Source organism: Lynx canadensis, chromosome D3, assembly GCF_007474595.2.
Source record: "Lynx canadensis isolate LIC74 chromosome D3, mLynCan4.pri.v2, whole genome shotgun sequence".
NCBI classification, from domain to species: Eukaryota; Metazoa; Chordata; class Mammalia; order Carnivora; family Felidae; genus Lynx; species Lynx canadensis.
Window position 1 is genome coordinate 84,258,060 of NC_044314.2, and position 144,179 is coordinate 84,402,238.

General features: G+C 42.7%; 4 protein-coding genes, 1 long non-coding RNA gene and 1 other non-coding gene across 7 annotated transcripts; 2 read left to right on the forward strand and 4 right to left on the reverse strand.

Moving 5' to 3' along the window:
- Window positions 1–21,604: 21,604 nt before the first annotated feature.
- On the reverse strand, window positions 21,605–24,458 carry LOC116738395 (disintegrin and metalloproteinase domain-containing protein 1a-like). The gene is made up of 2 exons (XM_032595349.1): window positions 22,110–24,458; window positions 21,605–21,637 (listed from the first exon to the last, which is right to left on the reverse strand). The coding sequence occupies exons 1-2, from the start codon at window positions 24,456–24,458 to the stop codon at window positions 21,605–21,607; spliced, it is 2,382 nt and encodes a 793-aa protein (XP_032451240.1).
- Window positions 24,459–37,713: 13,255 nt separating this feature from the next.
- On the reverse strand, window positions 37,714–40,376 carry LOC116738415 (disintegrin and metalloproteinase domain-containing protein 1-like). The gene has a single exon (XM_032595472.1). It carries the CDS (start codon window positions 40,323–40,325, stop codon window positions 37,848–37,850), a length of 2,478 nt encoding a protein of 825 aa, XP_032451363.1. The 5' UTR covers window positions 40,326–40,376; the 3' UTR covers window positions 37,714–37,847.
- Window positions 40,377–44,217: 3,841 nt separating this feature from the next.
- On the reverse strand, window positions 44,218–86,355 carry MAPKAPK5 (MAPK activated protein kinase 5). 2 transcript variants are annotated; one of them, XM_030292221.1, is made up of 14 exons: window positions 85,965–86,355; window positions 74,463–74,536; window positions 73,681–73,756; window positions 73,020–73,117; window positions 71,325–71,433; window positions 69,620–69,709; window positions 68,488–68,583; window positions 54,579–54,659; window positions 51,794–51,981; window positions 49,313–49,433; window positions 46,551–46,681; window positions 46,174–46,289; window positions 45,006–45,110; window positions 44,218–44,673 (listed from the first exon to the last, which is right to left on the reverse strand). In XM_030292221.1, the coding sequence occupies exons 1-14, from the start codon at window positions 85,998–86,000 to the stop codon at window positions 44,579–44,581; spliced, it is 1,416 nt and encodes a 471-aa protein (XP_030148081.1). In that variant the 5' UTR covers window positions 86,001–86,355; the 3' UTR covers window positions 44,218–44,578. The 2 variants fall into 2 exon arrangements, with proteins under 2 accessions (XP_030148081.1, XP_030148080.1); XM_030292220.1 differs by having other exon boundaries at window positions 46,168–46,289.
- Window positions 70,474–70,627, forward strand: LOC115498859. The gene has a single exon (XR_003963982.1). It is a non-coding gene; the product is annotated as a small nucleolar RNA SNORA62/SNORA6 family (small nucleolar RNA).
- A 416-nt stretch (window positions 86,356–86,771) lies between the features above and the next one.
- LOC115498643 lies at window positions 86,772–88,517 on the forward strand. The gene is made up of 2 exons (XR_003963891.1): window positions 86,772–86,936; window positions 87,266–88,517. It is a non-coding gene; the product is annotated as an uncharacterized LOC115498643 (long non-coding RNA).
- Window positions 88,518–112,156: 23,639 nt separating this feature from the next.
- Window positions 112,157–140,257, reverse strand: ALDH2 (aldehyde dehydrogenase 2 family member). The gene is made up of 13 exons (XM_030336619.1): window positions 140,129–140,257; window positions 128,806–128,910; window positions 127,642–127,782; window positions 126,456–126,535; window positions 124,231–124,342; window positions 123,636–123,764; window positions 123,088–123,201; window positions 121,326–121,428; window positions 120,575–120,759; window positions 118,180–118,344; window positions 116,344–116,501; window positions 114,658–114,772; window positions 112,157–112,594 (listed from the first exon to the last, which is right to left on the reverse strand). Exons 1-13 carry the CDS (start codon window positions 140,240–140,242, stop codon window positions 112,562–112,564), a joined length of 1,554 nt encoding a protein of 517 aa, XP_030192479.1. The 5' UTR covers window positions 140,243–140,257; the 3' UTR covers window positions 112,157–112,561.
- Window positions 140,258–144,179: the final 3,922 nt, after the last annotated feature.

A 144,179-nucleotide genomic window follows, 5' to 3' on the forward strand; every position in this document is an offset into this window, starting at 1 on the left:
GCGCCACCCAGGCGCCCCCTCCTGCTGTCTTTATAGAGGAGTATACCAAGGAGAGGAAACTTTCAGAGATCCTGCCAATACTGTTACTCAGCATCAAGCCCCAAGGAAAGAAAAAGATACAACCTTCTTCCTTTAGTCCTAGTCGTAGTCCTCATGGGACAGTCTTCCCCTCCTGTCATTCATTGTTCTTTTGAGTCATTGAAACCAAAGGTTTCAGGAGCAGGGGTTTGTGGATCTCTGGGTAGGTCACAGGCCTCTGCTGTTGAATGCATTTTGCATCATTCCCTACTCTGTACTCTACAGGCCTTTTCAAACCCTCAGTCCTTTTCTCTTTCTTTCTTTCTTTCTTTCTTTCTTTCTTTCTTTCTTTCTTTCTTTCTCTTTCTTTCTTTCTCTTTCTCTTTTTCTTTCTGTCTTTCTTTCTCATGATATGTTTATTGGTTTCTTCCTAGAATACATGAAAAGTGTTTTTAGAATAACTAATCCATGCCTCTCTGAAAAGCAGGTATATGGGGGTGCCTGGGTGGCTCAGTCAGTTGAGCATCCGACTTCAACTCAGGTCATGATCTCGCGGTTTGTGGGTTCAAGCCCCATGTCAGGTTCTGTGCTGACAGCTCAGAGCCTGGAGCCTGCTTCGTATTCTGTGTCTCCTCTTCCCCTCCCATGTTCATGCTCTGTCTCTCTCTCTCTCTCAATAATAAATAAATGTTAAAAAAATTTTTTTTTAAAAAGAAAAGAAAAACAGATATATGAACTGGAGAATGGTATGAGGTCAAAATAATGTTTTCCAAAATTATTTCAGTTAGTACTTCTGTATCTAGACCTATCCTGTCTGATGATATTATTCCTTTTGGATACAGTTAAGTTAATATGTTACTATTTGTATTTCACTTTGGGTTTGCCCTCACATTTTGGATGATGATGAGTATTTGGGGAACATGTGAAATATTACCATGATTCTAAAACTCACTACTATCCCAAAAATGTACCCAAAAGTATACCTCCTTGAGCTTTTAATCTGTTCCTGTATCCTACTTCTTTCCATCCAGTTACCAACCACCAATCTTAATAGTACTCAAGTTTATTTTTCCTGTATTTCTTCCTGCACAAATTAACAGATACATGTATATTTTCTTATAGCCTCTTCTTTATTATGTAAAGGTAGCATAACATTTTCCACTTTCCTTTTTAAAGTTACATCCTATAAATTATTTCCATAGCAGGTCAATGAAATCTTCCTCATTCTCTCTCTCTCTTTTACTGGTGCATAGTATCCATATCGTGGATATAATTTATTTAATCACTCTCCTATGTGTGGGCTTTTCAGTTGTTTACATTATTTTGAAATTACACCAATACATCAACAAATACTCTTACACATACGTATTTTTGTGGAGGCAAGTTCCTCCAAAATGGGAAGGCAGCGCCCAAAGCTAACTGCATATGTAGCTTTGTTTGATATTGCCAAAGTCCCCTTCAGAAGGGTTTTGCCAGTTGCATTCCCACTAGCAATGTATTAGAGTGCCTATTTTCCCACATTGTAAGTAACAGAGTTATGTTACCATTTCATAAATTTTAATTTTCACCAAATAGGTAAGAAGTGGCATCTTACTGTTGTTTAAGTTGTATTTTTCTAATTTTGAATGAATTTGAACATGTTTGAATATGTTTAAGGCTGTTTTTATATCTTTTAATAGTTATCTCTTCATGTCCTTCCCCCTTTTTCTATCAAGGTTTTGGTCTTTTTTCTCCCTAACCTTTTTCCCCAGCTTTATTAAGGTATAATTCATGAATAAAATCACATATATATTAAACTGTACAACATGCTGACTTATGTATGTACGTATAAAATATATATTAAATATATTTATGTAAATATAAATTTTCTAAAAGGCAAAGGAGCTAGAAGAGTTAAAATAATTTCCAAGAAATGGCGCCTGGGTGGTTCATTCGGGTAAGCATTCAACTCTTGATTTCAGCTTAGGTCATGATCTCACGGTTCGTGAGTTTGAGCCCCTCATCAGGCTCTGAGTTGATGGCACAGAGCCTGCTTGGGATTTTCTGTCCCTTCTCTCTGCCCCTCTCCCACTCATGTTCTCTATCTAAAAATCAATAAATTTTAAAAAAATTAAAAAATATAATTTTGGAGAATAACATGAAAGGAACCAGTATATTCAATTTGAAGACTGTGTGGTATTGGTGATGAGACAGATACACAGATCAATCAAACAGAAAAGAGAACTCACACATGTATGGCCAACTAATTTTTGACAGAGAGGCAAAAGCAATTGCATAGATGAAAGACAGTCTTTTCAACATATGATGCTGGAAAATTAGACATACATAGACAAAAAAATGACCTCAAGCTAAACCTCACATTTTATACAAAAATCACTCCTAAATGGGTCATAGACTTAAATATAAAATATAAAACCATGAAACGTTTTTGGAGAAAATATAGAACATCTTTAGGACTTGGGGAGGAATTCTTAAACGTGATACCAAAAGTGTGATCCATAAAAGAAATCCATAAATTGGACCTCATCAAAGCTAAAAAAAAAAAAAAATTCTTAATTTAGAAAAGATCCTGTTAAGAGTATGAAAAGACATGCTATAAACTGGGAGAAAATATTTATAGACCGTATATCTGATAAAAGACTCATCTAGAATATATAAAGAACTCTAATTACTCAACAATCCAGTTAGAGAATGGGCAAAAGATGAAGAGACATTTCACTGAACAGGATATATGAATAGCAGATAAGCCCATGAAAAGATGTTTAACATTAGTAGGCATTAGAGGAATGCAAATTAAGACCCCCAAGAGATCATTACAGACCTATCAGAACAGCTAAAATTTGAAAAATAGGGACCATGCCAAATGTTGATGAGGACGCAGAGAAACTAGATCTTTCATACATTTCTGATAGGAGTGTAAAATTGTATAGCAACTCTGGAAAACAAGTAGTTTCTTTAAAAAACTAAGCAAATGGCATGACTTAGCAATTATGGTTCTGGATATTTATCCCAGAGAAATGAAAATGTATGTCTGCATAAAAATCTGAACATAAATAATTACAGAAGCTTTATTTCTAATAGCCAAAAACTGGAAGCAACCAAAGTGTTCCTCAATAGGTGAAAGGTTAAACTGTGTTAAGTTCATATTATGTATTAGCATCAAAAAGGGACGAAACATTGAGCCACAAAACAACTTAGCAGGATCTCAAGGACATTAAGGTGAGTGAAAAAAGCAATATCAAAAGGTTAGAGACCATATGATTCTGTTTGTGTAACATTTTTGAAATGACAGTATTAGAGATGGAAAAGATATTAGTGGTTGCCCGGGGTTAGGAATGGTGGAGTGACTATATAGAGGGGTGGTATGAATGAGATCTTTGTGGTGATAGCATAGTCCTCTATCTTGATTGTGGTGGTGGTTACAGAAATCTACACATGATAAAATGGCATAGAACTCTTCACACTGTTTCAGTGTCGATGTCCTGGTTGTGACACTCTTCTGTACCAAAGGGGAGAAACTCAGTGAAAAGTATATATGACCTTTTTATGTTATATTTGCAATTTCCTATGAATTATTTCAATACTTTTTTTTCTAATACCAACATGACTGCCAAACACATTTAAACTATTAGAAATATAAGGAGGGACGCCTGAGTGGCTCAGTAGGTTAAGCGTCTGACTCTTGATTTTGGCTCAGGTCATGATCTGAGGGTTGTGGAATTGAGTCCCACAACAAGCTCCATGCTGAGTGAGGAGTCTGCTTGGGATTCTCTCTCTTCTTCTTCCTCTCTCTCTCTCACTCCCTTTCTCTCTCTCTCCCCACCCCCCTGTCTTCCCCACCCCTGCTCACGTGCATACTCTGTGTCTCTAAAATAAAAACAAAAATTAAAAAAGAACTGTAACAAACAGCTGATAAAAACATAATTTAAGAGGAAGTTTTATTTATTAAAACAATTTTTTTTAGAAAGAGGGCTCAAGTGAGCAAGAGGCAGAGAAAGAGAGAGAAAGAGGAGGTGGGGCTCACCCGGGGCTTGTGTCTTACCTTAAGTGGGGCTTGTGCTCACCCGAAGTGAGGTTCGTGGGGTTCGTGCTCACCAGAAGCGGGGCTTGTGCTCACCCAAAGCAGGGCACAAGCTCACCTGAAGTGGGGCTCGAGCTCACCTGATGTGCGACTCAAACTCATGAACTGTGAGATCATGACCTGAGATCAAGCAGACAAGTGAACTCAAAAAGAAATCATTGGAAATAATTCAGTCAGAGGAGCAAAAAGAAAAAAAGAAAAGAAAATGAAAGTTCAGGGACTTAAAGGATATCATAAAGCAGAGCAATATACACATTATAGGAGTCCCAGAAGGACAGAAAAAAAAAAGTAAATAAAAGGACTAGAGGGGCGCCTGGGTGGCGCAGTCGGTTAAGCGTCCGACTTCAGCCAGGTCACGATCTCGCGGTCCGTGAGTTCGAGCCCCGCGTCGGGCTCTGGGCTGATGGCTCGGAGCCTGGAGCCTGTTTCCGATTCTGTGTCTCCCTCTCTCTCTGCCCCTCGCCCATTCATGCTCTGTCTCTCTCTGTCCCAAAAATAAATAAACATTGAAAAAAAAATTAAAAAAAAAAAAAAAAAAAAAAAAAAGGACTAGAAAGCTTTCTCAAAGAAATAGAGGCTGGAAAACTCACAGATCTGGGGAAGGAAATGGATGTGTACAGATCCGTGAAGACTCTAGAGAACACCAAACAGGAGGACTCCAAAAACAGCCACACTGAGACATGTTATAATCAAATTGTCAAAAGCCAAAGACAGAAAATTTTGAAATCAGAGAAAAGCAACTTGTCATATAAGAGGGAACATTTATGACTCTCATTGGCTTTTTTCAGCAGAAAGTTTGTAGGCTAGAACAGAATTGCATGATATATTCAAACTGAAAGAAAAAAACCCCTGCCAACCAAGGCTACTTTACCTGGCAAAATTATCCCCCCAAAATGAAGAGATAAAGAATTTTCTAAACAAAGGTTGAAGGAGTTAATCACTACTATAACTGCCTTGAAAGAAATGATAAAGGGAGTTCTTCAAGTTGAAATGATGCTAAAAATCAACACAATGGCTTAAGAAAATATGAAACTCATTGGTAAAGGCAAATATATAGACAAATAGAGAATACTGTATTACTTTAATGGTGGTAAATAAATTGCTTTTAATTCTAACATAAAAATTGAAAGACAAAAGTATTGAAAGTAACAAAATATATTACAAAAGACACAATATGAATAGATGCTAATTATGACAATAATAACAAAGTAGCAAGTGGGGTAGAAGTTAAAATGTTGATTTTTTTAATGTGATTAAGCTTAAGTTGTTATCAGCTTAAAATAGACCCTTATAACTATATTTTGTGTGAGCCCCAAGGTAACCACAAAAATTACCAATAGAAGTTACAAAAGAAAAAAGAAAGTAGTTAAAGCATATCAATACCAAAAAAATCAATAAAATGGAAAGGAAGACAAGAAAGGAAAAAGGCAGACGAAATAACCATAAAACTACCAGAAAACAGCAAAATGGCAATACTAAATCCTTCCCTATCAATAATTACATTAAATGTAAGTAGATTAAATTTCCCAACCAGAAGATGTAAAGTGGCTGGATAGATTAAAAAAACAAGACTCTGTAAGAAACTCACTTCAGATTTATGGACACACATAGGCTGAAAGTGAAGGGATGGGAAAAGATTCTATGCAAATGATAATTCAAAGAGAACAAAGGTGACTATACTTAGGTCAGACAAAATAGACTTTAAGTCAGGATAGCCACAAGAGACAAGGACATTATATAATGATAAAAGGAGTAATCCACCAGGAAGAGAGAACAATTATATATGCACCTGACATTTCATGGGAATACAAAGATACTACAAAAACATAGTAAAGACTGTTTACCAAAATCTAATAGCCCCTAAATATATAAAGCAAATATGGGCAGAACTGAATGGAGCAGATAACAATATACAGTAAAACCTTGGATTGCAGTTAACTTGTTCAGTGAGTGTCCCACAAGATGAGCAAACACTTCTAATAAATTTCAACTTGATAACCGAGTGATGTCTTGCAATACAAGTAGTACGTAACGCCACATGTGACATGATCACCACTGAGCCAAAGGTTGTTCTCTCTGTCCCATGCTCAGATGCTTGGTCTCAAGCCATGGTGTTTGGCAGAAATCAATGATTTTTCAGAACATTGGAAGGTGCCCACAACCAGCATTAGTGTATTTTTTTTTTGTCCCTTCAAAGCACCTATAGACATTCCTTTGCTTTTCCATACAAGAGTAAGCTTAGGAATGCTTGGCTTCATTGTAGGTCAGGCTGCCTGCAGTTATTGACCCTTTCCTATGCTGCCTTATTGCCACTTACATTAAATACAGTATATGACAAGTTTATTAATACTGTACTGTAGTCAATATCCATTAGTGGTAGTGAAAGTCATACTACACAATAACCCTACTCTCTCTTGTCTCCCTCACACCAGCCAAGAAGGTTTTCATAGGTAAGTGCAGGTTAATCTGTTTATTTTTCCTTACATTTTATATTTTCTTTATCATTTTGTATTATATTACAGAATTGTAATCATTTTTATATGAATATTTTGGGGTTGTGGAATGAATCATCTCAGTTTCCATTATTTCTTATGGGGAAATTTGCTTTGATATACAAGTGCTTTGGATTACAAGCATGCTTCCAGAATGAATTTTGCTTGCAAACCAAGGTTTTACTGTACTAATAATAGGGGACTTCAATATCTCACTTTCTTTTTTTTTTTAATGTTTATTTATTTTTGAGAGAGACAGAGAGAGAGAGAGAGAGAGAGTGTGTGTGTGTGTGTGTGTGTGTGTGTGTGTGTGAACAAGGGAGGGCCAGGGAGAGAGGGAGACACAGAATCTGAAGCAAGCTCCAGGCTCTGAGCTGTCAGCACAGAGCCCAATGTGGGGCTCGAACTCACGAATTGTGAGGTCACGACCTCAGCCCAAGTCGGACGTTTAACCAACTGAGCCACCCAGGCGCCCCATTATATTCCACTTTCAATAATGGGTAGGACATCCAGGTAGAGTATCAATAAAGAAACAGAGGACTTAATATAGACCAAATGGACCTAATAGACATATCAGAGCATTGAACCTAACGGGGGGCAGAATATACATTCTTCTCAAGTGCACCATACACAAAAATCAACTCAAAATGAATTAAAGACTTAAATCTAATACCTGAAACTGTACACCTCCTAGAAAAAGCTTCATGACATTGAAATGATTTCATGGATATGCTATCAAAAGCACAAACAACAAAAATAAAAATTAGTGGGACTACATCAAGCTAAAAAGCTTCTGTACAGCAAACAATCAACAGAATGAAAAGTCAGGTTTCAGAGTGGGAGAGATTATTTGCAAACCTGATACCTGTTAAGGAGTTCATCTCCAAAATATATAAGGAACTCCTACAACTCAGTAGCAAAGTTAATATCCCAATTATAAAATGGGCTAAGGACTTGGATAGACATACTTCAAAGAAGACATACAGATGGCCAACAAATGTATGAAAAAATGTTCAACATTATAATTATCAGGGAAACGTAAATCAGAACTACAGTGAGATATCCCCTCACAGCTGTTGGGATGGCTATTATCAAAAAAACAGTGTTAGGATTTGTTGAAATTAGCCGCCTTGCACAGTGTTGGTGGGAATGCAAAACAGTGTGACCACTATAAAAAACAATATCGAGATTCCTCAAAACTACTAAAAAGGAACTATCCTATAATCCAGCAATCCCATTTATAGCACTTATTTAAACAATTGAAATAAGGATCACAAAGAGACACTAGCATTCCCATGTTCATTGTAGCCAAGTTTACCATAGCCAAGATGTAGAAACAATGTTGAACAGATAAAATCTGCATGTATGTACCACAGAATACTATTCAATCTTAAAAAATAAGGAAGTCCTGCAATATGTGAAAACATAGATGAACCTTGAGGACATTATGCTAAATAAAATAGGGAAATCACAGAAAGATACTGCATAATTCCACTTATATGAGGTATCTAAGCCAAATGCATAGAATCAAAAAAGTAGAATGGTGATTGTCACAGGCTGGGGAATGGGGATTTATTAATAAAGTTTCAGTTAAGCAGGGTGAATAAGTTCTGGAAATCTGTACATTATATCTATAGTCAACAATAATGTAAAGTACTTAAAATTTTATTAAAAAGGTAGATTTCATGTGTTGTTACCACAATAAAAAAATGAGTAATTTAGGAATGTATGATATGCGTACAGAAGAGATTTGAAACTACAAATATATTTGTGCAAATTTGTTTTCACTAAATTTGAAAATCTAAAGGAAAATATGGAAGGTTCTGTATGGAATTAATGTAATCATAATACCCCAACTTGATAAAGATGGCATTTTTTAAAGGCAGAGATAATCTCACTTATTCTGAATGTAGACACAAGCAAAAAGATATATCAAAAATAGAATCTTGTATATTGGAGGAAAATACCATGCTCAAAAAGAATTTATGCCACGAAAGCAGAAACATAGATCAACGGAACAGAATAGAAAATACAGAAGTAGACCCACAAATGTCTGGCCAACTAATCTTCGACAAAACAGGAAGGAATATCCAGTGGAAAAAAGACCGTCTCTACAGCAAATGGTGTGGGAAAACTGGCCAGCGACATGCAGAAGAATGAACCTGGACAGCACTTCCTTAACACCATACACAAAAATAAATTCAAAATAGATGAAAGATCTAAATGTAAAACAGGAAACCATCAAAGTCTTAGAGGAGAAAATAGGCAGCAACCTCTTTGACCTTGGCCACAGCAACTTCTTACTCAACACATCTGGAGGCAAGGGAAACAAAAGCAAAAATGCACTATTGGGACCTCATCAAGATAAAAAGCTTCTGCACAGTGAAGGAAACAGTCATCAAAATAAAAAGGCAACCAATGGAGTAGGAGAAGACATTTGCAAATGACATATCAGATAAAGGGTTAGTATCTAAAATCTATAAAGAACTTACCAAACTCAACACCCAAAAAACAAATAATCCAGTGAAGAAATGGACAGAAGACATGAATAGACACTTTTCCAAAGAAGACATCCAGATGGCTAACAGACACATGAAAAGATGCTCAACATCATTCATCATCAGGGAAATACAAATCAAAACTACAATGAGATACCACCTCACAGCTGTCAGAATGGCTAAAATTAACAGCTCAGGAAACAACAGACATTGGCAAGGATGCAGAGAAAGGGGAACCCTTTTGCATACTTGCTGGGAATGCAAACTGGTGCAGCCACTCCAGAAAATAGTATAGAGGTTTCTCAAAAAGTTAAAAATAGAACTACCCTGCGACCCAGCAATTACACTACTAGGAAGTTATAGAAAGGATACAAAAATGCTGAGGGGCACATGGCGCTGCCGTGCCTATAGCAGTGCTATCAACTAGCCAAATTATGGAAAGAGCCCAAATGTGCATTGACTGATGAATGGATAAAGAAGATGTGGGGTGTGTGTATGTGTGTGTGTGTGTATGTATAATGGAATATTATGTATTATTATATAATTTGATGATCAAAAAACATGAAATCTTGCCATTTACAACAATGTGGATGGAGCTAGAATGTATTATGCTAGGCAAAATAAGTAAGAGAAGCACAAATATGATTTCATTCATATGTGGAATTCAAGAAACAAAACATGAGTATAGGGAAAGGGAAGGAAAAATAAGATAAAAACAGAAAAGGGGACAAACCATGAAAGACTCTTAAATACAGAGAACTCAGGGTGGCTGGAGGGGATGAGGGGAGGGATGGGCTAAATGGGTGATGGGCATTAAGGGAGGTCACTTGTTGGGATGAGCACTCGGTATTATACGTAAGTGATGAATCACTGAATTCTACTCTTGAAACAAATACTGCACTATATGTTAACTGACTTGAATTTAAATTTAAAAAGAATTTATGCTAGAAACATAAGCATGAATTTCACTTTTTAATAAATGCATCATCATAATCCATGACACAAAAGCTTAAAGGAGAAAAAAATGAACCTAAGAGTACCTACCAAAAATTTTGTTAAAATTCACCAACTATTCCTATTTTTAAAATTTTCATGGGAGGGGTGCCTGGGTGGCTCAGTCAGTTGGGTGTCTGGCTCTTGATCTCAGTTCAGGTCATGATCTCACAGACCGTGAGCCCCGCATTGGGCTCCAGCACTAAGCTTGGAGCCTGCTTAGGATTCTCTCTATGCTCCTCCCTCTCTGCCTTTCACTCTCTCTCTTTCCCTCTCTCTCCAAATAAATAAATAAAATTAGTTTAAAAAAACTTCATGGAATACAAAGATATTACATAAACATAGTAAAGACTGTTTACCAAAATCTAATAGCAAATAGCTTTTTTAATATCAAATCTATTGTCAAATTGGTTTCCATAAAACACCCAGTGCTTATCCCAAAAGGTGCCCTCCTCAATACCCATCACCCACCCTCCCCTCCCTCCCACCCCCCATCAACCCTCAGTTTGTTCTCAGTTTTTAAGAGTCTCTTATGCTTTGGCTCTCTCCCTCTCTAACCTCTTTTTTTTTTTTTTTTCCCCTCCGCTCCCCCATGGTCTTCTGCTAAGTTTCTCAGGATCCACATAAGAGTGAAAACATATGGGGCACCTGGGTGGCGCAGTCGGTTAAGCGTCCGACTTCAGCCAGGTCACGATCTCGCGGTCCGGGAGTTCGAGCCCCGCGTCGGGCTCTGGGCTGATGGCTCAGAGCCTGGAGCCTGTTTCCGATTCTGTGTCTCCCTCTCTCTCTGCCCCTCCCCCGTTCATGCTCTGTCTCTCTCTGTCCCAAAAATAAATAAATGTTGAAAAAAAAATTTAAAAAAAAAAAAAAAAGAGTGAAAACATATGGTATCTGTCGTTCTCTGTATGACTTATTTCACTTAGCGTAACACTCTCCAGTTCCATCCACGTTGCTACAAAAGGCCATATTTCATTCTTTCTCATTGCCACGTAGTATTCCATTGTGTATATAAACCACAATTTCTTTATTCATTCGTCAGTTGATGGACATTTAGGCTCTTTCCATAATCTGGCTGCTGTTGAAAGTGCTGCTATAAACATTGGGGTACAAGTGCCCCTATGCATCAGCACTCCTGTATCCCTTGGGTAAATTCCTAGCAGTGCTACTGCTGGGTCATAGGGTAGGTCTATTTTTAATTGCAAATAGCATTTTAATCATTGAAATAGGGAAGGTATTTCCACTTAAAATCTATTTTCTTTGCCTTTTTGTCCTAGTCCGTTTGAATTACTTCCAGTATATTCTCCCCAGTGTGAGACTTTGTCCTGGAAGTTTAATTTTAAAAACTCGTAGTCCTTAGACTTCTCTGGTATGTCCCCACCTTACAGTTGACCTCTTGCATTCTCCCCAAAATTGAGGTGTCAGAAACCCTTTCCAGTTTCAGGTGCTTTTTCTGCAAATTGGCTCACTCTGCTTCCCAGAATATCTGTTTGGTAGTTAGGGTATTTCCTTTTGTGGGGCCCAGTAGACATCTCATTACTCTTCTCTGCTTTCTCTCTGACAGATCCTAATACCACTTGGGTCTTAACAGTTGTCAATAGTTTGTCCTCATCTACCCATACTTGGGGGTTTGTCGATGCCTTATCACCTTTTGTTGCTGTTGTTTGTAGGTTTTGATTTTACCATCCTAGTGCTTTGGCATTTTTTATGTGGTGATTTGAGGAGACTGTGAAAAACTGAAGTGCTGCTGCCACTTTGTGCAAATCTCCCTTCTTTTGTCATATGTAAATTTGTTTCCTAATCATTAAAAAATAGAATGTTACATCCTATGGTAAATAATTTTTTCCATGGACTGTGATATGGAGCCTTGCTCAAAAAGTTGTCTTTTTTTTTTTAAACCTAGAAAACTTGAATTCAAGTCCCAGTTTGGTTATTTGCAAATTGTTGTTTTTGTCATTTAATCTGAGCATCAGCTTCTTTTTTGTAGTGTGGAAATAACAGTATCTGAGTTTTGTTGATTATTCAACAGCATTTCTAGAAAATGCTTTGCAAAGTAAAAAGTGCAATCAATGCAAATACAAAATATCATTACTTCTTCAGTTTGCCTTAACTGAGAACTTTCCTAGGGTTTCCCCTTTCCCATGCATGTTTTTTTCCAAAAAGTTTTTTTTTTTAAATTGCAGGAGAGTATAGCAAAATTCTTAATATGTAATCAAGAATATATGACCCATTATAGAAGCCCAGTGAATTAGCCAGACGTGAAATCCTTTGCAGAAATGATAGTATCTTTCTTCAAATACCTTGATGCTGCTTTATTTGAATCACATCACATACAGTAAGCATTAAAATGCCCAAGATCCCACCAAAGCATTTCCTTTGAAGAGCTCATGGACCCATCTCCAAAACAAAACGAGTTATTTGTTTGTTTGTTTGTTTCTTATAGAGCGCAAGCAGGGAAGAGGACGGAGGGAGGGAGGGAGAGAGAGAGAGAGACAAAGAGAGAGAGAACCTCGAGCAGGCTGCACGCTCAGTGGAGAGCCCAATGAGAGGCTGGATCCCACAACCCTGGGATCAAGGCCAAAGCCGAAATCAAGAGTCAGACACTCGACTGAGCTACCCAGGCACCCCCAAAATGAATTTTTAAAGCATAATACTATTACACATACATTTATGTACATAAAACCTTATGTTTTCTACCTAAAAATAGACCATACTGATAATAATTGTTCCCAATAGGGAGGACTGGGAAGATCAGAAGTAGTGATGAACAGGGATTTAGCCCTATATTTAATGTTTTAAACTTTAAAAAATAGCTTTAGGGGCACGTGGGTGGCTCAGTAATTTAAGCGTCCAACTTCGGCTCAGGTCATGATCTCGTGGTTCATGGGTTCGAGCTCCACTTCGGGCTCTGTGCTGACAGCTCAGAGCTTGGAGCTTGCTTGCTTCAGATTCTTTGTCTCCCTCTCTCTCTGCCCCCTCCCCTGCTCATGCTCTGTCTGTCTCTCTCGCTCTCAAATAAACATTTAAAAAAATTTTTAAATAGCTTTACTGATGTATAATTAATATACTATAAAATTCACCCATTTAAAGCTTATTTACAGATTGTGCAGCCATCATCATAATCTCATTTTAGAACATTTTTATCACCCTAGAAAGAAACCTGTGCTCAGTAGCAGTCACTCCTCATTCTCTTCCATCAGCTTCTTCCTTTCTTTATGGATTTGCCTATTCTAGATGTAAATATAGATGAAATCATGTAATATGTGACCTTCTGTGACTGGCTTTTTTCATTTAGCACAATGTTTTTCAAGGTTCTCCTGTACTATATAGTATGTATCACTATTACTTTCCTTTTTATTACTAAGTAATGGTCCATTGTATGGTGATAGCACATTTTATTTACCACCAAGCTCTAGGCAGAACCACATTGCCTGATGCTAACACAGTTCCTCACTTTCCTCTTTGAAGATTCTTATCCTGCCCACTCTACCAGTTCCCTCTTCTTCCTGACAAGTTTTTTTTTCATGAAATATTTAAGAAAGTAAGTATTACACAGAAGAAGACACTTTAAACTAGTTAAATTTAGGTGAATCTTTGTAAAGCATAAGCTGGGTCCTCATTTCAGAGGTATATCCTGAATAGGAATTTCTGGGGTTTATAACTTATAGACATTGAGGGGATGTGGGATAAGAAGGATTTACCCTACAATGGCCTAATTTGCTAATATGAGATGTAACAAAGGAAAACAATGGTAACCTGAACAAATATTTATTGCATATTTTGTTCTGAACAGTAGTCTAAAAGTTTTACATACTAGCAATCCTCATGGTAACCCTGCAAGGTATGTACGATGTATTCAATTTATGGTTGAAAAAATCCTGACGTTCATAGGGTAAAAATGTTATCCAAACTCAAAGCTAAGAAAGATGAGTAGAGATTCAAACCCACATTTCTATGACTTCAAAGTCCCAAGTGCTTTGGCCAACCTCTCTAATTAGACCTAGAGTTGGACAGTGGTATGGGAAGTGCTATCTCTGTATATGAAGTTTAGATTCATTTTAGTGAATTCAAGGGGCAGTAGGCTTGGGGCAGAAGATCCAAAGCCCCAACAGACTATCCCTAAACCTGTAATGTCATATCTGGGAAAAAACATTGATTTTTTTTTTTTTTTTCATTGAGAGATGTCTTCTGAGGCTACCTCTGCAAGGCCATATAGGAGAGGGGCAGGTTCCCATAAATCTCCTCTGCCTCATCCACTGCTAACAATGAATTCTAGCTGTGGAGTTACTGTTTCTCTGAACCAAGTGAGATCCAAGCAGCCAAAGTTTGAATTAACTCAAGCAAGCAACAGGCTTGCCTGAAGCAGGATACTGGGAGGTGCTTCTCACTTGGTCTAAGTTTCCAGAACTAGCCTGTCAGTTGTTACTGAGAGAAGAATTCTGCCAATAAGAGTGGTGGAAAAGAGAAAGGAATAATGTGAAGACAGCACAGGTAAAGAATAGGACCCAGAAGAAAATCCTGGATGGATTTTGTTGGCAGTATTACTTATAGTGGCTAAAAACAACAACCCTAGGTACAAAATTCATGTCTGTCTATTAAAAATGGTTGAGGGGTACCTGGGTGGCTCAGTCAGTTAAGTGTCCAACTTTGGCTCAGGTCATGATTTCACAGTTCATGGGCTTGAGCCCCATGTTGGGCTCTGTATTGACTGCTCAGAGCCTGGAGCCTGTTTCAGATTCTGTGTCTCCCTCTCGCTCTGTCCCTCCCCTGCTCACACTCTGTCTCTCTCTGTCTCAAAAATAAATAAATGTAAAAAAAAATTTTAAACGATTGTGTTAACTATAGAATATCGTTAGCAATATACCATGGAATACTGTGCAGTCATGACAAAGAGTGGTTTAGAAATGCACAGAATGACTTGGTGAGCCTGCCACTATGCAGATAAAAGCAAGATTCAAAGGAATGTAGATAACATGAGGTCATTTTAAAAAGATTACCCCTAAAACATTTATATCTAATTATATGACTATGGAAAAGAATGTGGAAAGTTGTACACCAGGTTAGCAGTGATTTCTAAGAATAAAGTGGGGAGAACTTCAGTCAGTCAAGGGGGTGAAAAGAGAATATGGTAAGTGAAATAAATTAAGAGAGCATCTTATTAAAGGGAGGGAGTCCAAAATAAAAGGAGCATATAGGATATGGTTTCATTTTGTAAAAGTATTTGGTCTAAGCTTTCTGAAAATAGCAGGGATTACAGTTCAGAAATCAGGGGATAATGGATGCTTGACATCAATGCTTCAAGACTTCACAGAGGCTACCCCTCCGGGGTGGGGGTTGGGGGTACCTTCAGACATTCTCATGCCTCAGTCTTTTACCTGCACCCTTTTATACAAAGCCCAAGTCCCCAACTTCCAACTTTTCTCTCACAAAATCCTTCCTTCTCAATGATCAACATTACAATGAATTCTATAAGAATGTAACTTTGCCTGCATTGAAGACCACTCATTTATAAGTTTAGTCAAGCTGTATAATCAGTCTTGTCTCAACCACTCTAATGAAGAACAGGCCTTGAGTTTGACCTTTAAAATAAAACCTCACTAAAAGGTTCTCCTACAAAGGCAAATTTTGCATCCCCCTCTGATTAAACAAAAACTGATAATTTGAAATGTCTATAATTACAGTTATGTCATAGGTTTCAAAGATACGGGATCTATTTCAGAGGTAAGATCAAGGTCAAACTGTTTAGCTTCTCTCCCCGGCAGTCTCTGGAATAGAATGATTTTTTTCATAACAGGACATAAGGTGGTAGATTGTGCATATTTATGGGGAAAGGTAATGGAAGATTCATTTTCCCATTACAGAGTAATCACCTAGAGCCATAAGACATATATAATGAAGGGATTGATAAAGAAGCTCAGGGGTGCCTGGATGGCTCAGTCGGTTAAGAGTCCAACTTTGGCCTAGGTCATGATCTTGCCGTTCCTGAGTTCGAGCCCTGTGTCAGGCTCTGTGCGGGCAGCTCAGAGCCTGGAGCCTGTTTCAGATTCTGTGCCTCCCTCTCTCTCTCTTCCCCTCACCCACTCACACTCTGTCTCTCTCTCAAAAATAAGTAAACATTAAAATTTTTTTTTAAGTTTAAAAATTTTGATAGCTGTATGTCTAGAAGCAGGGTGAAAACTTATTTTAAAGTTGTTAAGCATTTTCATTGGTGGAGGAAGATTGCTTTTTTTAAATTTCACTTTATGAAAACATTTTAGTGAGACTTTTGATCAATACCCCACCCTAAATGACAAAATTCTACTCAGGAATGTAGTTTCAGCCCACAGCTAATAACATCATACACAGTGATAAAAATCTGAACGCTTTTCCTCTAAGATCAGGAACAAGACAAGGATACTGACTCTAACCACTTTTATTCAACATAGTATTGGAAATCCTAGCCAGAGAAATTGGGCAAGAAAAATAAAAGGCATCCAGAGAGGAAGAAGTAAAGCCTCACTACTTGCAGATGACATATAAAGACTCCACTAGGGTGCCTGGCTGGCTCAGTCAGTAGAGCGTGAGACTCTTGATCTCAGGGTTGTGAGTTCAAGCCCCATGTTGGCTGTAAAGTTTAAACATTATTAATAATAAGTAATAAAGACTCCAACAGAAAATTTAGAACTAGTAAGTGAATTCAGTCAAGTTGCAGGATGCAAAATCAATATACAAAATCAGTTGTGTTTCTATACACTAATAATGAACTATCAGAAAAATTAAGAGCCCCATTTACAATTGCCTCAAAAAGAATATAATACCTAGGAATAAATTTAACCAAGGAGGTGAAAGACCTGTAATTGAAAACTGTAAGACGCTGATGGAAGACATTGAGGAAGACACAAAGAAATGGAAAGATACTTCATGCTTATGGGTTGGAAGAATTCATATTGTTTATTTTTTTAATGTTTATTTTTGAGAGAAGCAGAACAGGCAGAGAGAGAGGGAGACACAGAATCTGAAGCAGGCTCCAGGCTCCGAGCTGTCAGCACAGAGCCCGACGCGGGACTGAACCCACAAACCGCGAGATCATGACCTGAGCCAAAGTTGGATGCTTAACTGACTGAGCCACCCAGGCACCCCAAGAATTAATATTGTTAAAATGCCCATACTATCCAAAGAAATCTACAGATTCAGTTCAGTTCCTACAAAAATTTCACAGTATTTTTATGTAGAAATAGAATAAATACCCTAAAATTTGTGTGGAACCACAAAAGTAACCAAAACAATCTTAAGAAAGAAGAACAAAGTTGGAAGCATCACACTTTCTGATTTCAAACTATATTACAAAAGCTTAGTAATCAAAACAGTATGGCATTGGCATAAAAACAGACACATAGGTCAATGGAACAGAATAGAAAGCCCAGATAAACTCACACATATAGGCAATTAATTTAGGACAGTAAAGCCACAAATAGGCAATGGGGAAAGGACAGTCTCTTAAATGATGTTGGGACAACTGTACAGCCACATGCAAAAGAATGAAGCTGGACCACTATCATACCCATACACAAAAATTAACTTAAAATTGATTAAAGATTTGAACATAAGACCTGAAACCATACAACTAGAAGAAAACATAGGCAATAAGCTTCTTGACATTGGTCTTGGTAGTGCTTTTTTGGATCTGACACCAAAAGCAAAGGCAACAAAAGCAAAAATAAACAACTGAAACTACATCAAACTGAAAGTTTCCATAGCAAAGGAAATCATCAACAGAATGAAATCATCAACTACTGAATGGGAGAAAATACTTGCAAATCATGTATTTAATAAGGAGTTAATATCCAAAACATGTAAAGAACTCATACGACTAAAAAGCAGTAAAACAACCCAATCAAAAAATGGGAAGAGGATCTGAATAGACATTTTTCCAAAGAAGACCTACCAGGGGACATCTGGGTGACTTAGTTGGTTAAGCGTCTGACTCTTGATTTTGCTCAGGTCATGATCTCCATGTTTGTGGAATTGGGGCTCTGTGCTGACTGTGTGGTGCCTGCTTTGAATTCTCTCTCCCATTCTCTCTGCCCCTCCCCTGCTCGTGTGCATGCAGGTGCACATGCACACACACTCTCTCTATATATGTATGTATATTTGTATATGTATTTATATATATTTATATATATATATATATATATATATATATATATATATATATGTTTATATATATAAAAACATAGGAGCACCTGGGTGGGTCAGTCGGTTAAGCATCCGGCTTTGGCTCAGGTCATGGTCTCCTGGCTCTTGATTTAGAGCCCTGCTTCCAGCCTGTGCTGACAGCTTGGAGCCTGGGGCCTGCTTTGGATTCTGTGTCTGTCTCCTTTTCTCTGCCACTCTCCCGCTCATGTTCTTTCTCCCTCTTTCAAAAGTGAATAAACGTTAAAATTTTTTTAAAGGCCATACAGATGGCCAACAGGTTCATGAAAAGGAGCTCAGTATCACTCATCATCAGGGAAATGCAAATCAAAGCTACACTGAGATATCAACCTACACCTGTTAGAATGGTTATTATCAAAAATGCATGAACTAACAAGTGTTGGTGAGGATGTGGACAAAAGGGACCCCTTGTGCGCTATTGGTGGGAATGTAAATTGGTGCATCCACTATGGAAAACACTGGCGTTTTCTCAAAAAAGTTAAAAATAGAACTACTATATGATTTAGTAATTCCACTATTGGCTATCCAAAGGAAACAAAACACTAACTTGAAAAGATACCTGTACCTTCATGTTCACTGCAGCATTATTGACAATAGCCAAGACATGGAAGCTACCTAAGTGTTATCAGTGGATGAATGGATAAAGAAAATGTGAAAATATATATGTATGTTTATCTACTATATATAAAGGAGTATTTTATATATAGGTGTATATATATATATATATATATATATATATATATATATTCATTCAACAAGAAAAAGAAATTTGCCATGTGTAACAACATGGATGGACCTTGACAGAATTTGAAATAAGTCCATAGAGAAAGACCAATATCATATATTCTCAAATACATGTGGAATCTAAAAACAAACAAAAACCAGAAATACCTCATAGATACAAAGAACAAATGAAAAGTTTCCAGAGGCAGGGGATGAAGGGATTGGTGAAATGGGTGAAGGCAGTCAAGAGATACAGACTTTTCAATCATAGAATAAATAAGTCCTGGGGATATAATATACAGTATGACAACTAATACTGTGTTATATATTTGAAAGTTGCTAAGAAAGTAGAACTTATAGGTTCTCATAAGAAAAAAAATTATGTGTGGTGATGTATGTTAGCTTATCGTGATAATCATTTCGAAATATATCCAAATACAAATTACTGTGTTGTACACCTGAAACTAATGTTATGTCAATTATATATCAATAAAAATAAAAAATCAGCTTAAGAAGTGAAGTTTGAACATATAAAACTAAATTTTTGTCAAACTAATTTCATGCTTTGTCTCTGTTGTGTGTTCATGTGAGGTTATGATGACGTGATCTAGGTTTTCAGTTGTCATTAAAAAAAAAAATTTTTCCCCTTCTCACTGGGCGCCAGAGAATGTGGTGGAATCTGATTCCAAGTAATGAGGATATTATCACAAGCACTCCTACAGGAACCATAAAGGATATTAGGTCAGGTCAAAAAGGAGAGAGATGGCCTATCCAGGTCACCAGTTGGGCATGACCCCTGGACTCTTAGAAACATTAATACATATCTGCAGCATCCAAATGTTTTTCTTTTCCATATTATAATTTCTCTTTGTTCTCCTCAACCACAAATGTAGATAAAAATGTAGAGCCTGGATGGAGCTGTGCTTTGAGGAACTAAGGGAAGGGCCTGGGTCTCCGCTCGCCTAAGGCAGCACAGAAAGGACAATAGTTGACCAGGAAAGATGGGCAAAATATAGAAGCGGGTCACCATCAGAAGTTTTAGGAAAGCAGCTGTCTGTTGACTACTGACACAGATTATTGGATAGTGTTAGAAGTATTCGTCAGAATCCCTCAGATGGGGAGGGGAGTCAGGTGAAAAGGTGTGCTTTCTAGAGTACACACAATGCGGAATTGTCACCTGAGCTTTACAAGAAACTCGGACCCTTGGAACACGGAGATTTCATAGCCCAAGTTACATCTGCTTTCTCCTGCCCACATTAAAACTGGCCACCTGCCCTACCATAGACTATCATAATCTGGCTCAAACTTCATTTGCTGGAATTTGAGATTTTATAAACTTTTGATTACTTGACAATTTATAAATGTTTAGCAGTCGATATTACGTCTAGATTTCACTTGTGTTAAGGAGTAGCAAAAGACCTTCTGCCCAGGGAATGAATCTGGCCCTATATTTTATGGTTAGCACCATTTAATTATTCACTGGATAAACATTTATTAAGCATCTACAATCAACACTAAAAAAGATGACCATTCCATGATGTCAGGATGTAATAGGAGAAAAGACATTTTCATCAATAATGATTACGCAATTTTGGAATTCATAATAGAGGTCAATTAGGGGCATATACCTATTGAGTGTCTTCCCCATCACTTTTTACCACAGGAAAAAGCTCATGAAGAAATGGAAAATGGAGACTGAGTCATACCTGAGGAAAGATACAGGTTCTACTACTTAACCAGATCTAGAGCAAATTTTCTTTGCTTCCTCATGAACAAGATGGAGGTTTCATAGGGAAGTTGGGAGGATTAAGTTGAGACAATGAATGCAAAGTATTTAATACAGTTCCTAGCACAGAATGAATAGCATTAATATTACACTTGCTTTGTGCTGTCTTCACCAAGTAATATCTACCACCTCTAAGCTCCATTACCTGTAATTGGAGAGATTGCTTCAGATGTCAGTCAACAAGTTATTAGTTTCAATAAATTTTAAAAATAGACAAAATTTTAGTTTTGTACATATACTTAGCACTGTGGTAGGGGCCTGTATACTATTATAAAATTAGTATAAATAGAGTTTGCTAAGTCTACATGATGTTCATCAGACATGAGATATTTGGAGATCTGAAATTCATCCCATGAAGATTAGTACAGAGGAAATGCTATGAAACCTTCTCTAAAAGAAAAAGAAATGAAACCTTTTCGATAAAGAGTGAGGATGGCTATAGGAAGGTCTTGGAAATACCAGGAAGTAATAAATTGTATATACATATGTCATATTAAACATCTGCCAGATTTGATAAGGTACATGACTTCAACACTTGCCCCTTGACAATCAGGGTCTTCTGGTTTACCAGGTATAGTACATCCCACAGAGTCCCAGAACAAAGTAGACTCAATAACTATGCCAAGTGGAATCTGAAGAGATGTATAATCTGAATAAAGTTTTATTTATTTTTGGATTTAAACACTCCTCGTTTTCTGAATGCACATTTATAGGGCAAATTGCTCACATTAAAAACTGTCCTCATAATATGTAGTGGTATTGCAATGAAAAAACAAGTGAAAATAATAAATGCAGGTACATGTGGTAATGTATGTCAAACGGCTTACATGAAAGATGACGTGTCCGAAAAAAGTTCCTGGTGAATGGAAAAAAATGGCCCAAGGCAGACAACGATGTCTATAGATGCATATGAAGAGTTCAAATGAAACGTGGAAAAGTAAGAAGTAGTAAAACATTTACTATATTAAATAAATAAAACCTCAGTTACTAAAATGAATAATAAAAGCAGATGAATCCCTGCTCCTACATTAGTATATTTTCATGGACTGAATAATTCTAGTTAGAGCCACTGGAGCTATCAATTCCCACTTCACCTGTACATCCCTGAGCCTTTCATTCCCACTCAGTGCTTGAGATGTTTGATATATTTGACTTCTTCCTCCCTCTTATGGCTCTGACTCCTCCTCTTCCTCTTCCTCCTCTTCCTCTTCCTCCTCTTCCTCCTCTTCTTCCTCTTCCTCTTCCTCTTCCTCTTTCTCTTTCTCTTCTAATGGAGGCTCTTCAGCTGCCTCTTCTGCAGCAGGTATTTCAGGCTCTGGGGCCTTTACCACAGCCTTTTCTGGACCCTTTTCTGTGGGTTCTGGATGAGCTTCTTTTGTACATTTACAAAGGATGATGACACAAACAATTATCAATACTGTGCCCAAAAGTATCAGGAGTAATATGAGCAAATAGTCTGAGAAATTTTCTTTATCTTTGTGAACAGTGGTAGTGTTTTGAGTTTCACCTGGGTGTGGTGCACTAGGAGAGCCACTGTCCACACTACCCCCATTTCCTGCAGTTTTGCAGTCAGGGGGTGCATAGCCAGCCTCACAATGGCAGTGCTTTAAATTGTTGCAAACTCCTCTCCCATTACACATTTCTTTCGGTTCACAGTCGTAGTTGAGCACAGCATGATCAGTGCAGGAGCGATTCATACAGATTTTCTCTGGGGCACAAAGAGTGCCAATGTGCACATATCCGTTATCAGGGATATCAGTAATGTCATAGACATCCATGCTCCAGCAGAAATCATCTTTATGAGGGACCTGAATCATTGTTTGATTAGGTTTAATTTCTGGTACATGTTTAATATTTGTACATATGATTTTCCCACAATATATGTTTTCATCCTCACATTTAATGTATTCTGACCTAGGTGATGTGGGAAAGCCACAGTTTCCAAATCGGTCTCCTTTGGTGTTCATGGAAATGTAACAGTCTTCTGGGGCAGACCTTGCAGGGTACCCAAAAACATGTAGACATTGAATATCCGGGGTCCTGCACACACCCTGAACACAATAGTGAACTCTTTCACAAGTTGTACCATCTTGCTTGTATGTGTCGTGGGGGCATATTGCAGTCGTACCATCACAATATTCAGGAAGGTCACACTCTCCAAGAACAGGACGACATATGAATCCCTTTTCTGCAAATCCACATGTTTCATTACAGCAGGGTCCAGGACTACACTTTGCATTTTCCTTCAGCCTACATGTTTGGTCACAGCACCGGTTATTACCACAGTCAGGTCCGCAGTCACACTCCTCATTGTCCTCCAACACACCATTTCCACACTCTGCATTCCTACGCAGGCGATGTTGGGGCCGAGGCTTGTTAAATAGGCAGCCCCCTTTGTGTTCCCGGAGGAACTGGTAGAAGTAATCAGAGCTGCAGTTGCTGAAGCCACCTTCTTTGGTGATATTTTCACGCATGAGGCACAAGCGTTTATCTCTACAAGCGCAGGCCGAGTGGTCGTGCCGAATGCCCAAGTTGTGCCCAAGCTCATGGGCCATGAGCGCTGCAAACAGGAGGACGTCTTCATGATGGAAGGACTCAACGGCTGCCGCAAAGCCACTTGAACAGGCACCACTGAGAAATGCCTGTCCCACGTCTCCTTCAGGACGATGTCCGACGATCATGTGGGCAACATCGTGCTTCACACGACGGGAGAGCTTCTCCTGTCTCCAGCTGTTGAAATTCCCGAGTGTAACTTGCAAGTCCGCCGCGACTTCTATGAGGTCCCCCTCGGTCCAAATCTCCATTCCAGCCAGCACCACCTCTGCGTTTATCCCCCTGGTGAAGCTGTTGGCCAGAGCGGTGATGTCCATGACCCTCTGGACTGTCTCACTGACGTCACTGCCCCACATTTGGAACCGCTGGTTGTTGACCACGACAAACATCTCCACGTACTTGGTGTGTGACCAAAAGGAGGACGGTGCCTGTGGACTGTGAGGCTTCCTGCTCCCCTGCTGCCGGCTGGCAGGCGCCACTTGGCTGCCTTTGGAAGTGACCCCACAGGAGACTCGAGCTTGGTGTGCCATCGTGTACAACACATGTTCAGAGCGTTTCGAAGTGTCCTTGGGCTTAATGCCATAGGGTTTCCCCTCCTTAATCAGGATGCCCCTGAGGCCTGAACAGGTGTTGAGAGAAACAAAAGAACCCGGGACTCCTTCTATGTAGCCTTCATAGTGACAGTCATGTGAGATGAAAGGCATTTCTTGCCCCAGGACGCCACCGTGGTAGCTGAAGACTGGAAAGTTCTTCACAAAACAGTCTCTCTTCGCCTTCAGGTGAATCATCCATTTCTGGCCCTGCATTAAGAGCATATAGGATGCCTTTTCCACTGGGTCTTCCCTTCCCTTGACTGTCAGGCTCTTGGGGATGACTGTTTCATAAGAAGAGTAATATACAGATCCCAGGTCACAGTACAAGGTTGGCAGGAAAATCAGCGCCAACACTAACATGATCCCCAACCTGACACACGGAGGTCCCGGCACCACTAGTGCCCACCTCGAGCCCTTCATTTGGGGAGCCCGAGTCGGAAGCGCTCTGCCAGCCTCATGTGTAACCACTTGGTATTTCTGTAGAGAAGACAAGGAGGAGGCAGAGTGTCTCACAGAGGCTGCCACTGGCATGGCCATTGTGAATCGGTTGATGGTGTGCGGCCTGTGTCCATTAGCAGCAGCCCTCCCTGACACGCCGACCCTCACATGGGAGTCTGGCATTATGGAGTCAAGGCATTAGCTCCAGATCTATGCTGGCTGTAGGAAGGGTGGCTGGCTGCTGCCTACTTCTGAGAGGCACAGCCTCTGGCTGAGTCCTTTCCAGAGTCCTTTCCAGTCTCTCTGATCTCTCTGTAATCCTTCAGATAGTGTCCTTTCTCTGTGACTTCCTTCCACAGCATCAGCTTCGGTGCTCTGTGGCTACGGTCCTTTTGACACCGTGGAGTGATGTAATCACGAAGGGCTGTGAGCTCTAAAACGCAAGACCACCCCTTGGGAGTGGAAACAAAACCTGCATGCCTCCTTCAACTGTGCCACACGGAACGCCCCGCCCCCGCCCCCGCCCCTCCTGTTGTCCGTTGCTTGACTAACTCCAAGTGTTCCAGACCAGGGGGCTTAGACATCTTTGGTGGGTACCCTCTGTTGCTCACTTCCCCTCTTCTAAACCTCTTGCTCTGTGACACATGGACATCATAACTCAGAGTGTCCTTTATCCCTCAGTGAGGCATTATAGTGACATGCACATCTCCCAGGCCAGTCTGTTCGCTGAGGCAAATGGGGTGGTGGGCCTGTGCCGCAGGATAGACCCAAGTGGGCTGGCGACCCATGGGGCACGAGTCAATACGCCTATGTTTTAACATCTTCAAAGCTCGGTTCCTCAAGTTCTGTTTATGACACTGTCCAAAAGTGTGTATGGGAGAGGCCAACAGAGCAGCCTCCTCTTATGTGCGAGTGTGAGTATCATGGGCATGTCAGTGGGTGAGTCCAGGCCCACACCCTTCTCAGGATGGCCCTGACATATGGCATGATGCTAAGGTTATGCCCGCTGTGAACTAGGTATCCTAAAAGTCTCCCCTGTGTTAGAATGTGGCCTCTACATGTCCAGTGACCACTTCTGTTTGTTCACCTTTATACCGTCAGGTCTAGAAGAGTGCTTGTCCAAGAGTAGATGAACAAGAATTATTTACTGAGTGAATAAATGACTCCCAGGTATGGGTGCTGTGATTGATGTCTCATCTGTTGCATGTTATTCGTTTGTACTTGCTGAACACCTGCCCTGAATGGCTGAAAGTGTCTTCAGGAAAACTCACAACCATGCTGACTAATGGCACATTTGTGATCTCAATGTGTACGTCTTCCTACATTTCACCGGTCAGGTCACCCTAATTTCTTCTTGCCTCACATTTCACTGAGAAAATGGAAGCAATCGAAAGGGAACTTCCACATGTAGAAGCCAGGCGAGCCCACCTGTACCTAGATTTTCCTCCTACTGTAGTGGATAAATTGTCCATGCTCCACTCTGAGGCCTATCCCTCTGTTTGTATCTAGAGTCACCTTCGCATTCTGTTTCTCATGGGCTTCACTTTTCCAGTGGTCCCTTCTCTCTTTTACACCTTAAACATCTGTTTGTCCATTGTATCCTATCTCATTATGTGCTGTAATATCTCACTTTTATGAAACCATCCTTCTCAGTTCATATCACTGCCCAGTCACATCCAGGTTCTCTTCTCTGTTTCACAAGGAAACTTTTTTGAAAGGGTGTGTAAACATTCTGTTCCAACTTGCATCACTAGTTTTCTTTTCTGAAATGTTTTCCTTTGAATTACAGCACAAACACTACACGTGCATGAAACATGAATGTATTTTACTGCGAGTTACTAAAAAGAGAACAGCTGAGCCAGATACAAAAGGACAACTATGTTATGATTACATTTATATGAGGTTCCTCAAAGAGTCAAGTTCAAGAGACAGAAAGTAGAATAGAGGTGACCGGGAGCTGGGGAAAAGAGTAATGGGGGAGTTCTTGTTTAATGGGTGCAGAGCTGCAGCTTGGGATGATGAAAAGTTCTGTAAATGGGTGGTGGTGACAGTTGTCCAACAGTGTGAATGTATTTAATGCCACCAAACTGTACACTGAAAAACAGTTAAGATGGTTGATGTTACATATATTTCACTCAGGGAGAGAAATAGCTGTGTGTGTACAACTCCACTGAAGTAATCAACAGTTTTAGCTCCACAGAAGTCGCCCATTTACCATTCATTGCCAATCACAAACCCTCCTGCTCCAGAGAGAACCATGATCCTCTCTCTTTTGGTAACTCCTTTCTCACTTCTTAAAAAATTGTTTTGCTTCCTAAATAGGCATCCCAGAATTGTGTGATTTTAGTTTACTTGTCTTTTAGTGACACCTTTATTGAGCTACAACTCACATAGTTTAAAGAGTACAATTCAGTGGTTTGTAGTATGTTCGGAAAATTATTCAGGCATCACCACAGTCAAGTTTGGAACATTTTCCTCACCCTCCAAGGAAAGCTCTCGTATTCATTATCAGTCCTTCCCCACTCTCCCTTCCCCTGAGCCCCTGGCCACCACTAGTGTACTTTCCAGCTCTATGACTGTCTGTTCTGGGCATTTCATAGCAATGGACTTTCTACCCGTGTGGTTTTCTGTGACTCCCTTGTTTCACCTCGTATCTTGTCAAGGATGAGCCATGTTGTAATATGTGTCCGTACCTCATTGCGTTTTGGCCAAATAACGCATGCTTTTTGAGTAAGTGAGTATACTGCATTTTATTTTTTGACCCATCAGTCGATGACCATTTTGATTGTGTCCACTTTTTGGCTATTGTGAATAATCCTGCTGCTATGGTCATTTGAGTACAAGTTTTTGCATGGACAAATGTTTTCATTTGCCTTGGGTAGGTTCTTGGGAGTGGAAGTGCTCGGTCATATGTTAAGTCTGTGTTTAGCCTTTTGAGGAATGGCCCAACTGTTTTCTGAAGCAGCTACACAATTTTACATTCCTGGCAGCAGTAAGTGAGGATTCCAGTTTCTCCACATCCTCTGACATTCATTCCTGCCTGTCCTTTTGATTTTAGCCATCCTAGTGGATGTAAACTGGTATCTCGTTGTAGTTTTGATTTGCACTTTTCTGATAATTAGTAATATTGCACAACCCCCTTCGTATTCTTATTGGTCATTTATTTCTTCTTTGGAGAAATGTCTCTTCACATCCCATGCCCTTTTAAAATTGGGTGTCTTTCTCCTTGACTTGTGAGAGTTCTTAATATTGTCTGGGCATTAGTCCCTATCACGTAGATGATCTGCAAGTATTCTCTCCCATCCCATGGGCTGTCTTTTCACTTCCTCAGTGCTGTGTTTCTCTCCGAGCGGACGGCTATTTCATTTTTCTTCTTCTTTTTTTCCTAATGCATTAAAACACACAGAACATGAATTTTACCGGTTTTAAGGACACACTTCACTGGTTTTAAATGCATCCATAATGTTGTGCTGCCGCCACCACTATCGATCTCCGGGACTCTTTTCGTCTTTTGACTGAAACTCCATAGTCAATAAACTGTACATCCCCAGGGTCTCCTTGCCTCCATCCCCTCGCAACCACCATTCTACTTTCTGTGTCTGTGATTGTGACTACTCTGAGTAATTCCTGTGAGTGGAATCATAACAGTATTTGTCTTTGGGGGACTGGCTTATTGCACTTAGCGTAATGTCCCCAAGGTCCATCTGTGTTGTAGCATGCGTCAGAATATTTTTTCTTTCTAATGGTGAGTAGAAATATTTTTTCTTTCTAAGGGTGTTACATTGTATATGTGTATACCACATTTTGCTTATCCGTTCGTCGCCCGTCGGTGGACACTTAAGTTGCTTCCGTGTTTTAGCCACTGTGAATAGTGCTGCTAAGCACATGGCATACAAATATCTCTTCCAGACCCTGCTTTCAGCTCTTTTGGGTATATGCCCAGAAGTGGAATTGCCGGATCGTACAGCAATTCTATTTCCGATCTTTTGAGGAACCGCGACACTGTGTTCCGCAGTGGCTGTATCATTTTACGTTGTCACCGATAGCACACGTGGGTTCCAATTTGCTCCACATCCTCTCCAGCACTTGCTCTTTTCTGGGTTTTTTGACAGTAGCCATCCTCATGGGTATGAGGTGGTAACTCAGTGGACTTTTGATTTGCATTTCCCTAATGATTGGCGATGTAGGCCATTGGTGGATCTTCTTTGCAGACATGTCTTTTCAAGTCCTTGGCCCATTCTTTGAATCAGGTTGTTGATTTTGTAGTTGTTGAGTTTTAGGAGCTTCTCTGTATATTCTGGATGTTAATCCCTTCTCAGATACTTGACTTGCAAATATTTCCTTCCATTCTGTGAGTAGCCTTTTTACTGTGTTAATAGTGTTTTTTGATGCACAAGATCTAAAAATTTTCTTGAAGTCCATTTTGTCTTTTTTTGTTGTTGTTTTCTGTGCCTTTGGTGTCATTAGTTGGGGAAATCTTTGCCAAATCCAGTGCCGCGAAACTTTTGCCTTCTGTTTTCTTCTAAGAGTTGATAGCAAGACAGGTCCTGTGAATGGGGATTTTCTGGGGAAGTGCCAGATGTGTAAGTTAGTAACAGTTCTATGGCCATGGGGCCTTTGAAGAAGCTCCAAACTGTTCTGCCCCTTACACTGGGTGCTAGGCCGCCTGTTTTCACAGCTACTGCTGTTGATAGGATGTGGTTTTTCAAGGCTAGTGGGGACCTGAGGGAGAAGGGGGATATGGGACTAGGGCAATTAAAACTTCACAGAGTTCACTGCTCTAACCAAGATTCGGCTGCTTTACTGTTTCTGTTTTTGAACAAACCGGCTTCACATGGTTCTGTCTTGGATTAATTTTCATACTGGCGAAAAATTGATTTTGACTGTTTTTGCCTGTGTTGTGACTACCTTTATGGAGGAGGGGACTTGGGGGGGACCCTGCTTTAACCTTTTGGAAATCTTCCCGTTTTACCTCTTAACTTCCTGTGAATTCATAGGAATGCAGTGTGGCCGGCCTCTTTTGCTCCACATGGTATTTGAGTTTACACTTACTCTTTTTGGGTGCCGCCATAGCTCATTCCTTTCCACGTTGTTCTACACTTGCATTTCTCTGTGTGGATCAGTCACACATTCACTGTATTATCTGTGAACACAGGGTTCTTTTCTTTGGGAATACTATGAAGAGTGCTTCTATGACCATTTTTGTCCAGTAACATGATGCAAATAAGCAGCAAGTTCTAGGGTATTTGCCTAGGAGTAAAATAGCTAAGTTACAGGGTACTTGAGACAATGAATGTAACTAGACAATAAAAAGTGCTATTTAAAAGCGGCACGGCTGTGTACATTTCTGAAGCAGTTTATGAGCGTTTCCACTGTTCCGCGGCAATACTTGGAGTTTTCAGTTTTATATAGTCAATCTTGGGTGTGTGGTGATATCTCTTTGTGGCTATCTAATCTGTATTTCTCTGAATACTGATGACATTGAACACTTCCACGGATGTTTGTTTGACTCATCCTTTACATCTTGACTCCAGTAGAATGAGATTTCATTCCCACCCATCCATCCAAACTGCTCTGCTCCCGGATACCAATGGGTAACTCTCCGTTGTCAAATCAAAGGATCACCACTCCGTCCTCACCTTACGGGCCTATTGACAGCATTTAAAAGATGATGGGTATGTTCTGCCTTGCCTTTTAAAACAATCACCCTGCCCGCTGGGTGGAAAGTAGGCTATTGAGGGGAACCAGGGTGGAAGCAGAGAGACCAGCTAGAGACTCTACAGTTGGCCAAGAGGGAGTAGATGATGGCTTGCAGTGCACTGGAGAGTGGGGTGGGGACGGTGGTGATAAGAGGTCACATTCTGGATATATGTTGATGATAGAGCCAAGAGAATTTGCGGGTGGACTGGGTTTGAAGTGTAAAACTCTCCCAGAAACACGTTCTTGCTTGGTTTTCAGGACAGTGCTCTCTCCTGGTGGTAGCCCTACCATACCAGCCACTTCTCCCACTTCTTTCCTGAATCCTCATCTTATCAACACCTACACATGGAATGTCCTGGAGCTAAGTCCTCACCCAGTCCTCAGATCTGTTCCTTTCTCTAGCTGCTGTCTCCCTAGAGCACTCCCAGGACAGTGTCAGCCTGTCCCTAGCTTGGATATCATCTCCATACTGACAACTCTCAAATATACATCTGTAGCTGACTTCTCTCCTGACTTCTAGACTCAGTCCTCTCTCGCTGCCGGCCTGGCATGCCCGCTTAGGTGTGTAATAGGCATCTCAAACTAAACATGTGCAACGGCTGCTCTTTCTACACTCCTCTGCCCCTCAGTAAATGGCAACTCTGTTCTTGCAGTTGCTCAGGGCGGAGCCACTGGGGTTGTCCTTCCCGCCTTTGTCTCACACTCTACATCTGCTCCCACGGCAAATCCTTTGAGCTCTACCTCATAATCCTCCCAGACTCTAGCCTCTTCTCACCACTGACACTTCAACCACCATCCTCAAAGCCTCTGATATCTCCCACTTGGCAAATCCCAAGGTCTGTAAGGATTCTCTGCTCACACAGTGGCTCATCGCCCTACCCCTGCCTGTTCCTTGATCATGTAGCATATGGAGTGATCCTTCAGTACTTCTCCGCTCTGGTCACTCCTTTGCTGAAGCCCCTCCATGCTTCCCATCTCCACTGAATAGAAAACATAACTCCTTACCAATGCTTACCAAGTCTTCATGTGATCTGTCTCCACCCACAGCCCTCAACTGCTACTCTCCACCATGCTCATTGTGTCCAGATAATGCTGACCTCCCTGCTATTCTTCAAACATGCCAAGCATGCTGCCATCTCAGGACCTTTCCACCTAGACTTCCCTCTGCCAGGTTTGTTCTTCCCCTGATACCTGCTGAGCTTCTGCTGTCACCTTCTTTTTTGAAAAAGTTGTGTTCATTTTTGAGAGAGAGAGACTGAGAGCGAGCAGGGGAGGGGCAGAGAGAGGGAGACACAGAATCCGAAGCAGGCTCCAGGGTCCAAGCTGTCAGCACAGAGCCCGGCAGGGGGCTTGAACGCACAGACTATAAGATGATGACTTGAGCTGAAGTCGGATGCTTAACCGACTGAGCCACCCAGGCGCCCTTGCCCTTACTTTCTACCTGTCTCTCCTCAAATGTCACCTTCTCACACAGGTCTTCTCTGACCACTGCCTTCATATAACAGTCCACCCTGACATCACTCTACTTCCCCTTGCCCTGCTTCATTTTGTTCCATCACACAGATTATAACCTGGCACTTCATGTCGTTATCCTTTTGTTTGTGCCGGGTTCATAATTTTTTAAAATTTCCATGGGATCTGGGGCTTTGTCTTATTTACTACCATGTCTATTGTACTGGTAGTACAGTTCATAGGTAAAGACTCACTAGTGGTGGAACGAATGAACAAGTGAGACAATGAATGAATGAATGGATGGATGGGGAGAAGTGACACGTGTCAGTTTAATAGTAAAATTAGAGTTCTATGAAAAGCCTTGGGCTTGGACAGCAAGGCTCAAATGTGCCAATTTGGTCCATCCCGAGCCATTTGCACCTTAAGGATTGAGGATACAGTCAGAAGAAGGAGAAGGCTAGAATCCGTGACTTAGGATCCAAGAAGCAAGACTGTTTTAATGCCACTATGGTCTTGAGAGGGGTCTAAGGAAAAGAATAAAGTCCTTACCAGTCTTACGTGGGTAAGGACTGGGCCCAAGGCAGTGATTGCCACATTAGCCAAATCTTATTCCTCCTCATCCCCAGAGATTTTCAGTTTAGTAGAGGAAGTAGAATATGTTTGCAAATGACCGTATATAGGGTAGGTCAGAATGCCATAGGTATAAAGGAAATTCAGTATTATGACTCAGGAGTGGACAGACCTTACCGTTGTGGAACAACGTACAATTAATAGAGTCTTACAGCCATTGTCACAGTTGATGTTAGATCTTCTCGGTGTTTATTCGAGCACCCACTGTATGCCAAGCACTGCACTGGATACCAGCACACACACACATTACTGAACTTAATCTCTCAACCGTTCTGTGAGAGGTAGCCTTTGTGGGTCATCATACTGAGGCAGAAACCCAGGCCCAAGGAAGTGAGGTTTCCTGTTCAAGACCAGTGAGCTAGAATGTAACGCTTAGGATTTAGGGACACGGAATGTGAAAGCCCCCTCGATAAGAAGAAAGGTGACTTTCTTCTTTTATTTATTTATTTAAAAAATTTTTAATGTTTATTTATTTTTGAGAGAGACAGAGACAGAGAGTAAGCGGGGAAGAGGCAGAGAGAGACAGAGATGCAGAAACTGAAGCATGCTCCAGACTCTGAGCGGTCAGCACAGAGCCCAACAAGGGGCTCAAACTCACGGACCGTGAGATCATGACCTGAGCCGAAGTCGGATGCTTAGTTAAGCCACTGAGCCAACCAGGTGCCCCGACTTTCTTCTTTTTTAAAAAAAGTTACTGTTTACCCTCAGAAAGTTCTTCCTGGTTGGATTTATTAGGCTAGGAGAGCACAGGACTCAATGCTTACTCGGCACTCATGCTCTTAGCATCCAAGGAGGAGAAGAGAACTCTCACAGTGCTTAGGAAAGGTAGCCTATTGTTTTCTCTTATGCTTAAATTGTTTTGTAAAACACTACTAGACATTTACATTGGTCATCAAAATGGCGAACATGACAAGAAAGATGATTAAAAATTGTATCTGTTTTGGGGGCGCCCAAGTGGCTCATTCGGTTAAGTGTCCGACGTTGGCTCAGGTCACAACCTCACAGTTTGTGAGATGGAGCCCCACATCAGGCTCTGTGCTGACAGCGCGGAGCCTGGAGCCCGCTTCAGATTCTGTGTCTCCCTCTCTCTGTGCCCCTCCCCTGCTCTCACTCTGTCTCTTTCTCTCTCTCAAAAATAAACAAACATTTTTAAAAAATTGTATCTGTTTTGGAAAAAATCATGAATAAAACTAATGGTTTCTTTTTCTAGGTTCATATTGTGATAGAAAATGTAAATACTTCAGGAGAGACTCTGAATAGTTGGGGGATCTGATGTACTGGTATCATTTTGTTGCAAAAGTTTTATAGATTCCTGTCTGTGGGCTTTTCTTAAATCCTGACAGATCAGTTACCTCCAAGTTGGGGTCTATTCTTATTTTTACAAAGCACTGAATTGGTAGCCTTTGCTTTATTTCACATACTTAATTGCATAGCTGTATTTTTCTACTGGCCTAGCTTACCTATGGACCATAAAGGAAGGCTTTGGGTGGAAAAGGAGTCAGTGGATGGCATGAGGGACGGCCTTCTCTCCTGCACCTTTTTCATGCGAAATTGTCTGCACGGACACCCTGCTTGTGATTATTCGGCCACTGGAAACGCGTTACTAGAAGACATGTTGCGGCTTCGAAGCTCACTCCTTTTGTGTCTCACACGGCTTTTTTTCCATTTCTCTACTAATGCATGAATACCTCCAGAATTTGAGATTCTGAGAACATGTCACCTGAGTAAACACATTTCTTGTGCTCAAAGTACTCATCGGAGATTTCACTCAAGGAAGGACAAGGATGGGTACTGCTGTTCTGTAGAAAACCATCACTTGATGGTCTGTTTCATACCGACTCCCCTCTTAGTTCTTTCCATGAGTATCCTCAAAGAGAACCCATGTTTTCTTCAGAAAAGTAGAGAAACGTTTGCTGGAGCAGTTTCAAGAGCCTGTCCGGAGCTGTGATGGTTGAACCAAGCAGGGGTGGGGAAGAGTAAGGTTATTTGGTGGAATCAAAAGCCCAGAGTGGGAAGTGGCCATGGCATGTAGTGAGGACACGGGTCCTTCCTGTCAGACATACTGAGGTGAGGAAGGAGGGCCTGCATGTTTTCAAAAGTCATAGGAGACAAAGGACAGGAGGACCCAATTGTCACGGCCCTTTAATGCCACACCAGGTTTACATCTTCTGCTCTAGAAAACGAGAGAGCAGTGGAAGTTCCTGAACTCCAGACTGTGGTGACGAGATCAGCGTCTGTAGAAGCTTAGGAAGGCCTTAAGAAGCCTGGTTAGGTAGTTTACAGCAGTAAAACGGGCAGGTGCTTGTAAACACTTGGTCAGCCATGATTCCATCTCTGCTGTTTCTTTTGTAGCTATGTTAAATATAGTTTTCTAACTGTGAGAAGAGTCCCCATGGCTTTGTCATTCACATACTAACCCAACACCTTGCTTACCCTCATTCATTTCCTTGCAGCATAACCTCCTCACGTAAAACTTGCATAATTTTATTAAATAGCAGAAGTGGTATGGACCTTTTTTCCTTTCCTTTCCTAGTCCAAAACTTTTTAAAGATAAATGCCCAGAAGCAGGGGGAGTATTAATTTTAAAAAGTCAGCATTTTGCAAACATTCTTGGAAGAAGTCTACCTTGGTTTTGAGAAAACATTTCAATGAGCATATTTGCCCAAAGGAAACAGCAACATTCTGTTCTGAAATTAAGTTTGTAAACACTGGAAGTTTTTATTTCCATTTTTAATACGTTGTCAAGAAACATTGCAAACCAGGGCAAAACGTTACTTAGTGCAGAACTGCATCCCTGTGAGGTTGATAATGTCACCTGTGTTGAAGGTAAATCTTTTATTTTTCCTTCAGCTGAGCCCCAGAGGAGAGGTTGGTGTTTGAGTCCAAGTTATGAGGATATTCCCCAGAGTACTCCTGCATGGACAAAGAAAGATGTCAGGTTGGGGGCATCCAAAGAAAGAGAGCACCTATCCAAGTCACCCACGGAGGAAGAGATATGACCTCTGGACTCCACGAACATTAATGCCACATCCGAGTGCGTTCTTTTCCATATTAAGTTTCCTTTTGCTCCCTCTAAGTCTGGATAAAAATCTAGAGCCTGGACTTAGCTGTGCTTTGGGAAACTAAGGGAAGGGTCTTGGTCTCCACCAGTCTTAGGGAGCACAGAGAGGACAATAGCCACCCAGGGAAGGCAGGTGAAGGACGGCAAGGAGTCACTGTCAGAATCTCTTGGGGCTGCAGCTGGCTGGGTCATGAGTGACTACCAACAGAGATCACTGGAACACGTAATCAAGCCTTCCTCAGAATCCCCCAAACATGCTGGGGGAGGGAATCTGGTGAAAGAGTGGGCTTTGTAGAAACAATCACACAAAATGCAGAAGGCTGAACCTCAAACCCGAGTGCCCCTACCTCCTCTCTTAAAATTGGTCACCTCCCTTCTACAGCAGATCCTAAAGAACCCCAACCTTTAATCCCTAGAATTTGGGGGTTCCACACTTCTTAAGATCTACCTGGCAGTTAGAAACATGTCCCATTTTCTATCAGTTTTTCAGAGGAAGTTCATTCGAATAGCCTGTCCTAACCTTTGTTCCCTGCCTTCAACCTCGTCTTGCAATCATAAGGACAGCAACTAAAAATAGCCTATTCTACCTGCCACTTCCGTACTGCTAATTTTTTGTACATTTTGTTGTCAAACATTGTGAAGTTTTAAATAGGTTTTATTGATTGATTCTCGATTTTCCATCTGACTTTTGGTCTTTTAAGAACACCATTTAATTAGCTAAGTGTAATCACCCCATACGTAAATCATGATTCCCTTATACTTGAAAAGCTAGCAAAAATATGTGATGCTTTTTAGCTTTTATCATAGTCCCCATCACATGTGCAGTTAGGAATGTCATCCCTCCGGTTCTCCACTGAAGTGCTTTTCAGCAGAAATCCTCCACATCTTTTTCAAAAGACTCTAGCCACAAGTTTACATGTGGGGGCCTTCATTTACCCAGTCTGCCCTTGTTCCCAAAGCTCTCAGCTCACTACTAATTAATGGTACGTTTTCACCGCAAATCCTGATCTGTCATAAAACACTCTGAGATTCGGTTACCAGCAAATCTCATGACCTAGAATCTTACATACCTGAAGTCGTGATTTTGAATTTTACCCTGACGTTTAGTTTTGTTCCACCAAAAGTAATTAAGCTTCTAAAAAAGCAGAAATCAGGTCCTATCCTTCCCTTGTCTGCTCTTTCCTGCTCACGTAGGTCAAGCAGTTAGAAGAGGGACTCAGCAAAAGTGTCGGCAGGGACTGATGCTCAGGAACTTCCCTGAGGCTCAGAATGCTAGACCTGTAGCAGCAACACTGCACCTGAGCAAGGTTTTGGCCAGTGCCATCCATAGAAGTTACCCTCCTATTTTAAGGTTGGTTCTGGCTAAGTCCTTCACTTGGCCAACATTTACTGAGCACCTACAATGAGCTGAGACCTCAAGCTGAGTAGGATATGAACCTTCCACTCCAGGAGGTCAGGATGTAATGGGGTAAAGGCACTTTTCATCAGTAATGACTACACAACGTGGTAGGTTCGTGACAGCAATCAGCATCCATCCCGTAAAGGTTTTGTTTCGTTAGAGTCACTGAGGAAGAAGCCATGTTCTGGGCAATTGAGGACATACCGATGGTTGTTCTGGTCACTTTTTTTACTGAAGGCCAGGCTCATGAAGCAGGGGGGAATGTAGATTCCGTCGTACCTGAGGCAGGACACAAGTTCCACCCGAACTCTGTGATGTCTGTGTCCTCATGTAGCAGATGGAGGTCTCAGAGTGTAGATGGGAAGATAAAATTAAGGCAAGGAATGCAAAGCGTTTTACACAGTGTCTTGTGCTATTGGATTATGTAGTTATTAAATGTGTTTGTGCTGTCTTTACAATTAAGTACCACTTAAAGCTCTGTTCCTTTCTACACTCACTCAACAGGTATTAACTTAATAAAGGAATTGAGAAACAAATATTTTTAATAAAGCAGAAAATAGAAAAAGGTAAAACGGGTATTTTAACTGAGCACTGGTCAAGATTGCTTCTTGGCTAGGTTGCCCACCTCTGGCCCATTTACAACAACCAGAGTAATCATACCATCCTGAATTAATGGAGCTCTTTCAAGAAACTGCAGAACTAAAGGACATCCAGGTTATAGGCCATATAAAGCCTAAAGTGATGTGTTGTTTGAACACATATATTTATTTACTTACTAATTTAAAATCGTTTCATTTCATGTATAAACTTCAGGGCAAATTAGAACAATGAACATATAAACAACTTTCTAACATAATGTGTAGTTTTAAGTGGGGTGAAAAAGCCTGGGACTGCAATATATATAAGCATAAATAATGCTGTACACCCAGTAAAATAGGTGGAAGATTATATCCATAAAAGACAGATTACTCAGAAACTGGACCTACTAAGGCAATATATTTATCTGAATATTTCATGAGAAAAGTTTAATTTAAATGCTTCATAAAATGTGAAAATGAAAATTTGAAATATTTTTATAAGTAATTTTACATATGCATAGATAACCAGTGACGAAGTTGAAGAAGAAAAGTCCTCCTCGCACAGTTTACCTTTCCACAGGCTGTAGACTTCCTATCAGGGCCTGCAGCCGTCAGTGTAAACTTCATGTTTGCTCCACTGAGCCTCTATTCCACCTAATGATTCAGGTATTTGCTATATTGGCCTTCTTCCTGTCACTACTCATTTTTCCCCCTGGTTCTTCCTCTAATCTGCCTACTTCTGTTTCTGGTACAGTTTCTTGAGTATCTTCTAGAACCTTTTGTTGGCACTGTGATCTCTCCTTTCCAGCCCCAATAATGGCACCAATAATCAGACTTAAAAATACTATTAAAAGAAATAAGGCGAATAAGTACACCATCCTGGAAAGGCCTTTGCTTTCATCTTCATTCTCACAACCTCTGCCAGAATTACTACGAGAAACACTGTGACTTCTGCTTTCATCTTCACTTGGATTTCCATCATGTGGCTTTCCAGGAGGGCCACTGTCCACGCTACCCCCATTTCCTGCAGCTTTGCAGTCAGGGGGTGCATAGCCAGCCTCACAATGACAGTGCCTTAAATTGTTGCAGACTCCTCTCCCATTACACATTTCATTAGGTTCACAGTCGTAGTGGAGCACGGCATGATCAGTGCAGGAGTAATTCATGCAGACTTTGTGTGGGGCACAAAGAGTGCCGTTGTGCACCTCTCCATCATCGGGGATGTCGGTCATGTTATAGGCATCCATGCTCCAGCACCAGTCATCTTTGTGAGGTACCTGGATCAGAGTATGGTGGGGTTTGATTGCTGGTATCCGTCTAATATTTGTACATATAAGTTTCCCACAAAATATATGATCATCAGAGCAATTAACATACTTTGTCCTAGACGAGGCCCACAAGCCACAGTTCCCGAACCGGTCTCCTTTGGTGTTCATGGAAATGTAACAGTCTTCTGGGGCAGACCTTGCAGGGGACCCATATATATCCACACATTGATTATCAGGGTTCTTACACCGGCCGCCAAAACAATAGTGAATTCTGTCACACGGTGTGCCATCTTGCTTATAGCGGTCTATGGGGCATTCTCCGGAGGTACCATCACAATATTCAGGGAGGTCACACTCTCCAAGAGCAGGACGACACATGAATCCCTTATGTCTCAACTGGCAATCAGAACAGCATAGTCCATCACTACACTGTGCATGCTCCTTCAGCCTACATGTTTGGTCACAGCACCGGTGATCACCACAGTCAGGTCCGCAGTCACACTCCTCATTGTCCTCCAACACACCATTTCCACACTCTGCATTCCTACGCAGGCGATGTTGGGGCCGAGGCTTGTTAAATAGGCAGCCCCCTTTGTGTTCCCGGAGGAACTGGTAGAAGTAATCAGAGCTGCAGTTGCTGAAGCCACCTTCTTTGGTGATATTTTCACGCATGAGGCACAAGCGTTTATCTCTACAAGCGCAGGCCGAGTGGTCGTGCCGAATGCCCAAGTTGTGCCCAAGCTCATGGGCCATGAGCGCTGCAAACAGGAGGACGTCTTCATGATGGAAGGACTCAACGGCTGCCGCAAAGCCACTTGAACAGGCACCACTGAGAAATGCCTGTCCCACGTCTCCTTCAGGACGATGTCCGACGATCATGTGGGCAACATCGTGCTTCACACGACGGGAGAGCTTCTCCTGTCTCCAGCTGTTGAAATTCCCGAGTGTAACTTGCAAGTCCGCCGCGACTTCTATGAGGTCCCCCTCGGTCCAAATCTCCATTCCAGCCAGCACCACCTCTGCGTTTATCCCCCTGGTGAAGCTGTTGGCCAGAGCGGTGATGTCCATGACCCTCTGGACTGTCTCACTGACGTCACTGCCCCACATTTGGAACCGCTGGTTGTTGACCACGACAAACATCTCCACGTACTTGGTGTGTGACCAAAAGGAGGACGGTGCCTGTGGACTGTGAGGCTTCCTGCTCCCCTGCTGCCGGCTGGCAGGCGCCACTTGGCTGCCTTTGGAAGTGACCCCACAGGAGACTCGAGCTTGGTGTGCCATCGTGTACAACACATGTTCAGAGCGTTTCGAAGTGTCCTTGGGCTTAATGCCATAGGGTTTCCCCTCCTTAATCAGGATGCCCCTGAGGCCTGAACAGGTGTTGAGAGAAACAAAAGAACCCGGGACTCCTTCTATGTAGCCTTCATAGTGACAGTCATGTGAGATGAAAGGCATTTCTTGCCCCAGGACGCCACCGTGGTAGCTGAAGACTGGAAAGTTCTTCACAAAACAGTCTCTCTTCGCCTTCAGGTGAATCATCCATTCCTGGCCCTGCATTAAGAGCATATAGGATGTGTCTTTCACTGGGGTGTTCCTTTCCTGAACAGTCAGCCGCCTGGGGATGACTATTTTGTAGGACGTGTAATATACAGATCCCAGGTCACAGTACATGCTTGGCAGGAAAATCACCAACAGCAGCACAATCCCCAATCTGACACACGAGGGTTCTGGCACTTGCCCCAGCCTCAAGTTCCTCTTCTGCTGAGCCCAAATCTGAAACTTTACCTTACCCTCTTTCGAGGCCCCTTGGTTTTTCCATGATGACAGTATAGAGGCAGGGGGTCTCAAAGAGGCTGCCACTGAAACAGCCATTGTGAATCAGTTGGCACTGCAGGGCTTCCGTCCTACAGCAGCAGCTCTGCCTAGCATGTTGAGCCTCAGAGACTCAAGTATCAGCCCCAGATCTGGGCTGGCTCCCTTAGGGATGGCTGCTGTCCAGCTCTTGGGTTACAGACTTAGGGACTGTATTTCTACTTGCTCTTGGCCTTTTCTAGTTCCCTTACCATATGACTTCCTTCCAACAGCAGTAGCTCTAACGTTCCTTGGGTAAGTTCCCTTTGTCCTCACAGAGAGATGCCATGTGGGCAGACTGTAATGATCCAGCCAGTACTATAACTCGGGCAAATTATCCTTATTCTCAACCCAGGCCACACTACTCCTGATATCCGTTAATCTGTTCATTCTTTGAAATCCAACATTCTGGCAGGAGGTTGGGGGGAGGGGACAGGGATCCTTTGGGGATCTCTGAACAGGACAAAATTCTCTGTTGCCCATGCCTCCCCGTCCCCATTTCTGTAGCATTCAGGATACTGTTTCGCAGCCCAAGCCTCCTTTGTCAGCCTTTGTTCGTTACACATTCAGTTTAGACATTTTATATCTGCATATAAACATATTTTTTCTGCTATGAAGTTTTCCTAATGCACATATTAAGTGACAAATGAAATGAGCTCAGTTTTACCATGGAAATATGTAAGTGAGGAAGATCAGCATTCAGTTCCTCCCAACAGACCCAACACAAAAAGAAACTAAGTAGGTATCTAGTTACCATTTCACCAAGAAAATAAAAACTGGAGTCTGTAAGAATTTTTTTGAAGATTTCTTCACTCTTTTCACTAAAATTGAACTGTACTGTCTGTGTAAGTCTTTGGATTTGGTTTTGTGTCAATTTCCTGGGGTATTTTGCAGTACAAAATCAAAAGGGAGAAAAAGCACTATCTATCCACATTCTTTGCATAGTTATTCTCCTGTGCATTCTAAGATGAACTAAAATAAGACCATACATATTTTGTCTTGCATAGAAATAATTTTATATCAAGTCAAACATTTACAATATAAAACCTTTGAAGTAAGGGTTATGACTACAACTAACACTCAACAATGGAGATATGCCCTATCTAGTTCAAAAAGGAATGGTTCAGTACCACAAGATCTCAGATGTGAGCAGGAGAGCAGGTCACCTCAATTATATTTAATTCCTAATACAGATGATAAAATTTATCATTAGCATCTGGCATCATTAGCATCTAGCAAATATTAAGAAATTTATAGCAAATAAGGTAAGATGATTTCTAGCTAGATTTCTTCTTTTATTTTATATAAGAGAAGAAAGCCTCTTCAAATTATATAATTTGGAAATTAATACAAACTTAAGGTATTTCCCTGTATTTTAACCAAACATGTAGGACAAATTGAGTCACTTTGTGGGATAAAAGAACCAAATCAATAATAAAAGAACACTACTACTTTTTAAATAGAAATATAATTAAAGCTAACTGTATCCAGGTTTTCAGTTTTTAAATTGAAACACATTTTCTTTAATACATACACATATACGTGTTCACAAACAAGGTCTGATTTAGATCATTTGAGTTCTTTAACCAATAATCCCTTCAATTTGTTCTTTCTCACAAGAATACAACAAACTCTTCTTAAAAAGTTATCTAGAGAAAAAAATTTTTTCACTTCTTAAGTAGGCTCTATGCCCAATGTGGGGCTTGAACTCATCACACAAGATCAAGAGTGGCACACTCCACTGATGAGCCAGCCAGGTGCCCCTAAAAAGCGTACCTATTTCTAGCTTTAAAAAGCTAAAAAGCTATCCTCCTATGTTTCAGACAGGTATCTGACAGGTATTTTCCTATGCTTATACACTTAACCGGAAAGATAACACAAATTGTTTTACATCAAGCAGATTTATAACTATGTTAAAGTCTATAGGCATTTGAGTGGTAAGTAATGGTTTTGGTTAAACAGAGGGTTAGCAAATCATGTGGGAAAACTGGAGACTCTAACCTGCCTACAAGAACTGTTCTTACAATGTGAACTGCCTGCAGGTAGAGGCATTTAGAGGTAGGAAGAGACGAAGCTGATTTTGTTTCACATCCAGTTACATGTGAAATTTGCTTTATTAGGAAACCTGACTGGCATACCAAAACAGAATTTGCTACTGGCCTACAAACCCCACAAACGAAATTCCACTTTGAAGACCACAAACAGCTCTGCGTCCTTTGGGAACTACTGTTCTGTCAGGGGTCCAAAATAAGACCCACTTTTGCATTACAACAGCTAGACTGTCCTCCAGGGTATTCACCAGCTTCCAGCATGGAGCTCTCTCATGTGGGCATATGTGGACGCAGCGCTTCTTTTGGGGGCCAGATTAATTCGGCCCGGTGTGACTAAAATGTGGGCAACTGTTGCTTAGAGTAAAAGGAAGCACTATTGTGGATGTCCTTTTAGATCATGCCTAAAATTCACCACATGCTAAAGGAAAAAAAAAAAAAAAAATCATCCAGAGCCTTTGGAAGGTACCCTAATAACAAATCGAGAAATTAATGGTAGACTGGGCATACCAGTATCTACTCTGAAAAAAAAGAGTAACAAAGTTAACTATGGCCTTCCTTCCTCCAACCAATACCTCTGCCCTGAGAAAAACAACAGGTGAACATTCATTCTGTTCTTCTAGAAATAAGTGCAGCATTTTTCCTGATTGCAGTAAGCGATTTGTAAGACTGCATTTCACTAAAAAAACAATAACTTAATTCAACCCTTAATTCAACTCTCAGCTAAGTCTTCTGGTCAATAAATAAGAAAACATTTTGTTTTTCTCTGCTGCCTAACTCTTCGATTTTGCCGTATTTAAAAGCACTGAATTCTCCTTACAGGGTATCCATTTACAACAGTTACCAGTCACCTAAGATTAGGGAGCCTTACCGTTAAAAGTATCTAGTACCCAATATGACAAGGTAATCCTTATAAGATGCTTTGTGTTTTTATCATGTATTTCCAGTCAGTCACATACATGTGATGCATACTAACCAAATGTCATCCTGAGGACATGCTCAGCAAAGTGGACAAATCATAAGAAAAGAAGTGAGCTCTGTGAGGTCAATTTTGATCAAAGAGAATGTGACAGGACAAAAGTGAAGAATTGCACCTGCGACCATCTTCCTCTGCTCTATGAATTGGAGTTTGCCTGTTAGCCCTTCTATTTACCAACACAGGCACCCGCCAAAAACTGCCAAACACACAAACAAATAACGGTTTGTTATGGAAGCTCGTGTGCACAACAGAAAAAAGCATCCAGCCTTGTTTTCCATTCAAACAGTTGATCTCTGGCCGAAAACCACCCTTCCTGAAAATGAAGGGCACTGAACGAAATAGACGTAGCCTGGGGATGCCAACACGAAGCGCAGGCTGAAATATCAGAGAGTAAAAGGGCAGCTTTAGAAGAAAAAACTGGACCATTTTAGATGCTAATCCAGTAGTCTAGTTTACATGATATGTAACTTTCTCAGAAAAATTATCTGATAAAAAGGGCCAGGAGAACAGAAAAACGGAAGCAGCAGCAACAGAGCTTGGTGAGGCCTGTGGGGAAGGGAAGAGGACTGAGCAGGACCTTAGAGGAGCAGAATGAAGCTCTGGTTCTACATGAAAAGAATAAACTCGAAATCTTGTTAGACGTAAGAAACCCCCCATACCTTTGAAAAGATCTGACCCAAAAAAAAAAGAAATGTTACCACTTTTCTCTAAGGAATTAGGGACAAGAGAAATGAGGCCTCAGCTCCTTGCCTCTTCTATCATGGGAGTTGGCATCCTGCGGGTTCCAGCAGGCAGTCTGCAATATGGATCCACAAAAATTTGTTTGGCACCAGAGCTAATCTACCGATGGTGCAGAAAGCAAATACACAGGGTGAGTGAGACCAGATTCCACAGTACTTGATTCAAATGTTTACTGAACAGACAGGTCAGTATCGTCGGCCCTTTGTCTATCACTGACAAATGGTTTTTGTATACTTTATTACAAATAAAACAATCTTGTTGACAATACCATCTATCATCTTACAAACATATGAGAAAACAGTCCTAGAATAATAGTATATCTCTAGGAACTGAGCTTTTCTTACAAACAAATGAACTATACTATGAGTAAGTTCTGTATTTAAATCTATACAGCGTCTTTAAGTAATGTGGAAATGAAATTATGATTTATTAATTTACATAAAAATTATTTTATACATTAAAGAATAATTTTTCAAATTGTTAAAAAAAAAAGTCTGAAGCCGTCATTATTGGGATTCATGGGACATGGTTTGTTCTTCTATCACTTGCTTCACAATTTCTGCCAGTTTTAGTCGATCCACTTTATCTGTGAATCCACGACCTGAAATGCACAAAAAAAAAGGTCAGTCTCCAAATGTTTGGAGTGAGATTGTTAACAGGGATCCAGTAAGGTACCCAAGGGGTGTGAGACTGGGGCTCTGCAGTGTGGAATCTGCAGCACAAAGTTCATCTGAACTCTGGAAAGCAAGTGAGAGGGCTGGACGTCCATGCCTGTGCAGTTAAGCAGGACTAACCCCATCCCAGAGTACTCCACTCACTTTCTAGCCTCACTTCCCCTCAAAATAGCCCCAGCTCAGCCCCCAGACATCCTCCATGTTCCACATGTAATGACTTCTCCGCGTTCATGGAGAAAGGGAGAAGTAAGTTTCCTACCATTCCAACTGAAGCTTTGCAGAGTATCTCTTAGGAGTTTGCATTCCCGGTTATACTTCCAAGCCTCCTGCATTACTTCATTCAGCTTTTCATCTTCATTCTCTCCTATTAATAAAGATGAAGAAGAAGTTGCGTTTTCCTGTGGCATCATGGGATGTGAAGTGTCAGAGACGGAAGGACATGATGTCCAGCTTGTTGAGAAGTGGTGAGTTAAGGGGCAAACTTTCACAGACACTGTTGTTACTACTAGTCCCTACCTTATATGGAGGCCACTTCTGGGCTCTGAACTCTTATTCTGACAGCCTCACACAACTCCTCTCGTGGCCCCAGGGTCTTAGCACTGGGGTATGGGAAACAGGCAGAGTCAGACTCTGCTGCTGAGCAAGAATACCTGGTTAACCTAAGAGACCAAACGACGAAGGGAGAGCAAGGCTGAGGGGACCACCTCTTTGTCCTAGGCTCATTTCTTACTTTGGAAGCCGCGGTACACCCTGGGAGTTCTCTTAAAACCCAAGAAATCTAGATGGTTTTCTGGTCTACTACTTGAAGCCTCTCATTCATCTGCTGAGGAGAGTCCATGACACCCCAGTGAGTGTATTAAAAGAAAGCTGTCACTCAAAAGGAGACATGCACGAGTCACACTCTGCCCATGATACAAGTAGCAGCAGGGGTCACTTCTGAACTTGGGAGGTATTCTCTTTATATCCACAAGTTAATGACGGCCTTGTACTCTAAACGCTCCAGAAACGTTCCTGACTTTCACAAGCTGATCCTGACCCTGTCCCCATTTTCCGTTCTCCATCTTCTATCCTGTGCCCTCGTTAACAAACTAAGAAAACACTAAACTGCATGCTGCACCAGACGCGGGCAATTATACGTCAACTAGCAGTTTCACAGAAAACCAAAAGAGGGACGAAACTTACCACCTTTCTGAGTTCCCACTGCCTTCTCTTTTTAGTGGGCACAGATTTATACATATATAAAATTACATAATAATTTATATAAACTTATAATTTAAATAATTTGTATAATTATTTTCTTACAACACAAAGATGAAACAGACAGCCTCAAGTTAAACCACTCCTTCTGTCATGTGCATGTGAGCACGTGCACACACACACACTCACACTCACACACACGGAACAATGGTAAATGGCGTGACCTTTACCAGCCTGGGGGAGAATACACTGAGCAATCACATCTCGGAGCTTTTCCAAGGCAACATTTGAATCCTCGGCTCCATTTTCACGGTCGTGGATATAAACACCGTCCTTTGGCTTGGTGCTTTAAAAGTTTGGGAGAGAGGTAATAACAAGGTGAAACCTCAAAAACCAACTCTCCACAGCTGTTTACTCTAAAGATAAGGCAGCACATTTTTCAGATAAATGATTAACTATAGAGTGTCTCCACCTCCTCATGCTATTTAACAAGCCATCCTTTCCACCCTCTTAAGAGGTAGGAAAAGGGCAGACCCCTGGCTGACCTCTCCCAATCCTGCACTCAGGCACACCAACCATGGAGAATCCACAAAATAAGCTTAGTTACCCGAGTAATTTCCTTTTTCTCAGAATGGGGTTGTTCACAGAGTGCAGGGGTTTGAGGCTGACTTTCAGATCCTGGATTCTCATGTTGGCCAACTGTTCTGCATGAGCCTGCTGGATTCCTGCAACCACCGCCTGAATGTAAACACTGTCATCAGTTTTCACACTCACTTCAGGGCACCTAAAGAGCCAATCTAAGAGAGTAGGAAGGAGAAGCTCAAAGAACTAAGAAGGCAGTTTCACTGTTATGCTGGCAGTATACAAATTTTGATAAGCCAGAGCATTCTTCCCCACGGATTGGCAAGCCCAGGGAATACCAGGCAAACGAAGGGCCATACAACAGCTAGCTCTTCTTCCCTGCGTGTGGACAGAAATGCAAGTAAGAAGTGCTAACAAGACTTATGTTCACAGTCACTGGCAAGAGCAAGTGTAAAGAGAGGCATTCGTGGCCATCAGGGGAAAGGCTGGTAAGCTGCTGCCTGAGAAGTCTCCTGTAGTGGCATTTATTCACTGCCCCCACAGTGTAGACAATCATTTCAGCCCTGATGGCTCAGAACCCCAACTACTTCATACGATAAGCATGGTAGACCACAGAAACTGATCTATAAGCCAGTCAATTAATTTACAATGAGAAATAACTGTCAATGGAGTCTAGAACTTTTGAAGTCTGTGTCTTTGTGACCAGTGCCGGCTCCTACTATGGGCAGACCAATTAAGGAAGATAAATAATCAGCAGAAAGCTTTCTAAGAACAAGATGATCCCATGTTTATATTTTTAAACAGGCCAAACTGTGAGTGTGTGTGTGTCTCCACAAAATAAGATCAGTAAGGATACATTAAGCCATAGATTACCTCATCTCTGAAGGGTGAGACTGAGGCCAGGGGAATGAAAAGGAATTTATGCTTTTTATTTTATATACCTCTGTACTATTTGAATTTCAACAATAAAATTTGATAGTTTTAAAAAGTAGTTCCCTGTTAAGCATGCAATTATATCAGGTAGAGTTTGAACTCATTTAAGGGAACTATAATAGCTGGCCTTGGCTGAACTCCACTGGATCCTCACATCACCCTTATCAGTGATGGCCCAATCAAAAAGATGAGAACAGCTCAAGGTTGTCAGCTCAGACTCCATCTCCTAGGCAGGGCTTAGATGGACACTATCCAACATCTATATATGTGGCCATTTTTCTGCACTTCAGAGTTAGCCAACCTACATCATGACCCCATTATTTCTTCAAAAATGGGAATATATGGTCTGTCACCTTGCAGTTCCATCTTAGAGGCCTAGGGGCCACTCTTTCTCATTGAGAAGATTCTGCATATCCATATTTGGCTTCATTATACACTAAGTCTAAAGTAACTCCAGAAAGCAATCTTATTTCTTCAATCCCAAGATCTTGAGGAAAGCCACACTATAACCCCCATGTGCCGATTTAAATTATCTCAGGATTTTGGACCGATCAAACCAATTCTGGACGACTGGGCATATTTAAACCAGGAGGACAACGACACAAAATCAGATATGGCAAAGAACTCTGTTCTTTCCAGCTCTTTCTTTCCCATACTCCACCAAAACTAAGGGAAGACTGAAAATTTTTTTCCTATTATTCCCTTACCCTTCCTCACACTTCAACCCCGTGCCTTCTAACTGGGTAAAACTCACGTCTACATCACTGCCTTTACCTCTCAACTACACTATAGTCCCACACAACACATCTCATTCATTTACATGTCCGTCTAAACAGTATCTAAAATCTAAGAGACTTGCCTTGACCTAAACCAGTTTTGTTCCTGATTTCCCTCTATTTGTCAATGGTATCACTAGATATGACACCCATTGTCCCCTTAATATCTACTAAGTCATCAAAAACTATAGAAATTTGTCTTAGAAAATATTGAGTCTATTCATATGTCTCTACTTCTCTGCTCCTAGAGTTGCCCCTCAGCTTGCAGATGACTGCAGAAGTCTTAGGTTGGCAAGTCTGCAAGTCTGGCTGACCATCCCTAAATACCTTCCCTGTGGCAAATATCTTCCCCCAAATTTACAAAGGCCCCTCAGTTATGCGCTACTAAGACTTAAGCTCCTCTGTGTACTTTCAAAGCCTGGCCCTGCCACAGATGTCTCCCGGACTTCCCATTAATAAGCTAGGTGATTTTTCCCACTCAGGCACTTCGGTCTGTAATTGTTTGCTCCTGGTGTTCCCCACACTTGGGCACTTATGCTATCTGCTCATATTCTTTGAGGCAGCTCATGGCTAAACCCATGAACCGGTTAAAAACTGCCATGCAGTAATTAAAATATGGGAGGGTTGCCTTCTCTTTGGGAACTCTTCCCTAGTTACACCCCTTCAAAGATGTTCTCTTTTTCTGAATTCCCACAGCATTCATAGAAAATGCAGCATGCAAAGCTCTGATGTCTGAAATGTTCCCTCCCTGTTTCAGGTAAATTGGTCTTTCCAACCAGTCTTGTTTAAACCCCTCAGGGGAAGGGAGGGTGTCTCACAGTACTATGTGCCCCTCAACCCCACAGCACAAATATGAAGGATTTGGGTTTTCCTTTAGTGTGTATTCACTGGGCCCTGATCTGGTCTTTTATGCAAAGACGCTTTTATTTCAGATCCTGACTTTCAGGAAAGCAGGGACACCTCTCTGGTAAAGACTGAGTTCTCTGTATTGCTCCGCTTTGAGCCCTCGCTGAACTTTGTCCCAGCATTCCTTCTCAACAAAGCCTTTTTGGTGAACAAAGTAAGCATCATTCAAAACCTTATCCATCATCAGTTGAGCAGAGGGTAGCACATTATCCAAGGCCTCTGTCGAGTTGAGCCACGGGTGGTCCAACACGCCCTCGATGGTGAGTCTTTCCTCTGGTTTGACCTTTAAGAGCCTGTGGAGAAAAGGCCAACAGGGTGCTGTGCATAGTTGCTTCCAGAAGGCCAGGAAGTTCCTGGGTCTGGTTCTTACCAGCTCCAGCTTCTGACTTTCTACAAACTCCTACAAGCTTAGGCTTTCCATCTGCAGGAAGGGGTGGGGTTCTAGTCCCTAGCCATTAGTTGTGAGGGCACTGTTGTCCTTTGCTAGTCCTTTCTATACTAGACAGAGTGAGATAAAAAAGACAGGAAAAGGCTTAATCCAGTGATACTTCAGACTGAGTTCTAGGTTCAATAAGCCCACATACAGCTTATAGTTCCTGAGACTTGAATCTCCACGTTCATGTTTTTTAGGACAGCAGGCTCCAATTTCCAAATGGGATTCAAAGTGCTCTTTTGGCTGATAGTGGCTACAAAGAGGGTCATTCAGTAATGAAAACCCAGGTTGCTACTTGTGATAAAACTGATAAAACTGACTTGTGATAAAACCATATGAACCCTTTATTCCAAAAACATTCAAAAGCTAAAAATTTAGAGTTTCTGAGAGGGGAAGGCATTTCCTTCTAAGCTGAATGTATTGCTATGTACCATCTGCATTTTGATCGTACTTCTTTACATCTTGTCTGTTCATGCTGATGCCATTCTTAGCTCACTTTAGCATGTGTCCTAGGCTTTTTACAGCCCCTCCTTCCAACTACATATCCTCCCACTATAAATGTCAGAGTCAGGACAACACGTGCACTTGCTCTTTCAGGTTCTCTGCAACCTCTGGGTCATTCTGAACAAACAGCTTCAGATTCTAAAGAAAGGATTATTTAGAAAAGAATCCAAGGGGCGCCTGGGTGGCTCAGTCAGTTAAGCATCTGACTCTTGATTTCAGCTCAGGTCATGTATGATCTCACGGTTTGTGGGTGTGAGCCCCGCATCGGGCTCTGCATTGACAGTGCGGAGCCTGCTAGGGATTTTTTCTCTCCCCCTCACTCTGCCCCTTCCCCCACCTCAAAAAAAAACAAACAAACATAGGGAAAAGAAGGAAAGGAAAGGGAAAGGGAAAGGGAAAGGGAAAGGGAAAGGGAAAGGGAAGGAAAGAAAAAGAAAAAGAAAAAGAAAAAGAAAAAGAAAAAGAAAAAGAAAAAGAAAAAGAAAAAGAAAAAGAATCCCGAAGCTGAAAGAAGATAATCAATGTCACTCTAGGGACAGGAAATATATTCTACAGAACTGACAAAGAACCACTTAGAGGATACTGATGTTTTGGTTAAGTAGCTGAGAATACAGTGTGGAAACAGCATGGGAAGACAAATGATGCTATAAACATTGCCTCTGCCCTCCGCCCTCCTAAGAAGTTTTACTTACAGATTTTAGAAACTAGTCCCTCTTTATATACATAGATCCTTAACCAGTGGGATAAGCTCACTTTTGAAAGGGAGTAATCTCCACAGAGAAATGGCTGTGGTGTCAGGAGACAGCTCCCGGGCACTGCCCCGTTAATGCCTATCTTCATCGCATTACAGATGAAGAAACTGAAACCAAAAGAGGGAAAATTGCTCAGTGAACATAAAGCAGTAGGAATGCTGGAAGAGTGCCCAAATCCCAGGCAACTGGGCCTCCCACACAGGCAGGCAGGAAAGGGAAATACACCTCAAATTTAGGTCTGACTTCTTACCTAGTCCTTCAGCTACCAAAGGACTCTGTCAACTCTCCCTCACCCACTCACTAGGACTAAATCTTCTAAATCTATCTCAGCAGTGGGGAGTCTAGAGGCCTACACAATCAGCCGCCCAAATCCCAGGCAACTGGGCCTCCCACACAGGCAGGCAGGAAAGGGAAATACACCTCAAATTTAGGTCTGACTTCTTACCTAGTCCTTCAGCTACCAAAGGACTCTGTCAACTCTCCCTCACCCACTCACTAGGACTAAATCTTCTAAATCTATCTCAGCAGTGGGGAGTCTAGAGGCCTACACAATCAGCCGCATACCCCCAGCAGCCAAAGAATGAAAAGCCAAAGTGTCATTGTCATCTTAGCCCCTGAGTTCAGTTCCTGATGCCACGTCTTTTCCACGTGACTGGCTAACATGCAGGAAGGGCACACCACAGGGCTTACCACTTAAGGTCCTAAATTAATGTTCACAGAGACAGTAGCTACCAAGGGACCTGGGTTCACATCCCTGAGGACAAATTCTAAGAATGCAGCAGGTGGGAGCAAAGCTCCATTTTCATCAAGGTGGAAATGCAGAGCTCTCATCTCAGACCGCAGGGATGAGAATTCTATGATGTGCAAACAGGAAGGAACATGCCTGGGAAACCAATGACTTTTCCCTTGTGCTCCACCACCTTAGGCCTCCTTGGCCTCCCCACCCTGCAGCATGGGGACTCACTTCCTCACAACATCTTTGGCCATCTCCGAGATCTGGCTCCACTCTTCTTCTGGGAACTCAAAACTGCCTGTCATGATCTTTCTCCGCATATCCTTTGGGATAGTCCGGCTGTGGTGTTTGGAGTAAAAAGGAGGGTATCCACATAACATCACGTAGATAATCACCCCTAGGGACCACAGGTCACAGCTCTGAAAGAAAAAAGAAAATAGTCACTTATGAGCAGAGGTACAGCTCCAAAATAAAGCCCCCAGGACCAGCCCAGAGACAGCCCCTAAAATACACAGGCTGGTATCTCCAAAAATCACTTAACAGAGACTGGAAAAGTTTCAGGAAGTCTTAAGGGAACTAACCTTTCTCTCCATATGTTTTATATGCCACCACTGCTACATATATACACACCAGCACACAAGGCCAGTCTAGGGTGAAATAAACAGTCAATTTTATTCTCATTGCTCAGGCCCAAGCTACTAGCTGAGCCTTGGGTACAGGTGTACGACACTTCATCTCCAGCTACAGACGTAACAGATATAAACCAGCTGGTTGGGAAACATGTGCTAGGTCAACCTGGGCAAGGTTGAGGGTACAGGAACCAAGTAGCTAGGACACAGGCAGGTTGACCCTATAATATAGCACAAGTCATTTCATCAAAACCCAAAGCAGTTTGACACAGATCAGAAAGAGACAGTAGAGGAAGAACAGGAGGTCTAAAAGCATTCCTTTGATGACTCATTGCACCCATGCGCCAGACCATACACCATTCTTGGGGAAGATCTTGGGAAAGAAAGAAAATTGCCACAAACTACTTTGTCTGTAGGTGTTAAGGTGCCTTCATGGGCAATAGTCACAACATGATCATTAATAAAACACTCCTAATTTAGTTAAATGCAGCTCTACCTGCCTCAGAACCTGGGTCCTCAGAGGCTCCAATTCAAGCCTGTCTTGAATTGCAGGACAAAAGCAGTGTCTGCCTGAGAGAGGCAGCCCAGGGAGCCTGCCACTGAGGCCACATGCTCTCGCCATACCACAGCTGCGTCCTGCTGAGAAAAGCTTGGAAAATGGGGTGTCTCAGGTACTCCCACCCATGTTTTGGCATCATACTAATGGGTATTCGTAGATGGCATGACCCATGCTATAGAACATAATTAAAAAATTATAGAAGTGAAAGGAATCTTAAAAATAATTCAAATCCCTCCCTTTCCACATGAGGAAACTGATACTACTTTTTAAAATTGAGGTTGATAGGGCGCCTGGGTGGCTCAGTCGGTTAAGCGTCCAACTTCAGCTCAGGTCACGATCTCGTGGTCCGTGAGTTTGAGCCCCACGTCGGGCTCTGGGCTGATGGCTCAGAGCCTGGAGCCTGCTTCCCATTCTGTGTCTCCCTCTCTCTCTGCCCCACCCCCGTTCATGCTCTGTCTCTCTCTGTCTCAAAAATAAATAAACGTTAAAAAAAATAAAATAAAATAAAATTGAGGTTGATATGTTTAACTTCTAAAAATTTAATTGTATCTTATTATATATTTTTGTGAAAATATTATTTGCAAGTGTAGCATTCAGTGTTCATTTAGTTGCCAATATAAAGATTATCTCTAGACGAACTTATATACACGTTCAAAAGTAATGTTTATTATTCAAAAGCTGTTTATTATTTCAACATGCTACTCATGTACAGTGCATCATTTTTATGAATCCCATGCTAATTCATGAGCACCACAGGGTTTACAAAATGGAACAGGAAAAGAAGAAAAAAATAGCACCAGAAAATAATATATCACACAAGAATTCACTGCATTCATGCCGAGATTTTAGCAAGTGGATCAATGTCATCTGAGTGCTTCTACCCCTCACTTCCTGCCTGCATCAAGAAGCAGGAAGCAGTTTCTGAGTCTGATGCCGTAATCAGCACAGCCCTCAAACCGTCACCCCATAAGAGCAGAGCTGCCTGTGGTTTTGAGTCTGTAAGACCAAGATGTGGAGCAGTAATTACTTGGGGACTGATGAGTGTTAATCATGAAAGTAGATGTTCAAGGTTCTGGTTACACTGTGCCAGTGACAGTGCAAAGCACAGGGTCATGAGTGGCAGAGGTCCCTGTGTGTTCTTTCATATGTATGTCTGTGTGTACATGTGTGCAGACACTATAGGAATACGTGGCACCCTCCAAGGTGTGGGACCCAAGAAGAGCTGGCCTACTGCCTTTTTACCACACTCGAGTCCTTCTCTGTCATCTACATTCAGCCATGAGTCCCCAAGCAGCATCATTTTTTTTTCTGATCTACTCAGTGACTCCAGGACCTGTTTTAAAAGGCCCTAATATACTTGTGCTTTAGAGCAGAGATCCTGATGCCTAGACTACAGACTGAGAACTGTGATAGTACCAGGAACACATGCTGTGTGTCACAGACACTGTTCTAAGTTCAGTATTTTTGGGTGAGAAAGAATGGCCATGGAACATTCTCAGAAACGGCCTCCACCTCAAAAAAGCAAGACAACCATGTCTTTTAAATGTGGTCAGTGGACTATACAGTTACCCAAATAAATAACCTACAGGCAACCATCGCCCTTGGTTCCTGCTGCAAAACCTCAATTGCTAAGAACCTTATTTCATATTTCATCAGACAAAAACTTGAATTCCAAGTACTCTTCTGCATGTGTGGCTGCTGCCAGCTTTTTGGGCAGGAATATTATTAAGGGATAAGAATGGAATTAGCCACATTCCCAAAGAGCCACAAACACCTCACAGAAGAGGGGCTACACCTGAGGGGTGAAGGCAAGTATCTCTTCCCCTACCTTGTTGTAAGTGTAGGGTGTTGGTGAGGTAGGTATGATGCCAGATTTCTCCTTCTGATGCCTTCTCTGCGCCTCCAGTACCTGTCAGAGTCAGACCAAAGGGGACAATTTATTGAAAACCACAGCAACGACCTACAACTGGAGAAAGAATGCTGGAAGGCTGAAGAGGGTAGACACTGGTGGTCAATAATTAAAAACAACAACAACAACAACTTCTGTAAAACACAAACTGTCAAAAACCTTTTACCCCTCTTACAACCAACAATTTATCAGTATTTGCCCAGGTCAAGGACATGAAGATCAAGTCCTTAAAAGAGACTGAACTCTTCTTCCTGCCCATCAAGGCATCTGAGATCATGTATTTTTCCTGGAGACACAGACATTCCCTTATGCCTGTATAAAAGCAGACCAGCGCTGGCCAGTGGATCAGGTTTGAGGTACTTGTTGCCATCAAGGACTATAGCAGTCATGTAGGTCTGGGTGTTAAGTGTTCCAAAGAGGTAACCATGGGGCCATCATCCTGGCCAAGCTCTCCATTGTCCTGGGCAGGGAGACCCCTGGGGGAACAATACTGGCACACCCCACAGATTACTTGAAAGTGACAGGATGATGCAACTCTGTGCTGGTCTGCTTCCCTTGCACACCCAGACCCCCATGCCCATGAAGCTGCTGATGGCAGGTGTTGATGACAGCTGCCACACCTCGGCCAGGGGCTGCAATGTCACCTGGGGCAACTTGGCCAAAGCAATCTTCGATGTCATCTCCAAGATCTATAGCTGCCTTCCCCCTGACACTCTGGAAAGAGACTGTGTTCACCAAGGCTCCCTGTCAGGAATTCACTGACCATCTTGACCACATCAGAGAGTCTCCATGCAGAGAACTCAGGCTCCAGCTATGGTCACCACACAGTGTTCTTACACAAGAGAAATAAAGCGAATTAATTAAACCTGAAAAAGAAAATACTGTTTATAATAGCACAAAAAACAGTAAGGATAAATCTAACAAAGATGGGAAAGACCTATACACTGAAAACTACACAAATGTTGTTAAGAAAAACTAAAGGCAAAAAAAAAAAAAAAAATGGAGCAATACAGCCTGCTTATGGATTGGAAGGCTCGGTATTGTTTGGGTGTCAGTGCCCCTACATTGAACCATACTTCTAAAAGAACCCTAGTCAAAATTCCAACAAACTTTTTTGTAGAATTTAACAGCTGACTCTTAAGTTCATATGGAAATGTAAAGAAATTAAAATAGCTAAAACAACTATGAAAAAGAACAAAGTTGGCTAACACTACCTTATTTTATATTATTATAAAATAATTATTATATTATATAATTATCATAAAGTCACAGTAATCAAGACAGTACAGTACTTGTTAAAGACAAGCAGATCACTGGAACAGAACAGATAATCCAAAATTAAACCCACACATGTACATTCAACTGATCATTGACAAAGGCTCAAAAGCAATGCAACGAAGAAAAGATAGCCTTTTCAACAAATGGCACCAGAACTGGATACACAAATGCTAAAAAATTAATGTGGATCCATACTCATGCATTACACAAAAATTATATCAAAATGGATCACACACCTAAATGTAAAGCCTGAAACTATAAAACTTGTATGAGGAGATCTTGGGTTAGACAAAGATTTCTTACATAGGAGGCCAAAAGCTGAGTCCATGAAACATTTTTAAAAATTGATAAATTGGCTTTCACCAAAATTAAAATCTTTTGCTCTTCAAAAGACACTGTTAAGAGAATGAAAAGATAAGCCACAGACTGGAAGAAAATCTTTCCAAAGCATATATCTGATAAAGGACTTATATCCAGAATACATAAAGAATTCTCAAATTCGGCAATAAAAGAAAACAACACAATTTTAAAAATGGGGTGGGGCACCTGGGTGGCTCAGTTAGTTGAGCGACCAACTCTTGATTTCAGTTTAGGTCATAATCTCATGGTCTGTGGGTTTGAGCCCCACCATGTTGGGTTCTGTGCTGACAGCGTGGAGCCTGTTTGGGATTCTCACTCTTCCCCCTCTCTCTGCCCCCCCCACTCACGCTCTCACGCTCGCTCGCTCTCTCTCTCTCTCTCTCTCTCTCAAAATTAAATAAATAAATAAAAATAATTAAATTAAATTAAAATTAAAATGGGAAAAAGATTTGAACAGATGCCTCACCAAAGAAAATACACAAAAGGCAAAGAAGCACCATGAAAAGATGCTCAACATCATTTAGTCATTATGCATATGCAAATTAAAAGCACAATGAAATACCACTGCATGCCCACTAAAAAAGACTGCCCAGGGCACCTGATTGGCTCAGTTGATTAAGCATCTGACGCTTGATTTTGGCTCAGATCACAATTTCACAGGTTAATGGGTTCGAGGGTGGAGCCTGCTTGGGATTCTCTCTCTCCCTCTCTCGTTGCCCTCTCCCCCACCTCCCTCAATAAATAACTTAAATAACTTAAAAATAATAATAAAATAAATAAATAAATAACTTAAAAATAATAATAAAAGACTGCCCATACCAAATGCTGGTAAGAGTGTGGACACCTTACACTCTCAGACACTGCTGATGTGGATGTAAAATCGTACAACCACTCTGGAACACAGTCAGGTTGTAAATAATGATCTAGCTATTCCACTTCTAGGTATTTATCCAAGAGAAAAGAAAATAATTTTGTACAAAAACTTGTACACAAATGTTTATAAGAGCTTTATTTGTAATAGCCCAAAACTGAAACAACCACATATCCACCAATAGATGAATGGACAAACAAATCAAGATACACCAACATAATGGAATACTTATTAGCAGTAAAAACAACTAAACTATTTACTGATACATGTAACAACATGTAATTACACTGAGTGAAAGAAAACACCCAAAACTGAATATACTGGATGATGTGCTACTTTACACATAAATCTGCAGAAAATGCAAATAATCTATAATGACAGAAAGCAGATCACTGGTTGCCTGGGAATCAGAGGACAAGAAGAGAGGCAGGGAAAGATTACCAAGGAGTACACTAAAACTTTTGAGGGTGATGGATATGTTCACTACCTTGATTGTGGTGATGGTTTAATGAGATTATATAAATATATATATTAAAACTTACAAATTATGTAATTTAAATATGTATAGTTTATCATGTATCAATTATATTTCAATAATTTTTTTTTCCCTTAAAGAGGGCTTCTTTGGTAAAATAAACCTTGAAAAGAAGAAGTATCAGCTATGTAAAAAAAATACAACACTCTGGCCATGATGGATTAACCAGTACAACTTTCTTTCCCACCACACACAACTTGAACATTGGACAAGATATAAGAGAAAGTGGGGCATCTGGGTGATTCAGTCAGCTAAGCATCCAACTGTAGATTTTGGCTCAGCTCACGATCCCTGGGTCATAGGATGGAGCCCTGTGTCAAGGCATGAAGCCTGCTTGAGATTCTCTCTCCCTTTGTCCCTCTCCCCACTGCTCATGCTCTCTCTCTCTCTAAGATAAAAAAATAAAAAGATTCCTTCTTATCTTAACAAGAAAGATATGAGAGAAAACTGTTTTCTGACACTGAATAATATACAACACAGGTCAGCAAACCCTGAGAGATAGCAAGCAAATGTGGTAATCCATATGATCTGTCAAGAAGCATTTTCTGGAATGCAGTGCAGGGAGAGATTCTAAGCAGGGTACAGAGGGCTCACAGGAGTTCAGTAGTGTGGCCAAAATTTGTGGAGCAGACTACCAACTGTGGGGAAGGTATGCAAAAGCTGCATGAGGATCCCTTTGATCTTTGGGTACATACAGTAAGCTGCACATGGTACAGCAAGACTCTGTGAGACCAGAGAAGCAACCAGCTACTAGAACAACTACTTGGGATCTATAAGCTGAATAATTCCCAGATGTTGCAGAAGTCTAGGAGATACCTGAGGTCCAACTAGCCAAGGTAAAGAGACTTATTGATCATCTGGGGCATCAATAGAGGACCAGAAGTTTTCCTCTAGGTAGCAGGGCTGAGGTAACCCGAGAATAAGGCCTCATCTAGACTCACCCTGGAAGAATTGCAAAGCAAGTTTCAAGACAACCAAGTGGACCTGCATGTAACTTACCACTCACCAAAACAATCTTTTTATATACTTTTCTTTTAAAAAAAAATTTTTTTAACGTTTATTTTTGAAAGAGGCACAGAATGCGAGTGGGAGAGGAGTAGAGGGAGAGGGAGACACAGAATCTGAAGCAGGCCCCAGGCTCTGAGCTGTCAGCACAGAGCCTGACACAGGGCTCAAACTCATGAACCGTGAGATCATGACCTGAGCCGAAGTCAGACGCTTAACCATCTAAGCCATCCAGGCGTCCCTGTTTGCAAATATTTTTAAATGACAACAAAACCCAGACATTCACCAACATAATATTATAACATCCAGCACCCAATAAAAATTTCTTCAACATGCAAAGAAGCAGGAAAATGTAATCCATAACCAGGAAATGTGATCTGTAACCAAGGAAAAAAGTCAGTCATAAAAGCAGACTCAGAAATGACAAGGGTGGTGCAATCAGCAAAGATTTTATTACGTATGTTGAGGTACTTAAAGGTAAACATAAACATGAAATAAGAAAAGAAACAGATGATGTAAGTCAGAAATGTGGGGCACCTGGGTGGCTCAGTTGGTTGTACATCCAACTTTTGGTTTCGGCTCAGCACATGATCTCACCATTCGTGGGTTTGAGCCCTGCATTGAGCTCTGCACTGGCAGTGTAGAGCCTGCTTGAGATTCTCTCGCTCTTGCTCTCTCTGCCCCTTCCCTGCTCACTCACTCTCTCTCAAAATAAATAAATAAACATTAAGTAAATCAGAAATGAAGAAATTCACAGATTAGACAATGCAGAAGAAAAGAGTAGTGAAATTCAAATCATAGTAACAGAATTTGGCCAAAGTGAAAGAGAGAGAAAAAAAGATGAAAAAAAAAAAACAAAAAGATCACGGAGTGTCTGGCTGGCTCAGTCGATAGATGGACCATGAAACTCTTGATCTCGGGGTTGGGAATTCAAGCCCTACCTTGGGTGTAGAGATTACTTAAAAATAAAATCTTAAAAACAAAACAAAACAAAACAGAACCTTTAATGCTCTGTGTGTGATCTAACCTACATGTAACTGGAGTCTTTGGAAAAAGGCAGAGAGAGGACAAGCAGAAAAATATTTGAAGAAATGTCTGAAAATTGTCCTAAACTGATAAACACCATAAACTGACGGATCCAAGGAACTCAATAAACCCCTAGTAGGAAACAAACAAACAAACACCTACACCACAGTCAAATTTCTGAGACCTGATTAGGATCTAGGATGTAGAAAGCTGGAGTGTTACTCCCATCCTAACAGCAAGGAAAAGCTAAACTACAAAATCATCACTTTTCTTGAACCTATTAGAGATCAGAGGTCTCAAGACAATGAAATATTGTGCATTCTAAAGAAAGGCCCTTCCAGTAAGAAGCAAGATGTGAAAACTGGCTCACCTATGACAAGCCAGGAGGGAGCATTATAGCATGCCATATGAGTAAAAAGAATTCAGCTAAATTTTTAGCAAATTGCTAAAGGCAAAGTGTGGGCTAGCATGAGGGCTAGAAGACCCTGTAGGAACCATAGAAACAAGGGGAGTTTGCACCACTCACAGACGCTTCTGCACAGACTTCCACCAGATACTCAACAGGACCTGCACAAGACTGAGGCTGGTTCAGAAAAAGATACCTGCTGCTGCCAATACCCTCCACCAGGCTGGCAAGCACAATCTAGTGCTAGAGGAGAAGACTGTGAATTGACAGCCCCTCTGAGGCACACAGTGCATAGGCAAGGCCAAAGCTAATGGTGGAGAAGTAACATTAAAAATAAATAAACATGAGGCACCTGGGTGGCGGTGGTTAAGTGTTTGACTTTGGCTCAGGTTCATGGGTTCAAGCCCCGCATCAGGCTTTGTGCTGACAGCTCGAAGCCTGGAGCCTGCTTCAGATTCTGTGTCTCCCTTACTCTCTGCCCCTCCCCGCTCGCATTCTGTCTCTCTCTCAAAAGTAAATAAACATTTGAAAAGATTAAAAAATATACACAAAACTTCAATAAAGAGATCTGTATTTTTAAACTGACTGAATCATTAAACATTTTCTACAATGAAAACCCTAAAATACGTATCTATCTACCTATCTATCTATTTATTTTTTAATTTACATCCAAGTTAGTTAGCATATTTAGTTGCATTGTTAGTGCAACAATGATTTCAGGAGTAGATTCCTTAATGCCCCTTACCCATTTAGCCCATCCCCCCTCCCATAAACCCTCCAGCAACCCTGTTTTTTTCTCTATATTTAAGAGTCTCTTATGTTTTGTCCCCCTCCCTGTTTTTATATTATTTTTGCTTCCCTTCCCCTATGTTCATCTGTTTGATGATACTTGAAGTCATATGATACTTGTCTTCCTCTGACTGACCAATTTCGCTTAGCAAAATACCCTCTAGTTCCATTCACATAGCTGCAAATGGCAAGATTTCATTCTTTTTGATTGCCTAGTAATACTCCATTATATATATGTATGTGTTGTGTATATATCTTTATCCATTCATCCATCAATGGACATTTGGGCTCTTTCCACACTTTGGCTATTGTCAATATAAACATTGGGGTGCATGTGCCCCTTCAAAACAGCATACCTGCATCCCTTGGATAAATACCTAGTAGTGCAATTGCTGGGTCGTAGGGTAGTTCTGTTTTTAATTTTTTGAGGAATCTCCATACTGTTTTCCAGAGTGGCTGCACCAGCTTGCATTGCCACCAACGATGCAGAAGAGATCCTCTTTCTCTGCATCCTCGCCAACATCTGTCGTTGCCTGAATTGTTAATGTTAGCCATTCTGACAGGTGTGAGGTGGTATCTCATTGTGGTTTTGATTTGTACTTCCCTGATGATGACAGATGTTGAGCATTTTTTCACGTGTTGGTTGGCCATCTGGATGTCTTCTTTGAAGAAGTGTCTATTCATGTCTTTTGCCCATTTCTTCACTGGATTATTTATTTTTTTGGGTGTTGAGTTTGATAAGTTCTTTATATGTTTGGGATATTAATCCTTTATCCTGGTATGTCATTTGCAAATATCTTCTCCCATTCTGTTGGTTGTCTTTTAGTTTTACTGATTGTTTCCTTCGCTGTGCAGAAGCTTTTTATCTTGATGAGGTCCCAATGGTTCATTTTTGCTTTTGTTTCCCTTGCCTCTGGAGATGTGTTGAGTAAGAAGTTGCTGCAGCCGAGGTCAAAGAGCTTTTTGCCTGCTTTCTCTTCTAGGATTTTGATGGCTTCCTGTCTTACATTTAGGTCTTTCATCCATTTTAGGTTTATTTTTGTGTATGGTGTAAGAAAGTGGTCCAGGTTCGTTCTTCTGCACGTCGCTGTCCAGTTTTCCCAAAACCATTTGCCAAAGAGACTGTCTTTTTTTCCATTGGATATTCTTTCTTGCTTTGTCAAAGATTAGTTGGCCATACATTTGTGGGTCTATTTCTGGGTTCTCTATTCTGTTCCATTGATCTGAGTGTTTTGGGGCCAGTACCATACTGTCCTGATGATCACAGTTTGTAATACAACTTGACGTCCGGAATTGTGATGCCTCCAGCTTTGGTTTTCTTTCTCAGGATTGCTTTGGCTATTCAGGGTCTTTTCTGTTCCATATAAATTTTAGGATTGTTTGTTCTAGCTCTGTGAAGAATGCTGGTGTTATTTTGATAGGGATTGCATTGAATATGTAGATTGCTTTCATAGTATCGACATTTTAACAGTATTTGTTCTTCCAATTCATTGAGCGTGGAATATTTTTCCATTTTCTTGTGTGTCGTCTTCAATTTCTTTCATAAGCTTTCTATAGTTTTCAGTGTATAGATTTTTCACCTCTTTGGTTAGGTTTATTCCAAGGTATTTTATGGTTTTTGGTACAACTGTGAATAGGATCAATTCCTTGATTTCTCCTTCTGCTGCTTCATTATTGGTGTATAGAAATGCAACCAACCTGTACATTGATTTTATATCCTGCGACTTTGATGAACTCATGAATCAGTTCTAGCAGTTTTTTTGGTGGAGTCCTTTGGGTTTTCTACTTAGAGTATCGTGTTGTCTGCAAAGAGTGAAAGTTTGACTTCCTCTTTGCCGATTTATGCCTTTTATTTCTTTCTGTTGTCTGATTGCTGAGGCTAGGACTTCCAACACTATGTTGATTTACAGTGGTGAGAGTGGACATCCCTGTCGTGCTCCTGTCCTTAGAGGAACGCTCTCAGTTTTATCCCATTGAGGATGATATTAGCAGTGGGTCTTTCGTATGTGGCCTTTATGACCTTGAGGTATGATCTGTCTATCCCTACTTTTTTGAGGGTTTTTATCAAGAAACAGTGCTGTATTTTGTCAAATGCTTTTCAGCATCTATGGAGAGGATCATGTGGTTCTTGTCCTTTCTTTTATTAATATGATGTATCACATTGATTGATATGTGGATATTGCACAAATTTATTCCTGCATCCCAGGAATAAATCCCACTTGATCATGGTGAGTATAATTCTTTTAATGTATTGTTGGATCCAGTTGGCTAGTATCTTGTTGAGAATTTTTACATCCATGCTCATCAGGGAAATTGGTCTATAGTTCTCCTTTAATTGGGGTCTTTGTCTGGTTTTGGAATCAAGGTAATGCTGGCTTCACAGAATGAGTTTGGAAGTTTTCCTTCCATTTCTATTTTTTGGAACAGCTTCAAAAGAATAGGTGTTAACTCTTCTTTAAATGTTTGGTAGAATTCCCCTGGAAAGCCATCTGGCCCTGGACTCTTGTTTGTTGAGAGATTTTTGATTACTGATTCCATTTCTTTACTGGTTATGGATCTGTTCAAATTTTCTATTTCTTCCTATTTCAGTTTTGGCGTTTATATGTTTCTAGAAATTTGTCCATTTCTTTCAAATTGCCCAATTTGTTGGCATATGATTGCTCATAATATTCTTATTATCATTTGTATTTCTGCAGTGTTGGTTGTGATCTCTCCTCTTTCATTCATGATTTTGTTTATTTGGGTCCTTTCCTTTTTCTTTTTGATCAGTCTGGCTAGGGGATTATCAATTTTGTTAATTGTTTAAAAAGAGCTCCTGGTTTCATCGATCTGTCCTACCATTTTTCTGATTTTGATATAATTTATTTCTACCCTAATTTTTATTATTTCCCTTCTTCTGCTGGTTTTGGGCTTTATTTGCTGTTCTTTTTCCAGCTCTCTTAGGTGTATGGTTAGGTTGTATAATTGAGACCTTTCTTCCTCCTTTAGGAAGGCCTGGATTCCTATATACCTCCCTCTTATGACTGCCTTTGCTACATCCCAGAGGTTGTGGGTTGTCGTGTTTTCATTTTCATTGGCTTCTATGTATTTTTAATTTCTTGGTTAACGCATTCATTATTGAGTAGGATGTTCTTTAATCTCTAAGTATTCGTGTTCTTTCCAAATTTTTTCTTGTGGTTGATTTCGAGTTTCATAGTGCTGTGATCTGAAAATATGCAAGGTATGATCTCTATCTTTTTGTACTTATTGAGGGCTGGTTTGTGACCCAGTGTGTGATCTATTTGGAGAATGTTCCATGTACACTCAAGAAGAATGCCTGTATTCTGCTGCTTTAGGATGAAATGTTCTGAATATATCTGTTAAGTCCATCTGGTCCAGTGTGTCATTCAGTGCCATTGTTTCCTTGTTGATTTTCTGCTTAGATGATCTGCCCATTGCTGTAAGTGGAGTGTTGAAGTCTCCTACTATTACGGTATTATTATCAATGAGTTTATGTTTGTGATTAATTGATTTATATATTTGGGTGCTTTCATATTGGGGGTATAAGTATTTACCGTTGTTAGATCTTCTTGGTGGATGTCTATCTCTTAATTATGATATAATGCCCTTCTTCATCTCTTGCTACAGTCTTTATTTTAAAATCTAGTTTGTCTGATATAATTATGGCTACACCAGCTTTCTTTTGAGAACCATTAGCATGACAGATCATTCTCCATCCCCTTACTTTCAATCTACAGGTGTCTTTAGGTCCAAAATGAGTCTCTTATAAGCAGCATACAGATGGGTCTTGTTTTCTTATCCATTCTGATACCCTATATCTTTTGATTGGAGCATTTAGTGTACTGAAAGATACGAATTTAGCACCGTTCAGTTGCCTATTGAGTTGGTATTTCTGATGATGCTCTCTAGTCCTTTCTAGTCTTTGTTGCTTTTGGTCTTTTCTGTTTTGTCTTTTCTCCACACAAAAGTCCCCCTTACAATTTCTTGCAGGGCTGGTTTAGTGGTCACAAACTCCTTTAGTTTTTGTCTGGGAAACACTTTATCTCTCCTTCTATTCTAAATGACAGCTTTGCTGGATAAAGAATTCTGGGCTACATATTTTTCCAAATCAGCATATTGAATATACCTGCCACTCTTTTCTGGCCTGCCAAGTTTCTGTGGATAGGTCTGCTGCAAACCTGATTTGTCTTCCCTTATAGTTAAGGACTTTTTTTTTCTTTGCTGCTTTCATAATTCTTTCTTGTCTGTGTATTTTGTGAATTTGATTATGATACACCTTGGTGATGGTCGGGTTTTGTTGAATCTAATGGGAGTTCCTGTGCTTCTTGGATTTTGATGTCTGTGTCCTTCCCAGATTAGGAAAGTCTTCCACCATAATTTGCTCACATAAAACTCCTGCCCCTTTTTCTCTCTTCATCTTCTGGGACTCCTATGATTCAGATGTTATTCCTTTTTAATAAGTCACTGAGTTCTCTAAGCCTTGTATCATGCTCCTTTGCCTTTGTTTCCCTCTTTTTTTCTGCTTCATTAGTCTATAATCTGGTCATCTAAATCGCTGATTCATTGCTCTACTTCATCCATCCTTGCCGTTATGGCATCCATTCAAGATTGTGTCTCAGTTATCACATTTTAATTTCTTCCTGACTAGATTTTATTTTTTTTATATCCACAGAAAAGGATTCTATGACGTTTTCAACCCCAGTTGGTATTCTTATTATCGTGGTTCTAAATTCTAGTTCAGACATCTTGCTTATATCTGTGTTGATTAAGCCCCTGGCTGTCAGTTCTTCCTCTTCTTTCTTTTGGGGTGAATTCCTTCGTTTTGTCATTTGGAGGAAGAAAAAAATTAATAAAGTAAAAGATGAAAAGTAAAAATTTTAAAACAAAACAAAAATCAAATAAAGGAAGCTAGATCCTAAGTGTGTTTTGGTCTGCTTGTTGACAGAAGCTTGATAGAACAGAGAAAAAAAAGGAAAGGATAAAAGAAAAAAAAGATAAGAAAAAATTTAAAAATTAAAAAAACTTAATGTAATAAAATAAAATAAAATGAAATAAAATGAAAGAGAAATAAAAAAAACTTTTTAAATAAAAATAAAGGAATAAAAATAAAAAATAAAATTTTCTTTCTGTATTCAAGAATGAGGAAGAAAAGGAAAAAGAAAAAAGGAAACATTTCAGCAAAAACAGAAGCAAATAAAACGAACAAATAAATGAACCAGCGAACAGAATGAAACCCGAATGAAGTTACATCCAGTTTACCCCAGAACTGAAACTATGAAGCCTTCCATAGTCCATACACTAAGCAGGTGGAATGCCTTATGCTGTTTTTCTACGGGATATGCTTGGAGGGCGCACTTAGGCAGGACTTAGTGTAATGGCTCCATTCTCCACTAGGTGGCTGCTTAGCTTACTGGGGTGGAACAGTGTGGTGCGCATGTGTGCATATGCATGCATGCATGTGGGAGAGGTGGAAATGGTTTCACCCAACAAATTTAAAAAAATTTTTTAAATAAGAACAAAAAACTGCTGCTCTTCAAAAGACCATTAAGAAAACTGAAATGCAAGCCACAGTCTGAGAGAAATATTCATAATATATATGTGGTAGGCAGAATAATAGCTCCCCAAAGATTTCCATGTCCTAATCCCTGAAGCCTGTGAATATGTTACCCTACAGAGCAAAGGGACTTTGCAGATTTTATTAAATGAAGGATGTTGTGGGGCGCCTGGGAGGCTCAGTCAGTTAAGCATCTGACTTCAGCTCGGGTCATGATCTCATGGTCTGTGAGTTTGAGCCCCGTGTCGGCCTCTGTGCGGACAGCTCAGAGCCTGGAGCCTGCTTCAGATTCTGTGTCTCCCTCTCTCTGACGCTCCCCCGTTCATGCTCGGTCTTTCTCTGTCTCAAAAATAAATAAACGTTAAAAAATATATATATTTAAATGAAGGATGTTGAGATGGGAGACTATCCTGGATTATCTGGGTGTGTCTAATGTAATCACAATTATAAATGGGAAGCAAGAGTGTCAGAATCAGAGAAACTGGAAGATGCCATACTACTGGCTTTGAAAACGGAAGAAGAGGCTACCAGCCAAAGAATGCAAGGCACCTCACAAAGCTGGAAAAGGCAAGGGAATGAATTCTCCCCTAGAGATTCCAGAAGGAACACAGTCCTGCCAACACCATGAACCATTTCAGACTTCTAACCTCCAAAACTTTGAGATAATAAATGTGTTGTTTCAAGCCACTAAGTTTGTGGCAATTTGTCATGGTAGCAATAAAAAGTAATATACATATACAACAAAGAACTTGTATCCAGAAAATAGTAAGAACTTTTTATACCTCAATTATAAAACCAACAACCAAAAAAGGGCAAGAGATTTGTACACATACTTTACAAGAGAATGGTGTACACATATTTCACAATAGAATGTCCAACAAACACATGAAAAAGCACTCAACAGTAGCCATTAAGAAAATGCTATAATCAAATCCATAATGAAATAATACTGTGGCCCTACCAGAAAGACTGAGATTATAAAGTGTAACATAAGTTGGTAAGAACATGAAGCAACCGAAACTCTTTAACTGGTGAATATGTAAAATGGTACAACCATTTTGGAAAAGATGTCCCCTCAAATTTGTAAATGAATGTTCCCAGCAGCTTTCTTCATTATAGTCCAAAAAGGAAACAATCCAAAATAGCCATCAGTCAGTGAATGGATAAACAAAACATGGCTTAGTCCTATTATAGAATACTACTTAACAAGAAAAAGGAACTGATGCTACGTGCAGCAACATGGATGAATTTCAAACACACGCTAAGCAAAAGAAGTGAAATACAACAGGTACACGAGTTCCATTCATATGAATTTCTATAACTGGCAAAACTAACCCATGATGACAGAAAGCAGATCAGTGTTTTCCTGGAGCCAGGGGTTAAGCTGGGAGCAGACTGACTACAAAGGTTCACAAGAGCTTCTGAAGTGATGGAAATATTTTATATCTTGATTGTGGTAGTAATTATGCAGGAGTATCTGTGTCAAAGCTCATCAAACTACACTTAAAGTAGGAGTTTTTTTAATTGTACATCAAACCATGATTTTAAAAGAAGTTGAATTTATTTTTTAATTTAAAATTTTATTGATTTTATTTCTTAATTTAAAAAATTTTTAAATTGTTTTTAATGTTTATTTATTTTTGAGAGAGAGACAGAGCACGAGTCGGGGAAGGGCAGAGAGAGAGGGAAACACAGAATCCAAAGCAGGCTCCAGGCTCCGAGCTGTCAGCACAGAGCCCGATGTGGGGTTTGAATTCACAAACCATGAGATCATGACCTGAGCCAAATTCAGACATTTAGCCAACTGAGCCACCCAGGCGCCCCAAGAAGTTGATTTTAAGAGAATAAAATGCCTGCACCTAATTAAGCAGACTGTAGGTTTCTGAAGCTGAGCTCTCCCTTTCCCATTTGTAATACACACTTACTTGTGCTGCAGAAGAGAAGAAATGTGAATCTATAGACAGCATGGTGATACATCCTGTGGCAGAAACAGCAAACACTTACCTGAGGTGCTACATAATAAGGGGTGAATTGGGGTGTCATCAAGTCACCTTGGTCAATTTTGGCAAACCCAAAGTCACACAACTTCACTGGGGCATCCTAAAATAAAGCAAATGGAAGTCATTGCTCCAGAGTTCTCAGTAAACACTAAAGGAAAATCCAAGTGGAAGACATATTAACTTGAGCTCTCACTCATGGGTTTCTGACTAACACCTGAGCCTATGAATAGCATGTCCTCACATCTGAAGACAATGATTCATACTGAAGAATCTTTCTTAGTAATACAGAGGTAAAGAGGGGCGCCTGGGTGGCGCAGTCGGTTAAGTGTCCGACTTCAGCCAGGTCACGATCTCACGGTCCGTGAGTTTGAGCCCCGCGTCAGGCTCTGGGCTGATGGCTCAGAGCCTGGAGCCTGTTTCCGATTCTGTGTCTCCCTCTCTCTCTGCCCCTCCACCGTTCATGCTCTGTCTCTCTCTGTCCCAAAAATAAATAAACGTTGAAAAAAAAAAAAATTAAAAAAAAAAAAATACAGAGGTAAAGAATTTCTGCCCACTCACAGTTGGCCTTGTTTCATGACTGGTAATTTGCAGTATTAAAATCAAGATTTTAGCCAAAAGAAAAAAAAAAATCTTAGCCAAGTGCCCCCTGACTCTATCTACTGGCCCATCATCTCTTTTCGATCCAGGGTGCGATTTCACTTTTACCATCAGCTTCAAGATAGCCAGAGCAACTTATTTGGTGGGACATGGTACACAGGGCAAGGGGTGAGACGGGAGAGGAAAAAACACCTGATCAAAATTAACAGCAAATATAACCATTACGCCTAAAGGTAATTTTTAACAGCATATAGATTACTGCCCCTTCCCAAAGTACCTCCAAATAATATCCAAAATCTTAAGTCTTACAAATGCATTATCAGTACCATCCAAAATTATCAATGCCAGGGGTACAGTAGAATTTCTCTGAGCCTCTAGCAAGGAAACAAGTGGGGAAAGTAGGCTGCCTGAAGCACTTTGGCTTAAAGCCTCCTCACCATGGATTCAGAGCACTCCAAACACATAACACACCTACACACCCATTCCTGAACTATGCTGAGTGTGGCAGCACTAAAACGCAGCAAAACAAGTCATCTCACCAAAGAGTTATCCTTGAAGAGCAGATTTTCAGGCTTGAGGTCTCTGTGAGCAATGTTTAACAGGTGACAGTGCTGTAGAGCCAAAGCTATCTGGAAAAGGACAGTGGAGCAACCACATCTTAGAAAAGACAGCTCTTTAATGCTCCTGGTTTAGAGAACTCAGGATGTTAAAAAAAAAAAAAAATCCTTAATTAAGTCAATTACAACTGCGGTCAGTTTTCAGTTTTAAAGCAGAAATTAAGTAAGACTTTGGGTACCAAGGAATAGAAATGAATTAAACTTAGTTTAAGTGCAACCTGTATTTTATTAAACAAAGAGGAAAATACAACAGTAACATATTTCTTTTGTCAAAGTAAACTGATGGTTAAATCCTGTATGAAATGGGAAGAATGAAATGCTTCCAATTCCACTCATCTGAGATGCAACGGGGCTGCAGAGTAAGCGCTGTGCCAGGCAGCCTTCGTAGGGTTGGGTGTTGCCCAGCAGGGCAGTGGCCACTAACACCTGGCTCAGAAGGGAACTGCACTCTCCAGGGGGCTCAACTCCAAGCTCTGCCTTCGAGAAAAATAGAAAGCAGCTAACTGGATTTTTCCACCAGATGTTCCAATTTGCTCATCCCATTTGTTGAAATGAAATGTCACCTATTTAAGTGGGTTTGAAGGGTTTTTGTTTTACAGAAGATTATCAGAGCACATCCTAAGATTTAAAATATTTGAAAAATACGAGGTGTATTTTTTAAAATTAAATAGAACAAATTCTACCTGTTTTTTAGTTCTCAGTATGGAATTGTCCTTGGCATTCCAAATATCAGTTCCTCCCTACCAGAAAGGAGGCTTCTAATAATGCGTGAGGCTCCTTCACATTGGTAGAGCTTGGATTTGAGGCTGCTGGCTGTGGTTTGCACTCACAAGCATAGGTAGTGTGCTATAAGAGGGTCAAGTCTTCCGCTAACACCGCAAGGGTCTCTGGCCCAGTAAGTAGAGTTTGATAGTAATTCTTGCTACAAGTGAAAAAAAAAATGCTTGAGGCTCATGGAAAATTTGGAATAATTTTTTTATTAAGAACCAATTAGGCTGTGCTTCCTGCTTTTTGCCTTGCTTGCTTGGCCTGAAGATAAGCCTTGAGAGTCTAGCTTTTCACCTCTTCAAGAGGTAATTTCAGTTAGATTCCTAGTATTGTTTGTGACATAAATCATTTCTGTAGCAATAAAACATGATGTCAAAATAGACTATAATCAGGAATAACCCAGAATTAGAAAGACCTTAGAATTCTATGAAAATCTGATAAGGTGACTCAAAAGCAAAGTGTCTTGTATACAATCATCTTAGAACATATTTTTATACCATACAATCTTTCAGGTGTTATCAGTAGCAATTTATCTCCAAGTCCAACAATAGTGCTTAGACACTACATGTTTAATAGCTACAGTCTAAAAAGGAATTAAAAAATTACCTTGCTTCCAGAGTGTATTTAAATCTTATAATAGACAAGCAATTGACAACCACTTAAAAATACAGTGCTCCCCACCAAAGCATAAAAGGGGTCACATTTCTCCTGTCAAAGCATCTTTTCTGATTACATAACAAAGCAGGCAATGAGAGATCAAATAGAGCTTTTCTTCAAGCTTTCTTTTATTCCCCCCAATGAAATTGTGCTTGTTAACCAACATTGTTGGCAGTTTGATTGGTACCCGGGGTTAACTTGCCTGCTTTGTTACTTGGCTGGCTTGCTTCTCTGTAAAGTGCCGGTGCTGGCTGATTCTGTGAAATAGCTCTCCCCCTTCCATCATCTCCATTACAATTAAGAGTCGAGCCCTGTTTGAAAGCATTTGATTTTGTTAAGTTAAAAAAAAAAAAAAAAAACCTGAAACATCAAGTAGCTAACCTAAAGATGCCTTATGTACCAAATGTGTAATAACTGCTTCCTAAGTCTAACCCGCCCACACCCCTCTAAGTGGACCCTTGTTACTACCAACTAGACACTATGAATAAGAAATAGCCCACACCTAAAATTTTCTAAGCTAAAATGGGAGTAAAATAATTAAGTTTTGAAGACAATGATCCTTTTGAAGATACTGTACTTGTTATTACTAGATGTTAAAGGGGGGGTGATATATTAAGGGACATGTTTTGTATCATATTTAGGGCAGCTAGATGGAAAATGTATCGAAAACAGAGTATGACTTTGTGTAGAACATGAATTTCAAGTCACTTGGCTGCTGTTGGGCCACCCTGGTAATTCACTCTCATTCTGTGTCTGTCTGTGTCTGTATCTATATCCGTGTCTCTCTCTCTGTCTCTCTCTCTCCACTCCTGTCCCCACTACACTAGTTTTCCATGTGACCCACAGCATACCCAGCAGGACAGCTGGACAAGGCTACACAGCTACTAAAAAAAAAAAAAGCAAAAATTCTTATGGTGTCAAAAAGAAAAAAAATCAGAATTCTGGTTACCATTCTTTGATGTACATGCTTCCAGTTTCCATCCAAATGCTTTCACCAACAGAGCACAGTTGTAAGAAACAATCATTTGATTTCCCTTGTTTTTACAAATCCATCTTCTTTGTCCACCCAGAAGACTCCTACCCATCCTCTTCAAGTCCTAGCCCCGACATAACCACTGTGTGAGACACCTTGTCTCCCTAGCCTACAGTTAGCAGCTCTCCTCTCCTTTATAAGCTCAAAGTATTTTATGGATGCCTCTCCTTGGTGCCTATCACATTGCTATGATGACAGGTTTACATCTCAGTACCCCCAGTAGAAACCATACCTTATTTAACTTTGAATTCCCTGGAAGACACCTGGAATGCCACTCAATGGGTTTGCCAAATATTTGGCAGCTAAAAGAATAATGTTGATTTCTTCCTTTAAAAGCAATGTCAGACTAAGCAATAAGGGCTTTTTGCCATATCAACTTCAAAGACAGTGCCTAGTAATATTTGGTCCTCTTTCACTAATTTGAAATAGAATGTTTTAATTCCACATTACATACTTTTTTTTTTAAAGAGAAAGTAATCACAATAATCAGGGGGCCCCAGAGAGTAGGTGGGGCATAGATAAAACAAGACTGGCAATGAGTTGGTAACTGTTGAGTTTGCATGATGGGTACCTGGGGATTCACTGAATAATTCTGTCTGCTTTTACAAATGTTTGAAATTTTCCAAACTAAAAGGAGGAAAGAGGGAGGGAAGGAGGGAGGGAGGGAGGGAGGGAGGGAAGGAGGGAAGGAGGGAAGGAGGGATTCCTTCCGCCTCCTTCCTCCTTCGCCTTCCTTCCTTCTGTCTGGCTCTCCCTTTTTTTTTGTTTCTGCTCTCTCCCCCCTCTCTTCCCGCCCCCCCCCCTACAACCTTGGCCTACATGTGGAGAGGTGGATATGAGGAGATGACCCCTATGTAGTCTTACCTGGGGCTGGACTCATGAGGAAACTGTACACTGTTAGCAAACACTTCAATAATTTGAACTATATTTGGGTGTGTGGCACACATCATGTGCAGACGTACCTTAAAGAGAACAGAGATTCACCTCACCAACAAATTTACTTTCTGCTGCCCCATCTATTAGCAAATGAAAAATCTGGCAAATAACTCATTTTGTTTCAGAAATTATTCATACATCTCTAAGCAAAAGAGTATGTCCTCCATTGTACATATTCCTAACAAATCATCACAACATCTGGGTGATTTAAAACAAAGGTGTTTTTTTTAAAACTAGAAACACATCGTCACAGCCCTCCTACAGCACTTACAAGACACTATTCACCATTCTCCACTCTTCAGGGACCTTGTCCAATAAGTATAAGCTGAGGTAAACCTGAACAGTTCAGGGCACAAGAACTACATTAACTGAAAAAGAACAAGAGGGAGTTGAAAGGAAATAAGACTCTATCAGCCTTTGGCACTGATAGATATGGGACCACTTTAAAATGATAACATGAATAGGGAAAAGGGGTAAATATGGATATAAAATTCTTTGTGCATCTCTGTATTCTCTGCCTTACTTGTAAAAAGAATAATTCTTAGGCACTTCCAATACTTAGGCAAATCAAGGCAACAAAGGGCCATACCTCATTTCTAGCTTTTGGACGATCAAAAAGAATTTTCAGTGCAAACCGTTCTTGAGTAGATTTCTTCACACAGACTCTAGATTTGGAGGAAAAAAAAATCAATCAGAAATCATCTATTAACAGTGAAAACTAATTTAACAAGTTCTTTTAGAACTGTACTTTTTTTTAATGTTTACTTATTTATTTTGAGAGAAAGAGAGCACGAGCAGGGGACAGGCAGAGAGAGAGGGAGAAAGAGAATCCCAAGCAGGCTCCACGCTGCCAGCACAGAGCCCAACACAGGGCTCAATCTCACAGAACATAAGATCATGACCTGAGCCGAAATCAAGAGTCAGACACCTAACTGACTGAGCCACTTGGGTGCCCCCTTAGAATTGTACTTCTAATCAAGAATATATCCAGATGCATCCAAATAAACTTGCCCCTAGGGCTAGCAGGTGGAGAGGCAGAAAAGCCATCTCACCCACCCTGCACAAGCCTCAGCTCCCGCGCCATGTGAAAGCAACCTGAGGATGGCCAAGGAAGGAATAATGGTCTCTGCTGGCTATAGGCGACTCTCAAGAGTAGCTCCACAACCTCAGTATCTTAAATGATTCTACATTACAGACCATGTGGCTCAATTAAATAGATTTCTAAATGGATGAGAAAAAGCCTAACATAAATACCTCCACTTGTTAAAGTTATTTCACAAATGTGGCACACTTGCTGTTTCTAATGGCCAATGTAGGTCAAATGGCCTTCTTCAGAGCAACTTTGCCATAGTTTGCATGTGGGTCTCTTACCTAACTGGACCACTAATTCCAGCTCCCAGCTTCTGAGTCCAATTGATATTGTATTCCTCTAAAATGGAGGTTTCCTATTAAAATAGAAAAGGGTGGGGGCAGAAAGTGATTCTCCAATTAAAAAGCTGAAAATTAAGCAGGGTGGACAACAGAAAACCTTATCACTCAACACCTCATCTTCTAAGAGAAACCGATAAGCAGAGCTTTGCGTTCTTTTGGTTTTATAATTAGGTGTTTTGTCTAAATGACTAAGTTAGGCACTGTTTTCCAGCAAAAGAGAAAGCAAACACATTAGGAGGAGAAGAAATTCTTCAGCTCATCTACAAGGTCCATTTGAGTAGATACTCAATGTTTTTTGGGGGGAGTGTGAAAGGAAGACATTCTTTCAAAATACTTCACTACTAAATATCACTTGCTAAAATGGTCAGGTACCTTTTCTGAGGTTCCAGAAAGACTGGTCTGATATATGCTTCCATGACCAGTGGCCTATACTCTTGAACAAGTTGGTCAAATTGTTGGAATAACAGTAAATTGTTATCTATTGAATAAATTGAGACTTAAAAGTTCAAATAAGGTAGTAGTGAGTAGTAAATTGATCTAATTTTCAATGGCATCATTTTGAATATAAAGATATTGTCATATTCATTGGGTAACTATATTTTTTTATAGTTTGCACTTGTTTTATTATACTTTTAATAGTTTTCAGTGGTTCCAGACATAGCCTCTATAGTTTTTATGGAATTCCTGTCTAATCACTATATGTTAAGCTTCTATTGCCATATGCTCAGGCAAGAAAGCCACATATTAAAGTTGTGGTAGGCTAAAATTCATTTTTTAGGGTTCCAAAGGAAGAAAAGGAAACCAAATTCAGACCTTGAGAAATTGGGCTAAAACTCATGAGACATTCAAATTGTTTTGTTGCAATGAAAATCTAACAGACTCCCAATTCCCAGTATATGGGAACAGAATATCTGTCCATGTAACACACATTCATTGAGCAGTTGATATGTGCCAGACATTAGGCTAAGTTCAGAGATGAAAATAGAGCTCCTGCCCAATTAATATGCAAGCATATAAAATAAGATTAGAATAGCCATCACCTCCACACGTCTTTGCGGCCCAGTTTTTTTTTTTTTCTGCTCAGACTTTTTTTTTTTTTTTGATTACTAGTGAAGTAAAACTTTTATTTTTTTTAATTTTTTATAATATAATTTATTGTCAAACTGGTTTCCATACAACACCCAGTACTCATCCCAAGAAGTGCCCTCCTCAATGCCCATCACCCACTTTCCCTTCTCCCCACAGCCCCCACCAACCCTCTGTTCTCAGTATCCAAGAGTCTCTTATGGTTTGCCTCCCTCCCTCTCTGTAAATTTTTTCCCCCTTCCCCTCCCTCATGGTCTTCTGTTAAGTTTCTGAAGATCTATATATGAGTGAAAACATATGGTATCTATCTTTCTCTGACTGACTTATTTCACTTAGCCTAATACCCTCCAGTTCCATTCACGTTGCTGCAAATGGCCAGATTTCATTCTTTCTCATTGCCAAGTAGTATTCCATTGTGTATATAAACCACATCTTCTTTATCCATTCGTCAGTTGATGGGACATTTAGGCTCTTCAACAAATTGTGCTGGGAAAACTGGGTATCCACATGCAAAAGAACAAAGTTGGACCCTTAACCCCATATACCAAAACTCAAAATAGATCAAAGAGCTTAATGTAAGACCTAAGACAATAAAACTCTTAGGACACGAGTTTCATAACACTGTCTTTGGCAATGATTCCTTGGATAGGACATCAAAGGAACAGGCAACAAAAGAAAAACTAGACCAGATGACTATGAAAATTGAAAAATTTTGTGTATCAAAAAACATTATTAATAGAGTAAAAAGGCAACCCACATAATAGGAGAAAATATTTGCAGATCAAGTGTGTGATAAGGGATTACTATCCAGAATATAGAGAACACCTAAAACTCAACAAAAAAAACCAAACAACCTGATTCAAAAAATGGGCAAAGAATTTGAATAGACATTTTCCCAAAGATACAAAAACAGCCAATAAACACATGAAAAGATGCTCAGCATCACTAATCATGAAGAAAACGCAAATCAAAATTCAATCAGATACAACCTCACACCCATTAGGATAGCTACTATCAAAAAGAAAAAAAAGGCAAAACACAAAACACAAAAACAGAAAATAACATGTATTGGCAAAGAAATGGAGAAACTGGAACCCTTATGCACTACTGATGGGAATGTACAATGGTACAACTACTGTGGAAAACAGTATGGTAGCTCCTCAAAAAAATTAAAACTAGAATTCCCATATGATCCAGCAAGTCAACTTCTGGGTATATACTCAAAAGAAATGAAAACAAGATCTTCAAGAGGTATTTGTACATCTATGTTTATAACAGTACTATTCACAATAGCTAAAATATGGAAGGGACCTAAATGTCCATATACATACAATGGAATATCATTCAGCCTTAAAAAGTAAAAGAAAAGAAAGTCAGTAATATGCTACAATATGATAAACCTTGAAAATATTATGCTAAGAGAAATAAGTCAGTCACAAAAAGACAAATACTTTATGATTCCATTTTTCTGAGGTGCTCAGAGTAGTCAATATTATAGACAGAAAGTAGATGGATAGTTGGTAGAGTCTGGGGGGGAAGGAGACAGTTTCAGTTTTACAAGAGCAAAAGAATTATGGGGATGGATGGTGATGATAGCTGCACATTAGAACTGTATTTAATGCCAGTGAAGTGCACCTTAAAAATGGTTAAGATGGTAAATTTTATGTCTAATTTTATCACGATTTTTTAAATGGGGAAAAAAGTAAAAGGATGGAAAAAGATATAGCATGAGTAACTACAAGAGAGCTGAAGTAGCTATACAGACAATAGACAAAATAGACTTTAAAACAAAAGATGTTGCGACAGTATGGAACTAGAATACATTTGCTAAGTGAAATAAGTTAGGCAGAGAGAGACAAATTCTCATGATTTCACTCATATGTGAAATTTAAGAAACACAACAGATAAAACACAGAGGAAGGGGAGGAAAAATAAGATAAAAACAGAGAAGGAGGCAAACCATAAGAGACTCTTAAGTACAGAGATCAAACTGAGGGTTGTTAGAGGGATGGTGGGTGGGGGATGAGATAAATGGGTAATGGGCATTAAGGAGGGCACTTGTTGGGTATTATATGTAAGTGATGAATCACTGGGTTCTATTCCTAAAACCAATACTACTCTGTATGTTAACCAACTTTAATTTAAATAGATAGATAGATAGATCAAAAGATGTTAATAAAGAAAGAGAAGCACTTTTTATAATGATGAAAAGGTCAATTCAGATAGGATGATTATAAACATATATGCAGGCACCTAACAGTAGAATCCAAAAATACATGAAGCACAATTTGACAGAATATAAGAGGAAAATAGACAATTCAAAATAATAGTTGGAGATTCTAATACTGCCACTCTCAATAACCGAAAAGCTAGACAGAAAATCAGCAAGAAAAACTTGTAGTAGAAGATAACACTGTCAACCAATTTGACCTGACATCTACAGAACACAGCATCCTATTCTTCAGGATAAACCATATGCTAGATCATAAGTCTCCATAAATTTTTTTAAACTGAATATATAAAGTTCTTCAACCACAATGGAATTAAGCTATAAATCAACAAGGAAATTTGGGAAATTTCAAAAATTCAAAAAAAAATTCAAAATTCAAAAAAGTTCAAAATTTACATAACACTTCTAAATAATCAATGGGTCAAAGAAGAAACAAGAAAAATTAGAAAAATTTTTAAAAAAATATTTTGATCTGAATGAAAATAAAAACAATACAGTAGTCTTCCCTTGTCTGTGGAGGATACATTCCAAGACTCCCAGGGGATACCTGAAACCACAGGACAGTACCAAATCCTAATGTTTTTCCTCTACATACCTATGATAAAATTTAATAATTTAGTTATAATGTATATAGCTTAACATTATACATTATAATTTATAAATTAGGCACAGTAAGAGACTAACAATAATTAATAATCAAATAAAACAATTATAACAATATACTGTAATAAAAGTCATGTTAACGTGCTCTCTCTCTCTCTCTCTTTCAGAAAATATCGTATTCTACCATACTCACCCTTCCTCTTGTTGTGATGATGTGAGATGATAAAGTGCCTGTATGATGAGATGAAGTGAGATGAATGACGGGAAGCATTGTGACAAAGCATTAGGTTACTACTGACCTTCTGATGATTCAAAAGGATTGTCTGCTTCCCGACCATGGTTGGCCACAGATAACTGAAACCATGGAAAGCAAAACCGTGGCTGTGAGGGGGCTGTATGTATGCTAAAATTTATTATGTGCAGCTAAAGTGGTGTTTAGATGGAAATTTATAGCTATAAATCTCTACATAAGAAAGATCACAAATCAATAACCTAAGCTTCTATTTTGAAAAACTAGCAGGAAAAAAATATATACTTGGGGTACCTGGATGGCTCAGTCTGTTGAACATCTGACTCGATATAGGCTCAGGTTGTGATCTCACAGTCATGGAATCAAGCCCCGTTGGGCTCTGCACTGAGTGGAGCCTGCTTGGGATTCTATTTCTTCCTTTCTCTCTCTGCCCCTCCCCCCCCCCACACTTTTTCACCCTCTCTCAAAATAAATAAACTTATATATATAGTCAAAGCAAGCAGAAAGAAATAATAAAAATTAGAGCAGAAATCAATAAAACAGAAGACAGAAAATAGAGAAAAATCAATGAAAACCAATAGTTAATTCCTCAAGATATCAAAATTAACAAAACTTTAGTTAGACTGAGAAGAAAAAAAAACCCACAAATGATTAATATTAGAAATGAAAGAGGAGGGGGTGCCTGGGTGGCTCAGTTGGTTGAGCGTTCGATCCCCACGTCGGGCTCTGTGCTGACAGCTCGGAGCCTGCTTCGGATTCTGTGTCTCCCTCTCTCTCTGCCCCTCCCCTGCTCATGCTCTGTATCTCTCTCAAAAATAAACATTTAAAAAAATATTAAAAATAAAAAAAAAAAAGAAATAGGAGACATCACAATCAACCTTACAGGAATCAAAGCATTATAAAGGATCACCATAAACAACTTTATGCCAGCAAATCAGACCACTAGATGAAATGGGCAAATTCCTAGAAAGACATAAATTACCAAAACTCACTCAAGAGGAGATAGAAAATCTGAATAAAACTATAACAAGAAACTGAATTAATAACAAAACAAAACAAAACAAAACAAAAAAGTCTTCCCACAAAGTAAAGGCTAGGCCCACATAGCTTCAGTGGTAAATTCTACCAAATCATTTAAAGCATGGTTTCTCAACCTCAGCATCACTGACATTATGAACCAATAGTTCTTTGTTGTGAGGTTGTCCTGTGCATTGCTAAGATGTTCAGGAGCATTCCTGGCCTCTACCTGCTAGATACTACAAGCATCCCCTACCCACACTGAACAACTGTAATGTCTCCAGACACTGCCAAATGCCTCACAAGAGGCAAAAACTGCCCCCTACTTAATGAAATGATATCAAGCCTCTGCACAAACTCTTCCAGAAAACAGAGGAGGATATAACTTCCCAAACTCATTCGGAAGCAAGTATTTCCCTCATACCAAAGCTAGACAAAGGCATCACAAGAAAACTATAGGCCTTTATCTCTCATGAATAAAAATGCAAAAATCCTCAGCAAAATTAGCAAAGTGAATACAGAAACATGTAAGAATAACTTTACATCAGACTAGGTGAGGTTTATACCAAGAATGCAAAATTGGTTTAATATCTGAAACTCAATTAATGTTACTCAATTAATACACCATAGTAAGAATAAAGAACAAAAACTATATAATCAACTCAATAGGTGAAGAAAAAGAACTTAACAAAAATTCAACACCTAATCCTGATAAAAATTCTTGGCAAACAAGGAATAGAAGAAAACTCAATTGGACAAAGGATGTCTACAAACCACTTACTTAGCAATAAGTCTTTAATGCTTTCCCCCTGAGATCAGGAACAAGGCAAGATGTCCACTTTTGCCACTTTCATTCAACACTGTACCTGAGGTTCTACCCACAGAATAAGGCAAGAAAACAAAATTAAGAGCATGCATCCTGTAAAGGAAGAAGTAAAACGGTATTTATTTGCTGAAGACATGATTTTTATATGTGGAAAATCCTAAAGAACCTACACACACACACAAAATCTAGAACTTAGCAAATGTGGTAAAGATGCAAAACACAATATCAAAATACAGAAATAAACTGCCTTTCTCTACACTAATGACAAACAATCCAAAAAATAAAATTTAACAATTCTTAACAGCACATTAAGAATAAAATATTTAGGAATAACTTTGTTAAATAACAAAGTGTAAGATTTATACACTGAAAACTACAAATACATCACCAAGAAAAATGGGAGAAGCCCTAATGAAATGGAGAGCTATACCATGTTCATGGATTAGAAGACAATATTGTTAAGATAGCAACTGTCCCCAAATTGACCTATAGATTCAGTGGAACCTCTATCAAAATCCCAGCACACGTTTTTGTAGAAATAAACAAGCTGATTCTAAAATTTATTTGGAAATACAAAGAACTTGAATAGCCAACTTAATTTTGAAAAAGAAAAATCAAATTGGCTCTCACAACTACCCAATTTTGGAAATTTACTATAAAGCTTGAGTAATAAAGATGATACTGGTATGAGGACAGTCATATTGATCAATAGAACAAAACAGAGAATCCAGAAAAAACTCACACACTATGATCAACTGATTCTCAAAAAAAGTACCAAAGTAATTCAATAAGCAAAAGACAGTGTTTTGAACAAACTGTCCTGGAACAACTGGATATCCATGTTAAAGACAAACAAACAAAACCTTAGACCCTTATGTAACACCAAAGACAAAAGTTAACTCCAAGTGGATATCAGATCTAAATAAATAACTAAAAACTATAAAACTTCTAGAAGGAAATATAGTTGAAAAAATCTTATAACCTGAGACTAGGCAAAGATTTCTTAGCTATGACACCATAAGCACAATCCATCAAAGAAAAGAAAAAGAAAAAAAAAGATACACTGGACTTCATCAAAGTTAAAACCATTAAAAACTGAAAAGCCAAGACATATACTGGGAAAAAATATTTGCAGATCTATGTCTGATAAATCACTTTTATTCAGAGTTTATAAAGAACTCTTACAACTCAGTAATAAGACAATTTAAAAATGGGCAAGGGGCTCTTGGGTGGTTCAGTCAGTTAAGCATCTGAATTCAGCTCAGGTCATGATCTCACAGCCCATGAGTTCAAGCCCCACATCAGGCTCTCTGCTGTCAGCACAGAGCCCACTTCAGATCCTCTGTCTCCCTCCCTCTACTCCTCCCCTGCTTGTGTGCTCTCACTCTCTCTCTCCCTCAAAAATAAACATTTTAAAAAATTAAAAATAAAATAAAAATGGGCAAAAGATTTTAATAAATAGGAAAAAAAAATACACGAATGGCAAACACGTGAAAAGATACTCAACAGCATTAGAATTAGGTTTTATTCAGAGTATATGAAGAACCTTGCAACTCAACAATAAGACAAATAACCCAATTTAAAAATGGGCAAATGATTTGAATAGACATTTCACCAGAAAAGATACACAAATGGCAAATAAACACATGAAAAGTTGTTCAACAATATGAGTCATTAGGGAAATGCACATTAAAACCACAATCAGATACTACTACACAACCATTAGAATAGCTAAAATAGAAAGACTGACAATACCAAATATTTGTGAGGAGGGTAAAAACAAACAAACAAAAACGGCCCAAACCACTCAAATACTACCGGTGGGAATGAATATTGGTAAAGCTACTTTGGAAAAGTTTTGCAATTTCTTAAAAAGTTAAACATAAACTTACCATACGTAAAATTACCTAGTAATTCCATACCAAGGTATTTACCCAGAAGGAATTAAAACAAATGTTTACACAAAAACTTGCATGGGCAAGTTGTATTTATCATTTTGTTCATAATAGCTAAAATTCAAAAACAACCTAAATGCCCATCAACTGGGGATGAATAAACAATAAAGACTACTCAACAAGTAAAAAGAAATAAACTCAACACATGCACTAACATGGATGAACCTTATAAGTATTTAAGAAGCCAAACACATAACACTACATATTATATACAATTTCATTAATTTGGAATTTCTCAAGACAAAACAAGTGACAGAAAACAGATCAATGATCATCTGGAGTGGCAAGTGGGAGTAGAGTAGGACTACAGAGAGGCAAAAAGAACTTTCTAGGGGGGGATAGAAATACTCTAAAACTGGATTGTGATGACAGTTGCACAACTCTGTAAGTTTATTAACAATTCTTCAAGTATACACTTACACTGAGTTAATTTTATGGTATGTAAATTATACTGAAATTTAAAAAAACATTTTTAAAACTAAGGAAATGAATTTTCACTAGTTCATCAAATATTAAGAACTCTTCCATATACAGTAAGACATATATGCAAGACAGTATCTAACCCCCAAATGCTCATTCTCCAGGTTTAGTTAAGTGCCTTAGGAATAGTGAAGCCATAGGGCTATGGGAGAAGAGACAGAAATGAGAAGACAGAGGCTATGGTTGTTGCCTTGGCCGTATCCTAATTATTCTGAAGAGTAATAAGATGAGATGTTAAACTCTAATTGGACCGCTCTTAGGTAGTCAGGCAGAAGTTTAAGAGTCCAGGACAACAGCTTTTCCAGCTGAACTCTAGAGGTCTCAGTCCTCACCAATGAGGGACATCCTCAAGAAAGCAAAATAATGAATACAGCACAATGTTACAGACCAGAAGTTTTATTTATTGTGATGCTGGCTTGCTTCCAAGGGAGTATACCCTAGTCAGTACTGGAAGTCAGATCAGATATTTTCAACTCCACTTATTTGTACTGGTTGGACACAAATTAGTAGGAAGACTCATCAATGACCTATCAAGTACATGAAGAAAAGCTAAAATATTTTAAGAAAATTAACTTGGGCAATAGTGACCAAGAAATTGTAACTTTCTAAAACGACTGTTTAGTTGCTATGAGCCAACATTCATCAAGTTCTTACTAAATGTTAGTTATTATTTTAAGCACATTTAGAAATATTTGCTCATCAAATCCTCACAAACCCTATGGAGTGTTTTTATCTCGTTTCTAGGAATGAGCAAACTCAGGGACAGAGAAGTAAAAGGATTTACTCAAGGACAGAGCTAATGAATGGCAAGGCTGAGGTTTTATGAGACTGACATGCTACCTACTGCGCTAAGGAGGCACCTAAGGCTGATGTTTTAATCCATTAGTCTACATAAACTATTGTAACCACTATGTTACGTTGCCTCCCATTTATATATTTACCCACTAGAAGTCCCTCTTCTGTTAGAAACTCCACAGAGGTCCTCTTCTATTCAAGGTCAAAGCCAAAGTGCTTACAATGGTCTACAAGTCCCTCTGAGCTCTAGCTTCCCATCACCTCTCTAAAACGTAATCCATGCTGGGGTGCCTGGGTGGCTCAGTCAGTTAAGCGTTCAACTTCGCCTCAGGTCATGATCTCATGGTTCGGTTCGTAGGTTCAAGCCCTGCATCTGGCTCTGCGCTGACAGCTCAGAGCCTGGAGCCTGTTTCAGATTCTGTGTCTCCCTCTCTTTCTGCCCCTCCCCTCTGTCTCCATCTCAAAAATAAGTAAACGTTTAAAAAAATAATAAATAAAATATAATGTATGTTGACCCAATGCATTCACCTTGCTTTTCCTGGATCACACAAGACTTGAACGTACCTCAGAGCCTTTTTATCTGCTGTTCCCACTGCCTGGAATATTCTTCCCCAAGACAGTGGAGGTTTGCTCCCTCATTGCCTTCAGAGCTCCACACAAATGTCACTTCCTCAGAGAGGCCTCTCCTGACTACTTTTCCTAAAATAGTACTCCCCACCCTTTTTATACTTAATTATAACCACCTGCAGTGTGTTGTGGTTTTTTTTGTTGTTTTTTTTTACCTAACTCCACCATCTAGACTATAAACTGCATGAGAGGCAGGGACATTTAGAAGTTTGGCTTTGTACCACTAGTGCCTAAGACAGCACCTGGCACAAAACAGACAAGACTTGAATTTAAAAATCTGCCACATATGCTCTGATTCACAACCCAGTCATAAAACTTGAGGTAACCATTCCTGACCCTGTACTAATAAAATCCAACCCCCTCCCACAAAAATGCAGTGTTTTAGAACATTTTTTGTGGTAAAATTTGATCTTCCTTAATGTGTATATTTTCATGCCTCCTTTAAAAGGTTAAGTTTCTTTGGAATGACTGATTTCTATAAACTTTACTACACCAAACAAAACAAAACAAAAACTGTTAGAAGTGTAACTTTGTAAGTGTGTTCTGAAGGGGAAAATAACTCCAAGTTGCCAATGGATGCCTGTCCTTCAAGGGAAAATGAAATTCTTTTTTTTTTTTTAAGGTTTATTTTTTAGTAATCTATACACCCAAGGTGGGGTGTGAACTCACAACCCCAAGATCAAGAGTTGCACGCTCTTCCAACTGAGCCAGCCAGGCACCACAGAAAATGAAAATTCGTAAATGCTCTGACTTAATACTGCAATATAAATAATGCATATCAAACTTTAAGCTTCAGTGTTCAACTTACACAAGACTAATTTCCAAGCTACAGCTAGATAATAACTTTCTAACTATTAGTACCTCGAAGTTTGCCTGTTTGTTTTGTGGTTTTTACAAAAACAAAGAGTAAAAAACAGATTTTTAAAAAACTTTTCATTTTATTTGGGTCATTTTAGAACACACATATTTGTTTTGTTGTTGTTGTTAACAGAGCAGTAAGTCACGGGACACCATTAGGTCTTCTTCAATAAATTAAACGCTGCCTAGGAGGAGAGGGAAGAGGAAAAAGAGAGGCAACAAACGCAAAAGAACAAGTATTTGCCAAAAGACGGATTTTGTAAGAAGGCGGACCACCTCCTTCTGAACCTGCAGGTTTCCAGGAGGCTGGTTTCAAACAATTCGAGAGCGATGGGTAAAGTCCAACTCTCCAAGTACTGTAGCAGATCATCCGGAAACAAATACTGGCGGCACTTGGGGGGTGATCGAAAGTGTAGTAGGGCCCCCTCCGTCCCACTCATATCAAGTATCTCCACGCCACTCACCTTCCGTTTTAGCTGAGCACAAATCACATCCCTGCTTTAACCAGAAAAGTCAGAGGGAGTCGGACATCCCTCCCTATACATACACAAACCATTCGCCCCAGGGCGGTAAAACGCAGTCCACGGAATCCGGGAAAATCGAAACCCGACAGTCGCTGGAATCTCTCGCTTCAAGTTCTCTCCGCTTTCTGAGGCTGAGCCCAGATGAATGCCACAGGGACAGAGCGGGGAGGAAGGGGGCATCTCCCCCTTACCTTGATGGCTTTCTCCATGTCGTTCTCCTCGGACATGCTCCGTGGGGTCTCTACGGCCGGGAGCGGCGGAGGCTGCGCAAGTGCCGGGTCCCACCGCAGCCGAGGGTGCGAGGAGCTCGGCGCTAGGGCCCCTGGGCCTCGGGGAGACCGGCAGCCGCCGCCCCCAGGGACCGGAGGGGGTGAGGGCCCTGGCGCCGGCTCGGCTTCGGCGGGCGGCTCTAGGCTGGCGGCGGCGGCCCCCGGGGACAAGCCTTTGTGCTGGGCCCCGCGCGGACGCCTCCCGGCTTCATCCCCAGCCGGGGAGGCAGGCTCCCGGGGCAGGGCGAGGCGGGGAGGGTCCCCGTCCGGGGCGCTGTGCAGAGGCCTCGCGGGGCCGCCGATTAGGCCCGGGCTCGCCAGGTCCTAATAAGGAACCTGCGCCTCCGTCTCCGCCGCCGGCACCTCCGCGAAGCCAAGGCCGAGCCCGCCGCCGCCGCCGCTGCCGCTCCCGCTGCCGCTGCCGCTTCAGCGCCACACATCGCCGGGACACCCGCGCCGGGCAGCCCCGCCGGCCGCCCGCCCGCCGGCGCTGTGCCCCGCCTGAGCTCCGGGCCGCCCCTCCGGCCGCCCGACTCCGTGCCCCCACGGCTCCACGCACCCCTCGCCGACGTCCGCTGGGGTTTCCGAGCGCCCCCAAACCACGCAGCTGATTCGCAGGCGTCCGCCAGGGCCTCCCCAAACAGCGCCACACTCGGGACAGGCCCCCGGGCCCTCCGCAACGCTGGCGCCGTGCTGATGACGTAATGGGTCGGGGCCCCGACGGGGCGGGGCTATTGGTGTACACCACCTGATTCGAGCGGCGTTCGGGTTCTGTCTCTCCGCTCCCGGCGCCGGCCAGAAGGTTCGTCCCGCCGGTAACGGCCCGCGCGAAGGAGCCGGGAGTTTGGGCTCGTGATGAGCAAGAGGAAACAGAGGTCCCCGGCAGGTCCAGAGGTAAGAGAACAGAGTTGTGTGTAATAACAGCAATAATAGTTGTATATTCGGAGGGTTAACTTTACGTAAAGCTCTTTTTCTCCATCAGTTTCTTTCTTCTTTACGAAGTAAGCATTTGACGCTGCGAGGTAAGTATGTTCTTATCCCCCGTTTGCAGATTAGGTAACTAAGTCTCAGAGAACTGAACTCACTTGCCATAGCTGAGACGTGGTCAGGTCAGAATTGGACGCCAAGTTTGTGCTCCTTCCGCTACACCAGCAACCTACCGGAGGGCCTTGTAGGAGCTTTTGGCTGATCACCGCTTGGTGGTTCTTCATTCGTTCACTTAGATACTGAGCGGCATCTGTACCAGGCCTGCTCAACACTTGGGAAGCAATAGGATCAAGAACCCGTCCTTGCTCAGTGGATCTCACTTTCAGGAGAGCTAAGCAGCAAATGAACAGGGGACAGCACTGAGTTTGTAGATGCTAAGAAGAAAGTGGACAGGATGCTGAGGTAAGAGAATAACTGGTTGTGGGGACTTTTCCTAGTAGATGATCAGGGAAGGTCTCCCATGAGGTAACATTGAAGCTGAGACCTCTGAGGAATGAGAAGGAGCTGTCTGTTGGAAATCTGAGGAGGAGATTTCTGGGCATATGGAACAGCAAGTGAAAAAATCTTAAGGCGGAAATAAGCTAAATAACGTTCGAGGATCAGCAAAAAGTTCATTGTAGCTGGAGCAGAGGGAGTAAAAGGACAGAACAACAAAGGATGAGGCTGGAGAGGTGGACAGGGCTGTATCATACACCTTGAGATTCATAGTAATGACTGAATTTTATTCTATGTCACTGGAAGATTTTAAACTGAAGAGTGATGTGATCAAAGTTATGTTTTGAAAGATCACTCTGCTAGATAGAGAACTATGGGCAAGCAAGAGTGGAGACATGGAGAGCTATTAAGAGGTGATTGGAACGATCCAGATGAGAGATTATTTAATGCTCGAACTAAGGAGGTAGCAGCAAAGATCAGGTAGATGGATTTACGGTATGCTTTGGGAGTACAGTTGCCGGTATTTCCTGAAGGATTCAATGTAGAAAGTAAGAATAAGAAATGAATCAAGAATAACTTCCAGGAGTCTGTCTTCAGCAACCGGATGGATGATGGTGCCATTCAGTGAATGAAAGGTTTGATGAGGCTGAGGGTGGGGAATCCACAGGTTTTTTTCTGTCGAGGTTAATTTGAGGGTTTTGTGCGCTATCCCAGAGGATAAGTCAAGTTGTGGTGCAGACCTGGTTGTCATCTTTATTGGCCATATGCCTACTGTACATTCCTCAGCCCCCTAAAGTAGGTGTGGCCACGTGCCTGTGCTCTCCCCAACGGAAAGTGTACAGAAGAGATGTGCCCAGTTTCCAGGCTTGGCCCAGAAAATTCGTCAACAGGTGCTCCTACTTACCCTGCCAGCTGGACGATTCTGGTTCTGGAGAAGGCACAGCCTCAAGATGGAAGATTCCTAAGTGGAGAACATTTGCCCCCATTGACCTATATGTCCACCCAGGTCTGTTCTATGAGAAACAGAAATAAACCTTTATTGTTTTGAGCTTTCATGTATTCGAGTCTTTTTGTAATAGCAACTTTGCCTGTGCTGCCTGTAATCCAATTAAGAACAGTGATCCATCAGTGAACATTGGGAGGAAATTTCTAAATGAATTGATATTATCCATAACAGGAAATCAAAGATGCCTTGGTTTTATTCAGGTGCCTCTCTGTGCCAGGCACTGTGCTACATAATAAAGATGCAGAGATGAAGAAGAGAGGTCCGTAGCCTCAAACACTGAGTCTGGCAGCTTAACTTCTCGACCATTACCTACATGTGCTTTCCCTCTCCCCTCCCAACACACACACACACACACACACACACACACACACACACAGCCTAATTTGTACAAGTTCTTTTTTTTTCTTACATATTCTTCGACCACATTCTTCTTTTTTTTTTAATGTTTATTTATTTTAGAGAGACAGAGAGAGACACAGGATCTGAAGCAAACTAGGCTCTGAGCTGTCAGCACAAAGCCCAACATGTGGCTCAAACTCACGAACCATGAGATCATGACCTGGGCCAAAGTCAGCCGGTTTAACCGACTGACCCACCTAGGTGCCCCTCTTCAACCACATGCTAAATACCACTTTATCAGGAAGACAGGATTAAGTCTTGTCCCCAGTCTAAATCAGATATTCCTATTGTCTCATAACTTACTTCCTTATACTTATCTCGTAGTTTTTATTTATATATTTATTGTTTCTTATTCTTTAGTGGTCTCTCTCCAACTAGACTGTAAATAATCTCAAGGGACAGAATCTTATTTGTATTATTGACCGCATCCTCAATACTCAGCCCACTGCAGATATTTAATAAATATTTGCTGAAGGAATCGATGAATGGAGAAGGCAGAGCCCAAAGGAGAGGTTTCCTCCATTTTTTTGCTGGGGAAATGGCTGTGGTAGTAAGCCTCTAAGGTAGTCATCAGTGATGCCTACCCCTTGGTATTCATGGTCTTGTGTAATCCCCTCACCCTGCTTGAAGGATCTAATGACTTGCTTCTAATAATGGGATGTCATGTCCGAGATTACGCTACAGAAAGACTTTGGCTTCTCTCTTGGGCACTCTCTTACTCTCTTCTTCATTTGCTCGGAAGGATGCCAGCTCAAATGTGAGTTACTTTATTCGTTTCCTGGGGCTTTCATAATAAGTTACCACAAACTGGGTGGTCTAAAACAAACACATTTATTTTCTCACAATTCTAGATGCCAAATGTCTGAAATCCATATGTTGGGAGGACCATGCCCCCTCTAAAGGCTCTAAGGTTCAATCCTTTACCTCTTCTACCTTCTGGTGGCTCCCGGCAGTCCTTGACATTCCTTGGCCAATAGGGAATGTATTACTCCAGTATCTGCCTCTGTCTTCACATATTTTTCTCTGTGTCCTCTCCTCTTAGGAGGACACCAGTCATTGGATTTAGGGCCCACCTTAATCCAGTATAGTTTTTATCTTAATTACATCTACAAAGAGGTCAAGATTCTGAGGTTCCATGTAAACATGAATTTGGAGGGGAGGATACTAATCAGCCCACGATAGTTGCCCAGTATAGGAGTCTACATATCCAGGAATTAATGTCTTTTGCCAACTGCCAGTGAGAACGCAAGGCCTGCCAAAGACCACATAAATGACCTTAGAATGGATCCTTCCTCATTTGAGCCTTGAGATGATTGCAGCCTTCTGTGCCAGGAAGAGGCACCCAGCTAAGCTGTGTCCAAATTCCTGACCCACAGAAACTAAGATAAAAAAGGTTTTTAGGGCACTAAGTTTGGGGGTGATTTGAAATGCAGCATAGATCACTAATACGGATTTTGGTGCCTGGAAGTGGGAGGCTGCCATGACAACTACCTATAATGTGGGAGTCGCTGAGAACCAGACAGTGCACAGAGACTGGAAAGATTTTGAGGAGTGAGTTAGAGAAAGCTTAAATTATCTTGAACAAACTGAACTTTGAGATGAACTATCTGAAATCTGAACTTTGAAGATGCTACGAATGAGAGCTGAAAAGGAAGTAAGGAACGTTTTTGGAAACTGGAGGAAAGAGGATCCTGGTTTTGAAGTAGCACAAGGTTTGGCAACACTGCCATCAGCAATTGTGTGGAAAGAACTAATGTTCCCAATGAAGTTGGTGATCCCGTAAGGCAGTTTCCAAGCAGGAGATGCTGCCTGGTTTCTTCTTGCTCCTTGTAGTAAAACATGAGAAGAGAAGCAGATTATTAAACAGGAAGGAGCCAGGACTTGCTTCTTTTGAAATTTTTAGTCTCTCTAGATGGCAGCCAGTGCTAAAATTTAGCAGTGGCTGTGAAGCAAGGATCAAATCCAGAGCACTGTAAGGAAAATGTGGTCTGTCTTAGTTCAGGTTGCTGTAACAAAATACCTGCCCCCACCAAATTCAATTCCTTGCAGGCAAAATACATTCATTCCATTTCAACAGCCTCAAAAATTAAGCCTCCTACATCAGCTCCAATGTCCAAAGGATGTAAATATCTAAATCAGATGTGGATGAGACTATAGGTGTGATGCATCTTGAAACAAAATTCCTCTTTAGCTGTGGACCTGTGAAATCAAATAAGTTAGTTACGTGCTTCCAAAATACAGTGGTAGCACATGTGTAGGATAGCCATTCCCATTCCAAAAGGGAGAAATCAGAAGGAGGAAAGGGGTGCTGGGTCGCAAGCAGGTCCAAAACCTAACAACGCAAATACCAGTAGATTTTAAGGCTGGAAAATAATCTTCTTTGGTTGATACACTCTCCTCTGGACCCACTGGGGTTGTAGCCCTGCCACCAAACCCCGGATGAAGCCTCTCTAGCCTGTTGGAACCAAGCCATCGGCCCTGATGATTTCTGAATTACCTCTGGAATCATCCTCTCGAAGAATAGTGCACATTCACAGCAAGTTAGCTCTTTTGCCCTCTTTGGTAGAATCTAAGAAGTCCAGAAGCCTTCCTTCGTTTCTTCCTGTCTCGGTTCCCTTCAGTTCAAGCAGGCATTGTTTCTGCTCCTATAATCCAATAATGTCTGTCACGTGATAGTCCAACCACATCCTTCAGTGTTCTCTTCCAAACACACTTTCTAAATTTTTGCAATATGGACAGACTGAGAATTTTCCGAATTTTTAAAAAGTTCTGGTCCGTTTTGGTTTAACAATTCCTTCTTAGGTTCATCTTTTTCCTCTCACATTTTATCATATGCAGTCAGAAGGAACCAAGCTGCTCTTCAAATGCTGCTTAGAAATTTCTGCTAAATACCCAGTTTCATTGCTCACAAGTTCTGTCTTCCAAAAGCACTAGGACATAGTTTGGCCACGTTCTTTGCCACTTTGCAACAAGGACCACCTTTTTTTTTTCTCCATTGTCCAACAACATGTTCCCCATTTCCTTTAATGCCCCACCAAAATGGACCTTTCCACCCACATCTCCAGCATGTACCCCCAGACTCTTCTGGCTTCTACCCATTACCCACCCACCCAGTTTCAAAGCCACTTCCGTGTTTTTAGGGATTTGTTACAGCAGCAGCCTTACTTCTCAGTACCAAAATCTGCTATAACAAAATACCGTAGACTGGGCATCTTAAAAACAGACAGACATTCCTCACAGTTCTGGAGGCTAGGAAGTCCAAGATCAAGGTGCTGGCAGATTTGGTTCCTGGTGAGGCCCTCTTCCTGGCTTGCAGGTGACCACCCTCTTGATGTGTGGTAGAGAGAGAGGAACCTCTAGTCTCTTCCTTTTCTTATAAGGATACTAATCCCATCATGGCACCCCCTTTTCATGACCTCATCTAATTTGTAAAAAATTTTTAAATGTTTATTTTTAAGAGAGAGAGAGAGAGAGAACGAGTGGGTGAGGGGCAGAGAGAGAGGGAGACACAGAATCCAAAGCAGGCACCAGGCTCTGAGCTGTCAGCACAGAGCCGGACGTGGGGCTTGAACTCATGAACCATGAAATCTTGACCTGAGCCAAAGTCAGACACTTAACCAACTGAGCCACCCAGGTGCCCCCTCTTGACCTCATCTAAACCTAATAACTACCCAAAGGCCCCACCTCCAAATATCGCAGTGGGAGTTGGAGCTTCAACATATAAATTTGGTAGGGACCGTAACATGGCCTAAAGGTAAAGTAGGAGATGTGACTATATAATTTGTTAAGACGTCAGACCATTAAAGATGGTATCTCAGAAGCCTATTCAATCTTCTGGAAAAGATCCTTTATAGATATTCAGGATGCATCTCTCAGATCCTCTCAGTCAAACCTAAGGCCTCTAGGAAGCTTAAGGTCATTGTTCCGCAGCACTCACAGCAGGAGTTGAAGGTAGAGGACTTTTTTCAGGGAGATTTGCGGGTGTGGCTGTGGTCTAATGGTGTGAACTACCTATAAGGTTCCCAGGAATCCCACAAAGTTCTTGAATGAGTTGTATTTGGACCCTTGGACTGAAGGAGAAACAGTACAGGATGAAAAGAGGCCTTCAGACCTCCAGAATTCTGGCAGGAAGCAGACTGAGAGAGCTGCTCAGCTACACATATGTGCTACTTCTTATGAAATAGGATGACTCAGAGTGGAGCCAAGAGCCATGGATAATTATTCTCAGGCTCTGAGAACTCATCAGGGAGTTTCCAACATTTGCCCAGCTAGATTCAGACGTACTATGTACCAGTGACTCCTTTGTGCCTCTCACTTCCCCACCCTTGAACAAGAATGTCCATCGCTGTCGTCCTAGCCTGGTCCCACCATAGTATGTTGAGTGTTGGGGGGGCGGGGGAGGCAAATAATTTGTCTCCTTATTTTTCATAAGTCGACAGATCGAAAGGATCTGTGCTTGAAGAAATGTACTTCAGAAACTATACTTACGGGACTTCACCTAGACTTGATTTAGTTTTGAGATTGTGGACTTCCTGCTGATGCTGTAGTGGGATGAGGGTTTTGAAACCCTTCAAAGGGAGAGAGTACATTTTGCATGTGGGAAGGACATGAATCACTGGCTTCCAGATGACAGCTTGTAGTGGGTAGCCTCTAACACGGCGCCTCGTGATACCTTTGTGCAATAGCCCCCACCTCTTAAAGGTGGCCTAGAACCAGTGATTGCTTTTCATTAACAGAATATAGCAAAGTGATGCAATATCCCTTCTAGGATTAGGTTACAAAGACACTGTGCCTTCTGTCTGGGACTCCCTGTCACTCTTTTGCTCATTTGCTCTGAAGGAAGTCAGCTGCCGTGTTGTGTGCTACCTTATAGAGTAGTCCACATAGCAAAGAACCATGTTGGCTGATGTCTCTGGCCAACAGCCCACAGCCCACAGCCCACAGGCCCTGAGCCCTGCCAAGAGCCATGTGAATAAGTAACTGGGAAGTGGATCCTCCCCCAGTTGAGCCATGAGATAACTACAACCCCAGCCAGCACCTTGATTGTTGTGAGGTTGAGTCTGAGCTCCCCATTAAGGTGTAAAGATTACTTTAAAAAAATGTGGGTTGTTTTAAGCTTCTACATTTGTAGTAATCTGTTATGTAGCAATAAGTAACTGATAACAGGTGGTTAAAAAGAAGAGACATGCAGGTCAGAGGTCATGGTAGCCTGGACTGGGATGATGACAGCAGACAGCAGGGAGAAGCGAACAGATCTGAGATGTATTTTCCATGTGGAATCAGCAGGAGTCAGTGATGGATTGGATGTGGGGGATGCAGGGGCAGGCAGTGGAAAGGGTAATACCCAGGTTATCCAAGGGCACAAGCAACCCAGGGGGCAGGGGTGATTTACTAGGACTGAGCACACTGGGAGGAAAGGGGTTAAAGGGTACTTACTGGTAGGGGCTCAATGACTGAAATGTAGGGGTGGATGGATGAGAACCTGCAGTCAATCTGTCACCACATGTCATTTTCTCTGATGCACAAGTGCCCTTAATCAGCAGTTTCAGAAGAGTAACCCTGCTTGGCAAGGGTTGGTGGGGATGTGGCAAAACTGGAACGCTTGTACATTCTCAAACATTTTATACTGGCGAGAGCATAAGATGATTTACAGCTACTGTGGAGAACAGTTCGGCGGCTCCTCCGAAAGCTAAACATAGAATTACCATCTGCTCCAGCAATTCTTTCCTAGGTGTATACCCCAAAGAATCAAAAATAGGTATGCAAACAAATCTTTGTAAACGAATGTTCATAGCAACGGTATTCACAGTGGCCAAAGATGGAAACATCCGGGTGTCCATTAACAGATGAGTGGATGAACAAAATGTGATATATATCTATATAATGAATATTATTCAGTCAGAAAAAGGAATGAAGCACTGATTCATGCTACGGTGTGGGTAAACCTCGAAGATGTGATGCCAAACGAAAGAAGCCAGAACAAAAAGTCACATTCTGTGTGATTTCATTCATATGAAATTTCCAGAATAGGCAAATCCATAGAGACAAAAAGTGGACAGTGGTTGCCAGGGGCCGGGTGGAGAAGGGAATTGAGAGTAACTGCTTCCTTGATACAGAATTCCCTTTTGGGGTAGTGAAAATGTTTTAAAATTAGATAGAGGTGGTGGTTGCACAGCATTGAGAATGTGCTGAATGCCACCAAATTGCAGTTTAAAATGATCAGTGGTCAATTTTATGTTATGTAAATTTGACCCTATTAAAAAACAAAAACAAAAACAAAAAACAATACAATCACCCCATTGCTCTCAAAAGGATCTTTCCTTTTTAAACTGAATTATTTCTTTTTTTAATTTCTTTTTTAATTTTTTTAATGTTTATTTATTTTTGAGACAGAGAGAGACAGAGCATGAATGGGGGAGGGCCAGAGGGAGAGGGAGACACAGAATCCAAAGCAGGCTCCAGGCTCTGAGCTGTCAGCACAGAGCCCAACGCGCGGCTCGAACTCACCGACTGGGAGATCAGGACCTGAGCCAAAGTCGGAAGCTCAACCGACTGAGCCACCCAGGCGCCCCTAAACTGAATTATTTCTTAACACACTTAGAAGTCCGCTTAAAGGGGCGCCTAGCTGGCTCAGTCAGAAGAGCATGCAACTCTTGATCTCAGAGTCATGAGTTCAAGCCCCACATCGGGTATAGAGATCACTTAAATTTTAAAAACTTTTTTTTTTAAAGGTCCTCTTATGGGGCACCTGGGTGGCTCAGTCAGCTAAATGTCCATCTTCGGCTCAGGTCATGCTCTCGTGGTCTGTGAGTTTGAGCCCTGTATCAGGCTTTGAGCTGACACCTCAGAGCTCAGATTCTCTCTCTCTCTCTCTCTCTCTCTCTCTCTCTCTCTCTCTCTCTGTGCCCCTCCACCACTCATGCTCTGTCTCTATCTCAAAAATAAACATTAAAAAATTTTTTTAGTCCACTTAAAGTATTAACAGACCCAGGCCGCTACATGAATTTCCTAAGTGCTTAGAACAAGGGTGGCGGACTTCTGAGTCTGAAAGGTTTATAGTCATCTGACTTACTGGATAGTCTGCTTGAGCAATTGCCAGGGAAGTGTGTTTGCTTTCTTTTCCCCTGGTGGCTTGGTATAGCTCTCATTCCAAGTGGAGCCTGTGAAGATTTGAGACCAAAAAGTAGTTGGAAACCATACAGCCTTTCTCCCTCTCCCCTATCTTTTCCCTCTAGGGGAGTTTATTTTCCCATTTCAGAAGCACTGTGTATGTCATTAGTTTTTAAGAGTTGAACAGTTCAGGGGTTAATGCAGAAAGTGGAAATCCCCTACGAACTCACTAACAGAGGAAGCCTTTGTTAATTCTTTCCTGCTGCCCTTCTCTGAAACCAAGTTTGCATTTACCTGCCCCCAGCATGGCACCTGTAATGGCACCTGGCATTGGGTGAAACACAGCTTACCTCCTTTCCAAACTCTTCAGATATCCACACTTTATTCTGTGATAGGAACTAACACCTCTACGGTAACCTTCACCTACCTTATCTCATTTAACCTCCTAACAGCCCTTAGAGGTGGGCATGGTGATTATTATCGTTCCCATTTTACTGATGAGGAAACAGACTAAGAGAGGTTAACTAGGCTTAATCCATCTTCAGTAATTCATACATAAAATATTTCTTGAGGACCTACTGTGTGCCCAGCAGTGTGCTGGATCATCCATCCGGTGAAGTGGCAGCTCATCCTGGAACTGAGGACCAACCCGATTCTGGCCATAGCCCCACTTCCCGCCCAAGCTCCTATTGACATGGCTGAGGCAAGGGTTGCTACAGTGTGCTGCTTACTGTGCCTTCCTCAAGAGCCTTGTCACCTACTCAGGACGAGAATAAGTCAGTTGGTCTGAAGGCCTGGCAGCACCTCTTCTGGTTCCGTACTTCTAAAACCTTAAGGTGCAGACAAATCCCCTGGGGATCTTATTCAAATGCACATTCGAGTTCACTCTGGCTGAGCTGGGGCTTGAGATTCTGTATTTCTAACAAGTACCCGAGTGAGGTCGATGCTGCTGGTTTAAGACCCAACTGTTGACTAGCAGGGTTCGAATGTCCCTCTTCAACCTTGAGAGGCCATTTTCCATGTCTCCATGTCCCAGGCCCATGTTCCTGACTTTAGAATAATGCAGTCCTTCAGGGGCACCCCCGTACAATGTGTTATATGTCACTTCAGGCCATGTAACACACATTCATTGAGCACCTATCCTAGATACATTGGTCCCTACTATTGGAGGGTTCACAGTCTAAACAGAGGGAAACAGATCAAGTACAGCGTCATGTAGGCGATATATAGAGGTCTGGGCTAAGTACAAGGTCGTTAAAAGGAGGAAGCCGTGCACATGGGGCTAGGAGGAGAATAACAGGGTCCTGATGGAAATGAGCTCTGAGTACCATTCCAGAGGAGCCATGAGCTGGGGACTAGCATTGATGATACAAGACATTGTGGTGAGTAACGGGTCCGACAACATGTTTGCTGGAGCAAGTAAAATGAACAAGAAGCTGCAGGATTCAGCGCTCAAGAGAGTTGTGGGGTTATCCGATCCACGGGATAGCCGGCCCTCCGCTGTGATCAAGCTCTGCTCTAGTTTGGACAAGTCATGAAATCCCTCTGGGCGGTTAGAGACTGGTGGACGACTCATCATCAGAACACAAATGCTTTGCTCCCTTTTATGGAAATGACTAATGCCCAGAGGCCTACTAATCCTCACACTCCAGGGGGGCTCTTCCTCCAGGTTACATGAAAGTTGTAGTAAACTGATGATGGGCAGGAGAAACCCACGGGGACACTGGTTTTCTGTTGCGGTGGTGTCTTTTACATGTATAATTTTATATATATATATATATATAAACATATATAAAACATATATATATATATGTTTTATATATAATTATATGTATATATGTGTGTATAATTTTTTAATCTTTATTTTTGAGAGAGAGCGCACGCGCACACATGGAAGGTGCAGAGCGCCTGACATGGGGCTCGAACCCACAAACCGTGAGATCACGACCTAAGCTGACGCCTAACTCACTGAGCCACCCAGGTGCCCTGGTGTCTTCTTTTTTTTAACTATGATTCTCAAAATTAAATTCTCCCTATTTTGTGTAGTGGTTATAAAAGCAATATTACCTGAATATCCGTTAATAGAGGCTTATTCAATTGTGTGTGTGTATATATATATATATATATCTTAAGTAATAGTGTAGCTGTTGAAAAGAACAAAACGCCTGTTATATGCACTGAAATGAAAGATGCTTGTAGTAGAACAAGTAAAAAATAGTAAGATACCACACATTCCGGATAAAGGAAATTCTTCTCTTAATTAATAATTAATGAAGGATTGCATAACAGAAAGTAAAGGTTTATCATTGACACACAATTTTGTGTTCTTCACATATTTTTATATGCACTTGTAAATGTGTGTTTGTTATGAGATGATCAGGCACGTGCAGACCAGCAGGAGCTACAATTTTTTGGCAGGAAGATGACTTATCATTTACGACCACCACTGCTCTCCAGGGAAGGTCCTTGATTTGCTGACCAAGGTGGAGGGTGGGTGAGAGGGTGCAGATTGTACCCAGATGCTTTGCTGTGTGTTAGAAAAGGATGAGGCAGCGGAATGCAGGGAGGGAGGGAGAGAGGGGCCATGGAGGGTTAAGAACAAGAGAAAAAAAGGAAAGTCCTGGGCTAGGGAAAGGGGATGATCTCCAGGAGAGGATGCATGTTGAGGGTGGGAAAGGACTGGACTGATAGTTCAAACCCTGTGTGATGTGTCACTCCCCCTTGTGCCTCCAAAAAGCTTCAGTAAAGTTTGCTTGCAGGCATGTATTTGCTTTGGAGAAGATCTACGCAATTCTGAGTCCTATTTCAAGACTAGCGCTGGGCAATATCAGAAGTTGCCCAGCATGGCCCAGCCACATCTGAGTTTGTTATGCAATTTTTTTTTCTACAAAAATGGAAATCTAACCCAAGAGAATGAAAACACGTCCACTCAAAAGCTTGTGCATGAATGTTCTTAGCAGCATGATTTATAATAGCCAAAAAGTAGACACAGCAGGTTAATGGATAAACAAAATGTGATCTGTCCCTATGCTGGAATAGTATTTAGCAATACAAAGGCCTGAGGTACTGAGACATGCTACACTGTGCATAAATCTTGAAAACATTACACTAAAGTGAAAGAAGTCAGACAGAAGAGGCCCCATACCATATGACTCCATTTATATGAAATGCCCAGAACAGGCAAATCTCTAGAGACAAAGTAGATTAGTGATTGCTGGGGAGGAAGAGGGTGGTGGGAAGGGATTGGGAGGTGAAAGCCAAGGGGTATGGGTTTCTTTTTAGGACAATGAAAATGTCCTACAATCAGCTGTGGTGATAGATACACAATTCTCTGAACATACTAACAAATGTGAGGTATGCACTTTAAATAGGTGAATTGTATGGTATGTGTGATATACAGTGATAAAACTGTTTCAATAAGGAAGGGAGGAAAGGTGGGAGGGATGGAGGGAGGGAGGGAGGGAGGGAAGGAAGGAAGGAAGGAAGGAAGGAAGGAAGGAAGGAAGGAAGGAAGGAAGGAAGGAAATGGGAGCCAACCTTCCTTTTTTGTGATAAACCAGTGTCTGTCAAATTGAATGGACATACTGACCACTGAGGACCTTGTTAAAATACAGATTCTGATTTATTAGGTGTGGGGTGGAACCTGGGATTCTGCATTGCTTAGAAGCTGCCTGGTGATGCAGTTGCTTCCAGCCGGTTGTAGATCTCACTGATGAGTGGGTATAGACACCTCCAGGGCACCCATCACTCAACAGCCCCTGCCTAAGTGATGGACCTAACTACAAGCAAGTGCCATGTGACCCCATCCCCCGGCCACAGCCAACTGGCTCAGGAATGGACATCTGACCCAAATTGGGCCCAGCGGAGGCTCCTGGGAATTGAGACTGGAACGTTAAGCCAGTCATGGGTTATGTTGTCCAGTCTGAGGCAGTCATTGTCTGTCTCAGACATTGTCTGTCAGTATTAAAGTGGGGAAAGCCAGCCTGCAGAGAGAGGAGACGACTGTGGAGAGAAGCAGAAAGGAGCAGTATTCCTGTCTCACTACACTTCCTGTCCCATATCCTTCCCCAAACATCTTCCCTTTTGCTTAGAGTGGTGTCTCAGAATGCCACCAAGTGGCCACTGGTGTTTTTGTTTTTGTTTGTTTGTTTGTTTGTTTTTTAGAGAGAGCATGAGTGGGGGAGAAGGGCAAAGGGGGAAAGAGAGAGAGAGACTGACTGACTTGTAAGCAGGCTCCACGCTCAGGAGGAAGCCCAAATGCGGGCTCAATCCCACGATCCAGGGATCATGACTTGAGCCGAAATCAAGCGTTGGAGATTCAACTGACTGAGCCACCCAGGCTCAGTCACTGTTTTGTTTTGTTTATTAATTTTTTTTAAATTTACATCCAAGTTAGTTAGCATATACTGCAATAATGATTTCAGGAGTAGATTCCAGCGATTCATCCCCTGTGTTAAACACCCAGTGCTTATCCCAGCAAGTGTCTTCCTTAGTGCCCCTTAGCAACCCATTCCCCAACCCACAACCCCTCCAGCAACGCTCAGTTGTTTTTTTATATTTAAGAGTCTCATGTTTTGTCCCCCTCCCTGATTTTATATTATTTTTGCTTCCCTTCCCTTACGTTCATCTGTTTTGTATCTTAAATTCCACGTGTGAGTGAAGTCATATATTTGTCTCTCTCTGACCAATTTCGCTTAGCATAATACCATCTAGTTCTATCCATGTTGTTGCAAATGGCAAGATTTCATTCCTTTTGATTGCCGAGTAATATTCCAGTGTGTGTGTGTGGGGGGTGTATGCCACATCTTCTTTTTCCATCCATCCATCGATGGACATTGGGGCTCTTTGCACACTTTGGCTCTTGTCGACAGTGCTGCTATAAACATTGGGGAGCATGTCTGTCTTCAAAACAACACACCTGTATCCCTTGGATAAATACCTAGTAGTGCAATTGCTGGGTCATAGGGTAGTTCTATTTTTAACTTTTTGAGGAAACTCCATATTGTTTTCCAGAGTGGCTGCACCAGTTTGCATTCCCACCAGCAGTACAAAAGAGATTCTCTTTCTCCACATCCTCACCAACATCTGTTCTTGCCTGGGTTGTTCATTTTAGCCATTCTGACAGGTGTGGGGTGGTATCTCATTGTGGTTTTGATTTGTATTTCCCTGATGATGAGTGATGTGGAGCATTTTTTCATGTGTCTCTTAGCCAGCTGGATGTCTTCTTTGGAAAAGTTCTATTCATGTCTTCTGTCCATTTCTTCACTGGACTATGTGTTTTTTCGGTGTTGAGTTTGATAAGTTCTTTATAGATTTTGGATGCTAACCCTTTATCTGATATGTCGTTTGCAAATATCTTCTCCCATTCCGTCGGTTGCCTTTTAGTTTTGCTCTTTGTTTCCTTCGCTGTGCAGAAGCATTTTATCTTGATGAGGTCCCAATAATTCATTTTGCTTTTGTTTCCCTTGCCTCTGGAGACGTGTTGAATAAGAAGTTGCTGCGCTGAAGTCAAAGAGCTTTTTGCCTGCTTTCTCTTCTAGGATTTTGATGGCTTCCTGTCTTACATTGAGGTCTTTCATCCATTTTGAGTTTATTTTTGTGTATGGTGTAAGAAAGTGGTCCAGGTTCGTTCTTCTGCATGTCGCTGTCCAGTTTTCCCAGCACCATTTGCTGAAGAGACTGTCTTTATTCCATTGGATATTCTTTCCTGCTTTGTCAAAGATTAGCTGGCCATACGTTTATGGGTCCATTTCTGGGTTCTCTATTCTGTTCCATTGATCTATATGTCTGTTTTTGTGCCAGTACCATACTGTCTTGATGATTTTAGCTTTGTAATACATCTTAAAGTCCGGGATTGTGATGCCTCCAGCTTTGGTTTTCTTTTCCAGGATTGTTTTAGCTATTCGGTTCTTTTCTGGTTCCATACAAATTTTAGGATTGTTTGTTCTAGCTCTGTGAAGAATGCTGGTATTATTTTGATAGGGATTGCACTGAATATGTAGATTGCTTTGGGCAGTATTGACATTTTAACAATATTTGTTCTTCCTATCCAGGAGCATGGAATATTTTTCCTTTTTGTGGTGTCTTCTTCAATTTCTTTCATAAGCTTTCTATAGTTTTCAATGTATAAAATTTTCAACTCTTTGGTTGGATTTATTCCTAGGTATTTTATGGGTTTTGGTGCAATTATGAATGGGATCGATTCCTTAATTTCTCTTTCTGGTGCTTCATTATTGGTGTGTAGAGATGCAGCCGACTTCTGTACATTGATTTTATATCCCACGACTTTGCTGAATTCATGGACCAGTTCTAGCAGTTTTTTGGTGGACTCTTTTGGGTTTTCCATATAGAGTATTTCCATATAGAGTCACCTGAGAAGAGTGTAAGTTTGACTTCCTCCTGGCAGATTTGGATGCCTTTTATTCCTTTTTGTGTCTGATTGCTGAGGCTAGGACTTCCAATACTGTGTTGAATAACAATGGTGAGAGTGGAAATCCCTGTCATGTTCCTGTCCTTAGGGGGAAAGCTCTGTTTTTCCCCATTGAGGATGATATTAGCGGTGGGTCTTTCATATATGACTTTTATGATCTTAAGATATATCTTTCTATCCCTAATTTCTTGAGGGTTTTTATCAAGAAAGGATGCTGTATTTTGTCAAGTGCTTTCTCTGCATCTATTGAGAGGATCATGTGGCCCTTGTCCTTTCTTTTATTGATGTGATGAATCACATTGTTTTGCAGATATTGAACCAGCTCTGCATCCCAGGTATAAATCCCATTTGGTCATGGTGAATAATTCTTTTAATTCTTTTGCTGGATCTGGTTGGCTATTATCTTGTTGAGGATTTTTGCATCCATGTTCATCAGGGAAATTGGTCTGTAGTTTAGTGAGGTGATTGCCTGGTTTTGGAATCATTTTTTTTAATGTTTACTTATTTTTGAGAGAGAGAGAGAGAACACAAGCTAGGGAGGGGCAGAGAGAGATGGAGACACAGAATCCGAAGGAGGCTCTAGGATCTGAGCTGTCAGCGCAGAGCTGGATGCAGGGCTCAGACTGGGCAGCGAGATCATGACCTGTGCCGAAGTTGGAGACTTAACCGACTAAGCCACCCAGGTGCCCCCAAGACCCTATTTTTTTTTAGTGGACATTTAAGTTTGATGTTTTCTGCTGTTACAAATAGTAATAGCATGCTTTTCACACTTGTCCAGTTATATTCTTGATACATTTTAGCGGTGGATTTCTATCAACAAGGTCGTACCAAGTTATATTCTCCTACAAGTGTGAAAGCACACACTGGTTTGTGTGTGTGTGTGTGTGTGTGTGTGTGTGTGTGTGTGTGTGTGTGTTTACCTAAACTTCAAATACATCATAATAAAATTTTACAGTCTGTGAATGGAAAATTCTAGCATTTGCTGAACTTGACTCAGCTGAAATCCTTCAGCCTCTCAGAGTTGGAAGGGACCCTAGCAATCAAGGCCAACCCTGTGCCCGCAGTCCTGCCCTGCATTTCCACAGCATCCCTGCTGGGGCTCCTCAGGCCTTGCTGGTACACTTTCCCTGACCCAGCCTGAACTGTCCCTCGTGCAGTCCTTCCTGCCCATTGTGAGAGGACTCCCACTGGCCTCCTTCTCTGTTTGCTGATGGTATCGTGCTCTCCTTTGGGAGCCACAGAAACATCATCTCTCTCCTAGGACAGCTTTTCAGATGTCTCACTTGGTGGCCTTTTAAAAAAACTATTTTCTGGGGTGCCTGGGTGGCTCAGTCGGTTGAGCGTCTGACCTCGGCTCAGGTCATGATCTCACGGTTTGTGGGTTCGAGCCCTGCATCGGTCTCTGTGCTGACAGCTCAGAGCCCGGAGCCTGCTTTGGATTCTGTGCCTCCCTCTCTCTGTCCCTCCCCCACCTCGAACTCTGTCTCTCTCTCAAGAATAAATAAACATTAAAACAAATTAAAAAAAAAACATTTTCTTACTGTGGTAAAAAAATGTCTAACATAAAATTTACCATCTTAACCATTTCTAAGTGTGTAGCTTAGTACGTTTAAGTATATTTGCATTGCCGTAGAGTCCATCTCCACAACTTTTTCATCTTGCAAAACGGAAACTACACTCGTTAAACAGCAACTTCAGTTGGTATGAAGCCCAAATGGAATTCTGAATGGGATTCCGGTAAGGCACACTTCCTAAAGAATTGTAGCATCTCCCTCGACAGCCGTGATTCCCGCTTTCCAGCTGAGAAATGAGACAGGGATTGCCTCAAATGTAGAGGTATATGACCCTTATAGGTATATGAACTGTTAAGCTTTCCGTTTTTGTCATCATCATCATCATCATCATCATCACTAGGTAATAAACAGAACTGCTATGCTTACCCCCACCCCCAGCAATGGCACTGAAGAGAGGAGTCAGTAGGAATCAGAAATGAGTAAAGGTCTGGTCCTGTCTTGGTCTGTTCTGGCTGCTGTAATAAAATAATAAAATGCCACAGACGAAGTGGCTTACAAACAGTGGAAATATATTTCTCTCGGTTCTGGAGACTGGAAGTCTGAGATCAGGGGGCCATCGTGGTTGGGTGAGGGCCCTCTTGTTCCATAGTAGTGTGTGAGAGTCTCCAATTAGGCAGAGTAGGTCCAGGAAATGTCACCCGCCTCCCCCAGGATAATCCTGTCCCTCAGATGTTGCCGGTGTTGTCAAAAGCTCCCACAAGCATTGTATCAATGTGTATCCAATTAAATTTCCCAAATAGTACATAACTGAACCGTGGTTATGGAAGACCATATGCAAGGTAAAAATTCAAATGCAATAAAGTAGTAAGAGACAAATGGGCATGCTGCCTGCAACCTACTCATAGAAGGTCCAGTCACAAAGGAAATCTATATAGGAGGTGAGAAGTGGGGGGAGGAGTGACAGCCAAATGGGGAAAATGCTAAATGTGGTTGAATCTGGGTAAAAAGTATATGGGAGCTGGGGCGCATGCCTGGCTGGCTCAGTCGGTTAAATGTCTGCTTTGGCTGAGGTCATGAACTCGTGGTTTTTGAGTTTGAGCCCCACATCACGCTCTATGCTGACAGCTCAGGGCCTGGAACCGACTTTGGATCCTGTGTCTCCCTCTCACTCTGCCCTTCCCTCCTCACACTCTGTCTGTCTCTCTCTCAAAAATAAGTAAACATTAAAAAAAATTTTTTTAAGTATATGAGAGGTTGTTGTACTATTTTTTAAATTTTTTATTAAAACAATTTTTTTACATTTATTATTTTTTACATTTGTTTTTGAGAGACAGAGTGAGACAGTGCGTGAGTTGGGGAGGGGCAGAGAGAGAAGGAGACACAGAAACTGAAGCAAGCTCCAGGCTCTGAGCTGTCAGCACAGAGCCAGATGCGGGGCTTGAACCCACGAACCGTGAGATCTTGACCTGAGCTGAAGTCGGACGCTCAACTTACTAAGCCACCCAGGCGCCCCTTGTTGTACTATTCCTAAAGCTTCTGTAAATTTGAAACAACTTCAAAATAAAAAGCAAACAAACACAAATCTTTCTGAAGGAAGTTCTGGTCCCTCTCTTATTAAGTGTGACCCCCCAGACCAACAGCATCAGCATCACCTGGCACTTAAATATTTCTTCTTGGGACCACAATATTGGGAGCCAGATTTATATTTCACTGATTGATTGATTGATTGATTGGTTTTTTAAGTAGGTGCCACACCCAGCGTGGAGCCAACAAGGGGCTTGAACTCACAACCCTGAGATCAAGACCTGAGCTGAAATCAAGGGTCAGACGCTTAATTGACTGAGCCACCCAGGAGCTCCTCACTGATTTTTTTTTACCATGTGTATTTCCTTTTCAAAAAAGGATAAGAAAATCAATGTGAATAAGTAAATATCAGTTCCCTTTTACCCCTCACAGAATTGCTGCCCGAGGGCTGGAAGGAACCACCAGGGTTATGAGAAGTGGAGGCCCAGAGGGTATGTGGCTTGCCTGAGTTACCCCAAACAGCTCTGACACTCTGGCTGCTTTATGTATTTGTTTATTTAGGCTGCCTTATTTTCTTAATTGAAGCGAAAGTCACATAGCATAAAGCGGGCCATTTTAAGGTAAACAATTCTGTGGCGTTTCTTATGTTCACAGTGTTGTGCAGCTATCAATCATCACTGTCCAGTTCCCATCTTTGTCACCCCAAAAGGAAGCCCCATACCCATTAAGTAGTCACTCCCCAATTCCCAGCCCTTGGCATCCACTAGTCTACTTTCTTTCTCTATGGACTTGCCCATTCTGGGCATGTCATGTATATGGAATCTTCCACTGTGTGGCCTTCAGTGTCTGGCTTCTTTCTGTCAGCATCATGTTTTTGAGGTTCATCCACATTGCAGCATGTGTCGGTGCTTTGTTTATTTTCATGATTGAATACATTCCATTACGTGTATAGACCACATTTTGTTTATCCTTTTATCTGTTGATGGGCATTTACATCGTTTCCACCTTTTGGCTGCTATGAATAGTACCTTTGTCAACATTAACGTATAAGTTTCTGCTGGAGTCCGTGTTTTCAATTATTTGGAGTATGTGACCCTGGCCTCTTGATTCCCTCATTGCATTGCCTGCCAGATGTAGGCCGTGTACAGTTGTAACACCTTCTTTGAAGGACCTTGGCAGGTAGGTCTGTCAGCTCTTGGAGACGATGGCAGTGTAGTTGTACTTATTACCCACCAGGTGGCGCCTGTACTTAAAAAAAAAAAAAAAAAACCCACCTCATCAGCCCAGTTCTCCAGACTATGGGAAAAGTTCAAGTTTATGTACTTTATTCACCCAGAGGTGGAGCATTTCCTCTTGGGCACTTGGCAAGACTAAAGGCAGGAGCAGCAGCTTTATACCCAATACTCCTGTGACTGATCCATATCCACATACCCAAAGAGATCAGGTTGTTTCTAACCTGAGAACTTTGTTTTTTGTTCAGACATCTACTTATGGTTCTAATTGGTTCCTGTCAGTAAAAACACAAAGAGATAATTAAGTGTCTAGGATGTCAGCATAAACATTATAGACATGTCTTCATAGCTAGCATTTCCTTGTCTTTCATTTGTTTAAAGAGAGGATTCTCTTAAAATTGCAGTGAATTTGATTCACAGGACTCCAGGGGCAAGAAACTTTGTATTTCTCTCTCTCTTTTTTTTTTTTTTTCAATGCATTCTTCAAACCGTTCTTGGCAACATTGTTTGAAGTACTAAAAGACTGATGATAACTCCAAGAGAACTTTCCAGTCTCTGGAAGAGACTTCCCCAGTTTTCTTTTGGGGATCTACTCCTCTCTCATTCTTAGCCCAGGTGGACTAGATAGGTTCCACTCCTGGCTACAAGGGTGGACCATTATGACTCAGGTCTAACTGAATCACCACGTTTCACCCCTCTGGCCACTGTGATTGGTCAGGGGAGGTGTGGGGTGTCACATCAATGGAACCGATCAGCATGAACCTCAGGGTCCTTGCAGGAGGCCTTCAAAAGAGGGCTTTCTCCTAGCCAGTGGGTTTGAGCCTGGCTAGAGTTCTTGAGGGCACTTGGCTCTTCTAAGGATCCAGACTCACCAGAACTAAAACAGGAATGGCCTGAAAATAAAGCCCATGTGGCAGAGGTAGAGCCAAGAGATGAAAACTTTTCAAACTTCTGTATCAAGCCATGGCAAAACCATGATCCCGGCATTTTGGAATATGGGAGCCATCCTTTTCCACACTGGTTGGAATTTGGTTTCCTGACACTTGTAACTAAAATATTGTTAACCGGTACATTGTATAGAAAACCTTCCCAGAAGTAATCTCACGCTACATCATGAGATTTGGAGTAGGCTGGTCCAAGGTTAGGCACAGGAAAGGCATCACTCTAAATCTTGAGTAAAGAGGAGTTTCCTTTAGCTTAGAGAATATTGAAAAGAACGCATTGTCTTGATGACTGTCAAATCACAGGGTCGTGTTTCACATCATGGTAGGGATTGCTATTTGCCCCAAATCCATTTTCCTTTTCTTCTTTAGAATTAAAAACTTCAGTTTTAGCTAGGCACACCAATACCCAGTTAAAAGACAATGTGCCTCATCCTTCTTTGCTGCTAGATGTGGCCATGTGTCTAAATTTTGTCCAAAGAGATATACATGGAAGTATTGTGTGCAACCCCTGGGATGTCTCCTTATAGGGAGTAGGGTACCACCTTTCTTTATCCTTTTAACCATCCTGCTACCTGGAATGTTGATGTGATGGCTGGAATGTAAGCAGCCACATCCTCATCCTTGAGGATGAGGGCCATACCATACCATACCATACCATACCATAGGGATGATCGAACATTACAATAGTAAGAGCCCAGGGCCCTTAAAGACTTTGTGGGTTCATTTTACCAGCCCTTCACTGCCTACCTCTGGACTTTTTCTTACCCGAGGGAAAAATCAACTTTTATCCTTGTTTTAACTCTTTTTGCCTAACCCACATGTGGACTGGGAACAAATCAAGGAGTTTCGGAAGAGTCAGAACCTTGTAACTCAGTGAAAGAGACACCAAAGTAGCTAAATAAACCTTAGCTTTGCTTCCACAGTTCCTAATCATTGTTCCTTCTAACCTGTAAAAACGAACATTCAAAGTGTGCTTAGTCTGTGGAGAGCAATGCGAGCCCCCAACAGTATAATCCCATGATCTGGGGATGTCTGTCATCCTATTGTGACACTTCACTTTATTGTACTCACTTATTTCATTATCACTGGACTGGAAGCACTGGGGGCCAGTAACGTGCCCAGCTTGCTCACTGCAGAAGCAGTTGCCTCGCACACTACCTGGCCTAGGAAACGTGCTCCTAATGACTTACTAAAACAAGGAAGGGATGAATGGAAAAAAGTAAACTTTAAAAGATTTTAACAAATGGCCAGTGATGACATTTTAGGATGATGGGGGGTTCGTGGGGTCCAGAGCCGATAGCCAAGAAAGAATTCTTGAGACATCTTTGGTGCAAAAAGGTGATTTTATTAAAGCACGGGAACAGGACCCGTGGGCAGGAAGAGCTGCCCCAGGACCGTGAGGAGAGACTGGTTATATACTATGGAGTTGCGGGAGGTAAAGTCCAGGGCAAGTTTCCACTGAGATTTTCATATGCTAAATTAGACTCCCAGGATCCTGAAGGCCTAGCTATTGGCAAGCTAAGGCTGTTTTTCCCTCTAGCAAAGCATTAGCAGTAAGACATAGGGAGTTCCTGGAAAAACCTTTTGCTCTGCCTGCCTCAAGTATTTGTCAATGGGCTGCAGGTTATAATGAAATTTAATTCTAAACCTGCCATTTCCTTCTGCCTCTGTTTCCCACACCAGCCAGCATACTTTGTGAAAGTGTTGCTGTTAGGCGGATGGCGATCTCAAGGCTCCTCATGCACCTGCCCAGCTTGGCTTAGGCAGTTCTCAAACCTTATTTTAGTTATACCTAAGAAGCAGTGAACCAAAGGTTAGGAATTTGTTCAATCTGAATTTCTGGAGGGACAGCCTTGGAGCTGGTGGGAGCAGTAATCCTGTTTCCCGAAATGAGCTTTGCCCAGCAGTGGTGTTACGGGGATGATTTCAGTTGGTACACGGGCAAACTTCGTTTTAATGATTACGTGTTTGTAAATTATCCAAAACTTGCAAATTTGGCAGGAAGATCAATATATCCTTTCAACATCCTGCCAAAACCAGGTTCAACAGCCCCACCCGATGATCTTCTGTTCTCTAGGACAAAGGTCAGCAAACTATGGCCAGGGGCCAAATCCAGACCTTATGGCCCCCTGCCCTCAAGGTAACCATGTTTTCTTTTTCCATTTTTAAAGGCTCGTGAAGAACAGAAATACACCACCACCAACAAAAGAATATGTGACAGAGATAGGTCTAGCCTTCAAGGTCTAGCATATGTTTATCTGGTCCTCTTACAGAAAAAAGCTTGCTACCTCTGCCCTAGGAGACTATAGCACTCTTTGAACTTGCTCTTTAATAATTGAGAACTCACACTCCATGAAGCGGCCTGTAGATTTATGCGGACGATTTCTAGCTGGTCAAAACAAAATGCTCATGTTTACTTCTTTCTTCCTCTGGAAAACATGACCCAGTTTTGTATCTAACCCAGCAACCTTGCTCTCATATCCCTTTACTAAAAGGCCCACCAACAGCCAGTTCAATGTGAGTTTTGAACCTCCTTCATCTTACTGGTTCCCTCACTAATTAATGAGTAAAGTTCTGACCTGTGTTCATTTTATATTTGTTCAGGAGTCATGTTTTCACCTTTGAAAATGAGACTTTCACATGCCTTTATTATAGCTTAGGGTAAATATTGATCAGAAGGGAGTGGTACTCCCACTTCAAGAAGGCACGTAAATGACAGGGAAATAACCCAGGCTCAACAACCCTTCAGGAACTGGATCTCTGGCAAGAAGCCTGGAAAACACGTAAAATACAGTGTGAGCAGCCTCTAGGCAGCGTTCTCCATTGCCTGCAGTCAGCAGGGGCCCTTCCTGTCCTTCCTCGAGTCATTACCTTATCACGGTGGTTGCACCGGTACCTGTACTGTATTCTCATCATCTCTTCAGAGTCTTTCGTCACCAGATCCCGTGGAAGTAGAAGTGTGTCTCACACACCGTGCTGTGTGCGTCACCAGCAGCAGTTAGCAGTCCGTGATAAATGTTTATAACGGACAAACGTGTAGTGTGAAGGGGTTGGACCTTTTCCTCCACCAGGCCCAGCATAGGCCAACCATCCCCCTGTTCACACTCTGAGAACACCCTCTTCCTACCATGTCCCTATATTTAATGCCACCGTCCCGGGGTAGATGGAGCACACGTGCCGTGAGGGCAGGGACAGATGCTTCCGCTGACCAGCCTATCCCGACGCACCACACGCAGTCCTCAGCCTGGGAGGCCGAAGAGCAGGATGGGAGAACGGGGAGGGGTCCGAGCTTCGCCCTTCACCTCCAGGTTCCTGTGTCATGACACCATTGTTGCTGGTTAGCATCAAAGCTAAAATGCAGAATCATTTTATTGACAGTGAAGCCCACGTCATCTTGAAGCAACAAGAAGTGGAGTGTTACTGCTGACGGTCATAAAATCTTAAGTCTTCTCCTCATGGCACACTTATTTCAGGTATGGACAATTGTGGAATTAGATGTGTGTGTGTGTGTGTGTGTGTGTGTGTGTGTGTAAGTTTACTTGTATTTTCTTATTTTCAATTTAGGGACGTTGTTTTGCTTTCATCTTTTTTTATAATGCCTTTGAATCACAGCCGTTAAAAGCAGCTTTTTTTTTATGTATGGAAATAAGGTGGTTTTTTTTTTTTTGGAAATAAGGTGTTTAAATGTTTTTATCTAAATAAAAGTCAGTTTAAAGAAAAACATACATGATACAGGTGTATGCATATATGATAAAAATTATGAAGCACTCTTCAAATAAGTCAACTTAGTCTTTAGTGAATAGGGATCGTTTCCTAAGATGTGGCTTAGCCTGAGTGAAATAAGAGAGGGGTCAGTCAGTGTGCTCCACCATTCCTGACACGGTCTGCAAAAATTATATAGAAGGTGTCTTTTCCTTAGGAGATAATCAGATTTTCCTCAAATTGTTAAAGTAATCTGTGACCCCAAACATGATCACAAACTTCACAAACTACTACAACTTATTCAGCTTTTTGCTCCCACTCCGTTGTTCATCAGGAAATATTTGAATATTAAAATATTCAAATTAATTACTAATTTGCCAGGTCCCATGAATAAAGCAAGGCAGTGTTCTGGAGAGGAGATCCACAGGGTCTGGTTACCAGAAATACAGACTTCACCTAAGATGAATAAATAGACATCTCATTTCCAAATTAATCTCATGAAATTTGTCAGCATGAATCTGTCTCATTTAACGTGACCAAGTTTTTTAACTTAAAATACAGAGAACTAATCCTGGATGTCAAGTGTCTCTTTCCTGGTTTACTGTCCCCTCGCTGAGGGCAGGGGCTGGGAGTCCTGTTTAGGTGACTTCCCTAGTGCCTAGCACAGGGCCTGCCACAGGCTGACAGGATGGAAACAAAAGCTATTTACCCACAGTCAGGGAAGGGCGGTAGTCGTATACGGTGTGACACACACAAGGAGGGGACAACATCCCTATGTGGTAGTATTTCCTTGGGTTACTGAGATCGACACAGAACTAACTAACCAAAAAGTGAACAGCAGCATTGTTTTTAATGAATTTGAGGCCAGAATGCAAAGCAAGATGCTAGCTGTTGCTCTGACTTGTTAGTACAAGTGTCAACAATGGCTTTTTGTGCCCCCGTTAAAGGTGAGTTACAGAAGTGTATCAGATGGACAGGATGAGACACTCAAATCTAGTTTGGAAAAATCAGCCTGAAAGCTAGCAGTATTGTTGCAGTTTAAAGGGCTTCCCACATACTCTTTGCCTCACACCCACCCCATTTATCAATTCAAATTCTGGGACTTTCTTGGTCAAGAGATTTTGTGGGAGAATTTCTTTTTTGAGACTTTTAGTGTGCAAGGTCATTTTCTTGGTTTTGCTGCCGATGTCCTTGATCTCTCCACTGCTGGATGAGGGGGGAAGTTGGCACAGTTCTTCAGGAGTTCTTCTGAGGCACTTTGATCGTGACCTGTAAGAGGGGTGCAGAGCAGCTGTTAAATCTTCATGCTTCCCTCTGATCTATAGGCGCTCTCAGCAGGGTGTGGCCAAGGATGAGCACAAGGGCTTTCTTCACTCTGACATCTTGATGGCCAAGTGGCCAGTCCCAGGAACACAGCCAGGGCTATGTTCTGTGTGACATCACTCCCTGCCTCCCCTTCACCCACTCATTTTTGATTGTCGTGGGGCAGAAGAGGGTGGAGCTACTGTGGCATCTAGTAGGTGGAAGTCAGGAATGCTCAATGAACATCCTACCCTGCACAGGATGCCCCACAACAAACAATGACCCGACCCCAAATGTCCGTAGTGCTGGGGTTGAGAGACCTTGATCTAGATCCATGTTTTCCTCAAAAAGAATCAAAGTAAGGAAAAATATAACATGCTGAAGCTCGCAGGTGCCTCAATGTGTCAAGTGGAAAGATTCCAGATTCAGATGGATTTGGGGTCAAATCCCAGCTTTATCCCCTCCTGGGCAAGCACTTCACCTCTGTGTGCCCTGCTTCCTAATCTGTAAGATGGGATAACGGTTCTCTTTCATGGGGTTGTTGTGAGCACTGAATGAGATAATGTGCATAAGGAAGTCTAGCAGATTCTGGCACCAAGTAATCACTCAGCAAATACGAGTTCAAAAGAAGACATTTTCTTGGCAGTCCCCCAGGCAACCTCAGACTTCTGAAACGTTTTTGAGCCTAATCTTGTTAGGAGCATCACTTGAGTTCCCAAAGCTCAAAGTACAGGGATCTTTATCATGAGCACAAAGCCTAGGGCCCGGCACTGGCTGAACCAGCTTTGCCGCCTTCACCTGCAGCCGCTAACCCTCCAGCCATCAAGTCCTGCTACTTCCCATTCTCTCCAACACCCCAGCGCCCTAGGCCTCCTGTGTCAGCGGCTTACACTTGGATTCCAGCATGAACCACCTCAACTCAAGCCTCTTCTTGGGCTCTCCCCCCAACCTCCAGTCAGTCCTTAGATACTGCAGCTCCCGGGTCTCAGTCCTAGCACCCCCTACACCACACCTAAATAATCCCATCATCATTTTGAAGAACAGTTATAGACCAACGTCTGTAGGTTCAAACCTGGGTCTCACCTCTTGTGTATATGGGACAATTTTAAATAAACAAGGAAACGTGTTGATTTTATTCCAGTGAGCTTTGAGAACACAAGTTGTGGCTTACTAAACTGAGTACTGAGACCACTGTCTGCCCTTCTCACTCTGCTCCCCCTGGCTGGTTTGCTTGCCCTGAACCTTCTCTTTCCCAATCCTGGGAAGGCCCTACTCAGCCCATTTCTCTTTTCTTTAAATATTACTTGTGAGTTTGTTTCCTGGTTAAACTGTAATTAATGTCCACTGTAGAGAAAATTACTTTCACTTTGGTGCCTTTTTTTCCAGTCTTTGCCATAGTAAATAAAGGTACGCGAGTACCTTTAAATTATATATAGCCCTTAAACTGGGCTTATATTGCATGTATTACTTTGTATCCTGCCTTTTCATTTTAAAGGATGATGATTTTCCATGTCTGATATCCTACAAAAATAGTTTTACTGGCTACTTAGTACACCATGGTTTGGGTGTTCCATAATTTATTGGGCATTTAGTCACATCTGACTTTTTCATCTTTGAGAGCTAATGCGGTGATGAATATTTAAGGATTAATACTTTCCTTGTACTTCTGATTAGCTCCTCCAGCTCTATTCCTATCATTGACATTATGAAATCAAAGGATATTGGGAATACTTATGGCCCTCGGTATCTAATGCCTCACAGCCGGATTCTCATTAGAAGTCTTTCCCCACTGCTTTGGACCACAGGATCTTTCCTTCCTTTCAAGTCTTGCAGAACTTGACGTATAACAAAGCCTAGCAAAGGACTATGTAGGCGTAGTGGTGGCCGAGTCGCAAGTTATTTCTCACAAGACACAGCAAACACTGGGTCTTCACCCTCTTCTGTGGCTTCCGTGGCTTAAAACCAGAAACTAGTAACAAGTAGTGATGGAATCTAGCGTGAGGGAGAGCTGAGAGGGCGCCCATACTCACCGTTTTCACTTCAGTGTATGCCTGCAGCCCATACTCTCCTAGCTCCCGGCCATTCCCGGACATCTTGTAGCCTCCGAACGGTGACTGGGCCCCAAACACATCATAGCAGTTGACCCTATAATTTGAAACAGAATTTCAGAAGTAACTGTTGGGAGATATGTGTCATACCCCTCAGACCTCCTGAATTTCCCTAAAATGTTATTGAGGGAAAATGGATGGGTAGAACCATAGTAATAACCAGCCGTGTAGGAGCCAACAGCAAACCACATGAAATAAAGCCATAAGTCGTCATCCTTTGTGATGTGGTCACAGATGAATGTCAGGAACAGGGAGCACCACATGATAGCTTCCCATTTTAATGAGTAATTTTTGCTAATTAGATGCTAAGCTCTTTTTGCAGTTCTTAAAAATTAAATTTTAATTGAATTTAAAATCACCACTTTACACAATTCAGTGGATTATAGCAGATTCAGTGTTGTGTAACCATCACCTCTAATTCCAGAACACTTCTATCACCCCAAAAAGAACCCTTTACCCAATAAGCAGTTATTCCCCATTCCCCTGCTCTCCAGCCCCTGGAAGTCCTAATCTACTTTCTGTCTCTATGGATATCTCTGTTCTGGACATTTTATATAAATGGATTCACACAACATGTGGCCTTTTGTGTCTGGCTTCTTTCACTTAGTATCACATTTTCAAGGTTCATCTATGTTTATAGAATAGATGAACCACTTCATCAGTGGTGGTAGTATCAGCACTTTATTCCTTTTTATGCCTCAATGATACTTCATTGTGTGGCTAGACATTTTATATATCCATTCATCAGCTGATGGACATCTAGGTTGTTTCCACCTTTTGGATATTGTCAGTAATCTAGTATGAACATTCAGATACACTTTCTTGTGTGGATGTATGCTTTTCTTTCTCTTGGGTATATGCCTAGGAGTACAATTGCTGGGTCCTATGGTAATTCTACATCTAACTCACTGAGGAGCTGCCAGACTGTCTTCCATAATGGCGGCAACATTTTACATTCCCACCAGCAATATGCGAAGGTTTAAATTTCTCTACATCCTCATTAATAGTTTTGCTTTTTTTTATTTTTATTTATTTATTTATTTATTTATTTATTTTTTTAAAGTTTATTTTATTTTTGGGACAGAGAGAGACAGAGCATGAACGGGGGAGGGGCAGAGAGAGAGGGAGACACAGAATCGGAAACAGGCTCCAGGCTCTGAGCCATTAGCCCAGAGCCTGACGCGGGGCTCGAACTCCCGGACCGCGAGATCGTGACCTGGCTGAAGTCGGACGCTTAACCAACTGCGCCACCCAGGCGCCCCAGTTTTGCTTTTTTTTAAATAAAAGCCATCCTAGTGGGTGTGAAGTAGGTGCTTAGCTCTTAAGACCACTATTACATAGGTGTAGACACTCAGCTCTGATCTCCTACTCTTGTTCAGCTTAGTAAGGAGCCCCCAGTCATCCATCTGCTTGCCCAAGAACAAAGCTGCATGGGCCTATGTACTGGAGGGAAGTTTAATCTCCTAGAGGAAAGGGGATGGGAAATCTCTGTCTGCTATACCACACCCTGACCCAGGAGGAACTGAGCCCAGCATCCCAAATTCTGGGATGTGAGCACTAAATTCCAATCCCTGCCTAGGCTGTAAGGGGCTGCTAGGAGGCTCTTACCACACAGTGCCAGCCTGGAGGGCTTGGGACAGATAATTGGCCTTGTCCAAGTCCTTGGTGAAGACAGCTGCAGCCAGCCCATACTTGGAACTGTTGGCTCTCCCAATGACTTCCTCTATGGTCTTGAACTTCAGGATCTGCATCACTGGCCCAAAGATCTGTGGTACAAGAGTGGACAGTGGAAGGGTGGGGCAGACATGGAAACCAGCTATGCAGCTTTCCAGTGCTGAGCAGATGATTGCTCAAGCCCCCAGAGATACCCCAACAGTTCCACAGGGAGACAACAGTTCCCAAGCTCAGTGAAACACAAAGGTAAGAAAGCTAATGGGGATTGGTTACCTTCTACACACCACGTGCTTAACATAGCCTATCTTATTTCTAAACAATCCTGCAAGGCAGGGGTTCCTGGCATGTTATATGTAGATTTAGTTTCAAAGAATTTGTATCAGTTGTTCAGCAAGGCACACGCCAGAAGCTGAAGAAGTAACTGTGAACAGAACAGTGTCTGTGCTCTCAAGACATCCAGGTTCATCTTGTACTTTCCCTGACCTATTCCTGGCATAAACCATTTCTTCAAGGAATCCCGGTTCTCTTTAGTGGAGAATGAGATTCAAAAACCAAGACATGGGGGCCAGGTGTGCTTGCTGCTGTCCAGGTGTGGCCACTGTCAGCCCTATCAGGGCAGGGCACTGGAAGGAGGGGACTAGAAGCGATCCTGATGTAATCGATGGTTTGAAGGCAACCATTAACCGGCAGTGTGATGGGAACCCACAGGAGCTCCCAGCCTGACTGAGTGCAGAGGAGGGGTATCAGGGGAGGCTTCCCAGAAGTGACAGCCAAGCTGTGATACAACAGGAACAGAAACTGGCCCAACCAGCGTGCAGGTGGGGAGCAGGGAGGAGGGAAATGGAGTTCCAGGCATAAGCACACCCAGCGCCCATCCTCGTGAAATCCCACTTTCCACTAATAGGAAGCAGAGACTTCTTGAAGAAATGGCTGATTCCAGGACTGTCTGGTGAGTGTCAAGATGGGTGGGAGAAGAGTGCCAGGAGCTCATCATGGTTGGAGCAGGGCTGTGAGATGGGGCATCGTGGAACTGGCAAAGGAGAGACACCCCCCAACCCTTCTGGAAAATTGATATTTGAGATTTCAGAAAAGGCATCAAAGTAGTCATGATGGAAAAAGAGGCAGAACTCTGTTGGACTTTCTTACCCTGATTTTGCATTTTAATATTATTTTATTTTGAATTATATATGAAAGGGGAAATACTTTCCCTGCATAAAGCTGCTAAGAGGCTTAATCCGAGGGAAGCGGAGCACGTGTGAACCCTATGAGGGCAGGGAACACGTCTTGGAATACCTCTGGATCTCCAGGGTCTGTAAAGAGCCTGGCACATAGTAGGCATTCAATAAATACTTGTGAAGCGAATGAATGAATGAGACAGAGCTGCTGCCCTGTACTCAAAATGAGTGCCGAGGGGGGGATCATCGGGAATCTTGCCGTGTGAGGAAGTCACAGCCCTTTGGTCTAGTCCACTGTCCTGCTTATATGAAGATCATAAAAGGGCTGAGCAAAATCATTCCTTGACTCCTGGCTCACAGGGAGCAGAACACAAAGGGCCTGGAGGCCATGCAAGGAAATTTGGAAGTTCTCCCCGACAGTGGGTGGAGGTGGAAGAGGAGAGTGACCAGATCAGATGGAGTTGTAAATAATTTGTCTTAGGCACAGAGCCAGGATTTGGCCCAAAGCCAGCAGAAGGATCATGGTATGAAGATACCAGACTTAAATGTCTATTTCTCCTAAAAACATTCCCCGGAGCGCTGGCCCCATGCTAACCTCCTCCTTGGCGATGGTCATGCCGTCTTGCACATCTCCGAACACAGTGGGCTGGATGAAGTAGCCACGGTCAGCAGCCGCCCCTCCACCACACAGCAGCTTCGCCCCCTCCTCCTTCCCAGATTTGATATAACCGAGGACCTTCTGAAACTGAGTTTTGTCCACCTGCAGGGGCGGGGGGGGGGGGGGGCAGGAAAAAGACCCAAATTTCAGAGACGCTAGGGCCAGACCTCTCCTACTTCAGGCTTCTAAGTGCACAGGCAGTGGGACAATGGGCCAAGCTTAGGAATAAGCAAGGCACAGGGAGGAACTACAAAGGGCCAAAAAACATAAGAAAAGGTTCAACCAGCCTCATTAAGCCCTCAAAGAAATGCATATCAAACCAACCCATCGTTTATTTTCCAACTCTGAGGTTACTAAGAATTTAAAATAGTAAGAAAAATACATGTGCTTGCTTTGGCAGCACGTAGACTAAAACTGGAACACTAAATACATCAACAATAAATACAATCCTATTTTTGTTAAACATACAAAAATGTAACAGGGGGGTTATCTATGGGGAAAGGACATGGAAGGGGGCCACGGGGGTCTTATTTTTTTCCTTTAAACACTTATTAAAATTTCTATACAAGTTTGTATTACCCTCCCTACTAATTAGATAGCCACAAACTACAAAGAAAAACGAGAAAGAAAAAGAGATGTTGGGATTCATAGCAGCACTATTCACAATAGCTGAAAAGTAGAAACAACCCAAGTACCCATCAGCAGATGACTAGATAAAGAAAATGCGATACGTCTATACAATGGTGTATTATTCAGCCATAAAAGGGAATAAGCTATCAAGTCACAAAAAGACACGGAGGAAAGCTAAATGCACACTGTTAAGTAAAAGAAGCCAACCTGTAAAGGTTATATACTGTATGATTCCAGCTGTAGAACATTCTGGAAAAGGCAAAACAGAGACAGTAAAAAGATCGGTAGTTGCCTAGGATTGCGGGGACAGAAGGCATGAATAGGTGGAACACAGGGGAATTTTAGGGCATTGGAACTATTCTGTATGATACTGGGCCGGTGGATACAGTCTTTATACCTTTGTCCACACCCACAGAATGCAACACAAAGAGTGAACCCAAAGGTAAACTACGTTCTTTAGTTAACAATAATATATCACATTGGCTCATCAGCTACAACAAATGTACCACACGAGTGCAAGAGGTCAAGGTCAAGAATCAGGGAAACCAGGGGCGTGGGCTGGGGGAGTGAAGAGGTATATGAGAACGCCGTACTTTCTGCTCATGTTTCTATAACCCTAAATGGCTCTAAAAAATTGTCTGTTAATTAAAGGAGGAAAAAAAGACTGCCTTGGCCAGCCTTGGAGCCTGGTGAGTGGACACCAGCAGCACACACCTTCAGGGGGATGGGGCCTGCAGAAAGGCACGCGTGGACCCCAGAAGTGGGCGCAGGGACCTGTGGGAGCCAGGAGCACCCCTGACCCTGTGGACTCCTCACTTCTGGGGGAGGCCAGTGCATGACCCTGTGGAGAGAGAGCCCGGGACAGGCTGGGTCTAAGGATAATGCTGGAAAAAGGCCCAGGATATGAGAGGAAATGGTGGGCAGAGGCACTATAATTTTTTTGTTGTAATTATTATTGACTATAGTTTTATTGGTTAAAATGAATACATGTTCCTGGTTAAAAAAAAAAAAAAATATATATATATATATATATATATACACACACACACATACATACACATGTTTGTTTAAACCAAATAGCTCAGAAGAGTATAAAGTGAAATAAAGTCCCTCTGCTACCCATGCCATGGCCCTCTGTCCCACTCCCCAAAGATAACCATGGTTAACAGATACCTGTGTGTCCTTTTAGTAGATGCATTTTTATGGATGGCCAAGGTCTTTTTTTGAGAGAGAGAAAACGAGAGCAGGGGAGGGACAGAGACACAGGGAGACTAAGAATCCCAAACAGGCTCCATGCTGTCAGCACTGAGCCCGATGCAGGGCTCGATCTAATGAACCCGTGAGATCATGACCTGAGCCGAAATCAACAGTAAGATGCCTAATCAACTGAGCCACCCAGGCACCCCAACATGCATTCCTTTTTACATAGACATTTCTGGTACTTATTATGTGTAAGAAATTTACATATTGCTTTCTATTACTGATTTCCACTTCAAAGCCAGCCTGTGAGTCAGGAAAGGTGGTCGTCATGGATGAGCAAACAGTGGCTCAGAGAGGGTATCTGGCTTCCCAGGGACACACAGCTGGTACATGGCAGAACTGAGATTTGAAGCCAAGGCTGCCTGCCTCTGAATTTGAGACCTTTGCTGCTTCTCCATGCTAACTCTGGACACCCTGACCCACCTGTAGCAGCTGGGCTCACCTGTGGCCCCTGCTCCGTCTGGCTGTCAAAGGGGTTCCCAACCACACGAGACTTGGCCCGGGCGACACTCCGCTCCACAAACTCAGCATAAACATCTTCTTGCACAAAGGTCCGGGAGCCCGCACAGCAGCACTGGCCCTGGTTGAAGAACAGGGCAAAGTGGGCCTGCTCCACGGCCCAGTTCACTGGGGGGGCAGAAAGGCAACCATGAGAAGAGACAGAGGACAAACCTTGCCCCAGGGGCTGCCTACCCCCTTAACCTGTTCACGCCACCAATAGGACCCTGTGCCCACAAGACAGACCTGACTCTCCCTTCTTGGGGTGTGGACACCCAGCACACAGTCACAGAAAGAGTGGCAGTCACAGCCCTCCGTGGTAACAGACGAGGGCGGTGGGAGGACTGACCCAGCCAGCCTACAGCACTCGGGGAAGGCAAATCGGGGCGCCAGGCAGGACCAGGAAAAGGGAGGAAATGGAGGAAGAGCAGTCTGGCCCAAGAGAAAGTGTGCAGTAGGGTTGGAAACGGAGCAGCCCAGCTCGGCTGGGTGACGGAACAAAGAGGGGAGAAGCCAGGGAGAAACCGGGTCATGCGGGCTGGAGGGCCACACTGTAGACTCTGACTTTGATCCTGAGGCCCGGGGGCCAGAAACCGAGTCCAGTGGGTGCTGACGCTCATAGAAGTGACTGGAACCACAGTATGGACAGCCAGCGGCTGCCTTCACCCCACACCTACTCCTCCCAGAAGACTTACTGTCTGCATCTGACATAATGATATTGGGGCTCTTTCCCCCCAGCTCCAGGGTCACTCTCTTGAGGTTACTGCTCCCTGCAGCAATCTGGATCAGGTGGCCAACCTGTGCGGAAGCAGAGACCCAGACAAGCTCTCGATAGCAGGAAAAAAAGAACCACATGCTCTCCTGGACACAGGCCGAAGGATCCCACAACTTGAGGGAGCAGCTGGATTACGAGAGACCAGGAGAATTTCACCAAATCTATTCACTTACCCCTGCTGCCCCATGCCTCTGAGCTCCTAAGATGACAGTGACTGTGACCGCATGAGCAGAGTCACTACTGTGTGGCTTCTACATGCTGAGCACTGCCTACAAACCAGACACTGTGCTGAGTGCTTTGTGTTTGTAAGTTCAATCCTCGCAGTGACCTCAAAGATAGACAGGACTCTTTTCCTTGATTTAGAAATGTGGGCGCTACGGCTCAGAGTGGTCAAGTCACTTGCCCAAAGTGGTAAATGTGGCATTAGAACTCACACTTGGGCAGCGTGAATCCATCACCAGTTCGAACCATTATCCTGTCTCCTTCCCACAGTGTTGTGAGGGTGGTCCCCCAGCCCATGGCACACTCTGTGAGGGCAAGGGTGGGATACTTCTCACCTCCTTATTCCCAGAGCCTGGCACAAAGCCGCCCTGAACCTATCGGAATGAACACATGCATCTCTGTCAGGAAACCGTCCCCTCTGCAAGATTCTCAAGATTGAGGCATAAATGTAGACACTAACAAAGCAAACAAAGAACCGGGACCGTATTACCTCGGCATCATTTCTGCCCTCCTGGCATTGCCATCACTGCGTACAGACTGAATATTTGAAGGTGTCTTTTTCTCAGGGGGAACTGTCTAAAGAGCATGTTCATTACATTATTCAGTGTGCCTTCTCTGAAGTCATGCACTGAACCCTCCCAAGAATTCAAGGAGAGGAAAAAGTTCCTCTTTAGAAGGAATTCTGTCCCTGCTTCGAAGGAGACGATGTGTAGGGAATCCCCAAACACCCTGCTTCTCCAGGGCCTGGCACAGAGCAGCATAATCCCCTTGCTCATTCATTCATTCACTTATTGAGCACTTGCTCTGAGCCAGACCTTTGCCCAGCACTTGATAAACTTCATCTTACTGGTTCCCATCCTAGGAGATGGGTGCCATTCTCCTCCCCATTTTACAGATGAGGCAGAGGCCGTGGGAGACTAAGTGACTTGCCGATGATCACACGGCTGGCAAGTGCTACTGGAACAGTAAGACTCCGAAGCACATTATCTTCCCCACTACACCATACAAACCGCCTCTACCGCCTAGATATTGCCATCCTCATTTTAAAGACAACAAATGGAGCCCCAAAGACATTCAGTGAATCACCCCATGTCACAATGGTGAGGCTGGGATTGGAACTCCTGTCTTTCTGAAGCCCATGCTCTGTAACTGTCAGGGCAGTGCTGGTCAAGGAGCCTGACACAGCTGAGGGGCTGGGCAGGCAGTCACGAAGTCTAGACGGTCTCGGCGTCTTTATTCCATGCATGATGCTGGCCCTGAAACACCATCCAGAGCGTCAACCAACCCACGAAGGGCTCCACTCTGACAGTCACTGCCCTCGCTCAAGCTACTCAGCGGCAGTCTTGGGGGACCCCCCCACCATGCATCACCCAGAGGCTAATCTTCAATGCTGCATCCTTGAGGACAGTGGGAACTTGGGCCAAATGTACCACACACTTGAGATCCTGGTGATGTCTTACCTCAGTGGAGCCCGTGAAGGCTACTTTGTCCACATCCTGATGGGAGGCGATGGCAGCCCCAGCTGTGGGGCCAAATCCAGGGATAATATTGACCACACCAGGGGGAAAGCCAGCCTGTATGCAAACAGCCAGGGACACTTGGAATCATTCTCCTGCTCCAAAGGGTTTGGACAGAAGGACACACACCCCTCCCAGAGAGACTAAAGCAGCCTGCCTGGTACCCGAGTAAGCAGATGCCAGTCTTGTGGGGTACTGCTCAGGAATTCCAAATGGCACGGCAGAGAACCTGCTATTGGGGGTTCCCTGTGGCTGTTGCCTCTTCTCAGTGGCATTCACTTAGAAAAATTTTCATTCTTCAAAGGGGTCTGGCAGTGAAACTGTACCGTAGATATAAGGTGAGAGGGGCCATTTTGGCTGATCTGTGATGAGGTGTGGGGGTTGGGGAGGGCTTGGTCCCTGCTCTACAAATACCCGCCCTCCTAAGCTCCCCCCCAGGAGCAAGTCTGTACAAGGGCATTCAGAGGTCAAGACAGACATAAACCACACACCTCCTTAATGAGGTTGGCCACATAGAGGGCGGTGAGTGGAGTCTGCTCAGCCACCTTCATCACAACCACGTTTCCGGTCGCCAGGGCTGGGCCCAGTTTCCAGGCTTGCATCAGGAGCGGGAAGTTCCACTGCAAGAAAAAACAGCCGCTCCTGGAACCTCAGCTGAGGGCTGCAGCGGCCCGTGAAAGCGGCAGCCCAGGTCATGGAAGCAGCACTGGCATCTCTGAGCCCCTGGTGCTACCCCCACGACTCAATTGTGAGTTTCAGATGGATGGACACAGCAGGTGGACCAGAACACAGTGACTCATGCTCGTCAGAGCTTTCTCCATACTAGGCTCTGTGCTGAGTTGTTGTATCATGTCCCCAGTGTCCCTTCCGCTTTTCAGGTAAGGAAACCGAGTCTTGGGATAAAGGATTTGCCACGGATGGCAGTGCTGGTTGGCTTTTTAAAGCCTGTGTTCTTAGCCACCACCCAGGCCACCCTCTGACATCACCCCGCAGACACCCCGCCTTTGTAATTAGCCTGTTGGGATCGCTGCATCTCAAGGCATTCCTGATAAACCTTCATTTGTTTATTATGAAGCTGGCACTCACCGGAATGATCTGCCCGCACACCCCGACAGGTTCATGGCGGGTATAACTGAAGAAGTCCCCATCGATGGGAATGGTTTTCCCATGGTACTTATCAGCCCAGCCAGCATAATAACTTAAAAAAAAAGAAAAATCCAAGCTTAATCAATGACAGTCAGGGACCCCTGTGAACCCTGGCAGAAAGAGAAGATTCAGACCCAATTAAGTCTTTCTGGTAATTGCTCTTACTCTTGGCTTATTTCCAGAAACACTTAAATAGCTTCAAGGGGCACAGTAATCCACTCTGGGTAACTAACCTCTAAACCTCAGAATCACCTAGGTTGCTTGTAAAAAACACCACATTCCCGGCACCCACTTCCAACCTACTCAATCTGGAGTGCTGGGGAGTCCCAGGAATCTGTATTTTTAAGAAATAAACCAGCCCAGCACCACAGATTAGCATGAGAGCCATGGACTGAATCTGGTAGAGAAGTGCAAACCTATCCAACAGCTGGTACTTCCTGTGTGCAGAGCCCCAAACTAAGGCTGGGGGAACAGCCACCAGAAACAAATCCTCAACTGGCCCAACCTCTTGGAAAGTTTACCACCTAGATGCACAGGGACACAGGGGACAGAAAAGCCCAGCAGATTAGAGTGGGGGAGAAAGGAGCAATGTGTTTCCAGTACATAATGATTAAGTTTTCAGGGCAGTAGGAAAAACGAGAGAAGGGGAAAGATGGAATGTGTGGTAACAGGAAGAGTTTTGAAATAAATGTGACTGCCAGGGAGAATCTGAGCCCCAGGCTGACCTGGCTTTGAACACAGGCCTGTGAACCTGGGGAGAAATGCAGCCAGGGAGTTACCAATCTATACAAGGGAAGGCACGGCCGCTCCCTTCCCACTAGCCTGTATTACATGGGTTTTCAGGCCTCAGAACGGTTACTTAATCAGCACAAAGGCATATTCCTAAAATCAGGAAGGCATGGGACTCTGCCCAAGCTTCAGCAGGCTGCTCTCTCTGGGACACCTTTGCAGAGTGTTCTAATCTTGCCACTCCTGTCATTTGGGACTGGAAAATTCTTTGATGTGCAGGCTGTGCTGTGCACTGTAGGATTTTTAGCAGCATCCCTGGCCGCTGCGCGCTAGATGCCAGTAGCACCCTTCCCCCCATGCTGTGACAACCAAAATGTCTCCAGACATTGCCAGCTGTCACCCGGGAGATGTGACTACCCTGGTTGAGAACCCATCATGTTGTACAACCCCCACTTTTCTGGCACTGCTTCTTCCCCTCTTTGTCCCCAGCGTCATAGGGGGAGCAGTCCCCCCGTGCACAACGATCTGTCCACCCGGACCACAACTGATCAGATTCAAGGCCAGCCAATCAGGGTGGCATCTGGCCCCTGAGTCTGGCATTAGACTTTGGCACTTGGCAGGAATTCGGCATTTGGACTAAGGGACTGCAGTGTAGACTGGTAGGATCACGCATACGGAAGCAAGCCCAGGTGCGGAAAGCCGGCCTCCAGCACACAGACTGGCCCTGAAGGAGGCGAGAGGTAATCGAGAGAAGGATGAAGCAAGAGGGCCAAGATGCGCCGTGGTGATGCTCAGCGACCTTCTGGATTCAAGACCCCCAACTCTCCACAGTGCCCAAGGTAGGCTGAGTCTACTTGTTAAGCTACAACCCAAAGGACCCTCACAAAGCTCTTATTCCTCAGCCTGCGTTTCTTGGTCATTAGGATGTTTGATTAAACTAAACCCAAAGCCAGCAAGAAGGAAATAATAAAGACCAGAACAGAGACAGATGAAATCGAGAACAGGAAAACAACAGAGGAAATCAACAAAACCAAAAGTGGGTTCTTTCCAGAAGTCACCAAAGCATTTGCTAGACTAAGAAAAAAAGGTAGAAGACACAAACAACTGAAATCACAAATGAAAGCAGGGACATCGTAAGATAAGAGAATGTGTAAGAGAATGTGAACAATTGTAGCCAACAAACAAGATAACCTACATAAAATGGGCAAATTCCAACTAACGTACAAATTACCAAAACTACCTCAAGAAGGAAGAGAAAATGCTTATGAGTAAATTACAGTTTTGAAATCGAGGGATTTTCCCATAAGACAGAGTCTCATAGAACATGTTTCTCCAACTCCTGTGATCCTTTTACACATTATTATTTTTTCTCCCCCCACAAGACTTGCTCCCCTGTGGCACAGCCAGAGCAAAGAACAGGAAGCCCGAGCCCATACCGGAGGCATTTAAGGACCATGTCCAAATCCACCAGGTAGGAGATGACGTAGGGCTTGCCGTTATCCAGCGTCTCCAAGGCCTGAGAAGAGAGAACGATGAGCACAGAACTGCAGGCACAGGACTGCCTTACAGCACTCGCAGTAGGGGACGACCAGCACTGAAGCTCAGCACGGATCAGGGCTGACGGCCACTTTGTGCCATGGAATGCCGTGGCATTTCTGGCCCATCGCCTCTCCCTCTCCAAAGACAGGAAAGTGAGGGGTGGGGAGGGAATGGTGCACCAACAAGCACACGTTTCCAGGTTCTGCTGTAAGCCACATCTGAGCCCTTGCTGGGAATGAGAGACCCACATGGGAGCTGAGAGAGCAAAGTGCCAGTGGGTAATGGTACGAATCATCAATCACGAGCTAGAAAGGGGAAATCAGGCTGCCCAGCCCAGTCTGAGAAGCACCCTTTGGGGTGAAACTGGAAGGACATGTAGGAGGTAACTAGGCAAAGGGAAAGGTACAACTGATGACAAAGGGAAGAGCACCCCAAGCAGAAGGAACAGCATGTGCAAAGGCCCTGATGCCTCAAAGAAGCCTAGCAGTCGGGAAGTTGCGGGAAGGCTGGTGAGCTGAGCTGTAGGCGGGGGGGGGGGGGGGGGGGGGGGGGGGGGGGGGGGGGGTGCCCATAGTCCGGCATGAGTTGGGAGACGGAGTCAGACCCAGCAGGGCCTTGTAGACCATGTTGAGAGAACAGGAGTTTATCCTGAGGATATAGAGGATGCCATGGAAGGCTTGAGACCATGGTATAATTTACTTTCTAGAAGGTTCGCTTTGGCTGCTCTTTGCAGATTGGACTGGGGACATGCAAGGATGTTGCCTCCCGGTTTCTTCTGCTTCTGGCAGCCAGAAAGAAGGCCTGCCATACGGAGGGGCTGTGAGAACAGTGTCCATCCCTGGGGGTCTCTGGGAAGGCTCCCCTGTGGCTCCCCTCTCCCTCTCCCAGTCTCCTCCTTTCTTAGCCATCATAGGAGACACTGAGAGGCTGGTTGGTACAGGGGTGGGACAGGGGTGTATCCCAAAGGTGTCCAGCCTATGCCATTCTGACCAGTTACATGTCAGCAATGCAACCCCCTTCCCAGCTGTCCGTGAGAAGCCCATTCACCATGTGGGATGAGAGAGGAGGGAGCTGAGAACTCACTGCCAGGTAGGTCCGGTCCCGCTCAATCAGATCAGCCAGGCGGTTCAGCAGGCGGCCCCTATCGGATGCGTCCATGCGGCGCCAGGGTGAGCCCCACTGGAAGGCGTCCCGGGCAGCCTTTACTGCCTTGTCCACATCTTCCTGGAAAACACCCACCAGGGCAGCTCAGGCCTTCTCGGTGAAAACTGCCTCCAATTACCACACGCCCTGCTGCCAAGCAACACCCAGGGGGCTTCAGTCAATGCCTGTGTGGAAACCTGCCCCAAACAGTCCCTCCCCACCACGGAGGGCTCTCTGCCTGACAAGCTTCAGACTCTCCCTTCCAGAGTCATGGAGGAAATGAGGACCCTGACAGTTTCCGTTTCTGTATTTTCTTTTTTTATTTTTTTAAGAGAGTATATGAATATTTTAGATCTGCATCTTCATTTTTTTTAATGTTTTTTACCTTGAGAGTGGGAGAGAGGCAGAGAGAGAAGGAGAGAGAGCATCCCAAGCAGGCTCCGTGCTATCAGCACAGAGCCCGATGTGGGACTCAAACTCACAAACCGTGAGATCGTGACTTGAGCCAAAACCAAGAGTCAGATGCTTAACTGACTGAGCCACCCAGGCACCCCAACCGTTTCTGTATTTTCATTTCAGAGTCCCCAAAAGTGTTCTGGAGAGAGTCATTCAGGGGCCAGTGCTTAGAATTTGATCATTTCCCCCCTCCTGCTAAGAAAGCAAGTGCAGCCAATAACCATCCCTTCTGAGATGACTGGCAATGTCCCCCAAGTGAAGGTTTAACCAGCTTCCCCCTTCTTGGGGAAGCTGTAAAATAACACAGCTAGCATTTTTCGTATAGGGAAATGTATATCAGGAGGCTGGGAGCATGGTTTTCATTAATATTAAACATACTTAGGGATGCCTGGGTGGCTCAGTTGGTTGAGCGTCCAGCTCTTGGTTTTGGCTAGGGTAATGATCCCAAGGTTATGGGATTGAGCCGTGCGTTGAGCTCTGCGCTGAGTGTGGAGCCTGCTTGAGACTCACTCTCTCTCTCTCTCTCTCTCTCTCTCTCTCTCTCTCTCTCTGCCTCTGCTCCTTGACCCTGTTTGCTTGCTGTCTAACTTAAAAATAATAAGCCATCCTTGCCCACCCATGCCCTGAGGGTAAGTCACCAATTCTCACCTTGTCTCCTTCAGCTACCTGACAGATGACTTCTCCAGTGGATGGATTGACGGTGGGGAATGTTTTCCTGCTGACAGCATCGTGCCACTCATTGTTTATGAAGATCTACAGCGAGAAGGAAGAAAGTTCTCAGGACCAGCTCTCAACCCAGTGCTGAGAACCAGCAATTTTAAAAAAACAAAAACATCAGAACAAACCTGAATTAGCCTCTCAGAGTGATGTGGCGTGAGGTTTAAAGCCCAGCCTTGGGGACCACCAAGTTGGAATGCCCACTCTGCCAAGGGACTTGGGGTGAGTTCTTGGCCTTGGTTTCCCTGATCTGGGAAATGAAGGGAATGCACTCCTACCTTATCAGTTATCTGCCTCCATTGTTGGGTCACATCTCACAACTCAAGTGGCTCACACGACTTGTTGTTTTCTTACAGTCATGCCCACTGACTGCGCTCAGCTGCACAGGGCTCAGCTGGGCTCACGTAGGGGCTTGCAGGGCAAAGGTACCCGGGACTGGGTGTGCAGGAGGGCTCTGCGCTCACAAGGCCTCGTTTCTGCCACCAAACTCCACTGGGCAGTGTGAGTCACAGGCCCAGTCCGGACCTTGGGGAGGGGAAGGAGCCTTCACCTTGAGAGGAGCAGCAAAGAATTTGCAACCATGTTTCCTGTACCACACTACGGCACAGGGCTGTTATTCAGTAAATATTTAGTGAACACCAACAACGGGCCCTGCTCTAAGGCTGAGGACACAGTGGAAACCCAACCCAGTAAGGACCTCTCTCTCACGGGAGCTGGTGTTCTGGTGGGCACAGACAGTAGAGAAGCAATCAGATACACAAGGCAACCTCAGATTGCAGTGGTAGGTGCACAGGAGAAAATGAGGATACAGAGAGGGTCCTGAAGTGGGGGAAGATAAGGAACTTCGGCTGGGATGGTCGGGTGGGTCTGAGGAGCAGATATTTCACTGGAGCCCTGACTGATGAAAAGGAGCCAGCCGCAGGAAGAATGGGAGGATAAGCAGTCCAGGCAGTAGGAACTGCAAATGCAAAGGCCCTGGGGTAAGAATAAGGCTGGTGCATTTGAGAAAAAACAAAAGTGGCCAGAGTTACTGATGAACCAAGAAGAAGTGCTAGGAGATGGGGTCAGAGAAGGAGTGTGGGTCCTGCGAAGCCCTCAGTTCAGCGCCTGGCAGCAGCCTGGCAGCAACCGCTGTTTTCTGTTTTCACCGTTGGGAGGTCTAACAGCAACCAAGTGGAGAAAGACCACATGGTTTTATGAAGTCAATGGCAGGGAGATGGAAGCCTCTCCATTCACTCAGAGAAAGGACCCTTGCCCAAAGCTGCTTAATTAAGTGCCAGAATTTTCTCTCTGCTTCTAAGAGCCAGCTGATGGCTTCAGGGGATAACAGGGAAGAAATCTCCTAGCAAGCTGTTGTTCTCCTGCAGGCTGGGGAAACTGGTCTGGTGAGGGGAGGGGGTATTTTGTCACTTTACCAGGACTGCGTAAATGTCACAGTCAGGGTGACCGTCAGTCCAAGGCCACTGTGCCTTCCTTCCTCAAGGGCTCTCCTTGGCCCCAGCATCCCAAAATGGCCTGGCTTAGGACCCTGGGGAGTCATCTCCAGTTACTCTGGGCCACAGTCCAGGACCACAAACGAGACCAGGCCACCAAGCAAAGTGGAGTCTGGTTCGTGCCAGGGCCAGAGATTTCAGGACCAGCAGGCTCCAGAGAGGTCTGGCCCAACCTTGTGGTCAAAAGCAGGGTCAGGATGAGCACCGGATGAATCCGGGCTCTTTTTTTTTTTTTAACTTTTTTTTTTAATGTTTATTTATTTTTTTTTTTTTTTTTGAGGGAGAGAGACAGAGCATGAGCGGGGGAGGGGCACAGACAGAGAGGGAGACATAGAATCTGAAACAGGTTCCAGGCTCTGAGCTGTCAGCACAGAGCCTGGTGCCGGGCTCAAACTCAGGAACGGCGAGATCATGACCTGAGCCAAAGTCGGGCACTCAACCGACTGAGCCAGCCAGGCGCCCTGAATCCGGGCTCTTTTGATCCTTGTTGTGTCGCACGGGGCAAGGCATTGCTTTTGCTTCCTCGTCTGCAGAGTGGGAATCATTGCAGTGGCCCTCATCACGAGGCACGTGAGGGCTTCAAGCATATGCACCGAGCTTTGCATGGAGTTAAGCGTGCAATGCTGGTGCCAGTGGGAGTGGGCGCAGGAAGGAGCCGGTTAGGAAAGGCCCACCAGGGGTCACGTTCCCAGGCTCAAATTTGGTCTTTTGGTGGAATCTGCAGCTGTGTACCTAAGTAAGAGGCTCTTGGCATCTGGCAGGAGCACATAGGTAAACATCAGCTGGAGTCTCTGGAAGTATGTTCGTGTGGTTGGTTGATCATTAATCTGGAGGGAATTGAGACCTTTATTGCCGAGAAGCAGGCAATGGGTAGTTTCCAGTGGAGGGAAGGGATGTGGCAAAAAGAATTCTGGGTGACTGTGAGTTCAAGTTGGACACGGCCACGGCTGGCCACGCCCTGCATAAGTGCTTCCCTGAGAACCAGCTTCCTCCAGTCAGAGCCCAGGTCTGCCTTCAAGGAGGTCAGAACTCTTGTTTCTTAATCTCCATCTTCACGGTTTACACACTGGCCAACAGCGGGTTTGATTTTGAGGTTTTATTCTGGGTGGTGTAAAATGCACCAACCTCTAAGCCACACAGAATCTCGAATCTCGGCTCTGCCCCTCATCTGCTGTGACCTTGGGCTTCCAGATTGCTTCATGGGTCCCTGGGGAGAAGGTGTGTGGGGGCGGATGTGAGGATTAAATGCATCAAGGGGTGTAAAGCCCCTAAGCCAGGAGCCCGCACACAGTGGATCTTACCACAGCAGTCACTGCAACATTACTCTAGATCCTGTGGTACTCTCAGGTTAAAGATTTTTGGGATTTGTATTATTTCCTGTACCGCGGCATACTAAATTAGTTTGTCCTGAAAAAGTTTTAATTGTCATTTTGCAAAGATCAGGAAGTAGAAAGCAGAGAGTGGGCCAGTCAGCTGCTCTCCTAGTCCTCACCCCCTCCTCCCTGTCCCCCGAATCTTAGACTAGGACCCTGGGAAGACCACTGCCTGGCACCTGTTTGCCTTTCAAAGCCCTGAATTTGCTGGGTCACTTTCCGCTGTTGAATTTTCAACAATCCATCCTGCCTTCTAACTGATCAAATAAGCCGGAATCTGCCTAGCAGGAACCTAGAATCTTCCTTCTGTTAAAAATTCCATTTCCCTCCTCCTAGAGCCAGACGTCAGTGGCCTCCCTGACCTGCCCTCCAATGGGGATGGATGGGCCTCTACCATAGTTTTGCTTCAAGTGAGGAGAGCCTCACAGCAATTTCATTTATGTAAGCATGAGGGCAGACATCAGACCAAATGTTTCATAACCTCCTGGCCCAAAACCCAAAGCTTCACTTCTCTAACAGGCTTAACTATTAAGCCTGGGGGGTGGGGATGGGGGATGGGGCCCTCCCAGCTCACACTTCCTTATGCAAGTTTCTAGAAGCAGAGGAATATGCAGAGTGATATCCCAGTGACATGAGGAGCTGACACTTTGAATCTGGACTGCTGGCAAAACTCATAGAGCTTTTCCATCAACATGCTTTATTTTCTACACATTTTAACAGACACATCTCCCTTCGTTTTGTGTAAGTTGGGATTCATCATCCACGCAGTCGAAAGTTTTAACAGAGTGCCATCACCATGCTGAGCACTGAGTGAAAAAGCATCCTGGCTCCTTGAGCTAAAAAGTCCTGTGGAGGAGAGACACCATCTACAAGCCCACATACAAAGCGAGGAGCAGAAACAAACGGGCGACAGTGAGGAACAGACCAGGAAGTCAGATGGCACCTGAGGGGGGCGCCTGAAGGAAGAGCTTGGGGATAGGAGGAACCAAAAGGGCCCCCTGGCTGCAGAGTGAGGGGGCAGGACAGCAGAGGGGGCTCTGGATCCCACCCCTGCCGTGTGCAGGCGGCTGTGCTGGTGTTAGGGGTGCAGAGAGTACAGGACACACGTGTGAGCCTCCATGCTGTGTGGAGATCATCGGCTCTCCATTTCTTAACTTGCTTTTCTCACATTACTCCACAACCAGATGGCTCCATTATTTTAAGCAACACAGCATTCCTCCACAGTTTACATAACCATTTCCTACGCGTGCACTTTCAGGACAGTTTCCACTATTCCCAACGATGCTGCTGCAGCAAACATCCTTGGACGTGTACCTTTGTGAACTTGGGACAGATTACTGTACAGACGCCAAAACTGCTGAGTTAGAGGATTACACGATCCTTGGCCGCATCCAGAAACTTGGGTGGTGTGGTGAGTGCCTAGAAGTTGGGGCAGGGACAGCAGAGGTGGGACCCCAGGGAAGAGGCTTAACCAAGGTGAAGACAGAGCACTATTTCAAAGCCACCTCCACCCCATGGCAGTGGACAGTCATAATCTGCCCAAAGTCTCCGGCAAGAGGTTAAATGGTGTTCAGTAGCTCCAGTTTAAGGAGACAGGATGCTTTGATGGATGAAAGAACTGGGGATCTGTTACCTGGGAAATCTGCATCCCTGGAATATGTTACTTTCCCCAAGGGTGAGGGAGCAGATGGGGTGGTTCTCTGTCTTGGGGAGACTCGTGCTGGCATTTGCTTTTCAGTGGCAGTTAGGTAACTCATGTCCGATAGAGAGCAGATGCTATCTTTTCTATTACAAGATCCTGAGAAAATAAGTTCAAGACAAACACTGAATGCCACACACATTGACGTTTCTCCACATAATCCTCTAGAAACCTCAGGGTCAATTTAGAATTAAGGTCAAGGGCAGCGACCTCCCTTAGACTTGCTGGAGACATTCTGGCTCCTGATCCCAGCCCTCTCCTCCCCTCCTCAGCGCCCAGGGTCTTTCTTTTTTTTTTTTTTTTAATTTTTTTTTTAATGTTTATTTATTTCTGAGAGAGACAGAGAGAGAGCGAGGAAGGGAGAGAGAAAGAGGGAGACACAGAATCTGAATCAGGCTCCAGGCTCTGAGCTGTCAACACAGAGCCTGATGTGGGGCTCAAACTCACAAATCGTGAGATCAAGACCTGAACCGAAGTCAGATGCTTAACCAACTGAGGCACCCAGCCGCCCCTCCCAGGGTCTTTCCTTATGTGTTCCTGGATTTTTTTTCACCACTTCCACGATGGGAGGCTTGGTTCTACTGTGGACTGTCTGCCATGCAGGCATGGTTTCAACTTGTTGATATTCTTTGGGCTTATGATTTGGCAAACCCCCATCTTGCTGCAATCACTTCCCTTGTTGGACAATTTTAGCACTCCCTGCATGTCTCCACATTCTTATTCACATTAACTCCCAAATGCTCTGAAAATACCCCTCCTAAGTGGAAATACTGCGTTTCCATTCCTTGTTCCTGGAACACGAAATTATAAACACAGTTTCATAAATGGCAACCATTCATGCCTTCAATAAATATTTACTGAGCAGCAATTATATTCTGATCTCGGTGCTAGGTGCTGGGTATACACATGTGAACACAAACACAGCACCTCCCTCCTAATTTCAAACATTCCAAGTCAAGATATTACAAAGATGTGAATATCTACATCCTTGTTTGACCACAGGGCCTGGTCACGAGGCAACACAGCATGTGGCTAAGGGCATGCATGTCAGAGTTGGACCTTGGTTTCATACTTACTACTTAATGTGAACATGACCTCCCTGAGTCTCAGTTTCCTCATCTGCAAGATGAGGTACTACGATACCTGGTTCGTACAGTTGCCGGAGGGATGAAAGGTGAAAACGTAGTTACGTGTCCTCAGCACAGGGCCCGAAAGATCCTAAGTGATCAGTAACCATGATTATTCAATCAGGGGAAACGTACACATGTCCACAACACACATACCTGTCCTTTCAACTTGACCTCAATACCATAAACTTTCTTGGAGCCCAGTCACCTGTAACTCAGTGTGTTCCCACAGATTCTGGGGAGGCAGGAGGTAATGAGAAGCATTTGTATTCATTCATAACGGAACTGTTGTTAAAAGCAGAAGAATCTAGGTAGGTCTGGTAAAATCCTCTAATTCTCTGGGTTGCCTGAATCTATTATTTCTACAAAAGATCGTAAAACTCCTACACAAGCAATAAAACCAGTATGATCACTGTGGAGATATTTCACTTGATTCATTCAGCATAAAAGCCACTTCAAACCACTGCCTACCCCAACACAGGTTTTAGCTCATTATGTAAGAATCTCCCAAGGAAAACAAGGAAAATCAAATTCCTATTCTGTATATATTCTACCTGTTAGCAGTGATTATCTGCAGGTATGAGATAATCAGAGGCCTGTCACTTTCTTTTTTCTTTTTATGTTTGCTTACGGGTTACTTACTTTTAAAGAAACAAAATATGCGGGGCGCCTGGGTGGCTCAGTCGGTTAAGCGTCCGACTTCAGCTCAGGTCACGATCTCGCGGTCTGTGGGTTCGAGCCCCGCGTCGGGCTCTGGGCTGATGGCTCAGAGCCTGGAGCCTGCTTCCGATTCTGTGTCTCCCTCTCTCTCTGCCCCTCCCCCATTCATGCTCTGTCTCTCTCTGTCTCAAAAATAAAAGGTTAAAAAAAATTTTTTTAATAAAAAAAAAAAAAAAAAGAAACAAAATATGTAAAGAAAGCCAAAGTTCCCTACGGTCACTGCCTGCCAGCAAATTCCCTATGCAGCACCCCTCCCCGCCACCACCCGACCCCCTCACCCCTGGCACTCACTGCCCTCACACCAATGAGCTTTTTCCTTCCTGTACATTTTTATACATTTTATATGGAGATAGGTCTATTCACATTCAATGTAAAGTTTGGGGTAGTTTTAATTAGTTTCATTCCCCCCCCCTTGAAACATTCATTGTTTTTCAGGCCCATTATTCATACAGCTCTAGCTAATTCCTGGAACTAGCACATGCATTGAATTATTCCTCCCTGTAACTATAACATATGTTGTTCATCTGCCTCCCTATGGATGGCAAGCTGGCTTCCTGAGTTTTTTGCCCATATAAACTATGTGACAATGAACATCTGTGCATGCCTATATATATTTCCAGTGAGTTTCTACCTCACAGACCTCTGTAATGTTTGAATTTTTGTACTGAGGATGTATTAATATTGTAATCAGAAAATTCTATATAATAGGGAGATCCTTTCTTAATTTCCTTGTCAGTTCTCCCTTTAGTTCCTGAGTGTTGTGGTCAAGAAGCTAAGAATAGAAGACACAAACTTAATTCACCCCAAGCCCCCGTTTCAGCTTTCCCACAACCTAACTTAACCCTTCAGAAAACAAGTTACAACTACAACAGCACCCACGTCATGGAGTTACATCGCATTATCTTGTAAGCTCAACAGCATCACTGTTCTCACAGCTTTTACTTACGGCTAAATAAACATGGAGGCACAGGGAGCCATGAGCCGGGCATTTGCTAAGGGCTGTATCAGGATGACCCCACTTCATCCTCACAGCAACCCTATCTATGATGTAGATGGGATTTTTACCCCATTGTACAGGTGTGGTAGCTGAGGTACAGAGCTCAGCTCTGTACCGCCCTCCACATCGCCCTGTTCCCTGCCGTATTTTTCTCCACAGCACTGATTGCCTTGGCCACATTATTTCCCTTATTTGTCTATCTCCACCATCCAGGCCACAAACTTCCCACAGGCAGGGATTCCTGTCTGTTTTGTTTATTGGAACTGGGAGTGCTCAGGAAATGTCTGTTGAATGAATGAACCTGCCCAAGTCAGCACTAACGGGTGGCAGGCAGTCTGAGTCCAGAGCATAACATGGTATCTAACAATATTCTCTTCTTCGTTATTATTATCAACCAACGTGGGGAGTCAGGAAGACGGCGGAGTAGGAGGATCCTGAGCTCACCCTGTCCCACAGACATACCAAGAGAACAGCTACATCTATTCAACTAACTCTGAAAACGACCTGAAGACTGGTAGAACAGACCTTCCACAGTTTGTCATAAAGAGGAGGCCATACTGAAAAGGGCAGGAAGGGCAGAGACACGGGCACCAAACCCCTGGCGAGACTCCCACAAACAGAGGGACACCACAAGCACGGAGAAGCAAAAACGAGAGATCAGATCCTACACCAGGCACGCCCGGCACTGGGGTCTAACATTGGGAAGACAAGTCCCCATAGTATCTGGCTATGAAAATCAGTGCGGCTTGACTTCAGGAGCTTTTAAAATCCACAGAGCTTGGGGCGCCTGGGTGGCTCAGTCGGTTAAGCGGCCGACTTCGGCTCAGGTCACGATCTCGCAGTCCGTGAGTTCGAGCCCCGCGTCGGGCTCTGTGCTGACAGCTCGGAGCCTGGAGCCTGTTTCATATTCTGTGTCTCCCTCTCTCTCTGCCCCTCCCCCGTTCATGCTCTGTCTCTCTCTGTCTCAAAAATAAATAAACGTTAAACAAAAAATTTTAAAAATAAATAAATAAATAAAATCCACAGAGCTTAACTCGGGGCATTTTATTATCAACCAACACAAATTGGTGATGTTGAAGATAGAAGTATTAGTCACACTCCATCCAGAGAGGTAATTTTGCTGAAGCCACAGTCCCTTGGGTTTTCCTTTAAGTTGTCTTCCGAGATCTTAATTACTCTCCAAGTCAGGAAAGAAAAGAAGAATGAAAAATGAAAATCAGTTTATTGACAGAGATGTGTCCCCGAAACTGCCAAGGATAAGAAATGTTGGTCTTCAAGAAACCTGGCCATCAATCAGTTTCCCCTACAGGTCCCTGCTTGTGAGTTGGGGAAGGAGAACATGTCCTGAAATCGTCCTAACCCAACCAGTAAATCTACCCCACCCTGCAGCCTCACTCAAGACAAATAGAGGCAAGAGGACCCCAGGAAGGTGGACCAAACCACCCCCCTCAACTTCTTTCAGATTGAGAAAAAGAGGTGACAAGGAGAAGACCTGTTGCCTGACCCCTCTTACCCATCCAGATGAGACCCAACAAGCCTGAAATACGACATTTCCCCCAAAAGCCCAAACACCTCCCCTCCCCGCAGATGCCCTTGGCAAGAAAACCGCCTGTCGGAAGAACTTTTTGGGAAACTCAACTCCAGAATAGTTGAATGAACCTTAAAGGATCCAGCAACACCTCAGAGAAATGTCCAGGAATGTGATCTACTTTGTACTTAGAGCCCCTGGCTCCTAGAGACAGATTTTTCAGATAAGGCTTTGGCATGCTTGCCAGCAGGTTGGCAACAACTTAACACTGAAAACAGCCCAAGGAACTTTAAGAATAGCCAGTTCCCGCATGGTGGGATGCTTTGCAACCTTTGGAAAGAATAAACAAGATATAAATGTACTAATTGAGAAAGATAAGTCAGGTACACTGCTCAATGAGACAGTGCTTCAGTACAGTAAGTGCTAGCATCTCATTTATGTAAAAAATCTGGTGCATGCTTGCTCATGTGCACGCGCGCGCACACACACACACACACACACACACAAAATACAAGATCACAGACCTACGTGTTAACAGTACTCTTGGAGAGAGTGGAATGGGGTCTGGGAGAAGTTTTACGGTACTCAGCATTTTTGCAGTGAGCAAATGTTACTTTTATGATCTCAAAAAATGTGATAAAGAAAAGCAGCTGTGGGGAGATTTCACTCTTCTCCCCCCAACTTACATCCCCAGAGTGAATCTGGAGAGCAGGAATCGTGCTATCTACAAGTCCCACATGCATGTACATTTGAAGGCCATTCCCTCACCTCCACGTGACCACAGAGGAGGAAGATCTTAATTAGATCTCGTGCCCACAAAGGCTTGGGAGGCTGACAATTTTCCCTGAAGGATATTTCTGCATGATCTTTTTGATGTTCAAGTCTTCCAAGCATTAGCTCCTCATTAGGCAGCCTACCGAAAGAACAAGAGCTGCTGCATTTGGGGCCTGTGTGATGCAAAAGGAGTTTTATCTCTTGTTTCTATTGCCTCGCCAAAGTGACCATTTGTAACACTCCTTCCAACATACAGCTGAGCCTTTAGCCACCACCTGTGCACAGATCTGCAGCCCCACTCCAGGCCAGACAAGCAGGTCCGCAGCTGAGTGAGTTGGCCAGGGACTGGCTCTACAGCACCCTACATCAGCAGTGACCCCTGAGTTCCAACCCTGAGTTGCATTCTGTAGTAGCACAGAATGTTCTGGGTAGAGGCTTTCTCTTGGGATTCTAGATGTGAACCCCAACTTTGACACTGGGCAGCCCATGAAACCTCTCTGCAACTCAACCTTGTTTGTTCACCTGTAAAACGTCTGCGATCACGGTACCCACCTAACTCGGCTGTTTTAAGGCTTGAGCGGTACAACAAAACGGCGGCAGGTGCAAAAGCTGTGCACAGAGCACGGGAGCTGTTACTGCTGTTAAGTGCTTACCAAGCGCATGAGGCCCCGGGGTTGCCCTTTGACCCACTTCCCACTTTTCAGAAGAAACTCAGGTTCACAGAAGGGCAGTTTGCTGCACCTACAACACAAACTCTTTTCATAATCATTTCCTTCTCTGTGAATTCCAGCACTTTACCCAAACTCAAAGATCAAAAGAGAAAATATTCCAGAGTCCTGCTCGAGCAAGAAATTGGCCTCTGGGAATCAGTGTTACCGGGGAAAGCCTCTCCTTGGTTTGCTGGAAGAAAGCCAGCTCCTTGGAAGGCGCGGACACCCTTTGGGGACTGCACCCCGGAGGCGCGAGTCCCGCACCCTTTCCCAATTCCCAGCAGTGGACATGGGCTCTCCCCGCACTGCGGCCTTGCCTTTTCCTTAGGGAATGGGTGAACTTTGGCTGAAAAGGGCCTTTTCCTTTGTTTTTCCGTTCGGACTTCCTTGGACGCGGGCAAGAATTAAAGATTCAGAAATAACCACGGAAAAGACAGAAAAGCTCCTGCTAAGAGGGACTTTGGTGGACATGTCGTCCGGGTGGGTGGCGAAGGCCCTGTGCAGACACCGCGGCGACTAAGAGGCCGGGAGGGATGGGAGGGTGGGCGAGAAAATGGAACCAAGAGAACTGGCGCAGGAAAGCGGCCGGCGGCCGAACGAAAACAGGTAAGTGGCCGAAGTCACATCTGGATAATGAAACGGGGGGCGGGGGCTGCCAGAGGCGGTGAAGGGGCCAAAACGCTAGCGGGGAGGGAAGGTGTGCGTAAAGATCAAGCGCAGCAAACCCCTCGAGCCCCAACTGGGTAAACTGGAGCCCGAAGAGGCCCAGAGCCTTCCCAGCCGGCGAGCGCCGTCTCCGCGAGAGAACAAAGCCCCGGGGCCAACGGCCTCACCTGGTTGAAGAGGACTTCAGGCTGCTGGTTGGGGGCCGGTACCGCCTGGGTGGCGGCGGCCGACAGGAGGCGGCGGCCCAGGCGGGGCCCGAGACTGGCAGCGGCGCGGAACATGCTGCGGCGGGACCGGGCGCGCGAGACGTTGCGCGGGCAACTTGGACAAGGCTGCAGGCTGGGGCGGTGGGGGGAGAAGGGGATCACGGCAACCGCGACCTCTCCCCGCCCCCGGCGCGGCCGCCAATGGGCAGGCGCGAGGAGGGGCCGAGGGGGGGCGTGTCTGCCACCTCCACCGGGTTCCTGGCGCAGCTGCCCCGCAGCCCACCCCTCCCCCTCCCACCCAAGGCCCTGGGCTGATCCCTGCTCCGCACCCCTTGGTGCACCGCTACTGGCCCCCGCGTGCGCGCCGGATGTGTGGACTCACCCGACCTTGCGAACTCAGCGCGCATGGACCCCCCAATGTGTGCCCTAACCCTGATGTGGACGGGCCTGATCCGGAGCGACCCTGGCCCTGACTTCTGGGGGCTACTGTAAAGGGGAGAGACACCGACCTTAAACCAAACACGAAGTAATTTCAGAAAGGGGTGAGGAATGTGAAGGAAACAGGGTGAATACAGGGTTGGAGCGGAGAGCACGGCTTTTAAGTGACCCGTGAGACCCGAATTGTTTTCAGAAGGTCTTACAGGCAGTGGTGAGGAGTTCACAGAAGGATGACTTCTGTGAACTCGTTTCTCATTCTGTGGAGAATGGACAAATGGACAAGAGACCGGGGGGGGGGGGAAGGCAAGGGTTTTGCAAACTGTTTCATTCAAGGGACATTCTGGAGCAGGACAGTGGGGAGAACAGGGAGGAATCAGAGGAGGTTTGCTAGGAAGGGGGATGGACGCAGGGTCAGATGTGTGCATTTCAACCAGATAATAAATACCAACAAAAGCAGGAGGAGGAGGTGAAAAAACCTGCAGGTGTCTGCCTTGCTGTTGAGGCTCTTGCCCCTGGAGCGGAGGTTGACCAATGCCCAGGGATTAAATACCAGGCAAAGTTGTTGATCTAAGGTCTGAAGGAGACTCACAGTGTGTGTGCGTGTGTGTGCGTGTGTGTGTGTGTGTGTGTGTGTGTGTGTTTTGCTTTGCTTTGCTTTGCTTTGCTTTGCTTTGAAGAGCTAACATGGTATCAAAAGGATAAATAATTAACAGAGCTGCTATAACAGATATGCCACGGAGTTCCAGTAACCAAACACAATACAGTCCCAATTCACTTCGAGTCTCACACAGATGTTCCCCTCCAGACAGAAGCCCAGGGACCCAGGCTCTTTTCTTTGTATGACTCTGATGCTCAGACGTGATTCCCAAAGTCACTAGGGAGCTCAACGTCATTTCAGACACCCAGAGGAGAAAAATGCGTTAAAGATGGCACATAGGGAGTTTTTATGGCTGAGCCTGTTTACTGGCTAGAATTTAGTCGCTTGGCCATTCCTCCAGATAAAGGAGTCTGGAAAATGAGCTGTGTGCCCAGGAAGAGGGGGCAATAGGTTTGGAGATCAGCTGCAGAGATAAACTGAACCGCACTCTTTTCTGAAAGCAGCCCTCAGGCCGCCACCTTTCTTTCTTCAAGACATCCTGTTTTTTTCACCTAATAATACATGTGGGAGATGGTTCTTCACCCTCACACAAGGAAGGTGTCTCCATTCTGTTAAACAGTTACACAGAATTCCACTGGATTCATGTACCATTTTTATTTAATGAATTCCCCAAGGATGGATTTTTAGGTTGTTTCCAATCTTGGGCCATTATAAACAATGCCAAAATGTGTATCTTTGACTTACTTGGGAAATTCGTAGAAATGGAGCTGATAAAGGATATTTACAATTTAAATCTACACATCGGCTCTTGAACAACACGGGTTTGAACCGTGCAAGTCCACTTAGATGCAGATTTTTTACAGTACTGTAAATATATTTTCTTTTCCTTATGATTTTCTTAACATTTTCTGTATCCTACTTTATTGTATGAATGCAGTACATAATACATATAACATACAAAATATGTGTCAATTGACTCTTTATGTCATCAATAAGTCTTCTGGTCAACAGTGGGCTATTAATAGTTAAGTGCTGGGGGAGTCAAAAGTTACATGTGGATTTTTGACTGTGTAGGGGGATCTGCGCTCCTAACTCCTGTGTTATTCCAGGGTTTACTTTAGATATTGCTGTATTACCCTCTGTAGAGGCTTGATTAACTTACAACTGCCCCACGCCGTCACATATGAGTTTCCTCACACCCTCAGCAATACAATTTATCAGACTTTTTAAAACTTTATTAATCATATAGGTGAAAAGTAGCAATTCACTCTCGCATTAATTTGCATTTCCCTTCCTAGGAGTGAGCTTGAACATCTTTGCCTGTATGAAGTCCTGCATTCTTCCTCTGCTACAAATGAACTGTTCAGGTACCTTGCTCAGTTTTTTATTGGATTGTTGTTGGTTTCTTTAAAACTGATTTCTAGCTGCTTTCTATATATCAATGCAATGAACATTTGGTCATTTCATATATGGTCCAAATATTTTCTGCCATCATCATTGATCCTTTTACTTAGCTTATGCCTTCTTTGGTTTTGTTTTTGTCTTAAAGGTTTTGTTGTTGTTGTTGTAGGAGGGGCTGTCCACTGTTTTGGTTTTTTTTTTTTTAAGTTTATTTACTTATTTAAGTAATCTCCACACCCAACGTGGGGCTCCAACCCACAACTCCAAGATCAAGAGTTGCACGTTCTTCCGACTGAGCCAGCCAGGTGCCCCTCTCCAGTGTTTTCTTTTACGTTTCTGGCTTTTATGTCATGCCTAGAAAGCCTCTTCCACTCAGATTATCTTTTGTTTTATTATTTTTTTATTTATTTTTTAATGTTTATTTATTTTGAGACAGAGAGAAAGTGGGGGAGGGGCAGAGTGGGAGAGAGAGAGAATGTCAAGCAGGCTTCTCACTGTCAGCGCAGAGTCCAACACGGGGTACTCGATCCCAAGGATTAGGAGACCATGACCTGTTGCTCAACCCACTGAGCCACCCACACGCCCCTCAGATTATGTTTTATTTTTTATTTTTTTTAACGTTTATTTATTTTTGAGACAGAGCATGAATGGGGGAGGGTCAGAGAGAGGGAGACACAGAATCCGAAGCAGGCTCCAGGCTCTGAGCGGTCAGCACAGAGCCCGACGCGGGGCTCGAACTCACAGACCGCGAGATCATGACCTGAGCCAAAGTCAGCCACTTAACCGACTGAGCCACCCAGGCGCCCCTTTTTTTTTTCAGATTATTTTTTAAATGTCTCCTATATTTTTTTTCTGTTATTTATTTTTCAGCTTTATGGGCATATAACTGACATATAACATTGTGTAAGTTAGATACAATCCTGTATTGCAAAATGATTGCCACAATAGCATTAGCTAATACCTCTATCGTGTTATATGATTACCATTTCTTTTTTTCTGTGGTAAGAACATTTGAGGTATACTCTCTTAGCAACTTTCAAGAATATAAGTATATAATACGATATTGGTAATTGTAATCCCCATACTGTACCAGATCGCCAGAATTTATTGATCTTATAACTAAAGTTTGTACCCTTTAACCAACATTTCCCCACTTCCTTCAGCATCTAGCAGCAGGTAACCACCATTCTACTTTCTTTCTGTGAGTTCAGCTCTTTTAGATTCCAAATATAATACAAATCATACAGTATTTTTTAAGAGATTTTATCTTTTTTCAAGCGATCTCTACACCCAATGTGGGGCTCGAACCTACAACCCCAAGATCAAGAGTCGCACGCTCTACCAACTGAGCCAACCAGGTGTCCTAACTATATTTATCTTTCTGTCTGACTTACTTCGCTTAGCATAATGCCCTCAAGGTTCATCCATAATGTTGCAAATGGCAGGGTTTCTTTCTCATGCCTGAATTATATTCCACTGTACTTACGTACCACATTTTCTTTATCCCTACTGGACGCTTAGGTTGTTTCTGTATCTTGGCTGTTGTGAATGATGCTGCAGAGTGAATATGAAAGT

What these genes read in the sequence shown, in the direction of transcription:
- LOC116738395 (XM_032595349.1), bottom strand. Translation starts at nt 24,458, where the DNA reads ATGCCAGTGGCAGCCTCTGTGAGACACTCTGCCTCCTCCTTGTCTTCT. An exon ending in AGGGTCCAGAAAAGGCTGTG is followed by an intron (nt 21,638 to 22,109) that starts GTAAAGGCCCCA and finishes TCCATTCACCAG; the next exon opens with GAACTTTTTTCGGACACGTC.
- LOC116738415 (XM_032595472.1), bottom strand. Translation starts at nt 40,325, where the DNA reads ATGGCTGTTTCAGTGGCAGCCTCTTTGAGACCCCCTGCCTCTATACTG.
- MAPKAPK5 (XM_030292220.1), bottom strand. Translation starts at nt 86,000, where the DNA reads ATGTCCGAGGAGAACGACATGGAGAAAGCCATCAAG. An exon ending in GTCCAAAAGCTAGAAATGAG is followed by an intron (nt 73,118 to 73,680) that starts GTATGGCCCTTT and finishes GTTCTCTTTAAG; the next exon opens with GTACGTCTGCACATGATGTG. An exon ending in CTCAACTGATGATGGATAAG is followed by an intron (nt 46,682 to 49,312) that starts GTTTTGAATGAT and finishes GTTTACATTCAG; the next exon opens with GCGGTGGTTGCAGGAATCCA.
- ALDH2 (XM_030336619.1), bottom strand. Translation starts at nt 140,242, where the DNA reads ATGTTCCGCGCCGCTGCCAGTCTCGGGCCCCGCCTGGGCCGCCGCCTC. An exon ending in ATGGTCCTTAAATGCCTCCG is followed by an intron (nt 124,343 to 126,455) that starts GTATGGGCTCGG and finishes TTTTTTTTTAAG; the next exon opens with TTATTATGCTGGCTGGGCTG. An exon ending in CCTTCACGGGCTCCACTGAG is followed by an intron (nt 121,429 to 123,087) that starts GTAAGACATCAC and finishes GCTTCCGCACAG; the next exon opens with GTTGGCCACCTGATCCAGAT.